This window comes from Cervus canadensis, chromosome 25, assembly GCF_019320065.1.
Source record: "Cervus canadensis isolate Bull #8, Minnesota chromosome 25, ASM1932006v1, whole genome shotgun sequence".
Taxonomy (NCBI): Eukaryota; Metazoa; Chordata; class Mammalia; order Artiodactyla; family Cervidae; genus Cervus; species Cervus canadensis.
In genome coordinates, this window is record NC_057410.1 from 26,901,624 (window position 1) to 27,045,802 (window position 144,179).

Here is a 144,179-nt window from a genome sequence, read left to right on the forward strand (position 1 = left end):
CCATCACAATGAGCAGCTCATGCACTGCAACAAAGAATAGTCCCCACTCGCTGCAACTAGAGAAAGCCCACACAAAGCAATGAAGACCTAGTGCAGCCATACACACACAAAAAAATCTAACAATATATAAAAAGTATAATACATCATTTGCAAGTAGTTCTATCAAAGGAAATGCAGTATTGATTTAATAGTAAAAATTAATCAACTTTGTGAATATATACCACTGTATTGTACACTGAATTTTATAGTACGTGAATTTCATCTCGATTTAAAAATCAATCATTACATTAACAGACTACAGGGGGAAATTACATGATCATCCTAATACATATGTGTGTATGTGTCACTCAGTCATATCCGACTCTGCGACCTCACAGACTGTAACCTACCAGGCTCCCCTGTCCATGGGATTTTTTCAGGCAAGAATATTGCAGTGGGTTGGACGCAGAAAAACTTTAGATAAAATTCAAACACCCATTCACTATACACACTCAGAAAAAAGAATAGAAGGAAAATTAGTATAATAAAAAACATCAATCAAGATTGCCAGGAGAAATATCAATAACCTTATATATGCAGATGACACCACCCTAATGGCAGAAAGCAAAGAGGAACTAAAGAGACTCTTGATGAAGGTGAAAGAGGAGAGTGAAAAAGTTAGCTTAAAACTCAATGTTCAAAAAACTAAGTTCATGGCATCTGGCCTCATCACTTCATGGCAAATAGATGGGGGGAAAAATGGAAACAGTGACAGACTTTATTTTCTTGGACTCCACAATTACTGAAGATGGTGACTGAAATTAAAAGACACTTGCTCCTTGGAAGAAAATCGATGACAAACCTAGACAGCATGTTAAAAAGCAGAGTCATCTCTTTGTCGCTGAATGTCCATCTAGTCAAAGCTATGGTTTTTCCAGTAATCATGTACAGGTGTAAGAACTGGACCATTAAGAAAGCTGAGTACTGAAGAACTGATGCTTTCGAACGGTGGTGCTGGAGAAGACTCTTGCAAGTCCCTTGGACTGCAAGGAGATCACACCAATCAATCCTAAAATAAATCAACCCTGAATATTCACTGGAAGGACTGATGCTGAAGCTGAAGCTCCAATACTTTGGCCACCTCATGCAAAGAGCCATTGGAAAAGACTTAGATGCTGGGAAAGATTGAGGGCAGGAGGAGAAGGAGGCAACAGAGGATGAAATGGTTGGATGGCATCACCAACTCAATGGACATGAGTCTGAGCAAATTCCAGGAGATGGTGAAGGACAGGGAAGCCTGGTGTGCTGCAGGCCGTGAGTTACAAGGAATCAGACATGACTGAGCAACTGAACAACAACAACAAAGGATATCAACAAATAATCCTGTTATCACAAGGCAAGGGTATCTGCTCTCACCACTTAAATTCAACAGTGAACTGGAGGTTCTAACTTCTGCATTAAGGCAAGAAATTAAATAAAAGGCCATAGTAAAACTGTCTTTATTAAAACAGCCAATATGATCATATGTATAGAAAACACTGAGGGATCTATTAAAAAAAACCTACTAGAGTTAATAAATGAATGTAGCAAAATCAAAAGATACAGGGTAAATAGAAAAAAAAACTATGTATTTTTATGTACTAACAATAAACTAGAAAAATACTTTTAAAATTCCACTTACTACTAATCTAAAGATATTAACTACTCAGGGATAAATTTCACAAAATACGTGCAAAATCTATGAACTTAAAGCTATAAAAGAAACCTGTAGAACCTGATGGGAGAAACTAAAGGCCTAAACTAATGGAAAGATATACCATGTTTATGGACTGAAATACTCAATGTTATTAAGATGTAAGTTCTCTCCATATTGATTTACAGATTCAGTGCAATCCCAAGTAAAATTCCAGTTGGTTTTTTGTAGAGATCAGCTCTTTCTAAAATTTACATTAAAATGCAATGCTTCTAGAATAATCAAGGCAATTTTGAAAAAGAAGAGTTGGAGGACTTAAATTATCTAATTTCAAGATTTGTTATAAGCTACCATCATCATCACCATGTGTACTGGCATATGTATGGACAATATAGATCAATAGAGCAGAATCCTAGAAATAGATTTACATATATACAACCAATTGACTTTCAACAGAGGTGCCAAGAAAATTCTATGAGGAAAATAAAGTCTTTTTGATAAACTGTGCTGGAATAACTAGTTACCTGTGGAAAAACTATCAACTTGCCCTTTTCTTTACCTCATATGCTATATAAAAAATAACTTGAATCATAGACCTAAACATAAAAGCTAAAAGTATAAAACATGTAGAAAGAAAATATAAAAGAAACTCTTTGCAACCATGGAGTAGGCAAGGATTACCTAGGCAATCAATCAACCATGAGCTACAAAATAAAACCATAGACTTCCCTGGTAGCTCAGCTGGTGAAGAATATGCCTACAATGCAGGAGACCCCGATTCGATTCCTGGGTGGGGAAAATCTGCTGGAGAAGGGATAGGCTACCCACTCCAGTATTCTTGGGCTTCCCTGGTGGCACATCTGGTAAAGAATCTGCTTGCAATGTGGGAGACGGGTTTGATCCCGGGCTTGGGGAAAGCCCCTGGAGAAGGGAACGGTTACCCAACTCCAGTATTCTGGCCTGGAGAATTCCATGGACTGTATGGTCCACGGCGGTCACAGAGTCAGACACGACTTAGCGACTTTCACTTTGACAAAGTAAAAAAAATAATAAATTGAAGTTACCAAAATAAAAGACACAGCTAAGAAAATGAAAAGGCATGGATCAGAAGCAAATATCTCACACATATTTGTGTTCTTTTTATATGCGTTCTTTATTATATTCTGTATATAAGTCCCCTGTTAGATGACAAAGAAACAGCAGCTGTTTTTGTGCAGCAAAAACTAGATTCAAAGAAGTTATGGCTAACAAGCTGATACCTCAAATCCTTTATATTCACATAGTTTTTTTTTTAATTTTATTGAAATATAGCTCATTTATAATGTTGTGCTAATTTCCGCTATACAGCAAGGTGATTTATTTGTCCATATATTCTTTTTCATATTCTTTTCCATTATGGTTTATCACAGGATAGTGAATATAGTTCCCTGTGCTATACAATAGAGCTTGTCGTTTATCCATCTTATATATAATAGTTTGCATCTACTAATCGCAAACTCCTAATCCTTCCCTTCCCTACCTCCCCTTGGCAACCAAAAGCCTGTTCTCTATGTCTGTGAGTTTATTTCTATTTCATAGATATGCTCATTTGTGTCACCCTTTAGATAAGCGATATCATATGATAACTTGTCTTTCTCTTTTTCAATTGAAGTATAGTTGATTTACAATATTAATTTTTGCTGTAAAGCAAAGTGATTCAACTGTACATATATAGACACATTCTGTTGTATATTCATTTCCATTATGATTTATCCCAAGACACTGAATATAGTTCCCTGTGCTATGCAGCAGTACTTTGTTGTTTATCCATCCTATATGTAATAGTCTTACAACCCCAAACTGCCAGTCCATCCTTCTCCCCCTGCCTTTGGCAACTGCAAGTCCGTTCTTTATGCCTGTGAATCTGTTTCTGTTTCACAGAAACATTTATATATTCATTTGTGCCATATTTTAGATTCCATATAAAAGTGATATCATATATTTGTCTTTCTCTTTCTGACTGACTTTTCATAGTATGATCATCTCTAGGTCCATCCATGTTGCTGCAAATGGCATTATTTCATCCTTTTCATGTCTGAGTAATATTCCACTGTATACATACCATTTAGCTTGTGTTCTGGCAAAACCGCAAAATTCCTTGGCTACCACAAGTCACATTAGTTGACTGTGAAATTTCTCAATCTTTTTTTTTTTTTAAATAGCAGTATATGGATCTTTAGTTGCAGCATACTAACTCTTAGTTGTGGCATGTGGGATCTAGTTTTCCGACCAGGATACGAACCTGGGCCCCCAGGATTGGGAGCAGGGAATCATAGATACTAGGCCACCAGGGAAGTCCCTCATCATCTGTTACTTTAAGACACACACTCCCATCAGAATGTCTACACTGAGAACCATCTGCACCTTCAGAGGGTTGGCAAGGTTAAGCCTTCTCAACTGCACAGCTGAACTTCTGCCAGGACTGAAACTGTGGAATCATTTGCCAGTGGGGAAAGGGAGAAGGGAAGGGAACTGTGGGGCAGGAAGTGGTAACCCTGACTCACCAACCTGCCTTCCACAACTACCACCAGATTCAAATCAATGGAGAAATGAAAAAGTAAAAGTAAATGATGTTGGGTCAACTAAGTAGCCAACTGAGAATAAAGATGGATCCATAAGGATCACAAAAGGATAACTTCCAAATTGCTGTCAAGGATTTAAATGTAAAAACAAAACCGGCACATTTTGTAGAAAAAGCCCTGAGGGAATTTCTACAGAACTTCAGAGTAGGGAAAGCCTTTCCAACTATGACATAAAACCCAGGAGCCATAAGAGAGACTGATTCATTCTACTACTGAGAGAGTCAATTCCTAGGCAGGTTGATAAAAAGTATGGGGGTCCCCAAGGAGAGAGGGGTCTGGGGTTCTCGAGGAGGAGGAAAGGACAAATGTTTTCCTCCACATTCCTTAGTCTTAGTCACATAAGATGTTTTTATCTTTAAGCCTCAAACTGATGATTACACAACAAACAACTCAGTTTAAACAACTCAGCTGTACTAAGGATTATATAACAACAATGTATCCTGCCTGAGGACAGTTTCTCCTTCCAGAAAACCTTCTGGCTAATCCTGTTATCTTAAAATGTAAGCTATGGGAGTGGGTCTAGTAAGATCTTTACAACCTCCAGACATTCTTTTTTTTTTTATTTTTTTTATTTTTTTTTCAGACATTCTTTTGATTCATTGTAATAACTAATTAAAAAGTGTGTAACTCCATTGCTAACACTAGCAAGGGGGCACTTCTTCTGCCCCCATATGATGTCTATGTCAGAAGCTTTCTCTCTTTTATACTTTAATAAAACTTGATTATACAAAAGCTCTGAGCAATCAAGCCTCATCTCTGACCCCAGATTGAATTCTTCTCCTCTGGAGGCCAAGAATCCCAGCGTCTTTCGTGGTTCAGCAACAACCTTTCACACTCTGTTTTATTCATTTCAATATGCCTTTCATTCCAACAATAGTAATAAATGAACTTCAAAGGCCAATATGTTATTTATATGCCAAATCCAGAGGTCAATTCTCAGTCTTCATTCTTTTCAATCTCACTGTAGTACACTGTAGTATGTGACAGTATTAATCATCACTATTTTCTTGAAACACAGTTTTGTTTTGTTTTTTTCCCCTGACTTTCAAGGCACCACACTCTGCTGGTTTTCCTACTATACTAGCTGCTCCTTCTCTGTCACATTCCCTGGATCTTCCTCTTTTCCTGCTCTTAAATATTGCAGTATTTCTGAATTTAATGCTCATCTCTATCTACCATTATCCCCATCTCATATAAAGGTTGATATGCTGATTACCTGAAAATTTGCACCTCTTGATAATCTCTCCTAAACTCCAGATTCATATAGCCAATTGCTTACTTGACATTTCCAGCTGTGTGCCCAATACATTTCTCAAAGTTAACATATCTAAACCTAATTTCTTGACTCTCGTCAGAAGCTGCTACTGTCCCTTGTCTCTATTCTCATAAGGCACCACCACTATCAGCTCTGGCCAAAAATTTTAGATTTTTTAAATTGAAGTACACTCGATGTACAGTATTACATAAGTTCATAAGTTACAGGTATATAGTATAGTGATTCAAACTTTTTTAAAAATTACACTCCATTTATGAGGGAGACCTGAGTTTGATCCCTGGGTTGGAAAGATCCCCTGGAGAAGAGAACGGCTACCCACTCTAGTATTCTGGCCTGGAGAAGTCCATGGACTCTAGAGTTCATGGGGTCGCAAAGAGATGGACACAACTGAGCAACTTTCACTTTCATGGTTATTATAAAACACTGCCTATATTTTCTGTACTGTACAATATATCCTCATAGCTTCTTTTTAATAGTTTGTACCTCCTAATCTTATACCCCTATCTTGCCCCTCCTTCCTTCCTTCTCCCCACTGGCAACCCTAGTTTGTTCTCTTTATCTGTGAGTCTGCTTCTTTTTCATTATAATCACTAAATGGTTTTATTTTTTAGACTTCAGATATGTGTATCATACAATATTTGTCCTTCTCTGACTTATTTCACTTAGCATAGGACCTTCCTAGTCCATTCACGTGATCTTGCCCAGTTGGTTTTTTGGCCTGAGGCATTCCAGACTGGCTCTGCAGGCTTGGTGGGTAGGGTCAGGTTTTGATGTTTAATAAGCTAGAGGGAGGTACCCTCCCACAGTGGTAGGAAAGCTCCCAAGAATAGCTGTCACCAGTGTTTACATCCCCAAGGTGAGCTGTAGCCACCACCATTCCCACCTCTCCAGCAGACTTTGCAAGAACAGCAGGTGGGTCTGGCTCGGGTTCCTATCAAACTACTGCCTTTTCCCATATTTGGGGGCTTTCCAGCTGGCTCTAGTGGTAAAGAATCCACCTAGCAATGCAGTTTAGACGTTAAGAGAAACGGGTTTGATTCCTGGGTAAGGAAGATCCTCTGGAGGAGGGCATGGCAACCCCCTCCAGTATTCCTGCCTGGAGAATCCCATGGACAGAGGAGCCTGTCAGGCCGCAGTCCATAGGGTCCCACAGAGTCAGACACGACTGAAGTGACTTAGCATGCACGCACGGTGCATTTGAGATTTTGAGTGTGCCCTTTAAGAGGAAGGTATCTATTTACCCCCTGTCCTTTTGGACACCCGAAATTAAGACCCACTGGTCTTCAAATCCAACTCTGAGGGCTACTCTTCCCTTGCAGGATCCCTGGGCTGGGGAGCCCAAAATGTGATTCAAAACTCTCACTCTTGAAGAACCCCTGCAATATAATTATTCTCCAGTTTGTGGATCTCCCACCTGGGGATACGAGGCTTGATTCAATATCATGAGTCTGCCTCTCCCAACGTCTTCTTGTGGTTCCTTATGTCTTCAATTGTAGATCTTTTCTGGCAGGTGCCAATCTTTTTCACTGATGGTGTTCTGAAGATAGTTGTGACTTTGGTGAGCTCATCAGAGAAGGTGAGGTCAGAGTTTTCCTATTCCATCATCTTGGCCAAACTCTAGAGTCATTTTTAACTCCTATCCTCCTCTCATATTCTACATCCAGTACTGGCAAATCCTGTTAAATACATGTTCCAAATGCAACCATTTAAGACTGCTCTACCACACCATTTAATCCAAGCCACTCGCAACTCTCTCTGAACTATAGTATAATAATAGTCCCCTAACTGGTCTCTGATTCCATTCTTGTCTCCTTCAGTCTATTCTCTACATTACCACAGTGATCCTTCTAATACATAAATCAGATCATATCTTGATCTGATCCTGCTTGATCAATCTTGATCCTGCTCTCAATCTTCCAATGATGTGCCATCACATTTAAAATAAAATCCAAGTCCATATTATGTGATAGCCCTTGGCTATCTATCACTGTGTCTTACTACTTTCACTCTGACTAACAGTGCTATGTGGTGTGGTGATGTAATGTGTGAGATATTGATAAGAGCTATGAAGAAAACTAAAGCAGAGTCAAGAGACAAAAAGCAATGAGGGTGCTATTTTATATAAGATATACCTTACACCTCTCTGAGGAGGTGACACTTGAGTAGAAACATGAAAGGATATAAGGGAATGAACGGTGCAAATATCTGCTATAACAAACTTGGTAGTTTAAAACAAATGTATTCTCTTACACTTCCATAGGTCAGAAGTCAGACACAGGTTTCCATCTTCTAACTCAGCAATCTTACATTTCTCTGACTCTGTCTATCTTTACATATTTCTTTATGACAGCAGCTCGAAAAGCTTCTCCTAGTTCATACAGGTTTCTCAAGACGCAGGTCAGGTGGTTTGGTATTCCCATCTCTTTCAGAATTTTCCAGTTTGTTGTGATCCACACAGTCAAAGGCTTTGGCATAGTCAATAAAGCAGAAGGAGATGTTTTTCTGGAACTCTCTTGCTTTTTTTGATGAGCCAACGGATGTTGGCAATTTGATCTCTGTTTCCTCTGCCTTTTCTAAAACCAGATTGAACATCTGGAAGTTCACGGTTCACGTATTGTTGAAGCCTGGCTTGGAGAATTTGGAGCATTACTTTACTAGCCCGTGAGATGAGTGCAATTGTGTGGTAGTTTGAATATTCTTTGGCATTGCCTTTCTTTGGGATTGGAATGAAAACTGACCTTTTCCAGTCCTGTGACCACTGCTGAGTTTTCCAAATTTGCTGGCATATTGAGTGCAGCACTTTCACAGCATCATCTTTCAGGATTTGAAATAGCTCAACTGGAATTCCATCACCTCCACTAGCTTTGTTCATAGGGATGCTTCCTAAGGCCCATCTGACTTGGCATTCCAGGATGTCTGGCTCTTGGTGAGTGATCACACCAACATGATTATCTGGGTCGTGGAGATCTTTTTTGTATAGTTCTTCTGTGTATTCTTGCCACTCTTCTTAATAGCTTCTGCTTCTGTTAGGCCATTTCTGTCCTTTATTGAGCCCATCTTTGCATGAAATGTTCCCTTGGTATCTCTAATTTTCTTGAAGAGATCTCTGGACTTTCCCATTCTATTGTTTTCCTCTGTTTCTTTGCACTGATCCCTGAGGAAGGCTTTCTTATCTCTCTTTGCTATTCTTTGGAACTCTGCATTCAAATGGGTATATCTTTCCTTTTCTCCTTTGTTTTTTGCTTCCCTTCTTTTCACAGCTATTTGTAAGGCCTCCTCAGACAGCCATTTTGCTTTTTTGCATTTCTTTTTCTTGGGGATGATCTTGCTCCCTGTCTCCTGTACAATGTCACAAACCTTCATCCATAGTTCATCAGGCACTCTGTCTATCAGATCTAATCCCTTAAATCTCAAAGTATATGCTATTAATCACATCTTTAAAGTCTGTTTTGCTGTGTGAGGTAACAAATCCATAGTTTCCATTATTAGAGCCTGGACATCTTTGGAAGCTATCATTTTACCTGCTATACCTGTCTTCTGCCCCAGAAACAGCATTTATTTTTAAGCTTATGCAAGTCTATTTTATATGTCTTAAACTATTTACAATTTTATTCTTGTAAAGGCTCATTTGTCTCAACAACAAAAACTATTCTTACATATTTTGTTTTTCTTATTATTGCTATAACTGTTTCCATTATCTTTTCTAACTGGTTTTCATATCCATCTACTTTGTTATGAATTTAACCTTAATTCAAGGAGTTCTTCGTTCTCCTGGGTTTTATGGTTCTAGAGTCATTGACAAAGATAATTTTGTCTAGTAGTTACACTGTACTTAGCCATATACACTTTATTTGGCCACAACTTCTAGAACCATAATTAAATATTAATGTTGACAGTGACAATTCTTGGATATATGCCTTGTAAGAGAAATTATTAAGTATGAACCTAGTATTCAGTGTAAGATATTTTTGTCAAATTACAGAAAAATCAGTTTTCAAAGGGAAATAATACTAGCTTTTCTGGCATCCTTTTACATAATTGTTCATTTGATCACAGTTTTCATAGTTCTTACTGGCTGAAGGTATTCATTTTTTTCAAAAGTAAAGTTATTAAAGCAGGGCTCCACTCAGCCCTACTGAATTTTGAATTTTTTCAAAAACTTTTACATGTTAAGTAAACACATACAGAAAAAAAATGCCTAAAGCATATGTACAGCTTAATGAATTTTGAGCATTATATTATATATATTATAAGGTGAATATGCATGTAACTAGTACTATCTAGGAATAGATCTCTCCCAGAACTCTAGAAGCCTTCTGAGTTACCCTTCTACATCAAAACAACTTCTTTTACCCTGACTAATGGTAGTTATTGCCTTGTTTTTCTTTATAATTTCATATTTTTCTAACATTATATTTACAACGTATGAATACTTAAACACTATCTTTTCATTTTTCCTGTTTTTGAACCTTATATGAATGAAATAATTAATTATGTACTCTTTAGTTTCTGGTTTTCTTCACTCAACATGGGAGGGAGGTTCAAAAGGGAGGGGATATATGTATACCTATGGCTGATTCATGTTGAGGTTTGACAGAAAACAAAATTCTGTAAAGCAATTATCCTTCAATTAAAAAAAAGAAAAAATATAACACTACTCACCTTTGTTATATGTTAGGAGTCAATGCATTACTCTGAAAATTGATAAAAATATAGGGGGGGGGAAATCAAGCATTTATCCTTCCTTTCCTGAACAAACTGTAGTTTTCAGACTAACTAAATTGTTGGTAAGGTAAGTTTTTATTTATATAAGTATTTGATTAATAAAGAGAATATTATTATTTGCTCTGTAATAAAATAATGGATCTAGACAATAATGACTGGTGACTAGTAAAACCACTGGGTGAAAAGTCAATAGAGAACTTTTTCATGGATAGATTAAGTTGACAATACCAGAACATACTGATCTCAGGATCAAGAAGAAAAATGACACAGCACCTAAATATATAAAGCAAATGTTAACATGCCTGAAGGGAGGAAACAGACACCACCACAATAATAGCAGGACACTTTAACATCCAACTTTCATCAATGGATAGATCATCCAGACAGAAAATCAATAAAAAACAAAACACATTGCAGAAATGTACTTAAGAAACATATACAGAAGATTCCATCCAGAAGCAACAAAATACCTATTCTTCTCAAAGGCACATAGAACATTCTCCATTAATGTCTCCAGGATACATTAAATGTTAGGCCACAAAACAAGTCTTAGTAAACTTAAGAAGATTGAAAGCATATCAAGTATCTTCTCTAGCCATGGTGGTATGAAACTAGACATTAATTTCAAGAAGACTGGAAAATTTGCAAATACATGGAGGTTAAAAAACATGCTATTGAACAATCAAAGAGTCAATGAAAAAATCAAAAGAGAAATTGAAAGATACCTTGAGACAAATGAAAGTGGAAATACAACATACTAAAACTTATAGGATGTAGCAAAAGCAATTCTAAGAGGCAAGTTTAAAATGATAGATGCCTGCCTCAAGAAACAAGAATAATTTCAAATAACTTAATTTTATACCTCAAGAAACAAAAAAAGAAGAAGAAAAAGAAGTACAAATAAAGATCAAAGTTAGCATAAGGAAGTGTTAGGGGAGTGTAATCTCCTTGGTTCTGTCTCTTCTCAACAACAATTTGAAGCGATGGACGTTAAAGCTCTCCGCGTGTCACAGCTCTCAAGACAGACCATGTTATAGCTCTCAGGTCTCGGACCAACCATGTTATAGCTCTATAGCTCTTAGACAGATCAGTGTTACAGCTCTGTGTTACAGCTCAGTTTTATTTAGAAAATAACAAGAAAATACATCCCCGAGGCATGAGGGCATGCTGACCCAAAGACGCGAAGAGAAGAGAGGGCCCCAGCCCTTTGGCTCCTCTTTTTATATGTTTTTTTCTTACCCCTTGGCCTGCCCTATGTAAATTGGGCTAGCCAAGAGTGCTGTTTATTCTACTGAGGTCCTAAGTCCAGTCCTTGGACCTTCCTTTGTTCTATTTTTGTGGGCTTTTCCCTTGTCTTTTAGCCACTGCCATTCTGGACTCCTGTTTCCTAGTCTAACTACCCAACAGAAGGTCTGTGTAAATAACAAAGATCAGAGTGGAAATAAATAAAACAGAGACTAAAAAGATAATAGAAAGATCAATGAAACTAAGTACTGGTTTTTTTTGTTTTTTTTTTTTAAAGATTTAATAAACAAAACTTTAGCTACACTAATTAAGAAAAAAGAGGACCCAAATAAACAAAATCAGAAATGCAAGAGAACACTTAACAATTGATACCACGGAAATACAAAGAACTGTAAGACATTACTTTGAGCCAACAAACTGGTTAATAACCTAGAAATGAATAAATTCCTAGAAACGTACCACCTACCAAGACTGAATCATGAAGAAATAGAAAATCTGAACAGATACTTTATGTTGTTCAGTCACTAAGTCATGTCTGATTCTTTGAGACCCCATGGCCTGCAGCATGTCAGGCTCCCCTGTCCTTTACTATAATGCTGTATAATGTATATAATGTTTTACTATAATACTATAATACAAGAGTTTGCTCAAATTCATGTCCATTGAGTCAGTGTTGCTATCTAACCTTCTCATCCTCTGCTGCGGCCTTCTCCTTTTGCCTTCAATCTTTGCCAGCAACAGGGTCTTTTTCAGTGAGTCAGTTCTTCACATCAGGTGGCCAAAGGATTGGAGCTTCAGCATGAATCCTTCCACTGAATACTCAGGGTTGATTTCTTAGAGGACTGACTAGTTTGATCCCATTGCAGTCCAAGGAAGTTTCAAGAGTCTTCTCCAGCTCCACAATTCATGAGCATCAATTCTTTGGTGCTCAGCCTACTTTATAGTCCAACTCTCGCATCCATAAATGACTACTGGAAAACCTCAGCTTTGACTAGATGGATGCTTGGTGACAAAAAGATGTCTCTGCTTTTTAATATGCTGTCTAGGTTTATCATAGTTTTTCTTTCAAGGAGCAAGCGTCTTTTAATTTCATGACTGCAGTCACCATCTGCAGTGATTTAGGGGCTCAAGAAAATAAAATCTGTTACTGCTTCTACTTTTCCCCCTTCTATTTGCAATGAGGTGATGGAACCAGAGGCCATGACCTTAGTTTTTTGAATGATGAGTTTTAAACCAGCTTTTTCACTCCCCTCTTTCACTTTCATCAAGAGGCTCTTTAGTTTCTCTTCACTTTCTGCCATTAGAGTGGTATAATTTGAATATCTGAGGTTATTGATATTTCTCCTGACAAACTTGATTCCAGTTTGTGATTCATCCAACCTGGCATTCTCAAGATGTACTCTGCATATAAGTTAAATAAGCAGGGTGACAATATACAGCCTTGGTGTATATTACTAGAAGGTTATGAGACAGATTACTAGTAAGGAGATTAAATCAGTAATCAAAAATTATACAACAAATAAAAGCACAGGACTAGAGGACTTCACTACTGAACTCTACCAAATATGTAAAGTATTAATACCAAGAATTCTCAAGCTTTTCCAAGAAATAGAGTAAGAAATGCTTCCAAACTCGTATCACAAGGACAGAATTATTCTGACACCAAAACCAGACGAGGACGCCACAAGGAAGAATTTCTGCACTTCTGAAAACACCATTAAAAAGACAAGCCACAGAGTAGGAAAACATCTGCAAATCACATATTTGGTACATGACATGTACATACATACAGACATGATTTGATACAAGAATCCTCAACACATAATAAGAAAATAATCCAATTTTAACAAGTTCAGGGGATTCCTTGGCAACCCAGTGGTCAGGATGAAACACTTCCACTGCAGGGGGTGTAGCCTCAAACCCCTAGCTGGGGAACTAAGATCCTACATTCCGTTCAGCATGGCCAAAAAAAACAATAATAAAAAATAAAATATTCAAAAAGATTTGAACAGACTCTCTGAACAAGATATATGGATGGCAAATAAGCCCATCAAAAGATGCTTGATGTCATGAATTATCTGGGAGATGCAAATTAAAGCTACAATGAGGGACCACTAGATACATTTCAGGGTGACTAAAATTAGAAGGACGACCACACCAAGTGTTGGTGAGGATGTAGAGCAACTAACTCTCTCATACACTGTTGGTGGTACAATCAGTTTGGAAAACAGTTTGGCATTCTTCTTTGTGAGGTAAACATATACCTACCATGTGACATTTACATTCTATTAAAGAAATTTATCCATGAGAAATGAAAGCATATGTCCATACAAAGGACTGTACACTAATGTTCACAGTAGCTTAACTTTTAAAAAAATATGTGTTTGACCATATTGAGTCTTAGTTGTGGCATGCAGGATCTTTGTTGTGTCATTTGGGATCTTTCGTTGAGGGGCATGGACTCTCTAATTGTGACTTGTGGGTTCCACAGCACTCAGGTTCAGTAGTTGTGGTGTGGGGGTGAGAGGGTAACAGGCAGGAAGGCTAGGGGTCTCCAAACGGAAGAAATAGGCTGCAAGTGTCAGACATTTTTTTGTCTCTCTCTTAAGCAGCAGGAGGAAACAAACTATAAGTGTTAGTGTTTTTATCCCCTTCTCTGGTGGTGGTGATGGTTTAGTCACTAAGTCGTGTCCAACTCTTGCAACCAGGACTGTAGCCTGCCAGGCTCCTCTGTCCACAGGATTCTCCAGGCAAGAATACTGGAGTGGGTTGCCATTTCCTTCTCCAGGGGATCTTCCCGACCCAGGAATCGAACTTGGGTCTCCTGCATTGCAGGCAGATGATTTACCAACTGCGCTATGAGGTAAGCCCTCCCCTTCTCTATATAAATTTAAAAAGAGGTTTCTTTTAAGATCTGTGTTGCCATGACGACACCTGATTCCACCTGAACTTAACTTTTCTCAAACCTTGAGCTAACCAATGCATTTTTCTTATGGAAATGTCTGTCTTAAGCTATGTTAATGAACTATGTATTTACCCTAGACTCTGTCTTCAAGTCAGTTCTGCCTAAGATTAAAAACAGACTTTGACAAACCAGTATGTTTTACTCACGCAAATGTTCTCTTAAGCGATGTTAATGAGACTGTATTTGCTTGGAAACCTGCCTTTCTTCAAAATTCACGTCTATCATTTTATGGCCTGGGACATCTCCCCTTGTGCCAATGTTATCTCAAAATGCAAGCTGTGGGTGAGGGGCCTGATACCAGTCTCTGAGTTTTGAGTCATTTCCTTTCTCTAATTAGCCGACTGCTAGTAGCTATATAACATCCAGCTAAAGACTAGCAGGGAGGCACTCTTTCTGCCTCCTTCTGATGTCTATGTCAGAAGTTTTCTCTATCTTTTCTATACTTTAATAAAACTTTATTACACAAAAGCTCTGAGCAATCAAGCCTTGTCACTGGCCCCAGACTGAATTCCTCTCTTCCAGAGGCCAAGAATCCCATCATCTTTCACACTCAGCAACAATCTTTCAGGGGCTTAGATGCGGCATGTGGGATCTTAGTTCCCCGACCAGGGATCAAACCTGAGTCCCCTGCATTGCAAGGGGTTCTTAACCTCTGGACCACTGGAGAAGTCCCCATAGTAGCTTCATTTGTAATAAGTTACTACTGTAATAAGCAACGGAAACTGTTAACAACTCAAATATCCATCAAAGTCAGGTGAGTAGATAAACAAACTGGTATAGATCCACACAATGGCATACTACTCAGTGGAAAATCAATGGATACATACAACAGCATAAATGACTCTTAATTATGCTGGATGAAAGCAACCAGACAAAGTAGATACTGTATGATCCCAATTAACATAAAATTATAGGATGTATGTGTATGTGCTTACTCGTTCAGTCATGTCCAACTCTTTGCGACCCCATGGACTGTAGCCTGCCAGGACCTCTGTCCATGGGGATTCTCCAGGCAAGAATACTGGAGTGGGCTGCCATCCTCCTCCAGGGGATCTTTCCAACCCAGGGATCAAACCCAGGTATCCCACATTGCAGGCAGATTCTTTACTGTCTGAGCCACTAGGAAAACCCAAGAATACTGGAGTGGATACTCTATCCTTTCTCCAGAGGATCATCCTGACCCAGGAATCAACCAGGAATTGAACTGGCGTTGTCACATGAGTGTATGCTCCTCGGTTCTTTGTCTCGTCACAACAAAAATTTGGAGTGACGGACATTGAAGCCCCCTCGGCGGGTCACAGCTCTTGGAGGACAGACTGTGTTATAGCTCTTAAATAAATCAGTGTTACAGCTCTATTTATTTAAATAATAGCAGGAAAATCCATCTTCGAGGTATGAGCGCACGTCGATCCAAAGACACGAAGAGAAGAGCGCCCCATCGCGCGGGAGAGCGAGCAAGTGAGAGAGAGAAGAGGGCTTTGGCTCCTCTTTTTATATGTTTTTTGTTCCCCCTGGGTCTGTCCTATGCAAATTAGGCTTAGGCAGGAGGGTTGTTTGTTTTACCTGAGATTCTCACTCCGGTCCTCTGACGTTCCTTTGTTCTATTTTCGCGGGCTTTTCCCTTCCAGGTCTTTTAGCCACCGCCATTTTGGACTTCTTTTCCCTATTCTAACTACCTAACATTGTCTTCTGCATTGCAGGAGGATTCTTGTAAGCCCAAACTATAGGAAAGGCGAACTAACCTCCAGAGAGAAAACAGATCAGTGGTGGCCTGGGAGTGGGGAGGGCAGAAAAGAGGGATCACAAAAGGGGCAAGAGGTATTTGGGAAGTGGGGAGTGTAACTGATATGCTCATTACCTTGACTGAAGCAATTATTTCATGTGTGGGTACATGTGCCAGAATTTAACCAAATGATACAGCTTAAATATGTGTAGTTTATTGTATGTTAATTCCACCTCAAGAAAGCTGTTAAGATGGAGCACATATTTATAAAACATGCATTGGGTGTAACATATAATGAAACAAAACACTCCCTGTGTCCATTACATGGTTTTAAAAAGTAAACATTACCATTATTTTTGGGCATTTCTATGTTTCCTGAACACCCTAAGGCCCAGGCTTTCTTGTTAAAAACAGATGGATGTCTGAAAATATTTTCTTAAAACTTTAGGTTCCCAAAAGTGAATATTCTGGGGACTATTTTTATGTAAGTTAATTCAGTAATGCAGTAACTTGGCACAGTTTGAAGGTGAAACTTGCCCTTTAAAAGATGGGCAGCCCAAAACAGTGATTTAAAAATAATCCCACTGTGCAGTTATCAACATCTTAGAACCTCTGCCGAGAATGCAAAAGGGAAAACTCTTGCTGTGACCAGACAGGCATGTGCTTTCACTTCTTTTTTTTTTTAAAAAATGAGGCAGAGGTGGGCAGGATGGAACAGAAGCAGGATGGGGCACAAAGTAATAAATGGGGTTTAGCAACAGCCTTCTGGTGTGTTTTAACCAGGCTCCACCCACAGCTTCTGTTTTCTTAGGAGAGACTGGAAAACGGACAAGCTGTGAGTACACTCTGCATTTAAAACTGCAGCAGTAGTCTCCAAGCAGGAATAGGGGGTTGTAATCAGCTTTCCTTCTAAGGGAAAGCTGGGAACCTTCTCATTTCACTTCATGAAAAATAAGTGATGAGGCAATTTCTGCCAAACATCTATTAATTGGATAAAACAGGTCTCTTGCCCGATATCTGACTTCAGCTGTGTATTTCCAGCACAGCCAGTTCTTCTTTCCTCTGCAGTTGATTGGCTCTGGAGTGTGGCCAGAAACCTACTTCCCGCAGTTAAAGGAGTCAGATCTCTAACTGTTGATCTGTTTTCTTCTCTTCTGAGTGATGGCGCTCACCATTTTAATCCTCCGGCTGGCCGTCTGCATCCTGGCATTTCCCATGTACCTGCTGGACTTTCTGGGCTTGTGGAACTGGATATGCAAACAGTGGTTCCCCTACTTCCTGGAGAGGTTCACTGTGATGTATAATGAACAGATGGCGAGCAAGAAGCGGGAGCTCTTCAGCAACCTGCGGGAGTTCACGGGCCCCTCTGGGAAGCTCTCCCTGCTGGAGCTGGGCTGTGGCACGGGGGCCAACTTCAAGTTCTACCCTTCTGGATGTCAGGTGACCTGTGTTGATCCCAACCCCAACTTTGAGAAGTTCTTGATCAAGAGTATTGCCCAGAACCCACACCTGCAGTTTGAGCGCTTCATAGTGGCTGCCGGGGAGAACATGCACCAGGTGGCCACAGGCTCCATGGATGTGGTGGTCTGCACCCTGGTGCTCTGCTCCGTGAAGAACCAGGAGCAGATCCTCCAGGAAGTGCGCCGAGTGCTGAGGCCGGTGAGTATGGGCTGAAAAGGGCTGCTTAGTAGCAACCACCATCACCAAGGGCAGTCCTCCCAGTTTCAGTAGATCGAACACGCTAATATAAAAGTAAAGCTACTAGAAAAAATACTGCTGAATTTTTTAAGAAAAAATGTTAGAGTGCAGAAGAAGCCATGAAGGAAGAGATTGATAATACATGAATAAAAAAAATTTTAGAACTCCTGCAGGGAAAAGGACTATAAACATATCTGAAGTACAAAAATATTTTGTAAAAAATATTTGCCAAGGATGATAATGAGTTAACTTCCTTCATAAAGGCATTACACATCAACAAGATCAACAGGATTCTTAAATAAATTATATTAAAAAGAGGGAAAAAAGCAAAGCACAGGAACAGAAATATAAATAAAAATAGCCAATATATGATTTAAATATCTAGTCTTGTAATTTAAGAACAAATTAAAGCATGGTATTTTATAGTGCAATCTTTAAAATAAAACAAATGAATATAATAAGACAGGAACAAATTCATAGATATACAGAACAAACTAATGGTTACCAGCTGGGAGAGGGAAAAAAGGAGGAGCAAGAGTGGTATGGGATTAACAGATACAAACTAGAATGTATAAAATAAATAAGCAACAAGGATATATTCTACAGCACAGGAAAATATAGTCATTATTTTATAATAACTTTAAATGGAGTATAAACTATAAAAATTTTGAATCACTTTGTTGTACACCTGAAACTAATATTATAATCAACCATGCTGCTGCTGCTAAGCTGCTTCAGTCGTGTCCGACTGTGTGTGACCCCTCAGACGGCAGCTCACCAGGCTCCTCCGTCCCTGGGATTCTCCAGGCAAGACTACTGGAGTGGGTTGCCATTTCCTTCTCCATAATCAATCATACTTCAATTAAAAATAAATTAAAGCAAGACCCTTTTTATCTACTATTCTCCAGAGACTTTTAAGTTCAATATGGTATTGGGGTGGGTCTGGGGGTCTGGACACCCAACTGGAGGAAGTGTCCTCTTCAGAGGGCAATTTAATAATATCAAATTTTCAAGTAATTTACATCTTCATCCAACAGGAATTTATCCCATAGCTATCCTGCAAAAATATGCAAAAACTCATTTAAAGATAATAATATTCATTACAATATTTTTAATATAATAAATTGGAAATAACATCCATCAATTGGAAGTTAAGTACATTGTCACATAGTATAAAACAAGAAATTTTTACCTATGTCAATGAAAAAAATCCTCAAAGAGATAGTGTTAATTTTAAAAGCAATGAAAACAAAATATTATGTAGAGTGCTAATCTATTTGTGTGTGGGGGGGAGAATATACTTATATAAGTATTTATTTTAATGGGAATTATAAACATGTAATTATTAACAGTGGTTACCTATTGGGAAGGGAATTGAATGAGGGGAAAGAATTTCTTTTCATTTTATACCTCTCTGTATAGTTTGAAATTTCTTATACCTGTATGTAATTTTCACATATTACCTTTATTGTTTACTTAAAAACTAGTTTTATATAGAAGCTTGGTGTACTGCAGTCCACGGGGTTGCAAAGTCGGACACAACTGAGAAACTGAACAACAATTCTAAACAAAGCTGAACATACATAAAATATGGATATTTTAACATTTGAATTTACTCTTCTAGGGCAAAAAGATGGTCTGTAATCCCCAGTTTTATTTTCTCCCATCCAAGTACTAACCAGGCCCAACCCTGCTTAGCTTCTGAGATCAGACGAGATGGCCATGTTTAGGGTAATACCGCCCTAGACCGCAGTTTTATTTTCTAACAGAGGAAGCTCCTCAGAAAGAAAGGGACTTGAAGATAGTGTTTAGAGGCAATAATATAGTTGTCCCTCAGAGTCACTCCCTGCCCCCACCACAGATACCAAAAGCTATACAAGCTCAAGTCCCTTACATAAAATGGTATCGAATCTGCATATGACCTATGCGTACCCTCCCACATACCTTAAATCATCTCTAGATTACTTTTAATACCTAATACAAGGTATATGCTATATAAATAGTTGCCAGCATGTGGGAAATTCAAGTTTGGCCTTTTTTTGAACTTTCTGGATTTTTTTCCCCAATATTTTTGATCTGTTGGTTGAATCCATGGATGCAGAACCTGTGGATACCAAGGGCCGATTGTAATTCTGTGTTTGGCTCAAGAATAGGCCGCCATCAAAACTGTAACAGAAAAAGGTCTGATTCTGACATTCAAATCCTGGGTTCTTCTGTCCCAAGGCGGGGCATTAACTGGGCACATTTAAGAGACATTTTGCTTATGTGTTACTAATCTCACAACGCCTCTCTCTGCAAAGCAAATAATGATCACCTCGGGTTTAAGCACTGAGAATGCTCTTAGGGGATCATAAGTCTTCCTTTGGCTCCTACAAAGCACCCACTCACTGCTGAATAGAACCAGAGGCTTTCCTGCATTCTCATTCACCCCATCACACAGTCCTTAACGCAGGGACTGTCTTCATGTGGGGTTGGGGAAACAGACCTAGAGAAGTTAAGAAACTTGCCCCACATTACACAGCCTGCTGCTGCTGCTGCTAAGTTGCTTCAGTTGTGTCCGACTCTGTGCGACCCCACAGACGGCAGCCCACCAGGCTCCCCTGTCCCTGGGCCTCTCCAGGCAAGAATACTGGAGTGAGTTGCCATTTCCCCCTCCAATGCATGAAAGTGAAAAGTGAAAGTGAAGCTGCTCAGTCGTGTGGGACTCTGTAGCGACCCCATGGACTGCAGCCTCCCAGGCTCCTCCGTCCATGGGATTTTCCAGGCAAGAATACTGGAGTGGGGTGCCATTGCCTTCTCTGACACAGCCAGCAGATCTGACTTTAATGCACATATTCTTATCACTGCACCACAGTGCTTATCACTGGGGCTTTGTATTGCTCCAACTTCAACATTTCTACCACTTTTGCTGGCTAGTCTTCCTCTGCCCATCCCTTAAACACTGGAGTTTCTATTTTGGCTCTAATTTTGCTTATATACACCCCCTGTGTAATCTCATGTACCGCCAAAGTTTTCAATTACCATGCACACAGATGGTTTCCAAATCTAAGTATCAACCTCAGATCTCTCTTCTAATCCCAAATTTTCATGCCCAGTTGGCTACACATGTCACCTGAAAGGGTAACAGGCTCTCTAGCCTAACCTGTGTAACCCAGAGGGCATCAGCAACCTCCTCAGACCTGGGTCTCCTCTTCTCTCCTGTCCTCTTCCATGGAAAAATTTTTTTCCATTAGGAAATTTCAAGTTTTCCACTTCTGAACACACGTCTCATACTTGCCCACAGAGGGGCAAGTAGAGGGAACTCCCTCTCTAATCTCTGCCTGGACAGCCAAGGCTAGGGAAGCTAGAAGAGGCGAAGGAGAATGGGACAGTCATCATGGGTTTTGGAGGTACTCATTGGTCCCTTTCCTCCTTCTCCCCCCAGAGGTAGGTTAAGTAGAAAACTTCTGAAGACTCGTTAATAATGTGTACCCTCTACTGTGTCCAGACTTGATCTATATTTACAGGACTGTCCTAGATGAAACCAGCAGTTACTGCTATTTGACAGTTATTTACATACAGTATCCACTGATTGAAAAAAAAAAATCAAATTACAAAATATTATCATGAATTCAGTAACACTTTTAGATGGCTCAATAGCTTTGTCCTTTTTAAAACAAATTATTTTTTAGATGAAAGATAACTGCTTTACAGAATTGTTTCCTGTCAAATCTCAACATGAATCAGCCATAGGTATACATATGTCCACTTTCTCTTGAACCTCCCTCCCATCTCCCTCCCCATCCCACCCCTCCACAATGATACAGAGCCCCTATTTTGAGTTTCCTGAGACATACAGCAAATTCCCATTGCTTATCTATTTTATATATGGTAATGTAAGTTTCCATATTACTCTCTCCATACATCTGACTCTCCTCCCCTCTCCTCAAGTCCATAAATTTGCTCTCTATGTTTCTCCATTGCTGCCCGGCAAATAAATTCTTCAGTACCATCTTTCTAGATTCTGTATATGTGTGTTAATATATGGTATGTCTCTTTCTGACTTACTTCACTCTGTATAATAAGCTGTAGGTTCATCCACCTCATTAGAACTCACTCAAATGTATTCCTTTTTATGGCTAAGTAATATTCCATTGTTTAGATGTACCACAAGTTCTTTATCCATTCATGTGTTGATGGACATCTAGGTTGCTTCCACATTCTAGCTATTGTAAATAGTGCTGCAATGAACAATGGGGTACATGTGTCTTTTTCAGTTTGGGTTTCCTCAAGGTATATGCCTAGGAGTGGGATTGCTGGGTCATATGGTGGTTTTATTCCTAGTTCTTTAAGGACTCTCCAAACTGTCCTCCATAGTGACTGTATCAACTTAAATTCCCACCAATAGTGCAAGAGATTCCCTTTTCTCCACACCCTCTCCAGCATTTATTGTTTGTAGACTTTTTGATGATGGCCATTCTGACTCATGTGAGGTGGTATCTCACTGTAGTTTTGATTTGCATTTTTCTAATGAGTGATGTTGAGCATCTTTTCACGTGTTTGTTAGCCATCTGAATGTCTTCTTTGCAGAACTGTCTGTTTAGGTCTTTTTGCCACTTTTTGATTGGGTTGTTTGTTTTTCTGGTACTGAGTTGTATGAGCTGCTTGTATATTTTGGAAATTAACCCTTGTTTCTTTTGCTATTATTTTCTCCAATTTTGAGAGCTGTCTGTTCACCTTGGTTATAGTTTCTTTGGTGTGCAAAAGTTTTTAAGTTTAACTAGGTCCCACTTGTTTACTTTTGTTTTTATTTCCATTACTCTAGGAGGTGGGTCATAGAGGATCTTGCTTTATGTCATCAAGTGTTCTGCCTATGTTTTCCTCTAAGTGTTTTACAGTTTCTGGTCTTACATTTAGGTCTTTAACCCATTTTGAGTTTATCTTTGTGTATGGTGTTAGGAAGTGTCCTAATTTCATTCTTTTACATGTAACTGTCCAGTTTTCCTAGCACCACTTACTGAAGAGGCTGTCTTTGCCCCATTGTGTATTCTTGCCTCTTTTGTCAAAAATAAGGTATCCACAGGTGCATGGGTTTATTTCTGGGTTTTCTATCTTGTTCCATTGGTCTGTATTTCTGTTTTTGTGCCAGTACCATACTGTCTTGATGACTGTAGATTTGTAGTATAATCTGAAATCAGGAAGGTTGATTCCTCCAGCTCCATTCTTCTTTCTCAAGACTGCTTTGGCTATTCGGGATCTTTCGTGTTTCCATATGAATTGTGAAATTTTTTGTTCTAGTTCTGTGAAAAATGCCATTGGTAATTTGATAGGGATCACATTGAATCTGTAGATTGCATTTGGTAGTACAGTCATTTTCACAATATGGATTCTTCCTACCCAGAAACATGGAATATCTCTCCATCTGTTTATGTTGTCTTTGATTTCTTTCATCAGTGTCTTATAATTTTCTGTATACAGTTACTTTGTCTCCTTAGGTAGGTTTATTCCTAGATATTTTATTCTTTTTGTTGCAATAGTGAATGGGACTGATTCCTTAATTTCTCTTTCTGATTTTTCATTGTTAGTATATAGGAATGCAAGTGATTTCTGTGTATTGATTTTGTGTCCTGCAACTTTGCTAAATTCACTGATTAGTTCTAGTAATTTTCTGATAATATCTTTAGGGTTTTCTATGTATAGTATTATGTCATCTGCAAACAGGGAGCACTCTACTTTTCTGATCTGGATTCCTTTTATTTCTTTTTCTTCTCTTATTACTGTAACTAGGACTTCCAAAACTATGTTGAATAATGGTGGTGAGAATGGATACCCTTGTCTTGTTTCTGATCTTTGGGGGAATGCTTTCAGTTTTTCACCATTGAGAATAATGTTTACTGTGGGCTTATCATATATGGCCTTTACCATGTTGAGGTATGTTCCTTCCACGCCCATTTTTTGAACAGTTTAAATCATAAATGGGTGCTGAATTTTGTCAAAGGCTTTTTCTGCTTCTATTGAGATTATCATATGGCTTTTATCTTTCAATTTGTTAATATGGTGTATCATATTGACATGCATATACTGAAGAATCCTTGCATCCCTGGAGTAAACCCAACTTGTTCATGGTGTCTGAGTTTTTTAATGTATTGGTGAATTTTAAATGTATTGGTGAACTGCTAAAATTTTGTTGAGGATTTTTGCATCTATCTTCATCAGTGATACTGGCCTGTAGTTTTTTTTGTGTTGTCTTTGTCTGGTTTTGGAATCACAGTGATGGTGGCCTCATAGAATGAGTTTGGAAGTGTTCCTTCCTCTGCAATTTTTTGAAAGAATTTTAGAAGGATGGGTATTAGCTCTTTTCTAAATGTTTGACAGAATTCACCTGTGAAGCCATCTGGTCCTGGGTTTGTTTTCTGGGAGATTTTTTATCACAGTTTCGATTTCAGTGCTTGTAATTGGGTTGTTCATAATTTCTATTTCTTCCTGGTTCAGTCTTGGAAGATTGAACTGTTCTAAGAATTTGTCCATTTCTTCCAGGTTATCCATTTTATTGCCATATAGTTGCTCAGAAGTCTCTTATAATCCTTTGTATTTCTGCATTGTCTATTGTAACCTCCCCTTTTTCATTTATTTTGTTGATTTGATTCTTCTCTCTTTTTTCCTTGATGAGTCTGGCGAAAGGTTTGTCAATTTTGTTTATCTTCTCAAAGAACCAGCTTTTATTTTTACTAATCTTTACTACTGTTTCTTTCATTTCTTTTTCATTTATTTCTACTCTGATCTTTATGACTTGTTTCCTTCTGCTAACTTTGGGGGTTTTTTGTTCTTCTTTTTCCAGTTGTTTTAGGTATAAAGTTAGGTTGTCTATTCAATGTTTTTGTTTCTTGAGGTAGGACTATATTGCTATAAACTCCCCTCTTAGAACTGCTTTTGCTACATCCCATAGGTTTTGAGTTGTGTTTTCATTGTCATTTGTTTCTAGGAAATTTTTAATTTCCCTTTTGATTTCTTCAGTAACCTGTTCATAATTTAGAAACATATTGTTTAATCTCACAGTGCAGCTTGTCACTTGTGTACATCTTGCAGGTGGGCTTTCCTCCACCTCACAGACAGGGTCTCCAAGATGATGAGGTGGAGAATCCTCCAGGTTCACAGGAAATTTCACTTTACTCGCTTCTCCTGCTCAACGATCTCTCTGGTCGAAAGGATGTTCTCCTGCGTCTCAGTCTTCTTCAGCTTGGCCTCATCGAAGCTGCTGATTTCCCCATGTTGGGCTTGTCTGCCATGTTCTTAAAACAATCTGAGAAGTTCCACTTCAAGTCTCCTGTCCCAGTGCTCCCACTCGTGTCACTGCCAAAAGAGACCTAGTGTGTTTTTTTTTTTAATTTCAACAAACCAAAAATTTGTGCTTTTATTTTTTCCCTATTTTTTAAAATTAATTTGTATTAAAGTATAGCTGTTTTACAATGGTGCATCAGTCTCTAACATGCAGCAAAGTGAATCCCTTCTGGACTTCCTTCCCATTCCGGTCACCACAGAGCATAAAGTAGAGTTCCCTGTGCCGTACAGTATGTTCTCATTTGTTAGAAGATTCATTTTTTAAAATTAATCCTATCACTTACATTCTGTGACAATGGTACAAAAGTAAAGGACATGGTTATTTAGCCTCAGACAGTGGTTGGCATGGATTCAGACTCCCACAGGCTTGCAAAGCAGAACCTAAGAACAATTTTCAGATGAATTTAAAGGTTTTTTTTTTTTTTTTAATAAAAAGAGAAGTTAAAAAAATTGTCATTAAAAGGCAAACAACAAATAGGGGAAACATTTGTACTGTATGTAGTTTAATTATACTAAAAGCCCTTACTAATCAGTAAGAAAAAACCAACAGCCTATTAGAAAACTGATAACAGATATTAACAGACAAATCAGAAAAATAGAAATTCAAACAGCCAGTATTAGTAGTCAAAGTGTTGGTCACTCAGTCGTGTCGAACTCCTTACGACCCCATGGACTGTATACCCCACCAGGCTCTTCTGTCCGTGGAATTCTCTAGGCAAGAATACTAGGATGGGTTGCCATTCCTTTCTACAGGGGATCTTTCCATCCTATGACGTTTAGTAAAAGATGCTATGATTTAAAATACTAAAGATATGCATGTTATAAAAAATACCACAGTACACATCAAATAGATTTTAAAAAATATAGATGAGCATTTATTGAAAATGGGCACTCACATCTATTGCTGGTATGAATACAAACTGCTGCAACTCTTTCAAAGGACAGTTTGACAACCAGGTTTCCGAGGTGGCTCAGTGGTAAAGAATCCACCTGCCAATGTAGGAGATGCAAGAGACATGGGTTCAGTCCCTGGGTTGGGAAGATCCCCTGGAGGAGGGCATGGCAACCCACTCCAGTATTCTTGTCTGAAGAATCCCATGGAGAGAGGAGCCTGGTAGGCTACAGTCCATGGGGTTGCAGAGTTGGAAGTGACTGAGCATGCAAGCACGCATGTGACAGGCATTAAGAATAGGCCCTTGAATGCTTTAAACTGCTTTAAATTTTAGCTATCATTATATATTACTTTTATGAACAGACAATATAGATTGGCAGCTCTGTATACAATCTGACAGAAGATGACACTATTAACCACAATGGTATCACAGTAAGTTTGGATTTCTCCATGTGTTCTCATGAAGTGGACCTCTGGGGCCACTGAACTCTGGCATCTAAACATCTTATCAAATTGTTTGTCCCAAACTAAAATTCTTAGTGTGGTTTTCTTTCCCCCTTTTCTTTATCAGGGAGGAGCTTTTTATTTCATGGAGCATGTAGCAGATAAGCCTTCAACCTGGAATTACTTCTGGCAACAGGTCCTGGATCCCGTCTGGTACCTTCTGTTTGATGGATGCAACCTGACCAGAGAGAGCTGGAAGGCCCTGGAGCAGGCCCGCTTCTCCAAGCTGAAGCTGCAGCACTTACAGGCCCCTCTGTCCTGGGAGCTCGTGCGCCCTCACATCTACGGATATGCTGTGAAATAGTGGAAGCAGGGAGATGAGACCCAAAAGGCTCAAATAATTTAAGGTTTTGGCTTCAGTAAGTCGAAGATGGGAACTCCCTTTTTTGGGTAAATTTGAATTTCATCCCTAAAAGTTTATGTTATAACCTAGTTAGCCATTTTCTATCATCTCCCAAGAATCAAAAACAAAACAACTTTGAACTCTCTCTTGAAAGAAACAGTGGGCTTCCATAATTAAATTCTACCATTATCCTCAGATCTTACTTTATTCCATAACTTCACAATTTTTCTTATTTAAATGATGACCCAACAGATTTTAATTTCACTCTTTCTATGAGAGGCTGATGCTAATAAGAATTAAATCACACAAAAGAAGATTTTGAAAAGGGAGATGGGAAAAGATCTTAATAATTCACAAACTGAATAAAGAAATACTAACTATTTGAAAAATCCAAACCTAAAAGCACAGTTGTTGTTGTTTTTTTTTTTTTAAAAGGAATCTGAATCTACTTGCTGTTCTTAATATTAGTGGGCTGACTTTCAAAATTAATGTACCAGGACGCCACACCTGGTTCTGCCCAGCTCTGTTACGTTTTTTATTCCAGTATTCCACCAGAATTCTCCTGCATTCCAGTCTTTAATTCTTACAAGAAATATTGTACTTTAGTACAATACACTTTAGTATATCCATAAAACTACATGAAGCAGAGTTCTTGGGTTCATTTTGCCTATTATCTAGCATGTACTTGGCTGAATGTTTTAAACTGCAAGCAAAGAAAAGGCCCACTGTAATGAGGGAAACACTGAATGCTTGGGTATACTTTGTAAGAGCCCCTCAAAATAGGCAACCTGTGAGTCTGTAAAGAGGTAGACAAATATTGTTTGGATTATTCTGATCAAATTTCTACTCTGGTCCCAAGATGATTTCTTTGTTCCTTGTAACCACAGAAACCTTGGAAAATAATCACAAGTGCATTGAAAACAAGTTGGTCAGTTAGAGGATTTAGAATTTTCAGCAATAGTTTGTATGCATTTTAATAAATTTAGTATGTTTTCTGAGATGATTTTGCAAAAGCACTATTTTAAATATCAAATCAATAAATTCACATATATTTGAGGAATGGAAATAAAATGAACGATTTATATCTTTGCTGACTTACTTTCATTTTTCTTAGCATCTATGGGAGGGCTTTCCTTCATGGTGGAAAATTAAGCTATTTGAATGTACAGATTTTTCCTTCTACAGCCAGATAACTAAATACAGCTAGCAGACTTCAGAAAAAGCAATTTTGGGGACTTTGCTGGTTGTCCAATGGTTAAGATTTGCATTTGAAATGACAGAGGATGCTGGTTCCGTCCCTGGTCAGGAAACTAAGATCACATGTGCCATGTAGCATGGCCAAAAAATAAAAATAAAAGGCAATTTTGGAAGGGTCTGAATGGGTTTTGAAAAGTTCAAGTCCAAAAACTCCATTTGTGAAATCCATAGAGCAGAAACAAAGGAAGTTTACTATTCTCTCTTGTGCATGAAAACAATTATGGTGAGGTTAGGACATGAGTCTACAGTCTCCTGAACTATGGAATGTGAATATCCTCCCTCCAGGGTCTCCCAAAAGTAGGGGCATCCTTATTTGCCCAGCTTACTACTGGTAAGGTCAGTCTAGGGACTGAGAAATCTGAAAAACCACAGGTTGATCTGGTGAAGTATTATTGGCATGCTGGAAGGTGTGTAATACCAAAGTACAAAGTACTAGGCACATTCTTCTCAACTCTGTTTTGTTTAAATGGTGTAGCAACCACATTAACAAATTTAAAGATAAAAACCATATGATTATCTCAATAGATGCAGAAAAAGCCTTTGACAAAATTCAACACTCATTTATGATTAAAACTCTTCAGAAAGCAGGAATAGAAGGAACATACCTCAACATAATAAAAGCTATATATGACAAACCCACAGCAAGCATTATCCTCAATGGTGAAAAATTGAAAGCATTTCCCCTAAAATCAGGAACAAGACAAGGGTGTCCACTCTCACCACTACTATTCAACATAGTGTTGGAAGTTTTGGCCACAGCAATCAGAGCAGAAAAAGAAGTAAAAGGAATCCAGATAGGAAAAGAAGAAGTGAAACTCTCACTGTTTGCAGATGACATGATCCTCTACATAGAAAACCCTAAAGACTCTACCAGAAAATTACTAGAGCTAATCAATGAATATAGTAAAGTTGCAGGATATAAAATTAACACACAGAAATCCCTTGCATTCCTATATACTAACAATGAGAAAACAGAAAGAGAAATTAAGGAAACAATACCATTCACCATTGCAACAAAAAGAATAAAATACTTAGGAGTATATCTACCTAAAGAGAACAGAAGACCTATACATAGAAACTATAAAACATGATGAGAAAAAAAAAGAAGACACAAATGATGGAGAAAATACCGGTTCATGGATGGAAGATCAAATTGTGAAAAAATGAGTATATTATCCAAAGCAATCTATAGATTCAATGCAATCCCTATCAAGCTACCAACGGTATTTTTCACAGAACTAGACCAAATAATTTCACAATTTGTATGGAAATACAAAAAACCTCGAATAGCCAAAGCAATCTTGAGAAAGAAGAATGGAACTGGAGGAATCAACCTGCCTGACTTCAGGCTCCACTACAAAGCCACAGTCATCAAGACAGTATGGTACTGGCACAAAGACAGAAATATAGATCAATGGAACAGAATAGAAAGCCCAGAGATAAATCCACATACCTATGGACACCTTATCTTTGACAAAGGAGGCAAGGATATACAATGGAAAAAGACAACCTCTTTAACAAGTGGTGCTGGGAAAACTGGTCAACCACTTGTAAAAGAATGAAACTAGAACACTTTCTAACACCATACACAAAAATAAACTCAAAATGGATTAAAGTTCTAAATGTAGACCAGAAACTATAAAACTCCTAGGAGGAATACATAGGCAAAACTCTCCACATAAATCACAGCAAGATCCTCTATGACCCACCTCCCAGAATATTGGAAATAAAAGCAAAAATAAACAAATGGGACCTAATGAAACTTAAAAGCTTTTGCACAACAAAGGAAACTATAAGCAAGGTGAAAAGACAGCCTCAGATGGGAGAAAATAATAGCAAATGAAGAAACAGACAAAGGATTAATCTCAAAAATATACAAGCAACTCCTGCAGCTCAATTCCAGAAAAATAAATGACCCAATCAAAAAATGGGCCAAAGATCTAAACAGACATTTCTCCAAAGAAGACATACAGATGGCTAACAAACACATGAAAAGATGCTCAACATCACTCATTATCAGAGAAATGCAAATCAAAACCTCAATGAGGTACCATTACACGCCAGTCAGAATGGCTGCTATCCAAAAGTCTACAAGCAATAAATGCTGGAGAGGGTGTGGAGAAAAGGGAACCCTCTTACACTGTTGGTGGGAATGCAAACTAGTACAGCCGCTATGGAGAACAGTGTGGAGATTCCTTAAAAAACTGGAAATAGAACTGCCATATGACCCAGCAATCCCACTTCTGGGCATACACACTGAGGAAACCAGATCTGAAAGAGACACGTGCACCCCAATGTTCATCGCAGCACTGTTTATAATAGCCAGGACATGGAAGCAACCTAGATGCCAATCAGCAGACAAATGGATAAGAAAGCTATGGTACATATACACTATGGAATATTACTCAGCCATTAAAAAGAATTCATTTGAATCAGTTCTAATGAGATGGATGAAACTGGAGCCCATTATACAGAGTGAAGTAAGCCAGAAAGATAAAGACCCATACAGTATACTAACGCATATATATGGAATTTAAAAAGATGGTAATGATAACCCTATATGCAAAACAGAAAAAGAGACACAGATGTACAGAACAGACTTTTAGACTCTGTGGGAGAAGGTGAGGGTGGGATGTTCTGAGAGAACAGCATTGAAACAAGTATACTATCAAGGGTGAAACAGATCACCAACCCAGGTTGGATGCACGAGACAAGTGCTCAGGGCTGGTGCACTGGGAAGACCCAGAGGGATGGGATGGAAAGGGAGGCAGGAGGGGGGATCGGGAAGGGGAACACATGTAAATCCATGGCTGATTCATGTCAACATATGGCAAAAACCACTATAATATTGTAAAGTAATTAGCCTCCAACTAATAAAAATAAATGGAAAAAAAATTAAAAAATAAATTTGGTGTAGCAAATATTATCCTTACTCTCTACAGGTGGGGAAAAATAAATAAGTGAAGTTTCTCACATTCCACGAGTTACTGAGCTAGTCTTAGAGCCCTGATTCCTAAAGCCACAACATCTGTTTTTACAAGCATCACTGCTACACTACCTTTGCAGGCCCAGAAAACACACATTTATGATCATTCCAAGAACCTAAGGACATGACTTAAGCCTATGCAAAATGGAAACAGAAAAGAGGCAAAAGATGTCCATGCTTTTTAGGTTCTGTGTTGGTTAGATTCCCTTGATTGCTGGTGACAGAACTCCCAATCCAAAAAGATTTAAGTAGAAAAAGAACTCTGACTCAAATTAGTGAAAGGTTTAGGAACAGAGAGCCTGAGGCACAGTTTGGGCAAGGCTCAGATAATGTAATCAGTGGTCAGACAGTGTCTAGGGTCACATCTGCCCTCCTCTCTCTTTCAGGTGGTAGTCTTTGGAAATAATGCTAGTCTTCATGCTTCCAAGATCCATGGCCAGTTGAAAAGATCAAGACAACTTTTTGGAAACACTCCAGAGTTCTACAGTTGAGTCTCAATTGATTCTTCAATTGACAATATTAGGTCAGAAGTCCATCCCTGAGTCATTCATCCTATTTCAATGGGATGAGTCATGTTGATGAGCACAGCACGTCATCCCAAGGGCTGAGGACACCCAAACCTTGGGGACTGAGACAAGGAGAGTTGTGTATCCTCCACATGAAAGCAGGGCCTGTGATTAGGGAAAGCAGGAATGGATGGTGGGAAGGCACACTACAAGTGTCCATTATAAGTACATCACTGCATTCTGATCTTGCTAAGCATAGTGCCATGTTCAGAACACTGGCTTTTCCATGGGATAATAGCACACAATAAGAGAAATAAAAGAAAAAAAGAACACTGGCTTGGCCATCAAAATCACATGAATCAAGTTCTGGCTGTGTCAGTCACTGACTATATAACCTGGGGCAAGTTACTTCTCCAGTGTCACTCTTGTCATGTATTAATAGGGATAATATCTACCTAAAGAGTTACTGTGAGGAGTTAATGAAGTGAGGTACTTAGTGCTTAATAAATGCTGAACTTCATTCAACATTTACTTCATGCTTACTGTGTACTCTGCTCTTGGTGCTTGGCTTAGAGCCCTGAATAAGCTAGAATTGTTCTCTGTTCTCTGGGAGAATATACAGTTGTGATCAGTGCTCTCTCTGAGGAAGAAGTTCAGGAGAATGGAATCTGACCCTCCCAGGGAGAGGATCAGAGGCTTCCTTGAGGAAGTGACATCTGAGCTGAATTTCAGAGGATGAATAGAGTATTTCAGCCTAATGGAACAGCTTGTGTCACAAACAAACAAACAAAAAAGAAAAACAATATCTTCAAGGAACTGAAAGACAGTAGGCAGGGTTGGGAACCTGAAGGGCAGATTTTGGGATGGTTACTATTTCCATCAGCTTGTTCCTAATTTTGTTAAGACCCTGGGTCCATGAACTCAACACTTACTTTAATGGCTAAAAACAACAAAAACTTACTAAATTTTATTATATTTATATGTTTATTATATCCTGTTCCTAACTGTTCCAATAATCCAGCAGCTTCCCCTGAATTCCTACATATTTCACACTTGAATAGAAAGTGAGGCAAACATTACATAACAGTTCCTTTTGTACTCTTGACCTTAATATAAGCCATTCTCTTTGGTATTGCTTTAGAAAACACAGAACTTAACATAATTGACATTCAGTTCTTATTTATCTGTTAAGGAGTTCACGGTGTAATGAATTGTAGCAGAAAATTCCTACATATTTCACACTTGAATAGAAAGTGAGGCAAATATTACATAATAGTCCCTTTTGTACTCTTGACCCTAATATAAGCCATTCTTTTTGGTATTGCTTTAGAAAACACAGAACTTAACATAATTGAAATTCAGTTCTTATTTATCCATTAAGGAGTTCACAGTGTAATGAATCATAGCAGACTAATGTCAACAAAAGCAAAAAATAAAGCAATTCAATAAGTGGCACTCTAAATACCTCAATATTTAAAACCAAAAGTATTCAGTTCAGTTCAGTCGCTCAGTAGTGTCCGACTCTTCACAACCCCATGAATCGCAGCACACCAGGCCTCCCTGTCCATCACCAACTCCCAAAGTTTACTCAAACTCATGTCCATCAAGTCGGTGATGCTATCCAGCCATCTCATCCTCTGTCGTCCCCTTCTCCACCTGCCCCCAATCCCTCCCAGGATCAGGGTCTTTTCCAATGAGTCAACTCTTTGCATGAGGTGGCCAAAGTATTGCAGTTTCAGCTTCAGCATCAGTCCTTCCAATGAACACCCAGGACTGATCTCCTTTAGGATGGACTGGTTGGATCTCCTTGCCGTCCATGGGACTCTCAAGAGCCTTCTCCAACACCACAGTTCAAAAGCATCAATTCTTCGGTGCTCAGCTTTCTTCACAGCCCAACTCTCACATCCATACATGACCACTGCATTCAGGCTACATAAAGAATAACCAGGATTCCCTGAACCATGGAATCACCACAGAACTGAGGCAAATGTCATATTAACTTGAAGGCCCAGGAAATGAACATAAAGTGGCCAATGTTCCCAATTTCTAGTTCAGTTTTTAAAATAATAATAATAATACACAGATGATGTATGACATTATTTTGTTTCTAAAGGAAACTATTTGGGAACCTACAGAGAATTACATAGGAACAAGGAAAATTACCATTCAGAATTTACCTTTTTTTTTTTTTTGGCCAAATGGCATATGGGATCTTAGCTCCTGGACCAGAGATCAAACTCACACCCCCCTGCATTGGAAGTATAGTCTTAACCACCAGACCACCAGGGACGTTCCCAGAATTCACCATTTTTAAAGATAAAAATCTCTCACATCCCATAGTGCAACCCAGACATCCTTCACAGTCTTTACAATGTATCTGAAACTGATATTAACCTTCTCCTTGGAATGATTCATTTATTCTATGACTCTAACAGCAAATAATAAAAAATTTCATTTATTACCCACCTTCTTTATACTAGGGAGTTTTACAGAATTCATATAGTACTCACAACTTTACCAGGCAGGTGTAATTTTCTGCATCTGACAAAGAAGAAAGCAGACCAATGGATGTTCTGTCACGTGCCCAGGGCCACAGAGTGAATGGTCATCCTGGTATTCCCGCACAGCTCAACTGACTCCAAAGCCCAGACTTCCCTACAATGCTGCCCTGCCTCTCCAGCTCTTCTGAATCCTAGTCTCTATAACCGTTTGCCCCTTCCTCCACCAATTCTCTTGAATCATCCCCTAAGACTCATTTGGTCTGTGTTCAGTCCCTTGAGAGTTCCTTATAAACTTAGGTTGTGAACCACCATCTATGTGAAGAAGATTCCTAAGCCTCACAGTTGCCATGACTTTGATATTTTGGATTTACCACATCAAAAAAGAATTCACTCTCTTCTTCCCTAAATAAGCAACATTTTCCAGCTTCCTCAATATCTGTAATAATTTCCTAAGGAACAGGTAAAGTGATGCCCTAGAAAGCATTTGCTGGCTGTTTCAAGAAGATAGTTCTTTGAGAAATCTCTTAGCACTTATTAATAACCACCAGTCTCTTCCTCCTTTCTTCTACATGCCCAATACAGCGTGTACTATATAGCAGGTGCTCACTGTGAAGCCAAAGGATTCATCATGAAGTCCTGCCTCTTCTACATATCTTTCAACTGGTCCGTCTACTGCACTTCCATAGCCACCACCTTAGCCTCAGAATTAATGCCTGGATGACCACATGTGTAGACTGAATGGGGATGGCTAGAGTGATAAACCATTTATGCTGGAACTTGCCAGGCATCACCTGCTTCAAGGGTATGACAGAGAAGTAGCTCTAAGGTAAGGAGGGGATAATACACCTCAATACAGTAGTAGAAAGACATTCCTTTTACAACTGATTTAACCTTCCTTTCCCTCTTTCACCCATTTCAACCCACAATAAAGCAGAAGTTCAGCAAACAACTTTCCTGGGGTACAAAGAAGGGGCTTCCTCACCCAAGTCCTGATCTCTCATACCAGAAAATGCTTCAAACAGGTCTTCATGCCTCCACTCCTTCATCATCCCTTTCTGAGAATGAGCTCATAATTTCCAGAACAATTTAATTTGACCATTCCCACAACTCAAAATTACAAAGATATCTATTCATCATTAAACTGAATTCAAGCTGCTCAACTCTGTATTTAAGGCCTCTGTCAACTGACACCTCAATGCTTTCCCCAGCATTGTGGTCCAGTGAAAAAAGCTTCCAAAATGTTTGTTAGTTTTTAAATATTTCTTTATTTTGGCTGTGCCAGGTGCAGGATCGTTAGTTGCAGTATGCGGGATCTAGTCACCTGCTGCTCGGCTTTGCCCAATCCTCTGTGGCCCCATGGACTCCTGCCAGACTCCTCTGTCCATGGGATTTCCCAAGCAAGAATACTGGGGCAAGTTGCCATTTCCTACTCCAGGGGATCTTCCCGACTCAGTGACCGAACCCACATCTCTTGTGTTTCCTGCATTGGCAGGCAGACTCTTTAACACTACTGCCACCAGGGAAGTGCCCTCGTCCCCTGACCAGGGATCAAACTCAGGTGCCCTGCTTTAGAAGTGCAGAGTCTTAGCCACTGGACCACCAAGGAAGTCCCTGAAGTCAGAATACTTGAACAAATCTCATCACCACATTTTACTAATATTTTACTCACTTAGCATAAGAGGGTAACAGTACCCACATCTCCTAGGATTTTTGTGGGGATGAAACAATATGTAAGATGGTTAGTAAGAGCACTGGAACTGCTCCACACGGCCCCTCACTGTGGTCAAGATCCTGCCACCCTAAGTATTTGTGAGAGGAATAAAGACTATTTTCCTATTAGAAAAGATCCTTCATTTCTATAAATGTCATTCTGGAACTTCAATTGACTTAATTATTACACACTAAAATGTTTTCTGAAGATTCCATATTTTAAAAATCTTTCATAAGAACTTGGCGAAGCTCTCATTTTTGTACCTGACAATAAAAAATTGGCACCTGCATGAAATGCATTTGCTTCAGCTGCTGAAAGTAACTTCTACAGGGAGTACTGTGGATACTTACAGGATTTTCTTAGTCCTTCCAATATTGGCTTCCATTTTACCTGTCAAGCTAAGCAGGCAGTATTAAGCTTATAAAAGAAACAGCACTCCTTTCAAATTCTATCTCACCTCTCAGGTTATGGGAACAGATTATTAACTCTGATCCCAGAGGAAGAGCTTTTTTTTTCCACTTTATTGTCCACCAAAGCTTAAGAACAAAGAAATCTAAAAACTTTTTTTCTAAAAAACCAAAGGCTTAAACAGTAAGATATACATTTATTTATAAACATAAATGATGCCATATACCAAGCTACATGCCAATACATACCCCTCATCTGCTCCAATATTAAAAGCAGGAGGAAACACTGGAGAGAGCGGACACTATTAATAAACTGCTAACCTGTCAGCTACCTTTTTGCTGTTGTGCTTTTATTTTCTTCCCTTCATATTCTGCAGGGCCCTTCTGAGTTAAATTTTATAAAGAAACATTTGCCTTCTGCTCATATAGCAACTGCATGACAGCCATGTCTGAAAATATGAGAAATAGGTTATGATGGGGCTAATACCAATTCTTAATTTTTATAGGGTCCTAAGAGATTTCCTTGAGAGTCTGATGAAAGATACAGATCCTCTCCTTGGGAAAAAAAGTGCTCCTACAAATAAACTTACCATTTCTAGAGGAAAATAGACATACTAAACATCTATCAAAGCATATCATCATCACCTCCAAAGTGCCACATATAAAATTTTAAACTCTAAAGTTTCATTCTGGAAACCCAGCCTTCCAGCCTTTTACCTCTCCCACCCATTTTTCAATTTAGAAATCTTGGATAAATCTAATCTGTCTTGCCCTACCAACCAAGATGGATTCCCTTCTCTAACCAGGCTGGACTGCAGTGTAAATCAATTCATCACCACTCTCCCATTCATGCCTTATTTTCCTATTGCTGTAAAATCTGCCAATATCTGACTATGGGTCTCCTTTACCTCTAACCTGCTTCTTATTCTGTATTTGTTTAATCTCAGCAAATAGCAAAATCACCATTTGTCACTGTCACTCAAGCTGGGAACCCAACACATCATCCTAGCTTTCTCTCTTTCTTCCTACAACCAGACACTGGCCCTTCCTTTCTTCTTCCATTGCTTCTGCACATATCACTCCTTACTTCAATTAAGTAAGCCCCACCACAGCCCCACCCCTCCCAAGCTGTTCTCTATGATGCTTCTAGAAGCTAAAGAAAAAACCACTTCCTGCCTGAAATCCTTTGGTGGCTTCTCATGGCTTTCAGATCAAAGTTCAAAATCCTTAGCTTAAAATGCAAGATCCTGTAGTATAGTCTGAAGTCAGGAAGCCTGATTCCCCCAGCTCTGTTTTTCTATTTAAAGACTGTTTGGCTATTCGGGGTCTTTTGTGTTTCCATACAAATTTAAAACATTTTTGTTCTATTTCTATGACAAATGGCATTGGTAATTTGAGAAGGATTGCACTGAATCTGTAGATTGCCTAGGATAGTATACTCATTTTTTAAAAATTTTAAATCAGCTTATTGATGTGTAATTTACATATAACAAAGTCAACCCATTTTAATTGTACAGGTTGATGAATTTTTGACAAACATGTATGATAGTATAGTCATTTTGATCTTGGAGAGGCAGCAATGAGTGGTGGTGTGAAGCAAGACCCTAATTCCCTGTCCAGGAAGTGAACCTGAGTAGCCTGGGCTTCCCTAGTTGCTCAGAGAGTAAAGATTTCTGCCTTCAAAGTGGGAGATCTGGGTTCAACCCCCAGGTTGGAAAGATCCCCTGGAGAAGGGAATGGCAACCTACTTCAGTATTCCTGCCTGGAGGATTCCAGAGACAAAGAAGCCTGGCAGGTTACAGTCCATAGGGTTGCAAAACCTCAGACATGACTGAGCGACTAACACTCTCACAGCCTGGATAAAAACCAGGAATCCTAGCCATCAGACCAACAAGTGCTAGAGGCTAGAAGCTATTTTTCCCTGGATCTTTGCCCCCAGGGAAAAATGCATTTCTCATGATGGCAAAAGCTGTAAATGCAGGTACAAAATTTACTATTAGAGACATAGCACAACAATAAATGGGAGAATACACAGAGACAGTTTGTTAAGATAGAAGCGAGGCAGAGATGCACACCCAGAGAGAAAGGGTGTGGGCATCCCCCCTAGGGAGGAGGAGCACAGTAAAGAGGGGGTTAAGTCATTTACATAGGACAGTTCTTCTGAGTCTTTGTTTACCTTTAGCCAATTATCTGGTTTCTCTTTCCATAAGACTCTCCCCAACACACATGTGTACAACTTTTTTTCCAAGAGGGATTCCATCCCAGAGGCTAATGAGATCACATATTAGCATCATATATCATGGGAGTAGGGTCCCCTCCTTTTTAAATCCTAAGGAGCCCTGCCCCAAGGATGGAAAATATACGACCTCCTGATCCTTTTACTCAAACAAGGGTTAGCCCCTCTCTGTTCCTGCCATGACTGTTATTTTAAGGTGTCCTCAGGAGACAAAGCCTGGCTATTTACCCTGTTTCAGTTGTTACTTCCCTGTGGAAGAGCAAACAGGAGGCTGGTTGTAAGTATGTAACCTACAGCTCACCTTTTTCTTGCCCCAAGAAATGTAAACAAGAGTATAGCTGAAATTGCCTAGCCTGGGTCCCAGCTACCTCCTGCCTCAATTTTGACAATACTGATTCTTCCAATCCAAGAACATGGTATTTCTTTCCAACTGTTTGTGTCATCTTTGATTTCTTTCATCAGCACCTTATAGTTTTCTGAGTACAGGTGTGGCACCAGCACAAAAGAAATACAGATCAAAGGAACCGAACTGAAAATCCAGCAATAAATCTACACACCTGTGGTCAATCAATCATTGACAAAAGAAGCAAGAATATAGGATGAGGAAAAGACAGTTTCCTCAATAAATGATGCCAGGAAAACTGGCAGCTACATGTAAAAGAATGACATTAGAACACTCTAGCATTAGAAACAAAAATAAAAATGGACTAAAGACCTAAAACTCTTCAAGGAAAACATAGGCAGCACTCTGACATAATTATAGCAATATCTTTTTTTGATCCACCTTCTAGAGTAATGAAAATAAAAACAAAAATAAACAAACAGGACCTAATTAAACTTAAAAGCTTTTGCACAGCAAAAGAAAACATAAACAAAACAAAAAGATGACCAACAGAATGGGAGAAAATATTTGCAAACAAAGCAACCAACAAAGTATTAATCACCAAAATATACAAACAGTTCATGCTGCTTGATACCAAAATAACAACCCACTCAAAAAAATGAGGAGAAGATCCAGAGACACTTCTCCAAAAAAGACAGATGGCCCAAAAGTACGTGTAAAGATGCTCAACATCACTAATCATTAGAAAAATGCAATGATGAATCACCTCACACCAGTCAAAATGGCCATCATCAAACAGTCTAAAAACAAAAATGCTGAAGAGGCTGTGGAGAAAGGAACCCTCCTACACGGCTGGTGGGAATTTAAAGTGGTACAACCATTATGGAGAACAATATTGAGGTTCCTTAAAAAACTAAATATCGAATTACCATATGATCCAGCAGTCTCAGTCCTTGGTATATGTTCACAAAAAACATAATTCAAAAAAATACATGCACGATAATGTTCATAGCAGCACAATTTACAATAGCCAAGACAAAGAAGCAACAAAAATGTCAATCAGCAGATGAACAGATAAAGAAAATATGGCACGTGTATACAATGGAATATTACTCAGCCATTAAAAAAAGAATGAAACAATGCCATTTGCAGCAACATGGATGGACCCAGAGATTATTATACTAATGAAGTGAGTCAGAGAAAAACATCACATGATATCACTTATATGTGGAATCTAATTTTAAAAATGACATGAGGAACTTATTTACAAATAGTAACAGACTCACAAATCTTGAAATCAAACTTGTAGTTACCAAAGGGAAAACATAGGAGTAAGTGATAAATTAGGAGATTAGGATTAACATATACACACTGCTATATATAAAATAGGTAACTAACAAAGACCTATACAGCACAGGGAACTCTACTCAATATTTTGTTAACAACTTATGTGGGAAAAGAACCTAAAAAAAGAACGGATATATATTTATGGAGAGAGAGAACTGATTCACTTTGCTATACACCTGAAACTAACACAATATTGTAAATCAACTATACTCCAATAAAAAAATTTTCATGAATAAAATGCAAGGGTCTCATGAACTGGCCCCACTGGTCATATAGCTCCATCCTCTATAAGCCACTCCCACCCAATTCTACACCTTGAACCGCTTTTGCTGTTTGCTTCTGGGCCTTTCCACAAGTTGTGCCCTCTGCCTGAAACATCCCTACCATCTCTTCACCTAAAATCTATAAGTTTTCTAAAAAAAATATCGGGATGGGGAATACATGTAACTCCATGGCTGATTCATGTCAATGTATGACAAAACCCACTTCAATACTGTAAAGTAATTAGCCTCCAACTAATAAAAATAAATGAAAAAAATAAAAAAATAAAAAATTTAAAAATTTTTTAAAATATCCCATAAGCCACTTTCTCTAAAAGAATTCTTTAACTCTCCAGTTTGAATTTTAAGATCCTTTAGCTCCTATAAGCCCATACCTCTTCCTCCCATCATCTCAACAGGTTCTCATGTGACACTGCTTTACTCATCCATCTCCCCAACTCATTCTAAGCTTCTTGAGGACAGGGCATTTGTCTTAAGACACCTTTCTGTCTGCAGCACTCAATTAACCTTTGTTAAGCAAACAATTGATTCCAGCCATTTTCTTCCTCTGCTGCTCTCAGGAGAAAGCACAAAATCTGAGTTAGACTTTCACTGCTGCTAAGAAATCTCATAATTTGCCCTCATTTGCCACAAAGGACAAACCTTCACCACACTCATTTCCACAATGTCCTCTCAGCAGACAGCTTCACTATTCATTTCACAGAAGGGAAAAATAAAGTCACTGGGTAGGATCAGAAATTTAAGAACCTGCAACTACTGAAGCCCACTGAGCTCTAGAGTTCACAAGACAAACTAGAGAGTCCATGGGTCACAATGAAGATCCCATGTGCCACAGCTAAGACCCAACACAGCCAAAGCAGCAAATAAATATTAAAAAAAAAAAAAACCTATCAGTTCTGTATCTCTGAAGTATCTTGAGTAATACATCAATCAACTAAGGAAACATTCCAGATTAAAGGAGTCTAAAAGACACTTGACAACCAAATGTAATATGTATTGGAGTGGACTGGATCCTTGACAAGAAAAAAAATTTTTTTTTTTTTGCTGTTAAGGATTATTGGGACCATTAGTGAAATATGAATAAAATCTTGAGATTATCGTATTATAGCACTGTTTATTTCCTGATTTTGCTCTTTGTATGATGGTTATGTAAGAAAATAGACCAAGTGCACACAAAGTATACAGGGGTACAGGCCTATCCATGTGCAAGTTTCTCTCAGGCGGCTCATTGGAAGGAAGAAACCATATCCAGAGGAAAATGATAAAGCAAATGCGACTAAATGTTAACAAAGAGGGATCTAAGGTATCATATACACAGTTTTTTGTACTATTCTGGGAACTTTTCTGTAAATCTAAAATAATTAAAAATTTCAAACTTCTAAGGTAAAAGCATGAACTCTACCTGGTCCTCTGTCCTCAGCCTGAGGCGTTCGTGGCTGCAGTCGGGAGACCTGAGTCAGAATTTCTCTGAGGCCTCAAGGTTGCACCCTCACAGAAGCAGCGAAAACAGGGTCCACCACCACCCGCAGGGAGACAGAGTAGTCTCGTGCCGCGCAGGCGCAGCTCCCTCACACCGTCTGTCTCCCGCCCCAGGGCCTTTGGATTGGCCGAGGGCGCAGTGATGTCACGTCCTTCCTGGCAGGGCGAGCATGCATCTCCCAGCTCCACGTGTAGCTCAGGTGCGAGGGCTTGGCGGTCAGATGAGCTGGGACAGGCTTGCGGCTCCTCAGCCTCAGATCTCGGCCACCGTGGGCGGCCATCTGGCAAGCGCACTGAAAGACAACAAGAGTCTTGGCCTCATAAGGCTAACCCCACTCCCACCTACAAACCCACTGTTGTAACCCTGCCCCCACTTTCCATTCAATTTCTGGAATAGGAGTTGGGTAATGGGGACTCAACCACAGAGGGAATTGGGAGCGCCCTTTTGAAGGCAGAAGGAAAGGCCTTTTCTTGAAAAGCTTAATGTTTCCTTGAATGCTATCTTCGAAAACCTAATGTTTGTGGTCCAGGTCCTGCTACTAGTAAGTTTCCAGCTGGGGCTTATGAAACCTTGGCCAATACCAGCCGGCCACTCCCCCTTACTGGGGCGAGGGCACTGGCTTTCCCATCATCAATTAGTTAGAAATTGCACCTAAACGTGTCCCGTCTTTGCAAAGCCTGTTCTGATCCACGGCTTCCTGCTAAGCGAACACCAGAAGACAGGCTGCAAGTGGTGGAGTACGCTAAAGGTATTGTGCTTCTGCCACTTACCAGATTACATTTTCTGATGAAAGCTGATTGATATCAAAGAATGAAGCCATCGTATTTCAGATTTGAGGGTTAAAAATAGAGGGTTGCACGGATAACAAACAGATACTTCCAGATCGTGTTGATTGTGATTACAGTTGCTTTTGCTAGCTTCCTCATTCATCCTGTGCAGACAAGGAAGATTATTTCCATTGACTAGGGTAGCACCTGGTACATGGTAGGAGCTTGGTAAAAATCTCAATGACTTTATAGTACCCTACACATTCTGCAGAACTGGAGTGGTCATTCTCCCAATAACTGTAAATTTGGAGTTATTTTTGCCTATGTTGGCTTTGCCATCATTCTTTAAAACTGTATTTTGTAAAAGAAACTCTGCTCTTACTCTCTGTGGAAGTTCTGAGATTCCCAATGATTACAAATGCTGAGCAGTGAAAGGGGACTGAATAACACTTATATGATCTATGTTTTTACTCTGTATTCATGGGATCTGATTATTATTTACCACTCTGTATATTTCTTTTTCCTCCACCCCTAAACAAAATGAAAGGATTCCACAATGCAGAGGGTGAAGGAAAGATAACTTTATTTCAGTTGAGCAGACAGTCATGTCAAACAAATGAAGAACACGTAATCAAGAGGATATTGGAAGAGGGAAACAGATTCTTTCTGAGCATTCATAGCAACCACATTTATCCCCTAGTTATTAGAGAGAAAAATGTCTTCAGATAACCAGTGGTCAGCAGATGAAGATGAAGGCCAGTTATCCCGACTGATCAGAAAATCTAGAGACTCCCCATTTGTCCCTGTAGGTAAGTACAAGCCTTGACTGGATACTGTAAAACTGTTTGTAATAACACAATAATACCTCAACCAGTATCTTTGAGTATTGAAATCTTTTATATAATTGAATACTTTCAGATAATTGAAGCTAACCCCTTCTATGCATGTATGAGTTAAACTTTCAGCACAGTTCCTAGTGTATGACAAATACTCAGTAAATGTTAGCTATTATTATTATGAAACATCAAATTTTTATTCTGTTTAATTCATTTTCATTCACAGTCTATTTAAAAGTACTTGTTGCCAAGTACTTCCCTTGTGGTCCAGTGGTTAAGATTCTGCATGTCCAGTGCAGGGGGCGTGGGTTCAATCCCTAGTTGGGGAACTAGGATCCTACATGCCTCTTGGCACAGCCAATAAATAAATATGAAAAGTAAAATTACAGTTTTATATTAAAAAAAAATTTTTTTAACTTCCCAACCAGTCTAAATAGAATTGATTGAATGGACTGTAACTTTTCTATAATGATTCAGAATCACTGGCAGCCAATTCAGTTTATTAGACTGAGTCTGTTAGGAACTATTGAGATATATACAGAGACTCTGTATACAGAGTTACAACTTTTTGACTTTGAGATGATGAGAAAGCAATCTGCGTTCAAGTAGAAATCATACTTTGAATGTTGTCTTTTCCTGGGCTAACGATATGTGATACAATACTCTTATGATGGTGCTGGACAGCAGCAGCTCCCAGTCAGCATCACCATCATGAAGGTAAACAACCAATACCCTTACAACCACTCTGTACCCAACATCCTGTTTTTCACTTTCAGTACAATATTCAATAAATTACATGAGATATTCAACACTGTATTATAAAATAGGCTTTGTATTCAATGACTTTGCCTAACTACAGGCTAACATAAGTACTCTGAGCACGTTTAAAGTCGGCTAGGCTGTTATGATGTTCAATAGGTGAGGTTGTATTAAATGGATTTTTGACTTACAGTATTTTCAACTTATGATGGGTTTATCAAGATGTAATCCAATCACAAGTTAAGGAAGATCTACATATCTCTTTAAGTTCTTGTGTCCAATGTTTATAAATCTTTCTCTTTCTTCCATTACTGTTGGGTACCATCAGAAACTTCTGCTTCTAATATTCTGTGTTGCCAGAAGCTAGAAACCCAAGCTCAAAAGAACTGTGAGTCAGTTCAGAGTTAAGAAGCTCTGAATGAAAGTCTGTTGTTGTTGAGGCTTGTTGTTGGCTTCCTGATGTGTTCCAGGTGCTAAGATTGATGGTTAAATAAACTCTTGATGCAAGAAGTATCAATATTATTATAATTGTATCTGGAGTCTTGGCCTCTTTATCCTTTCCCAACACATATTTAATGTGTTTACATTTTTATCAAATACTATATATATATATATATATGGAGTTTAAAAAAAAAATCTAAGCACCAGTATTTTGTTTCAAAAGCTAAGCTTTCTCTTCCTTCTCTTTTGGATACTTTAGCTGCCCTAAGCATTATTATTGTATACTTCAGCCATCCCTCTTTCCTTGTGTTTAGTCTGGAAACTATTTTTTAAAAAGTATTTAAATCATATATATACATAGGTAACTAGACTCAATATAGTGTGATTAACTATAAATGGAAAAGAATATGAATAAGAAAATATATATGTAAAACAGAATCACTTTGTTGTACAGCAGAAATTAATACAAGGTTGTAAATCAATTATACTCCAATAAAATTTAAATATATATATGTATTAATCAGACACACATAAGTTTGTGATTAATTCCACAAAAGCTTCTAAATAGGTATAAGTCATATGTTTCCATTAAATGTCACTACAAATCTAGCAACTTTATGTGTCATTATTCACGTATCAAAAAGAATCAAAATTTTACTTTAAAGTAGTATTCTGTGTTTAAAAGTTTCACTTAATTTGATTAAGGCTTGTACTAGCACAAGAAATGGAGGCAAATAATTTTATAGTGATTTATTCATCATCTTTAGCATTTTTAACTAGAAAAAAAAATTCAAGAACTCAGTGTCACTTGAACAGATCACTATAATGAACAGACTAATCACTGTGTCTGTTGTAAGTTAAATTGTTTTTCCAGAGACATTTAGGGTGATTAAAGTAGAAAGATAAAAGTGTTTCCAGCTAAACTCAATTATATACCAACTACAGAGATGCTGTATGGAAAACAGGAAAGGTTCTGACTTTAATTTCTGAAAGAAGCAAAACAAATTTCAGTAAGAACAGAGTCTTAATAAGGGAAGAGAGCCAAGTTCCTACTGGAAAGCTAAATGATAAAATTTGTATATATATTATTAGTTTGTTTTACTTGTTTTATTAAGACTATCTACTAAGTATTTTCTGCCACAGGATGGAGTATCCTCAGATAATTTATAGAACATTTTAATTTCTTATCTTGACTTCTGTCGTTATAAGTGATTTATATTGTTTAAAATCTTATGGTCACTGCTAAGGTCTAAATAATGACACTTTAAATACATTACATGTATTTAAACTCTGTGTCAATAGATTATTTGTTTTTCCTTCTTTTACTTCACATTTCATAGTAGTATATTATACTATAATATAATTATATTTACAAGTTTTTTACAGCTCTGATAGTTTTTCCTCTGTTTGGGCCATTTGGATTGTTTTGTTTTTCCTCATACATAGTGTAGCTGTAAACATCTTTGTGTCAGCTTCTTGACTTTTCTTTTGCTTACTTCCTTGGAGTATTTTCCCCAAAGCAGAATTTTCAGGGCATGAAGCATGTTCAGTTTTTTTAATTTTATTTTTAATTGGAGGGTAATTACTTTACAATATTGTGATGGTTTCTGTCATATATCAACATGAATCAGTCATAGGTATACATATGTCCTTTCCCTCTTAAACTTCTCACATGTTCAGTTTAATATCAATTATTGTATCTTTTCAGATTTCTTTCCAGAATGATTTGGCTAAATCTTTACAGAGCTTTCAGCATTGTACCTGTTTCTCAGTGTACCTGCCATCATTGTTTTACTATAATTTGTTTTTTGCGGCTTTTGTTTGTCATTTTTATTTCAATTTCATTTATTGCTGATTAGCATACAAAATATTCATATAAATGTGATTATTTACTCTGATCCTTATTTCCATTTATTAAGTGGATCTGAGAGAATTAATATATCCTCACCCACCCATAGAGACAAACACATGCCAACATAGTCAAAACTTGCTATTCTACTTTAGCATCAATTGCGTTTCCATATACTAACAACAAACACATGGAAGCCAAAATGAAAGACATGAGACCATTTACAGTCACCCTAAAGAAAATGAAATGATTAGGGTTTTCCTGGTGGCTCAGACAGTAAAGAATCTGCTGTAGTGCAGGAGACCTGGGTTCAATCCCTGAATCAGGAAGATTCCCTAGAGAAGGGAATAGCTACTCACTTCAGTACTCTTGCCTGGAGAATTCCATGAACAGGGGACAGGCAGGAGGCTACAATCCATGGTGTTGCAAAGAGTCAGACATGACTGAGCGACTAATACACTTTCAAGCTTCAGAAAACATGTAGAGAATCTGTATGGTGAAAAATACAAAATGCTAATGAAAGAAATCAAAGAAGACCTAAATGAATATAGAGACTGTTGTGTTCGTGGATTGTATGACTCAATAAAGATGTCAGTTTTCCCCAAACTCATCTATGGGTTTAGTGTAATTCCTATCAAAATACCAGCAATGAGGTTTTTTTTGTAGATATAAACAAGCTTATTCTAAAATTCATATAAAAGCAAAAGTTCTAGAATGGCTAAAACAACCTTTTTTAAAATTTTATTTATTTTTTATTGAAGGATAATTGCTTTGCTGTATGGCTCAGGAAATTCAAACAGGGGCTCTGTATTAACCTAGAGGGGTGGGATGGGGAGGGAGATGGGAGGGAGCTTCAAGAGGGGATACATGTATATCTGTGGCTGATTCATGTTGAGGTTTGACATAAAGAAACCTTTTTGGAGAAAAAGTACTAAGTGGGAGGAATCATCCTTACCTGATATTAAGGGTTACTATACAGATATAGCAGTCAAGACAATGTGGTATTGATGAAGGTAGATGCATAAATCAGTAGAAGACAGATCCCCCCCAAATAGAGCCACACTTTTACCATGCAGAAGTTTCCTTTATTCTGTCATCAAAATACAGTATTTTTGTCCTCACTTTAAGTCTACCTTATTCCTTTTTTAGATGTCATAAATATTCTGTTTTATTTTCTTCTATATTTTTTTGATAAATTTGCTTTGTTTTCATACTTAATTCTAACCCATCCAGAGTTTTTTGTAGGGTCTGGTGTGAGATGTAAATTCAAGCTAGTTCAGATAGTTATCCCCTTATTTGTTATATGGTTATTTTGATTTGTCATGGATTAACTTCTCACACTGTTTCAAATCACTTACTAGAATTTTCCCTATTCAGTTGATTCCTATTCAGTTTTCTGTTTTAGAGTCAACTGCATAGAATCTTGGTTGTCACAGCAGTATATTCAGTTCTTGACATATGTAAAAAAATATTTGTATGGCTTCTGGAATTTTTTAGAATCACAGTTCTTCCCAGAGTCACAGGCTTCTCATGCAAATATTCACACCTTTTTAACCTCTTACTAAAACTCAACATGTCATTTTCACTTAAGATATTAAAGTTTCTTTCACTTCACTAGATTTACTCCTTATTTAATATTAATAAAAACTAGAGAGGAATAAAGCCAAACACCCAAAAGCTATGAATGTTGAGATTTTGGTTGGTTCACTCACTGGTTAAACAGCTTGCCCCAAATAAAAGTCTTAACTGCCTACAAATTTGAAACCATGCCTCAGGAAAACTACTAGACAAGTTTCTATACTATACAATTCGATTTTTTCTGAAATAGTCAAAACTGCAAATACTGAATCCATTAATGAAGTATTTTTTGGTGTTTTGCCTGCTTATCTTCCACATACTGACCCCTTGGGCAGTCCTTTATTCAAATCTCTAAGTTCTTGGGAAATTTTAGCCTGCTATTTATATAATCTCTACTTTTTTAATTTACAGGGATAGCAGGCTTTGTGACTGTGGTGTCCTATGGTCTTTACAAGTTAAAATACAGAAGAGATCAGAAAATGTCCATTCATCTTATTCACATGAGAGTTGCTGCCCAAGGATTTGTTGTAGGAGCTGTGACTCTAGGTAACCTACTTAATTTGTATATGATTCAACCATCTTTGAGAGTATTTTTATTATTAATTCATTCAGATTAGAGCATATTTTTATTCATTCATTCATTCATATTCATTCATGAATATTGGATCAAGATGATTAATGGAGGAGGACTGGAAAGAAAGGCAGCAATCTTCACTTGGTTGAGGTTGCTGGCCAGTTATAGGCTTAATGTCTTGGTAGTTTAAGCACTGAAAAAAAAAAAAACTCAGTAGGCAAAGGTACAAAATTCCAGTTATAAAATACATAAGTCATGGGGATATAATGTATAGCATGGTGACTATAGTTAATAATGCGGTTGAGGTTGCTGGCCAGTTATAGGCTTAATGTCTTGGTAGTTTAAGCACTGAAAAAAAAACTCAGTAGGCAAAGGTACAAAATTCCAGTTATAAAATACATAAGTCATGGGGATATAATATATAGCATGGTGACTATAGTTAATAATGCTGTATTGCATATTTGAAGGTTGCTAAGAGAGTAGATCTTGAAAGTTCTCATCAAAAGAAAAAATTCTGTAACTATATCTGGTGATAGATGTTAACTTGGCTTATTGTGATGATCATTTCACAATACATACAAATACAGAATCATTATGTTGTACACCATAATGTTGTATGTGAAATATACTTCAATTTTAAAAAGGAAAAACCTAGTAGAGAACTAGGTTATAGTTTGTATTATCCTCTGTAGTAAAAGGAGCAGTGAATAGTTTATACCCTATGTAACTCAGCTATTCAGCTTGAGCGATAGGCAATTTTTTTTATTAGTCTGTAAATTAAGTGACATTTACACAGTCAAATCCAAAGAATGGTGTAAAATTATCTGGTTTATTCAGGTTATATCAACAGCTAAATCAGATAGTTCAGATAGAAAAGGAATCTACTTTGGGACCTAAATTATCTAAGGTTTTTTTGTCTATATTAATAAGAACAAGTCACAATGTTCTTAGCTCCCATTCATTCTGTGCAAAGTATATTCAGCCTGAGTAGGTCTAGGATTATGAGATGATGAGTGTGGGACTTGCACAGAGGGAGTTATATGGTAATTATTTTCTTACTATGAGCTGTGATATGTGATACTTGAACAAAATACAACAGGAAACATTACTACACAGTAATGTGTTCTCATTTTCATCATTCAGCAAACACTGCGCATGTGCTATGTGCAAGGCACTGTGCTGGTCTAGAGATATAAAAAGTAACTCCCTACCTCAAACAGTTTAGTCTCCTTAGGGAGAGAGACCAAGAGCAGGAGAAGACAATATAAAGTCAAATGTACTACAACAAAATAACAGGTTGCTCTGGAAGCGCAAGCATAAAGGAGGGGCATTTAGAGCTGAGAATTCAGGGGAGGCTTCTCTAAGAATGCAAACCATGTGATGAACCAAGAATGCAGAGGAAATAGCTAAGCAGAGAAGGAAGTCGGGACTCCAGGCAGAGGAAAAAGTCATAAAAGCATGGCATGTTAGTGGAATTCTACGTAGCAGTGTGGTAGGTGAGTCAATCTGTGATTGTTGAGACTGTAGAACTACTAGTAGTAGCATAAAGTAAGAGATTTGTTGTAGGTAATTGGATTTATGTAACTATAAGGCTCTTGCTTATGTATCAGGAACTGGGACCTGAAGTGGTCAGAGCAAGCAGTTATTAAGAAATGGTAGATGAAAAATGAGAAAAGCAAGGAAAATCTAGAACCTATAAGGATGACCTAGAAGACACAGGATATTCTGGAATCCTTGTGGATTTCTCACCGTTTCTAAGCCTTCAAAGTAGATGCTGGGAGTGACAGAAAAAGCTGATGCCCCTCATCCTGGAACTAAACACAGACCTGGCCAAGGAGTCAGAGAAAGTGAAAGAGGAAATTCAGCAGGAGCCATAGTAGCTACACTCCTGATTGCTGCCCCATGCCAACAAAGTGGCCCCGCAGATGGGAAAAACATGCTGCAGCAGTGCCTTGTCGGGTTAAAAGAACTTGGCTGCTGCTTTACTTCAGCCTTCTAGGTTCATGCTAAATGTCTCCTGTGCAGTTTTTCAGGGAATGAAAGTTTCGACTTAAAAAAATGCACAATGTGACAGTTGCAAATTGAGGTTTATTTGGGGCAAAATGAAGATTTCAGCCTGGGAGACAACACCTCAGATAACTCAGAAACTACTCCAAAGAGGCAGGGGTGGGGTGGAGTGGGGGTAACATCATTATGTATGTGATTTTGGTGAAGGGGGAATACATAGAGTCAAGCACATATTTTTCCAGAAGGTTTCTAGCTGGTCTTCTGCTAGTCTGCTAGTCTTTCTGGTAGTCACAAAGAATAGTCATCACCTGAAGGATTTTAGTGCTTTTCTAGATAGGAGATAAAAGAATTGGGCTCATAAAGTCAGCTCCTGAAAATATCTAACTATCTGAAGACCTGTCTTCCCAGTTTTCCCCTGAGCACAGAATGGCTCATATCTGCTTTCTACCCTAAACTCCTTTCAGGGGGTGTTGAAAATCAAGAGCTGCTGCAGCAGCACATGATTTAATACTTATCGAGGTAGATGGCAAGTGCCAATTTGTAGCTGACAAAAGGAAAGGAATTCTGGAAAACCTAGTTACATTTTAGCTAAGTTGACATAATACAAATCCATCACCTTCTACTCCTTGTCCACCTGGCATCTGTATATACATCTCTTAATACACTTACCTTCAAATAAAGACAAACGGCAAAATCAAACATGCCTTGTACAACCAAAAACATGCTAACTCTCTCCCCAGGAGGATACAAAGTCCCTTTGGGTGATGCTGATTCATTTTTGAGCTGAGTCATGTTCCCTTTTGATATCCTGTGACTTAAATACTGAGATATAAGGTTAACTACTATTAACATTTTTTATATTAGATGGTAGGTAAGTGAAAGTGGCAAACAGTAAAAAAAAAAACAAAAAACAAAAAACTGGTGAATATACACAAGTGTATTCATATAAAAATAAGGAAGAAATATTCATAACCATCACAGTCTTTGTTTCTGCTACTGGTCAGGTGAGCATGGCTCATATTATAACCATGTTTTTCCACTAGACATTTTATCCATCCTTTGCCTTCCAAAAGCACCTTGGCTATTCATAGTTATTTGACTGGGGTGTTAACCCAAACCTTCATTCTTAAATGATGTGGGTCATTAATCATCCTTCCTGTATTGGGTGTAATTTTCCACCTTCTTTAATCACAGGACATGGGAATACTAAGAAATGCCCCAGAAGGTATACATTCCAGACACCCTTCTCCCTAGCCTAACAATATAGTAGCAATTTCCCCTTGATAGATCCGATCAATGTAATGGACTGATGTGATATCCTGTGGAATAGAGATGATCAAGGTCCTACAGACTAGATTGTGGCATAGGGCTGGAAAGTTCACACAGTCCCGAGACTCAACACTGAAAGTATACCGCTGGCCCTGCCAGATGAAAGCAAACTGCTTCTGACGGTCTTTACCAAAAGGTATACAGAAAAAAGCAATCCATCAGATTAACAGCTGCAAATCAGACAGCAAAAATTAGGTTGATTTGCTATAGCACTGAAACCACACGTGTACGGTAGCTGCAATTAGACTGATCACCTGATTAAGTTTTTATAAATCCATTATCATTCTTTAAGATCTCTCTGCCTTCTGGCAAAAGAGGCAAAATGAATAGAGATGTGGTAGAAATCACCACCCTGGCATCTTTAAAGTCATTGCTGATGATACTAAGCTATACAGTCCCCCTGGGAATGCAGTATAACTTTGATAATAGATGCATATAGAATGGTTTACACTTAGCTTTCCCTACCATAAGAGCCCTTGCTCCATAGGTCAGAAGAATCACTGCTTTACCATGGAAGTATACTAAGGAAGTTCTGGTATTTCAGCTTCATTTAGTGGAGACTACGTTTTGGCCCAAGTTTCAATCTTTCTCAGACAGATATAGAGGACTGTTTCTCTATAGGAGTGTCAGTAAAATATTGGGGCTCAAGGACCCACTTTCACTGAAATCTGACCATATGTCCCCATTCCAATTTTCAGAGTCCCATTCCTTCCAAAGCAGTGCCCTAAACTTTAATATAAGAGGTGTTGTGAGGCTGGGAATTCATTTTGTGTTGTGATTAATCACTCACAAGATTAGACTCTGTGGATATTTTTCAAAAATAGCAATCTCATGGCCACAGGAATTGAGTTTCTTTTTGGAAAGTCTAAAGCTTTCAGTTCCCTCATGCAAACCTGAGCTAGGAATTAAAAGCTATAAGCTCAGGGACCTCCCTGGAGGTCCAGTGGCTAAGACTCCAAGCTCCCAATGCAGGGACTTGGGTTTGATCCCTGATCAGGGAACTGGATCCCACATGCTGTAACTGAGACCTTGTGTATCTAAATAAAAATAAATAAATTGCATCTTTTAAAAAAAAAAAAAAGTCATGAGCCCATTGTATAGTTTTCCCAAGTTTTCCAGTACACTTAGAAGTAACCAACTATATTATACTCCTTATTTCCACTAAATGGTCTATGGCAGTATATACTTGATCACCTAAAGCCTTGCTTTCTATAGGCACATGGTAGGGTATCTGCAAGGTGATAATTTTTTAATGTTTTGCTAATGTATGCCATGGACTGTCAGCATACTCTTAGCCACTGGAACGGGGGAGAAAGGCCATTAATACCTTTAAATCTAATCATATTAGAGAACCAACTCCAAATAACCCAGAACTAATTCACAGAACCAATCCTCTGGGTTATGTTATGTTATGTTAGGGTTATGCTCCTCTGGGAGCTTCTAATACCAAATTCTGTATCATTCTGTTCAATCAGATAAGCAAAACTACTAGTTGTTTAGTCACTCATGTCCAACTCTTTCATAACCTCATGGACTGTAGCCATGCTTCTCTCTCCATGGAATTTCCCAGGCAACAATACTGGAGTGGGTTGCCATTTCCTTCTAAAACTACTAGTAGTGATACCGAAAAAGGGATTTATTATAGAGATACGACCTTAAGCAATTTGGGTAGCTGGTTAAACAGTCCATGTCAGGCTGTTGGTTTTATTTCTAATCCTGGCACCTGAACAAGGCAGCAGTTGGGAAGGAAAAAGAAACTAGAATCTGCAAGGATGAACTGGAACCCACAAAGACAAGTGGAAACTTGAGTCAGAATCATGTCGACTCCGACCTAAATGGCATGAACTTTAAGAAAAGCTGGAACCCTCTATTAACCATGTCTGGCCCAGGAGCCAGAAAAGCTAATAGAGGAGATTCATAAGGAGCTGAAAGACCTGTGGGCCTGACTGCTGCCCAACAGTAGCAAAGAGAGCCAGCAGATAAACAACACACACACAAACTATAATAGCACCCGGTCCTCTGCACCAAGCCTGACAAGTGCAAAAAGTATTTGGAAAGGTATCCTTTCACTTTCAAATCTCAAGTAAAATGTCTCTCATGGCCAAGCTAACTCAGAACTATGCAGAGAAGGAGGCTTCCCTGGTAGTTCAGTTGGTAAAGAATCTGCCTGCAGTGCAGGAGACCCGGGTTCAATCCCTGGGTTGGGGAAGATCCCCTGGAGAAGGAAATGGCAAACCACTCAAATATTCTTGCCTAGAAAATCCCATGGACAGAGGATCCTGACGGGCTACAGTCCATGGGATTGCAAGAGTCGGACATGACTTAGCGACTAAACTACCACCACCACCATGCAGAGAAGGGAATCCTGGAAAACATAGTAACAGTTTAGCTAAATTGATATAAAACAGGTCCCCCTATAGATTTTCATGGTTGCTAGTTGAGGAGTAACAAGATGAAGTAAACCAGTGAAGGGTTTAAACAGGGGAGTAACATAGTCAGAATAACAGTTTAGAAAGATGCCTGCGGGGGGACTTCCCTCCACACTCCCAATTCAGGGGGCATGGATGGGTTCTATCCCTGGTGGAGAAATTAAAATCCTGCATGCCTTACTGGGCTTCCTGGGTGGTGCTAGTGGTAAAGAACCTGCCTGCCAATGTAGGAGATGTGGGTTCAATCCCTGATTCAGGAAGATCCCCTGGAGGAGGGCATGACCACCCACACCAGTATTCTTGCCTGGAGAATCCCATGGACAGAGGAGCTTAGTGCGCTACAGTCCATAAGGTCGTAAAGAGACACAGCCGAGATGATTTTGCACCCAAGCACACATGCCACACTGTGCAACCAAAGCCAAAAACAAAATGAAAAAGATTTATCAGTATATTGACTGGCTATAGTACATTTATTTTGTTTATAAATGCACCTACAGGGGCATGCTCAACTTAGTTGCTTGTATACAAGTTTTGGAGACCATCTACATATGGGACGTTGAAATGTCACATTTAATATAGTCTATATATAGGTCTCACTCTCAGAAGAGAGATCTACTTGCTTAGGAGTGAAACAATAGGTGTGAATGAGGTGAGAAAAGCATTGGGATCAGAACTCCAGGAAATACCTACATTGTGTCCTACTCTTTGTGACCCCATGGACTGTATAGCCCACCAGGCTTCTCTGTCCATGGGATTTTCCGGGCGAGAATACTGGGTTGGTTCAAGTGTGTTGCTATTTCCTACTCCAGGGATCTTCCCAACTCAGGGATCAAAGTTGAGTTTTGTTTTGTTTTTTCCCTAGAGCCACTTTTATGATCTAAACCAAAAATTAATAAGATAGAGGGTGTTTGTTTTTAATTGTAGGTTAGTTTTAGAAAAAATACAAGTGAAGAAATGCAGTGTTTGTTTCCCATGAATACTCTATTGACATACATATTTTGTTTCTAGGTGTTCTCTACTCTATGTACAAGGATTACATTAGACCTCGATTCTTCAATAGGTACAAAAAATGAAGTTACACACAAGAAAAATAAGAAGCCTTCTGAAAAGTACTTACGAAGAATGAATTTTCAATATATAGCAAATTATACTGCAGAAGTTTCAGCCAGAATTCTCATAGCCTTCAATTGTTTAAGATGTTGACTTCCAAATCAACAATCATAAATAGTCAACTCAAAAATGTATTTGTTGATGTCTTTTAGAACATTATTTCTTTTAGGACATGATTTTCTGACTTAAAATTTTTATTTTTTAGTTAGTGGCAGAAAATAATCTATATTATGCCAAATCAATCTGAAAATTAGGAGTTATATAATGGCTACAGAAAAATTTTCTCCATATTAAATGTGATGCTGTATTCATTGCTTAATTCTCTCCAGACAGGGCAAGGTAATTAAGGCTTTCATAAAGTCCTTTTTAGAATGGGCAAAAATTACATCAGAAGCAAATGAATGGACATGTTGTTATTTAAATTTGGTTCTGCCCTGAGGGCCCCAGTGGAGCTGCAAGGCTGTGCACTGCAAGGGGGGTACACAGTGAAATTTAAAAAAAAAAATTTTGGTTTACCACTCTACACCTCACTCTCATATAGAAACTTGACTTATTTACCACAAACATAAATGTCTAACATTAAATATTTGTGTATTCATCTTTATACTTCTTCAAAGTATTTCTAGGAATACAAAGGTAAATTGCTAAAATAATCCCTTTTCCCTTCAAATGGCAGTATTGTGGGAGTGGAAAGATTTAGTCCATTTGTGCTACTGCTAATCTGGCATGACGCTGCAGAAAACACAAGAAACAAAGAAGATAATAAATGTGAAGTATACCTGAGGCCTCAAGCTCCTCTATAAGCCCTAAGGTTCTAAAAACTAGTTCCATCTTGTTGAAGTCAACTGCTATGCCTCAGATTTATTCTGACTCCAGGCATGGGAAAGAAAACCAAAGGGGGGACAAAAAAAGTACCCACTGAGATAAAAACAAGAATACACGGTAAAAAAAAACAAAAAATACACTAAAATGCATATAATATGATCTGTGGTGATAATTTCCTCTTCCTTGATATTTTCTGTAGTAGAGAAATACTCTGACTGGAAGGTGAAGTCTAGCGTTTGGGGAAGGGAAAAATGCAGGAATGTTTGAAAGTCTATCTGCAGTCTAGACACTAACTCACTGTTCTGTGTATTATATACACTTTTCTCTACTGACTCAGGGTAATTATTTTTAAAGGTGCCATCTGTACCTACTATGAGGCTCTTCAAGTGCCACCAACAGGCATACATGTTTCAGTCAACACTTCAGAAAACGGGCAAGGAAAGAATCCAACTACTCTATTCCACTAGAACAAACATTCCAGCAGTTGGCTCTAATATGTTCCATGAAATCAGGAAAATTTAAGACCTCTGGCATAGAAATGTCATCCTTCATGTTGATTACACTATGAAAAGATACTTCTAATAAGGCTACCAGAAAGACCTCCCTCTCCCAAAACACACTCAGCATTAAAAACAGATGAAGTATTTACTCAGAAATGGGCTCTTCTAACAAACTGATTCATCTAGAATTGCTGTCACTGTATAAAGAAACCAAAACACTGGAACTCATTTTTTGAGTTTCTTTTTCAAGTAAAAGCTGATAAACGGTGTTAACTCAGTTTTACTTTTAAGATCAGAAGGTCTATAACCTGTTTGGCTAGGCTGTTCCTCTTATGAGAAGTTTCAAGGGCCACAAAGTAGAAATGAGGGCATTTTAAAGAATCATCTTGGTAAAAAAAATCCCTGCCACTTAGAGGATCAAATTATAAATGAACAAAGGCAATGTCTGGAAGGTGCTAAGTTTTAAAATAAGGCAGTAAGGTTTATGCTGAAGGAGGAAAATGATGCTCAAACATACAAAGGCTGCAGGGTTTGTAAACTCAATGCCTTTGGTGCTGAAAGGAAATGAGAAAAGGCATGGAGTGTATTCCATTAAAAATGGATAGTGCCTCCAGTGTAAGCCAACTACACTTCCATGAAGGGATGTGAGCCTGGTGTTGAAAATCTTCTGACTTTTCAATCAGATCAATATGCAGAAACTTTCAAGTATAAGTATTAAATGTTTTATTATACAAATTTTATGGAGGCTGCTATGGGTGCCCAGGTTCCTGCAGTGAGCCACTGTCAACCCACGCCACCACGGGAGAGTCTCCAACACTAGCAGACATGGGGTATTTTTTTTGGTGGGCTCTAGCATCCTCCTGTCAATGGTTGTTCAACAGCTAGTTGCGATTTTACAGGAGGAGATGGGTACGCACGTCCTTCTAATCTGCCATCTTGAACCTAGACTGACTTTTAAACCGCCAGCTATTTAATTGTGTTGTCAAGCAAACAGTTTCGACTCCCTTCAAAAAAAAAAAAAAAAAGTTATGAAATAAAAAAATCCTAGTTAGGAAGGAGCATCAAAAAAAAAGCTATAACCCACATGCAGGCAGGCAGTTTGTGACCTGTGGACTAATCTTCCAAGCCCCAGCCTAGTTCTAATATCATACCACTTGCTATAAATAACTTAAAATGTTTAACATTCCCTAGGAGAGTCAGCATTAGAAACATTAGCCACTACAGAAATAGACTTTGACCTAGAAATCATGTTTGGAGCATTAATGGGAAAAGGGGGAAGAAAAGACATGGTGGGACTATACATACATTAGGAAGAAAATTATCATTATCTTCTGTTGGGCCTTACAAAGTTCAATGTTAGAATTCTTTTTATACCTAAAATGCTAGAATGGGCTGAGTCACAATGCAGTATGGAAAACTGATCATTGGTTAAAGTATAATTTCTGGATCCTGTTCCTAGGTATTAAGCTCTTTGGAAAATACCATCATATCTCTGAAAAAAAATATTCAAGAAAAACAATAGAGAAAATAACAATCACAGAGCATGCTGACAACCAGGATGAAATATAACTGTCAAATAAAGAAAAGTCTTCTTTGGAAATGATGTACTAATACTAGTAGTTACCAAGGGCTATTTAATTAAATCCAAGTCAAGTTTAACCGGCCATAGTCAAGTATCACTTTAAAAATAAGTCAATTTGACCAGTTCATTCTGAAAAAGAACAGTGCTCTTTTTCCTTTGTCATTTGTGATTCAGACAAAATAAATATCTGATTTATCTGAGCAATATTTGTTTTAAAAAATACAACATATCTATCACTTTTATATAAAACTCTACCCAAACTGATATGTTCAGGTTTACATAAACATACACACATATATATTTTTTAAATTGCAGAAGTCCAGACACAAGCCCATAGGGGTGTGTGGCCATCATAGGCTAATCATTTAACTCTGGCAGTTGTAGGACTCTTGTGAGGTGGGTGGGTCTCTGACCTACACTTAACAGCTATCAGCCTTTCACACCCTTCCTATGAGGAAATCTTTCCCTTTTGTTCAAAAAGTTTGAACAAAACTCACCACTGAACAAACAGAGATATATTAACATAACACTTGGCACAAAGGACTAAGAGAAAGTAGGTCATATATAGTTTCCCGGGCTATCAGTTATCAGTCATCTAGACACAAGTGAGTCAGCATCCATGGTGTTCAGAAGGTAGAGTTCAGGTTGAACTGTCAATCCCAGATGGTACTGAGGACAAAAAGATGGAAAAGGGTTACACTGATTTGTTAGTATTTAAAATTGGAATTTAAGGACCTATGATCAGTATATAAAAGTAGCTCTTGTTTCAATTCTGCTATATTGATTTTCTTTCAGAAAATAAATGGCTTACAGACACATGAATGGTTTATTGTATATAAAATAATCTATATGAGCTAAAATCAAGATTGAGGTAATACCAAATGCAAAATTTTCACTTTAACTATTCTTATGACACTCTACCTCAGGATGGGTGTTTCTGATCAGGATCTTAAGAGCAAATGCACTGCAAGCTTTTATACCTTAATACCAGGTGTGTTAGAAATAAAATTTCAGGGAATTCTCTGGCAGTCCAGTGGTTAGGATTCCTAGCTTTCCCTGCTGAGGGTTAGCATTCAATCCCTGGTTAGGGAACTAAGATCCCATAAGCTGCACAGTGCAGCCAAAAAAGAGAAAAGAAATCAAATTTCAAATGATCTAAATCCTGAGCCCTATTATCTGGGCCTTAATATCCTTTGGTACCTGAGCAGAGAAAAGCCTTTCATTAAAAATAATAATAAAATGGCATGTGCTAAGAGAAAAGGAGATGACCAATGGTCCCAAATGTTTATCAGATTGAATAAGAATTACTTTAGCTGCTTTTAAAACACATTGCCAGGAACTTCCTTGTGGTCTAACGGTTAAAAATCCACCTTGTCAGGCAGGAGACATAGGTTTGAGCCCTGGGCTGGGAACTATGATTCCATATGCCTGAAGGCAACTAAGCAAGCTCTGGCTCTGGGGCCCACAAGCAGCAACTAGAGGGAAGTCTGCGCACAGCAATGAAAGATCCTGCAACACGCAGCCAAGACCCAGCGTGGACAAAAAATAAATATGAAAACAAAGCAAAAAAAATATATTGCCAGACTCACTCCTAGAGACCTAATCCCAGTGGTTTGTACTGGCATTTGTGAAGTTGTATCTTACTCTTTTTCTCTCCTCCGCATTCACCATGGGACAATCACTGAGTCTCTTTTAGCCCACTGGTATTACCTGGGGTTTGAGGAATGTTGTTGCCGCTAGGTACCAACAACCTCTTTTTGACCTTTCAGTTACTTCATCTGTATAGAGGCTAATTCTTTAGTTGTAAGAATTAAAATGAGATCATATGAGTGCTCAGGACACCAAATGCACACTGTAAAATCATAGAAAACATTTCTAGTATAGTATAGTGGAAAATGAGATATCAAGGTGGCAGAATAGAAGGATGTGTGCCCATAGTCTCTTGCAAGAACACCAAAAATGCAACTAGCCGCTGAGCAGCCTTCGACAGGAAGATGTTGGAACCCATGAAGAAAGATTCCCCATGTCTAAGGACCAAAGAGTAGCCACAGCGAGATGGTGGGAGGGTGTAATCATGTTTAAGTCAAATCCCATACTGTCCAGGTGGGCAACCCACAAACTGTAGAGCAGTAATACCAAAGAAGATCTCTCACTACTGTGAAGGTTCTAGGCCCCAGGTCAGACTTTCCAACCTGGGGGTCTAGCAAAGGAACTGGGAATCCCCAGGGAATCTGACTTTGAAGAGCAGTGGGATTTGATTACAGAACTTGCACAGGACTTGGGGAAGCAGAAACTCTTGGAAGGCACAAACAAAACCTTGTGTGGACCAGGACCCAGGGAAAGGAGCAGTGACCCCACAAGAGACTAAGCTAGACCTGCTTGTGACTGTTTGAGCGTCTCCTGTGAGGCTCTGACCTGCAGTAGCCTGCCACAGGGACAGGGGCACTAGCAGCAGCAGTCCTGGGAGGCACCTATTGACATAAGTCCTTTTAAAGTTCACCTTCAGCCCTACAACAGAGCCTGCAGACTCCAGGACTAGGCCTCCTCAGGCCAAACAACTAACAGGGAGGGAGCACAGGCCCACCCATCAGCAGAAAACTGGATTAAAGGTTTACTGAGCATGGCCCCGCCCACCAGAGCAATACCAAGTTTACCCCACAACCAGTCCCTCCCATCAAGAAGCTTGCACAAGCCTCTTATCCTCATCCATCAGAAGGCAGAAAGAAGAAGCAAGAACTACAATCCCACAGCCTCCAGGACAAAAATCACAATCACAAAGCTAACCAAAATGAACATATGGATCACAGCCTTGTGCAACTCAATGAAACTATGAGCCATGTCGTGCAGGGGCACCCAACACAGACGGGTCGTGGTGGAGAGTTCTGACAAAATGTGGTCCACTGGAAAAGGGAATGCAAACCACTTCAGTAAGAACACACTGGTCATAGGAAACACTCTCTTCCAACAACACAAAACTCTATGCATGAACATCACCAGATGGTCAATACTGAAATCAGATTGATTATATTCTTTGTAGCCAAAGATGGAGAAGCTCTATACAGTCACCAAAAACAAGACCGGGAGCTGACTGTGGCTCAGATCAGGAGCTCCTTATTACAAAATTCAGACTTAAATTGAAGATAGTAGGGGAAACCACTGGACCATTCAGGTATGACCTAAATCAAATCCCTTATAATTAGACAGTGGAGGTGATGAATAGATTCAAGGGACTAGACAGAGTGCTTAAAGAATTATAGACAGCGCTTTGTAACACTGTTCAGGAGGGGGTGACCAAAACCATCCCAAAGAAAAAGAAATGCAAGAAGGCAAAGTGGTTGTCTTAAGAGGCCTTACAAATAGCTGAGAAAAGAAGAAGTGAAAGACAAAGGAGAAAAGGAAAGATATCCCCAACTGAATGCAGAGTTCCAGAACAGCAAGGAGAGGTTAGAAAGCCTTCCTAAGTGATCAGTGCAAAGAAACAGAGGAAAACAATAGAATGGGAAAGACTGGAGATCTCTTCAAGAAAATTGAAGATATCAAGGGAACATTTCACACAAGGATGGGCACGATAAAGGACAGAAATGGTAAGGACCAAATAGAAGCAGAGGAGATTAAGAAGAGGTGGCAAGCATACAGAGAAGAACTATACAAAAGAGTTCTTAATGACCCAGATAACCACAATGGTGTGGTCACTCACCTATAGCCATATATCCTGGAGTGTGAAGTCAAACAGCTCAGCTGGAATTTTGCCACCTCCACTAGCTTTGTTGGTAGTGATGCTTCCTAAGGCCCACTTGACTTCACACTACAGGATGTCTAGCTGTAGGTGAGTGAGCACACCTTCATGTTTATCTGGATCATTTTTTTGTATAATTCTTCTGTGTATTCTTGCCACTTCTTAATATCTTCTGCTTCTATTAGATATTCACCATTTCTGTCCTTTACTGGGCCCATATTTGGATGAAATTCCTTTGATTTTCCAAAGAAATACCAGTAGATTGATATTTAAGTCAAATACCAATAATTGATAGATTCTTGAACAGATCTCTAGTCTTAACCCTTTCTGTGGTTTTCCTCTATTTCTTTGTATCGTTCACTGAAGAAAGTCTTCTTGTCTCTCCTTACTCATCTCTGGAACTCTGCATTTAGTTGGGTGTACCTTTCCTTTTCTCCCTTGCTTTCCAATCCTCTTCTTTCCTCAGCTATTTGTAAGGCCTCTTAAGACAACCACTTGGCCTTCTTGCATTTCTTTTTCTTTGGGATGGTTTTGGTCACCCCCTCCTGTACAATGTTACAAATCTCTGTCCATAGTTCTTCAGGCACTCTGTCTACCAGATCTAGTCCTGTGAATCTGTTTATCACCTCCACTGTCTAATCATAAGGGATTTGATTTAGGTCATACATGAATGGCCTAGTGTTTTTCTCTGAAAGTGAAAGTGTTAGTCGCTCAAACGTGTCTAATTCTTTGCATCCCCATGAACTGTAGCCTGCCAAGTTCCTCTGTCCATGGAATTCTCTAGGGAAGAATACTGGAGTCGGTAGCCATACCCTTCTCCAGGGGATCTTCCTGACCCAGAGATTGAAGCCAGGTCTCCTGCATTGCAGGCAATTCTTTACCATCTGAGTCACCAGGGAAGCCCCAGTGGTTTTCTCTACTTTCTTCATTTAAGCCTGAATTTTGCAATAAGGAGCTCATGATCTGAGCCACCGTCAGCTCCAGGTCTTGTTTTTGCTGACTATATAGAGCTTCTCCATCTGCAGCTGCAAAGAATATAATCAATCTGATTTCTGTGTTGACCATCTGATTTTAGTAACCAAGAGCAATTGTCATATACATTGACAATTCACTGTAGCCTTTTCTCAAGTGAGCTAAGGTGGTGGGGTGGGCGTGTAGTAAACAGGGGCTGCTTTTTTAGTCCCATGAGCTCCAGGTTGTTATCATTTGATGACTTAGTAGAGAGAACTCCATTGGAGAAGTTTGTTGCATTTCTCAGTGAGAAATGGGGCTAAATGGTAGAGGAATTGGCTAAAACTTTCAAGGGCAGTGCTGTGTTCTGCTTAGTCACTCAGTTGTGTCTGACTCTTTGCAACCCCGTGGACTGCAGCCCACCAGGCTCCTCTGTCCATGGGGATTCTCCAGGCAAGAATACTGCAGTGACCATGACCTCCACAGAGAATCTTCCCAACCTGGGGATCGAACCCAGGTGTCATGCATTGCAGGAGGATTCTTTACTGTCTGAGCCACCAGAAAATGAATAAGCTATCAGTTCTTACTTATTGCTAGGATAGGATCATACAGGACCCTGCCATTTTCCACATCTACCTGAAAAAGCATCCAGGTACTTTGGAAAATGTAGGACAGGCCAAACAAAATTAGCCTATCAATTGGCAGCTTTTGACCTAAAACATCTTCTAACCCTAATCAGAGTATTAAGCAAAGTATCTTCAATATGGTGCTGTTCTTGGTGCTGCTAAACACCAAAGTTTGGTGTCTTAAAGTACATACTATGAAGTATATACTATATATTGTATAGAATGATTGGTAATGGTCACATGGGCTCTGGAATTTAGCTAGTCAGATTCAAATGTCAACTACACAATTATTAGCAATGTGTTATTCTACTTTTGACTCTTCAGTTGCTTATTTTTGCCCTTTTGTCGTAAGAACTACAAGAGATCTTATGAGTGTTAAGGGCTTCCCCAGTGGTGCAGTGGTAAAGAATCCTCCTGCCAATGCAGGAGGCCCAAGGACACGGGTTTGATCTCTGGGTCAGGAAGATACCCTGGAGTAGGAAATGACAACACACTCCAGTATTCTTGCCTGGAATACTGCATGGACAGAGGAGCCTGGTGGGCTAGAGTCCATGGAGTCTCAAGGAGTCAGACATGACTGAGTGACTGAGCATACATGCACACACACGAGTGCTTAGACCCCAACGAGCATAGTAATGTGTTGGTCATTTTTAACATTCCAAAGCTAAGATGTCAAAAGAAGGCGACACATTTGGACTCACTGGTCCTGTCCAAGGAAGGGACGGAAAGCACTGCAGAGGGCAGAGCTAAAGCTAAACCAGGATCTTCAAATGGTTATGCATCCTATTTTACTTCTGAAATTAAACCCAAATAAGGAGTTCCCCATGGCTTAATGGTTACAATTTCAGACTGTCACTGCCATTAGTCTGGGTTCAATCCCTGGGCAGGGAGCTAAGATCACATAAACCCCATGGCACAGCCAAAAAAAAAAAAGATTAAAAGAAAAAAAGAGCTAAATGAGAAAGGAAAACATGGGGAACAAAATTCTCATAACTTCCATGGTGTTACTTACAGTATTCAGTTCCTGTTAAGACAGGGGGAGCTTGCAACACAGAAAGGGAAAAGGAAGTTCTAGTGACACCTCCGGAACAAATTAAGTGCTGACTTAGCTTTTCTTGCCCCGTGTTTGGTGACAATCCTAGTAGTTTACTGTTTCTGAGCTTTGTCCTTGTATTTATATCTGGTCTCCAAAAATGCTTTCATTTCTAAGCTACACAATTTTGGTTTCTCTTTTCAAATACACATACTTTTTATTGGCCGTATATACAGAATGTAAAAGCCTACATCAATGGTGAAATAAGACTATAGACAGAAAAATGTTGAGCTTAGAGTGGAGAAGGGCAGAATGACAATTATCTTTCAACTTTACATATGGTAATGATGTAATCTTTAGCAATGGCAAAACTAACTAAATTGGTGATAGAGATTAGTGCTTGGTGTCAACAATTCATCAAGTCTTCTGGGAACTAAACCTATGTTGAGCCTTGAACAACATGAATTTGAACCCCTCTAGTCTCCTCATATAGGGATTTTTTTCAATGGTAAATACATGAAATACATGATCCCAGACAGGGTGAATCTGAGAATGCGGAACCACAGATTTGGATGAACACTGGACATGGAAGGCTAAGTATAAACATGAAGAGCTGACTATAAATTACATGCAGATTTTTTATTCCATGGAAGGTTGGCACCCCAATCCCTGCATGTTCAGAGATCAACTGTATTCCTCTATACCTTCTAAAGAGAAAACCACTAACAGCATGAGTCTAATATATCAACCCAGGTGGTAATTGATGTTTCAGTATTTCAAAGTTGGTGTGTGTGTGCTCATTCAGTTGTGTCTGACTCTTTGTGACCCTTTGGATTGTAGCCCAGCAGGCTCCTCTGCCCATGGGATTTTCCCAGCAAGAATACTGAAGTAGGTTGCCTTGCCCTCCTCCAGGAGATCTTCTCGACCAGGGATTAAACCTGAGTCTTCTGCGTCTCCTGTGTTGCAGGAGGATTCTTTACCGCTGGGTCACCAGGTGAAAGTAGCTAAGTTGTGTCTGATTCTTTGTGACATCATGGCTGTAACCCACCAGGCTCCTCTGTTCATGGAATTCTCCAGGCAAGATTACTGGAGTGGGTTGCCATTTCCTTCTCCAGGGGATCTTCCTGACCCAGAGATTGAACCTGGGTCTGCCTCACTGCAGGCAGATTCTTTACCACCTGAGCCACAAGGGAATCCCCACAAACTGAGTTTACATATTGTTAAATGTCACTAAAAGTTCGTTGTAACCACTCCTAAAACCACCAGCAGGACCTCACAGGAACCAAAATACAGCTCTTCCCCATCCCTGTTAATTCCCAGTACACTGTAGCAGCACAGTTATTTCATGACATATTTATGGAGAACAAGGACCAACTTACATAAAGGACAATTGTATATTCTTAAACATTTCACACAAACAGAGTGTACATGCTGGCATGGAAGATGTCAGTTCTAAACATTGTTTACTGTAACCAAAGGAGTGGCTGAATAGAAGGAACACTTTCCATGTGAGAGCATCTGATGGACTATAGCATGGGAGTGTTGTTAATGCTGTAAAATACTACACACATAGTGATATAAACTGCCATTTAACTGGGAAATTTTCATCATTGCAAGCCACATATATAACTTCTAAAAGAAAACTAGCAGCTTTTACCTGGGCTTCTAAATATTTGTGAACCTGAGACTGACTGGACCCACTCAAACTCCCAGCAAAGGTAAATGTTAATGTACTGCCTTTACAAAGAATTTTGTCAACTTGGCCCTCAACCTACTGAGGCCAGACGAGAGCTTAAGAGGTCAGTCTCCGTTATCTCCAGAGTGCCCTTGTGACCAGTCTAGGGAACGATGGTAGGGGAGAGGGAGGGATGTGAGGAGGAATGGTTGGGGAATTTGTCTCTCATGATTTTATGCTATGTCACTGGAGAGGCTGAGGTAAAGGTATGGTCAGTAGAACACAGAAGTTTACCCTTAAAGCCATGTAAAAGACAGTCCATTCAGTCTGTGCTTTTGACTGTGTACAAAGATTTGGAAACAATGCCTTTAGGGGCTCAGGTGAACGGAGAACATCAGTCAACAGGCACTCCAGAAGGAAGACACCAAAAATGCAGTCCTTCAATTGCATTCCCATTACTGTTCTCTCCAAGTCAGTGGCTATAAAAGACCTGATTATTTATGTCCACCAGACAATATGATTTGGTCTGAGACAATCACATGGTGTCAGGCTCCACATGTCAAAATGTCAGAAGTGGCTGAAAAGCAGCAGCTCCATGCTGAAGAGACGCATTTCCTCTGACTCCAGAGCTCCACCATCTGGTCTCAAAGTTTTTCCCTCTGAGGGAATGACTGAAGAGAGGTAGCCCAGTGAAACCCTGCAGAGAAGACTTGGCAACCATAGTGACACCAAAGGACTCGCTGAGAGGGAGCGAGCTTTGCAACGCTCACATCCAGAGCTCCTGAGATTGCCTGGCAAGTTGTCTTGGGCATGCTTCAGAAAAACATGACGATTCTGGAAGACGTTGTTTTATATAAATTAAACAGATGGCTCCTCTTCTTTCAAGTTTTTTCTCCTCACCCCAAAGTCTCTTGAGAACATCAATTCATAAATGCTACCATCTTTTTCTATCACTACCCTCCTGGAGAAGGAAGGGGAAGGTTTCCCAACTCTAAGGGCTCAAGAAGAAATACCATCAGGAGAGCTCTGTACTAACATGAGAGTTATTAAAATCGGGACTCCCAAGAACATTTCAGTAAGCTCTCAATCTCTGAGGGAAATCATCAGAGTGATTTTCAGAAGAGATTAGTATTAGTCATCACGACCACAAATGAGTTTTACCATCTGTCCATTTATCATCTTAATGCTTTCTCACCCCTCTTAACTTCCACTTAGAAATTTAAAGTGAAAATAAGTTAAAAAAAATCTTGAACCTGATAGATGAAGATTATCTCATAATTAAATATAATATGAATCAAACTACTCTAGTTGAGATTTTATTTTTTATAATAAAAATAATTCAAAGGATATGTATAAGGAAAGTATTTCTCAGCCTTTTATTTTTTTGCTGTATACTTTTTATTTTTTTCAAACTTTAAACTTTTGTTTTGTATTGGGATATAGCTGATTAACAATGTTGTGGTGTTTCAGGTGAACAGTGAAGGGACGCAGCCATACATATACACGTGTCCATTCTCCCCCAAACCCCCCTCTCCTCCAGGCTGGCACATAACATTGAGTAGAATTCCATGTGCTGTACAATAGATCCTTGTTGGGTATCCATTTTGAATAGAGCAGTGTGTCCTAAGCAGGGACCGTCCTAAACTCCCTCATTATCCCTTCCCCCCAGCAACCACAAATTCGGTTTCTAACCTATGAGTCTCTTTCTGTTTTGTAAGCAATTCATTTGTATTATTTCTTTTTAGATTCCACATATAAGGGATGTCATACAATATTTCTCCTTCTCTGTCTGACTTACTTCACTCAGTACTACACTCTCCAGGTTGATCCATGTTGCTGCAGATGGCATTGTTTCATTCTTTTTAATGGCTTCTCAGCCTTTTAAATCCATTATCTTTAGATAAACAAAACTTGCATACCTATTTTGTAAACTGTATGATGAAAAATGTATTGTATTTTCCAAATGTTTTTTTTTTTAACATGTAGTCGGTCTTGTTAAGAATAAGGCATGAGGATTATCTCTACTAAAGATAAAACAAGTTGACCCTGGGACAGTGAAAGTGTTGAGCATCGTTTGAGAGCAGCAGATATCAAGTTGTCAGAGATACTACCTAATCCAATTCCCATGTTAGAAGCTTAGAAAGAAAAATAATGCTATCTTTCAAAAGACATACAAAACAAAGTCTTTCCCAACCAACAGCTGAGTCCTAAACGTAGCCTGTGCACCAGCACATACCTTTGGCTGTGTTCACACAGTAAACCACAGAAACACTGGCTCTGATGGCTACCTGTGAACAGCGTTTACTCAGTACAGCCACTGGTGGTTTCTTTGGTCAGCAGGACTTTAGAGACGCTTACCGTGTGCCCACAGTCCAGGAAGGACATGCCCAGTGCAATGAAACATTGCCAACCCTGGAAGAGAAAATACAGTTGGTCATCATTCACTGACCCCTCTGGAGAGCCCGCTTAGCCCCCTCACCGCCCACAATGCACTGCTCAGATGCAAAACTCTTTGTTGTACTAATTTTAATACTCAGCTCCTTCTGTTCCTACTGCTTTGCGTTTGTTTCTTTTATCTGACTGGGAGAGGTCCCTGAAGACCACTTTTTTTTTCAGTCCTATACCATTCCTCACAATATGGGTAATGACTGAACTGTGATAGTCTTCTGAACAAAAGAGTAGTATAGCAATTCATTCTAGAATCAGTCCTCAGGCTTAAAACTGGTCTTCAACAATTTCTATAGCCTCAGGCTGACTGAGAAGAACTGAGCACCTTCATAACCAGTTTGCGTACAAGAAGGATCCCCTTAACTTCTACAGAAACTTCTTTTTGGCCATGCTGCCTAGCTTGTAGGACAGGATCTCAGTTCCCTGACTAGGGACTGAACCTAGGACTTTGAAGCAAAAGTCCGAAATCCTAACCACTAAACCACCAGGAGATGTCCTAGAGCAAATTGTTAAAAAAATTTCTGTCAGGGCCATACTCAGTTATTTGGGTTTCATAGATTAAGGGCAGGAGGAGAAGGGGGTGATGGAGTATGAGATGATTGGATGGTATCAACTCAATGGACATGAGTTTGAGCAAACTCCAGGAGATAGCAAAGGACAGGGAAGGCTGGCATGCTGTAGTCCATGGGGTTCCAAAGAGTAGGACACAACTTAGCAACCGAACAATAACAACTGTCCCTATTTTATAGGGTCAGCTTAATCTAAGTGTACCCATGGTTTACCGGGCAAAAAAAAAGAGATATGTCTATCCAAGACATAATTTCTCAATATTCACTAAAACATTTTCCCAATCAAGACATTGTCTGTGGCAGACAATGACATGGGGACTAGGTAAGTGTTATAAAGATGAGCAGGGCATTTCCACCCTACTGCCTTGCCATTCTATGTAGTAGTCCCTAATCCTCAACCCTGTGTTTTTTTAGAGAAACCTGTGTAGAATAGGGAGGTGGATGTGTTGTTGCTATAGCTATTTTTCACTGATATAAATAATATTACAGAAGAATTGGAAAATAGAGAAAAGGGTATCTCCATAATCCCACCACTGAAGGCAACTACTATTACTATTTTTATATAATTTACTTTAGACTTTTGATAATTTTTTTATTATTTAGGTATACATAATTCTCCATTCTTTTTCTATGGAGCACTATGTTTTACAACCACCATTTTTAATAATTCAGTGAGAGATTATCACTATTTACTTGTGTCATCATTGGACAGCTATTAAGTAGTAGAGTTGGGCAGGGCTGTGAACCCACATGTGCTGCCCTCCAAAGACTTGAAATCACACAACACAGTTCCCTTCTCCAACCATATCTTGTACCACTCTCTACTTTTACATGGCTGATCTTCTTCGAGTTCTTCAAACATACTACACTCTCTGGTTAGGAATTATTAGAATGGAAATCAGACAGAGTGACAGAAAGAGAAAAATGACAGCTCTTAGGAACCAGGGAAAATTTATGGCTAAAAATATTCTTTAGTCACAGCTGATTTAACAATTTCATGTAAATTGTGTCAATAACCTGAAGATAGATTGGTAAGTGTTCTTTGGGATCCTTTTTCTTCTGAGTGTTAGCCCCACCTCAACCACCCCTGCCTCCTCCCAGCTGGACTTACCAAGTAAAACACAAAGCTCAGATAAACCACGCTGACCACTGCAGCCACCACGTACAATGCCACATGCCCTAGACCCTGGACATAAACCACGACAAAGTACATGTTGATGGAACAGACGACAAGGACCACAATAGCGCCTATGATCCTCCAGCCTCTGTCAAAAGAATCAGCACAATTATTGGTGGAATAGTCCAACCTATTCACAAACAGAAAAGGACACTGTGTCTTTTGAGGTCACGAGACAGGAGTAAGCGGCATTTCAAAATAAACTGGAAAGGGCTTCTTTTGTCCCAGGTTAGATTAAACGAGCAAAAATTACACAATGATACGGAGAAAGAGAAAAAAAAAAAAAACCACTATCAAATAATCCGTATCATATAAGTCCCAAAAAAATGCAACAAGCCCTACAACTGAAAAGGTCATGAGTCCCTAGAGATACCACAAGTCATTTCAAATACTCCATGTCCTTTAGACATGTATATAAAAGGTATTAGCTTATGCCTCTCTCAGCAAGATCATTTAACATGGATTTAAGATGCTTTAACCTTCAGTGGCTGAAGTTGAAGAGTTAAAGCACTAAAAGCTGAAAAACTTCCCCCAGAAATAAAAAATGTGCTTTCCCTTTTTTGTGACATTTACCATCTCTATTTTCTTTAATTTTTTAAAATTGAAGTACAGTTGATTTACAATGTTGTGTTCATTTATTTTTAATTTTTGGCCACACCCTGTGGCATTTAGGACCTTAGTTCCTTGACCTGGGATCAAGCCCTCACCCCCTGCATAGGAAGGCAGAGTCTCAACCACTGGACTATCAGGGAAGTCCCCAGTAGTCTCTCCTTTTTAAGTTAGAGATTGAGGGGGCAGCTCTAGCAGCCACCTCTTAAAGCACATAGTACCCTATGACTTATTTCCTAACTGGCCTGTTTGATGAAGATATCTGTCCCCCAACATCTTGGGGAACAAAAAGAAGTACACTCACAATCCATTGGCAAATTCACTCATCACAGGCTGCAAACTTGTAAATGTGAGGATGGGTATGAGAGCAAAGGGAAGCTGCAAAAGAAAAAAATTAGATCAGACGGGGCTACAGGGGGTCCTTGTAACACCCCAGAGAGCAGCACTGTTAGCAAAATGGAACCACAGACCCTGCCTCATCTATTCTGTGAGAAATTATTCCTGTCATCACAACATGCTGGAGGGTTATGTGGAAATCTGTAGCATGAACCCAGAATCAATTATGATCACAGTGTCTTTACAAAATTTGTATCTGCCTTGTCTTCTTAATCTCCATAAAGCCCAACAGTGTCCTATACTTTATTTAATGCTTGTTTGGATTAACAAACAATAATTGTATTCTATGTGTAATTACAGCTTATAATTCCCATTCAACAAGCTTAAAAATAAAGCCATTTCTAAAAGTCTTTTAGATGCCAGAGATTTCATATGCATTCACCATTGACCAAGACTATGCCTCTTTCTTCCTCTGAATTTTCCCCACAACCACACTAGGCTTGTTATCTAAAGGCAATACAGAATATAGGTACAGAATCCCTCCTGACTTAGTGGGATGTGAATTTCCCCAGCTCCCTCCTCACTTGTAAACTCTGAAGAACATTCAGGAAGTCATTCATCCCTGTTAGATGCTCCACATCTTGGAAGACGGCAATAAGTAGAGCGGGGATGATGGCAATAGAGCGGGTCAGACTCACTCGGGCAAAGCGTGACCATTTTAGGTTCAGGAATCCCTGGAAGAAAACACAGAAACAGGATGAATGTCTGGAAGGAAATAGAAAAAGGACTGGGTAGTTTGGGAAGACAATAGAGGCACGGGATTAAGAAAGAACAAAAGGGCAATGTCCTCTTCCCCTAGTCTATCCCAGTCACAGCAGCACATACCTCCATGACAAATTGGCCGGAATAGGTTCCTGTCATGGTGGAGCTCTGCCCCGCAGCCAGGATCCCCACCGCCCAGATGTAGAGAGCGGCAGGCCCGAAGTAACACCCCAGCACAACACCCTGGAGAGGCAAGGGAGAAAGATCACCTGAGACAACACCCCAAAGTACTCCTCTGTGTCACCTCTCTGTCTTCCTGGCCACACACCCACCTCTACCAAGCACTGTGCTGAGCACTGTCCCAGAAGCTAGACTTGGGTCCTGACCTCATTCAGAGGCTTTCAACCTAAATTCTGCTGGATGGGTCCCCATTTCTCCTTAGCCTAGTCCCTTCTCTTGTCTAGGTTCCTAAAGCTTTTATCCTTAACTTATACATTAACTATTAAAAAAAAGTCTACAACACATTTCCCAAATTATATTCTTTAACACAGTATTCTGGAAGATGATAACAGGAACAAAGAGAAAGCACAAATGAATTTTGGAGATGCTTATATTCTACTCTTGGAGGTTCATAATGTAACTAGCATAAGGGACAGAGAGGCCCCGATAAAGATGACTTTACGGGGACTTGCCTGGTGTTCCATTGGTTTAAGACCCTGTACTCCCAATGCAGGGGGTATGGGTTCGAATGCTGGTCAGAGAACTAGGTCCCACACGCCACACAGGACAGCCTACATAAATAAAGTGTCCCGTCACTGGGGCTAGGTGGGGAACAAGTATAAAAAATAAATCACTTTACTAAGAACACTTTCTCTAGTCACCCCGATTAATGCCTATAGCAGCACAGGTTTGGGAATTGCTGATTCAATTAATTCATCTTTTCAGCAGATCTCTATTGCCTTCTACATAATCCAAAAGTCTTATCTGGTATCTGGACCTCTGGAAAAAAAAACAACACTTCAGAGAAGGTATGCTGAGCTCTGAAGTGAACCCATGGCAAAGACCAGATATTATGCTGAGAATATTGATTCAGGAGCAAAGATCAGAAACCTGAACAGGTTTACCCCTTTGTAGATGTCCACAGTCAGTGTTGAGTTATCATCAGGGAAAAGGTGAGTATGGGCACTGCTGCTGTTTTTACAGACCGCAACCTGGAACCAAAGCAGTTTAGGAACAATTTTTAATTTTGAGTCCAGGACTCAGATAAGAAGACCTCTCCTATAGATCACACACAGGTCATCTAAGAGATGGATGCTGAAGGCGAGACACTGGACATGGATTGATGACAGCAGAGACTGGCAGCAATGGCCTTGAGGTCTTCCTTGATAATTTTTCTACACTCCCAGGTCATCAAAAACTTTTCCTGAGTTACAGTATGCATGGTAATACATGAATGTTAGGTCAATTTAAATGGTGACATGAAGTGAGGGCCCTTAGAAGGCTTCAAATATGAAGGGACACCCAGAATAGAGAGTCCTTAGTCAAAGCAGAGCCAGGAATCAGAGGTCCTATGAGAGTGAGAGGAAACAAAGGAGTGATCAAAACTAGGTTGGCAATCAGGAGTCAAGAGGACAGAGAACTCAGTGTGATAAAACAGTCTGTCTAGCCACAGATTCTATTTTCTGTGTGCTGACTCCTCCCAACCTGTCATCACCAAATGGCAGGACTGGAAAGCAGTCAGTAGTTGGAAGCAAAAGGGGATGAGAAAGAGCAAATAGACGTGAAGCCACTAACCACAGCATGAGGCAGTTTTTATCTGAGGACTGGTCCCTTCCCAGTCCAAAGCTGAGAATGATGGGTCTGGACTTGGCCACAGCCCTAGACTACAAACCCGACTAGCGCAGCGACTTAAGTCAGCACTGAGATCTATTTCGCCTGAGCTCTGAGTCACTGTCGTGCCTTCTGCCCCAGTCAGCCTCCTCCTTACCCTCACAGTCACTGCTACCCAGGTCCCTGGCTTACTTACCACCTGCTGGTTGGTTTTCTCAAAAAATGCTTCGGCAAACACGGAGATGACAAAGACATTGATGATAAGGGAAACAAAGAGAGCAATGCAGGAATCAATGAAGAAGTACTTATTCGCTTCTTGAACTTCCTGCTTATTGGCTCGGTCTACCTGTCTGGACTAGAGAGGTAATAGCAACAGTCATTTTTTGACTAGTTGGAACAAGTTTCCTTGTAATATTTCATGAGTTGGAGTCAGCTGAAAGTCCTAGAGGTCAAACAACTGACCACATGAAGTGTGACAGACCCCACATACATCCTGGTTCACTGAGTTTAATCACGACCCTTTGATGACATCACACATACCCAAACAGGGAAAAGTGACTGAGTGAGTGATGAGCCCTCAGTTACTGTGGCTTGAAGAACCACTGACCTACAAAAACAACCTGATTTTAGACATAAGGGGGAGTTACCCTTAATTACAAAGGTCTCTGAAACTTTCCAGCAAACAATTGTGTTGGACTGACTGGTAAAAGCTAGGTTGGGCTCCTTCCTCCTGACCTCCATGAGGCCATTGAGGTTTCTGAGATTTAAAGACAAGAGACACGGTGCCCCTTCAGATCTTTTAAGGACTTTCGTCCTTTCTCTATGGGGTCAGTCATCTCTGGTCACCTTGGTGATACAAGAGTGTGGTGTCCAACTGTGGAAAAACACCGTGCTCCTTCAGGGCTCCAATAATTGTAAACTAAATATGTATCCCTTGCAACAAAAGGAAAAGATGCCATGAACTACATAAGTCACTGAGATAAGATAGGTCTTGCTTACCTTGACTAAGGCAGAATGCAGGTATATGTTGTGTGGTGTGATAACAGCACCCATGATGGCCACAGCCTGAATGATCTGTGGGGTACGACAGCCTGAACAGGATGGTAGGAACATGCCTTGGAGGACCTGGGTCTGGCTAGGTTTCACTGTAACATACTACATACAAACAGAACAGCTATTAGCCTTTTCTGGAACTTGACACTAGGAGAATAATACGGTACTAGATAACATTGCATCCTTTACTCCTTAAACCCCTTCATCAACACTATTTAGGAAATGAGGAACATAGAACCACCCAAAAGAAACCAAGCACCACAAGGTTAGAGAATTTATGACTGGGGTATCCAGACATTTCACATTATTTTACATATACTAAATAGATGTGTAAAGAATATAATTAATATTCTAAAGAAATAACATGGTTGCTAAGGGCCTTATTGATATTAGTGTCACAATAACTCCTGTGAGACACACCTTAGAATACAGTGAATTCTTGATTACCCACACAAATCATGCTTCTGTGCTCAGTTCAGTTCAGTGGCTCAGTCATGTCTGACTCTTTGTGAACTCATGGACTGCAGCACACCAGGCTTCCCTGTCCATCACCAACTCCAGGAGCTTGCTCAAACTCATGTCCATTCAGTTGATGATACCATTCAACCATCTCATCCTCTGTTGTCCCCTTCTCTTCCTGCTGTCAATCTTTCCCAGCATCAGGGTCTTTTCCAATGAGTCAGTTCTTCGCACCAGGTAGCCAAAGTATTGGAGATTCAGCTTCAGCATCAGTCCTTCCAATGAATATTCAGGACTGATTTCCTTTAGGATTGACTGGTTGGATCTCCTTGCAGTCCAAGGGATTCTTAAGAGTCTTGTCCAACACCACAGTTCAAAAGCATCAATTTTTCAGAGTTCAACTCTCACATCCATACATGATTTCTGGGAAAACCATAGCTTTGACTAGATGGACCTTTGTCAGCAAAGTAATGTCTCTGCTTTTTAATGTGCTGTCTAGGTTGGTCATAGCTTTTCTTCCAAGGAGCAAGTGTCTTTTAATTTCATGGCTGCAGTCACCATCTGCAGTGATTTTGGAGCCCCTAAAAATAAAGTCAGCCACTGTTTCCACTGTTTCCCCATCTATTTGCCAAGAAGTGATGGGACCAGATGCCACGATCTTTGTTTTCTGAATGTTGAGTTTTAAGCCTACTTTTTCACTCTCCTCTTTCACTTTCATCAAGAAGCTCTTTAATTCCTCTTCGCTTTCTGCCATAAGGGTGGTGTCTTTGGCGTATCTGAGGTTATTGAAATTTCTCTCAGCAATCTTGATTCCAGCTTGAGCCTCATCCAGCCTGGCATTTCTCATGATGTACTCTGCATGTAAGTTAAATAAGTAGGGTGACAATATATAGCTTTGACGTATTCCTTTCCCAATTTGGAACCAGTCTGTTGTTCCATGTCCAGTTCTAACTGTTGCTTCTTGACCTGCATACAGATTTCTCAGGAGGCAGATAAGGTGGTCTGGTATGCCCATTTCTTTAAGAATTTTCCACAGTTTGTTGCAATCCAAAGTCAAAAGCTTTAGCGTAGTCAATAAAGCAGAAGTAGGTGTTTTTCTGGAACTCTCTTGTTTTTCAATGATCCAACATCTGGTGCTCACATATGTATATAAAAATTATTTATGCTTGCCACTAGCATCTGCTGAGACTCACTCAAAAACACTTCTCATACACTGTTTTTCCTGGTTCAGCATTTCTCTTGGAAGCCTTAGACCAAGCTGTATCATCTACTCATAGAGTAGACATACTTTTAAAAGCTTAGCTAGTCCAATAAACAGAAATCAGTTTATAATAATTGGACATAGAAAGGTGCTAGGTTTCACTTCACTGCATATAATGATAAGGTTAGGGATAACCCAACGCAGTGTTGGGGCTGGGGCACAAAACAGGAAACATGCACTGTATCCCCTATAGTTCATTAACTGTTACAATGCAGAGAAAGTCCAAGCTGGAATTACTGTCAACCAGGATGAGCAAAAACAGAACCCGTCAAGGTAACAACCAAGAATAACCCTGCAACTCCTCTCCTAATCCTTGCCAAGGCTGTTCTGTTGTTGAGATGGCCAATTTGGGACCAGGGAGTCTAGTCTGGAAAGTCCTAGAAATTCTAGTCATTTTTCACCTAGGAGCCCCTGCAGAACTTCCTGGACACTAGTCTTTCCTATATCCTTATTCCTTTAAAATTGTCCTAGTGCTGAATTTGGGTTTTGTTAACACACGCTGTCTTTTATAATAAAAGGACAAAAATTTTGTTTAAAAAGCTAATGAAAAAAAGACAAACAACAGCTAATGATCAGCCTGTAATACTTGCCTCATAACCAAATGTGAGGGCCATAATAGTGATGAGAAAACCAAAAAACGCTTCCAGCTTCCGCAAACCTGAAGAGGAAAATGTAGCAGTGAGTTCACAGAAGGCAGATTTCCCCGTAAGCCACATGATGGAAATTTCAGTGACCCCTCTGTTCCCACTGTCCTTACCATATTTGTCCAAAAAGAGAAATATAAGGGTATCTGCAATGGTGATGAGAACTCCACCCCATAGAGGAATCCTAGGTCAGATATTAAAATGGGAGATTAAAGAAAAGAAAAGAAAAGAAACAGTAAGAAAAAGACTCTCTTCCCAACAACTCTCTAGATATATGACCCTTGGAGGAGCAAGGACCTGGGGAAAAGGGAACAGTGGTAAGGAGGCCAGGCCTTGGGCGTTTTAGGATCACAGCACTAAGTAAAGTAATACATTCATTCAAACTTTATCTACTATTACAGACATTCAGGACGCAAAGCTGAAAAATATGGGTCTTATCTCTCAAGGAGTTCACTTGACAAGTGGGATAAGCTGACATACAAATTAATTATAATATACATTGCCACACACTGGATAACACAGATATGCATGACCAAACATGAGAACATGGGAGATAAAGAGCCTACATCTGCCAGAAGAGAAGAAGGTGGTTCCAGAGTGGTTAAATGGAAAAAATAATACTTGAGTTGAATTTTGAAAATTGAAAATGACTTGGGTTTTTGTTTTTATGTTGTTGTTGTTTCATTGCTAAGTCATGTCCAACTCTTTTGCAACCCCCATGGACTATAGCCCACCAGGCTCCTCTGTCCATAGGATTTCCCAGGCAAGAATACTGGGGTGGGTTGCCATTTCCTTCTCCAATGGATTGTCCTGACCCAGGGATCAAACGTGCATCACCTGCTTGACAGGCAGATTCTTTACCACTGAGCCAGCTGGGAAGGACTTTTGTTTTTATACTTGCTTTGAAATCCCACAAAACATTGATTACTTTCTAGAGAAAACCCCCTCACCTTCCTACAGACAGGAGATTGATGGCAATAGCTGAGCCAATAACTTCTTGCATATCTACACCAATGATAGCCAACTCCACCATCAGCCACAGAAGGATTCGTGGAACCTAAACATCAAACAGCAGAAAGATATGGTTCTAATTAATCATTTCTAAGAACTTCCCTATAGTTTGGAATTCACATTTTGGCACTGTGATAAGGACTTAATAACAGTCCTTTATTAAGCCTTAGGTCCAGAGATGAAGGACCAGAACTCAGCTTTGGCCCCCTGCTGGAGAGGGCCAGGGTGCTCTTTGTGGCAGAGCCTGTGAGTCAAGGTCAGGGCAGCAGCTGATGCCAATTTCTTCTCCTTCCGTTTCACTTGACAGAAGAATGGAATTTCCATTCATTATTTCCACTTAATTTTTCATCTAAAAACAATCCTGAAAGTTTTAGTGGAAAATGAGAATGCTAGGATGGTCAAAATATTGTTCAGGAGAGAATAAAAATACTGCAGAAGAAAATATCTATCCTGACCACAGCTGAAGAGACAAAACAAACGTGAAAATGTTGGAGTCATCCTTAGTGTAATAATACACAAGCAAGTAAAAAAAGACAGATATGCAAAGGGACTCGGGGCAAAGTGTTGGAATTGGGTGTCCTATAATAAAATCTGGGATCTAATCTGGTCAATAATTGAACAGAAAGAAATTTCTGTTAGCTCATTGAGGCCAGGAAAAAAAAAAAACAACCTCCAGGAATCTACTACCTAACAAATATGTCACAAAAAAAAAAAAAACCACTAAGATACATGAAGAAAGAGAAGATAAAACAAACTATGAATTCCCAAGTTTTTTTGTTTTTTTTTTTTTAAGAGGCATACAAGATAAAAAGCAGGTAAGGATACTCTCACAGCCAGGAAAGGAGATTGAACATTTAAGACAAACTGGAGGCAGATTAGTACTTATCCAAAGATCAAGTCAGTTTAAACCTGTCTTCCAGACACTGTTGTTGTTGTTCAGTCGCTCAGTGGTGTCCGACTCTTTGCGGCCCCATGGACTGCAGCACGCCAGGCTTCCCTGTCCTTCACCATTTCCCGGAGTTTGCTCAAACTCATGTCCATCGAGTCGGTGATGCCAGCCAACCATCTCATCCTCTGTGGTCCCTTCTCTTCCTGCCTTCAATCTTTCCCAGCATCAGGGAAACACGGTTTAGCAGCAAGAGGAGCTAGAGAATTTCCCTTGGGATTCCCAGCCCTCAGGGCCACGATCCCCACATCCTCCACTATTTTAGTATACTAGGGGCTAGCATAGGTTACCAGACACATAGTTACCTATGATGTGAGACGAACACTGCTTACCCTGGGATACTGGCGGTGACACACTTCAGCAAGATGCAGCCCAGTGACCACTCCCAGTCGGGCTGCAAGGCTCTGCAGCAGGAGTCCCATGATGGTGGAAAACAGAACAACCCAGAGCAACTAGAGAAGAACAAAATCCCGCCATTACACTCTCGAGATAACTGGAAGTTTTGGTTTGGTTGTTTGGCAATGGGAATGAGAAACAGCACACTCAGGGAAGAGCCCAGTTCAGGAATCCAATGACCTGAGTTCTGTATCACCTTCTGTATCACAGAACTTGCTAGGTCGCCTTGCACCTTTCCAAGTTCTAGTTCTGCTGTTTCACTTTTGTTCAAGGAAACTACCTGGGTAAATAAAACTAAAAACCAACTACGTGATAAAATAAAATTTAAAAACAGAAAAGTACTTTTCATCGAAGTGTTAGAGCCAATGAAGAGTCAGCATGTAGCCAACCAAGGTTCATATCCAACAGGCAGAGCAGAGGAAAAGGATGTGGTGTGCTCTGTGTGTTTAAAAAGGAAAGAAAAAGTTAAAGTGTTAGTCACTGAGTCGTGTCCGACTCTTTGTGACCCCATGGACTGTAGCCTGCCAGGCTCCTCTGTCCTGGAATTTCCTAGGCAAGGATAATGGAGTGGGTTACCATTCCTTTCTCCAGGGGATCTTCCTGACCCAGGGATCAAACCTGTGTCTCCCTCATTGCAGGCAGATTCTTTACTACCTGAGCCACCAGGTAAACCAAAAAAAATGGATGAGGGAGGACTCTATGTTCACCTTAAATCCAGCCAGTGCTCCAGACTGCAAATCACATTCAATGTTTCCTGGATCCACAATGCTCATAAGAAATCCTGGTCCCGTGAAAGCCCAGAGTTTGCGAAAGCTAAAACAAGAGGGCTGTACAAGAGAGGAAAACAGAGCAAAATGATTATCTCCTCCAGGGGGAGAATAGATACATGCCTATGTATGGCTGACTCCCTTTGCTGTCCACCTGAAACTAGCCAATATTGTTAATTGACTAGACTCCAATATAGAAGAAAAAGTTTTAAATAATAATAATAAAAGTGTCTCTTGGAGAAAAAAAAAAGGTTATCACCTCCAAACTGCTGATCTAATTTATCTATTATTTTATCACATAAAAAGCAGCAATATCAGTTTCATAAGAACAAAGGGTTCGAAAGTTGGACATGGGTGAGTCCAAGTTTCTCCTCCATCTTATCCATTCCTTATCAATAACCTGGTGAGCTCTCTGTCCAAATAAGAGCCCTTCTCTTACCTGCCCTTCCAACAGCCTTTCAGTCTAAAACCGCAGCAATAATAGCAGTACCTCTGTGCTCAAACACTACCCAAATGGGACAAAAGGCACCGGAAAAAAGGAAACATGAAATTTTCCCTTTCTGGGTCAAAAAATGCTCACTAGTACAACTTGGCAATGGTTTTTCAAGGGCCTTAGTTTCCTTAAAAGTTTCTGTTTACTCTGACTACAAAAATTCAGTCTTCAGAGATTGCTTGCCAGAACTGACTCTGAGGTTGCTGATCCTGAGTTATCCAGCAGACATTGTACATAGGTCTTCCCTAGATAATAATATTTTTCTCTAAGGACCTGTCACTAACCTTCTCCTCAGGAATGGCAATCTTCTCATCAAAGTAGGTGGTAAAGGGCTCCTCTGTGTGTGCCCCAGGGGACTGTGGAATTGAGGAGTTACTGCAGGCAGGGTTGATGGCACCAAGACTGACAGAGACTCCATGGTCTCCAGAAGCATTTTCTGAATTAACAGATTTGAAAAGAAATGAGTTAAAATTAACAAAATACACTAATATTAATAATCATCTTAGAAATACTGAAATTAAACCTTTTTAATACCTAAATGCACAAGATCAACCTGACTCTGTATCAATTTCTGGTTCAGTTCAGTTCAGTTCAGTTCTGTCGCTCAGTCATGTCAGGCTCTTTGCGACCCCATGAACCACAGCACGCCAGGCCTCCCTGTCCATCACCAACTCCCGGAGTCCACCCAAACCCATGCCCATTGAGTCAGTGATGCCATCCAACCATCTCATCCTCTGTTGTCCCCTTCTCCTCCTGCCCTCAATCTTTCCCAGCATCAGGGTCTTTTCAAATGAGTCAGCTCTCCGCATCAGGTGGCCAAAGTATTGGAGCTTTAGCTTCAACATCAGTCCCTAAAATGAACACCCAGGACTGATCTCCTTTAGGATGGACTGGTTGGATCTCCTTGCAGTCCAGGGGACTCTCAAGAGTCTTCTCCAACACCACAGTTCAGAAGTATCAATTCTTAGGCACTCAGCTTTCTTTATAGTCCAACTCTCACATCCATACATGACCACTGGAAAAACCATAGCCTTGACTAGATGGACCTTTGTTGGCAAAGTAATGTCTCTGGTACTTTATTTTTATTTATATTTCTAATAAATTAATTTTTGAATAGGCAACACATTCACATGGCTGAAAATTTGAGGAATACAAAATTGCTTATGGTGATAAAGCTCCCTCTCAACCCTCTTCCCCGGTCACTAAGCGCTACATCAGTTTTCAACACTAATCTCACAAATGGTCTCCCCCTACTTTCACGCTTCTATTGTACTGCACTGTGAAAGTCACTCAGTCGTGTCTGACTCTTTGCGATCCCATGGACTATAGAGTTCATGGAATTTTCCAGGCCAGAATACTGGAGTGGGTAGCCGTTCCCTTCTCCAGGGGCTCTTCCCAACCCAGGGATCAAACCCAGGTCTCTGCACTGCAGGCGGATTCTTTACCAGATGAGCCACTGGGGAAGCCCTCACGCTTCTACTGCCACTTGCCAATTTTTAGAATCATTTTCTTCTAAAATCACTGATGTCTAGCGCTTAATATATAACATCCCTAGACTAGCCGCACTGATAACCTAAAATCTTAACTTTTAGAAGGAAATTGTCAGGCTAATGGGACACTCCAGTCTCCACCCCCCACCCATTTTTTTAGTAGGATTTACTCAAAGGATCATCCTTGGACATGATATCTCCATCAGGCTGCCCCAAAAATGGGTAACTTGCAAAATACTGCCACATTTCAGGCTAAACTCTGAAGTTTCAGGGAAACCACCAAACAGGAACCTTTTGCCACCTGACTAAGACCGGCAGTGAAGAGCTTGGGGAAGGGGAGGTGTCACCCTCATGACAGGAGCACTCATCGATGACTAATCAGCAGTGTTTCCCTTGTCTGAATGGAGCAGGTCTCCATGATATTGATGGCTGGGGGACAGGAGATGGCGACAATTTTTGATGAAACAGAGGACAAGAAGGACAATATGGTAAATCTCTGTTACTGGCTTAAGCCTAAATCCAAACAAAAATGAGTCAATGACACAAAGCTGTAAATTACCATCTGGCATCTTCTGTTCAGGACCCAACACCGTAGTGGATACCTGAGTGCCTGAGTTCATAGAATAGGACTCTGGAAAGGAGAGAAGAGAAGGAGAGGAATTAGCAAGAACAAATTAAAACAAGTTTCACGAGCAGCATTCTGTGACTCTGTATGACTGAACCCTTACTATGTGAAAAGAATAATTGTTCTACTGAATTAGATAACCTTGGAAATAATCACAGTTCGCAGACTATGATTAGAGATGTTTAATAGAAAAAATATAAAAGTCTTAATCATATTTTTGCTGGCAACACTTCAAAACAAAATTGAAGTAAAGGGTATTCCAGGAAAGCGGGCAAGTAGTTTTTAATAAGTATCCACAGGAAATAGTGAGGGACAGGGACACCTGGGGTGCTGCAGTCCATGGGGTCACAAAGAGTCAGACATGGATTAGTGACTGAACAACACAACAAAAGCATCCACAGAATGGCTTTGAGGCAATCTCCCAGTCTCTGCCTTTGCCTCCAGATTAACCCAAATATTTAAGAGACTGACTTCCCACCATTTTGATGGGTTTCTAAGGACAGAGATCTATAACTCTCTTTGATCTAACTAACAATTTAAGCTCATATTTCAAGCTTCTGGGTCGGGGGGAAGCATCTCACGAGCACACTGGTAGAAGAGGGCCACTGTTTCGCAGCCTCACCTTTCCGTGAACAGAGACTTCAGCTGTAAGGTTTCAGGTCTCATTCCTCAGCACTTCAACAACTAAGAGAAAAATGAATGACCAGCTCCACCTCCCTGCCCCCCCAGAGGCACCAGGAGGACAAGGCATAGTCCACATTCCACCTGCACTTCTCTCCATCAGCAATAAGCAGCCTGGGAAGGGAGAGCATGAGGACTACTGGGTTAAGTTTAACTGGGGGTTAGAGGGGGTATATTAGTAAATCCATTGGGTCACAGATCTATGGCATATTCTCCAGTCAACTCCACCAATAAGGCTAATTTTAAAAAATTTTGATCTACTGATTAAGGAATCTATTTCTCAGTTAAGTTCAAACTTCGAAGGGGAAAGGTAAATAATATTAATTGTTAACCACCTCCCCTTGAACCCCAACAACTATCCTACTAAAAAACTAAGGAAGCCTCCCCTTCTCTTTCCTTTACTAGTCTTTTTCCACTCCTGTGTGAACAGTGCTCTACTTTCTTTTTTAGATATTCTGGTAACATATTCTGGGGTTTTCCTGGTGGCTTAGCCGAAAAGAATCCTTTTGCCAATGCAAGAGACTTGGGTTTGAGCCCTGGTTGGGAAGATCGCCTGGAGAGGGAAATGGCAACCCACTCCAGTATTCTTGACTGGGAAATGCCATGGACAGAGGAGCCTGGTGGGCTACAGTCCATAGGGTCTCAAAAGAGTCAGACATGACTTAATGACTAAAACAATAACAAATTGACATATTCTATACCTATTTTGCAGAATTAAGACCTGAAGGGGGTGTTAGATTTCATCTATATTCTGGAGTGTAAAACATACCACCTCTTGCTAAGTTAGGAAACATAACCTTTCATCTCTATAGTCACCAATATCAAGAACTTTGTATAATGAACAAAATCCATGTCCTTCCTATCAGAGTTTGAGCTACCAGATGGTTTCACCAGCAGATCTCAATACTGCTGACTAAACCCCACCCTTATCTCAGCCAGCACCTCACCTAAATGGGACATACACATCTGACCACTCAGTAGCAGTACCACTTGAATTCCAATCACAGCACAGCTCCTAGACCCCACTCAGAGCGTTTTTACTTTTATTTTACATTAATTCTAAGAAACCAAGATAACACACAATAAACTAGAAACCAAAAATCCGATCTGGGACTATGGCTCTTACACAGAAAATCGTGGGCTATTTATATGAGAAAACTTCTGTATGCTTCAATCCCTCAGAAACATTATTATGAAGATTACTGGGAATTCCCTGGTGGTTCAGAGGTTAGGACTCCATGCTTTCACTGCCAAGGGTGTGAATTTGATCACTGGTCAGGCAACTAGGATCCCACAAGTCACATAGCAAAGGCCCCCTCCAACCCACCTCCCAAAGAAGAATATTATTATGGGAGTTCCCTGGTGGCATAGTGGTTAGGATTCTAGCCTTTCACTGCTGTGGCCCAGGTTCAATCCCTGGCTGGGGAACTGAGATCTTGAAGCCACACAACATAGCCAAAAAATAAACTAATTAAATAAATAAAATAGAAAGAAGTGCCAAAATGTCGTGAATTATTTTTTTTAAGATTAGTATTATTAATATTATATTAGTAAGAATAACTCAAGTTTCAAATTGCTGCTCTACTCAGGAAGGACCAATTCAATGAGATTACTTTTGTCTTGATGATTGATATCTGGTTTCAGAAGGCACAGAAGTATTCAACACATTTGAGGAAGATTCCTATTCAAAACAGGCCTTTAAAGGTTATATTTAAAAAGCAAACAATTGAGACAGAAGTGTGTTTTTCCCCAAGTATCATGTGTGAAAGGGTGATAGTTAAATAATTTTAAAAAGAAATGTCTCACAAAAAAATCAAATTATTGTAATTAGTATTCTAAGTGATTATTCCCATAATTACTTACAGAACTTTTAAACACAAGAGTCTGATCTTCTTTCCAAAATCTCTCTCCAAGAAAGAAAATGCATTCTAGATTTCAACTTCTTGCTTTTTTTTTTTTTTTTTTTTGCTACGCTGTGCAGCTTTTAGGATCTTAGTTTCCAGAACAAGGATGGAACCTGGGCCTGGAAGATAAAACCCCCGAGTTCCAACCACTGGACCATCAGGGAATTCCCTAGATTCCAACTTTCTCATCAAAACATTGAGTGAACAACTCTAACTTTCATTGCTTGCAGTGTCTAGAGAACATAACGAGGGCAAGGAATGGAGAATCAATGCGCTCTGCATGCTGCCAGTGTTTAGGTCTTGACGAAAATTCAACACCCAGATAGAAGCAGTAATTTAATAATAAGAACACTTTGCTCTCTAGGACCATACCTCCAGGTCATTTTAGTCATTAAATTATGTTAAGAAAAGATCAAGTGGAGATACAAGTAATAAAAATCAACCCTCCAGTACTCGGACAATTATGATTAACAGTGTGCCTTGACATTCTAGCTCACCCCCAACCACTAAGTGTCACCTTCTCTTAAAGCCAGCAAGTTTCCTCCTATCAAACAGCCATCAACAGCAGGGGGGGAAAGGCACTCATGGGTCAATGCAATATAACAATTTTATCCCATTCCTCATTTAAAAAATTTTAAGTCTGTTTTACAAGATAAGAATGCTAATTACATTTTCTGTCTAAATGTCAAAAGTCTACATATCCTTTGACCCAGCAATTCCATTTCTAAAAATGCATACTAAAGAAACACTTGTACAGGAAGTATCAGTATGTGCAAGAATATTTCCCACAGCACTGTTTGTAGTTTCAAAAGACTAAAACAACCTAGGACATTCATAGAATGGAATACCATAAACAAGGCAAATCTAAACAGATTGACAGGAAACAATCTCCAAGATACACTGTGAAGTTAAAGATACTATAGAACAGTACGCTATCATTTATGTAGCAAAAGAGAGACACAGAATATACAATACACGTACAAACGAAATCCAAAGGACATACCAAACTGGTATTGCCATCTCCAAGAGGAAGGAGTGGAGGAGCACAAATGAAGTCAGGCAAAAGGACCTCTCATGAATATACACTGTATAAGGTTTTGCAATTTTAAAATATTTTGCCAAGTAAATGAATTGTTTATTTTTTAAAATCATAAAGCATGCAGATTTACTCAGTTTCCCAACAAACACCTCAGGAACCTTCCGTTTCTCAATGAACACTTCAGGGATATATCAGTTCTCTCTGATAAAGCTTCAGCAATGGATAACCAGAGATCTGAAGCTGTCTGGTGGGCAGGCATATGTGGCCTTAAGCTTAACTTACTACTACTTTGACTTAGTGTGCAAACAGCCATGCTCTGAAATTGTGATTTGGAAGTTTCTCCTGAATCCAAAGAAATAAAAAAGTCTTCCTCAACAAAGTGTTTCCTCACTCCTTAACCTGGGTTATATGGCCCTCTTTCATGTTCCCCCAAGGCACCTGCAGCTTACTATTATCAAACCATGTTACTCTGAAAGCATTCATTCCCTGATACTACTCTTGCAACTTTTCTGCAAGTTTTAAATTATATCAACATAAGAAGTTATATCCCCCAACACTTACTAGCTATCATAAATTCTGAATATTTAGTTGAAAATACTTCCAAGTGTTTTCTTAGCATTTACAAGAACTCTGAAGAACAATCTGGATAGCCCAAACCTGGTTTAAAAATTGACAACAAGAAAGTGTGAAATACTGAGTACTAAAGTATATAAAATTTCAACTATTCCCCCCATGGTTAAAAAAAAATTGAATTTAAACTAATATTTATCTTATTAAACTCTCTTACAAAGAGCAAAGTCACCCAAAACCATTTCATTGATTTTAGAGCTGTGTTCAATGTTGCAAAGGTCTCCCTAAAATTAATCTTAGTTTTGGAGAGGAATGTTTTTTGAACAGTCTTCTAATTCTTCTCCCCTTCTTTCACTCCTTTATATAGATAAAACCGGAGACAGCATTAAGTAGGAAAAGAAGTTTCATAGGGGCAACCAGAAAAGTGTGCATGGAATCAGCTGATTAGATAAATGTGAACAGGAATATTTAAAGCTGACTGGCAAAGCCACCTCTTTTCCCTCTTGATATTTCCTCAGCCAGTGTTCAGTGTTCAACATGCTGGTGACAAAATGGAAACTGCTGAAATAGGCCTTAAAAGTCATACCCAAGTTGTTTATTAGAGAATAAAAAGGAGTTGTGATTTAAAAAACAAAACAAAACACAGAATTCCATTTGTTTTGAAGAAAATGTAAAGATTTCCAGATCCTTCTAAAATTCCCTTTCCTCTAAAGGTCTACTTTAAGGCTAAAATACTTGATAATCCTACCAAACCAATATTTTTAGTATAGCTTTCATATTGTATAAGATGCTCTTCATGAAGGTGAGCTCCTGCCCCTGAATGATTAGGAGTCAACAAACTGAAATATTCTGTGTTTCAAACAGAGCTAACTGCTCTCTGAACTTATGGATTTTAATAAGGAATATTACTGGCCATTTTTTAGAATGAGAAATGATAGCTTCCTCTGTTTTTCCATTCCAGGTCAATAAAGAAGCATCAGTTTCTGAGTCTTTCCATCTAATTGATTCTGAAACTCAATCTGCCCCCACTAGGGGTGATAAGAGAGAAACCATGTGAATTTCTAAATTATAATTGAGGATGGGAAGTTTGGAATTATTTTTAAAATTTGAATACAAAATAATCCCATTTTTCTTTCATAAAAATGATGTTGATATAAAATGACATAATAAAAAAAAGACAGGTTGGAGACAGATTACATCTACTTCCTGACAAGCTTCCCTGGTGACTCAGATGATAGAGAATCTGTCTGCAATGCAGGAGACCTGGGTTTGATCCCTGGATCAGGAAGATCCCCTGGATAAGGGACTGGTTACTCACTCCAGTGTTCTTGCCTGGAGAATACAGGCAGAGGCGCCTGGTGGACTATAGTCCATGGGGTCTCAAAGAGTCAGAAATGACTGAGCAACTAACACTTTCAATGTTTTTCACCTGACAGAAGAACAAAGTGAAAAGCCCCTCTGGTGTTAGTTTAAGAAAAAAGCCTTGAAACTCTAACCCTCTCTACCCTGCTGCTAAGTCACTTCAGTCGTGTCCGACTCTGTGTGACCCCATAGACGGCAGCCCACCAGGCTCCCCCGTCCCTGGGATTCTCCAGGCAAGAACACTGGAGTGGGTTGCCATTTCCTTCTCCAGCTCATGAAAGTGAAAAGTGAAAGTGAAGTCACTCAGTTGTGTCCGACTCTTAGCGACCCCATGGACTGCAGCCTACCAGGCTCCTCTGTCCATGGGATTTTCCAGGCAAGAGTACTGGAGTGGGGTGCCATTGCCTTCTCTGCTCTCTACCCTAGTGGCTAATATTTCAGTAAGCTGAACGTCACACAAGCACGCCCAGTTCATAAAGTACAGTGCTGCTATTGTACAACATGCCTAACTTGCTTCAGAGACTCTCTCTCTCTCTCTCTCTCTCTCTCTCTCTGACACAATGGCCACTGAGGTGGACCATGTTACTGACTTTTTATGTCAAGGTAATAATCTCTAAATTGGAGACATCTCAATTAGTCAATCAGAGAACCACAATTTCAACTCAACACCAAGTTTGCTGTTTCCACTTGACTTAGACTTTTGAAAATCTGTTTGAAAGTTGAAAGGCAAATCTGACATGCAGAACATCTAATGATTAAGAAGAAAAATAAAGAGAAAATGTTAGGCAGCAAGATGAGGAGAGGGAGTAAGATACAAGGAGGAAGAGTACAGTTGAAAATAACATCAACTGCCTTGGTGTCAAAGGCGATAACTGGGGAGAGATGTGGCCAGGCTGTCGAGAAGTACTGAGTTTTTAGACAAAAATATCACTCATTAACCAGAGACTTGAGAACTAGAATGGCCCAATTAATACCCATTAAATAGGGCTCTTCACTTTCTCTGCTCAGCCCTCTGAGGCTTTGCCAGCTTCCAAACCTCCTTGCCTGCTCACATGTCAGGGCCACTAATATCTTCCTTTCAGACATTATAGCTTGGTCTTTGTCCCTCCCAGCTCTCACTGGAAGCCTCCCCTGATTTCCTCCCAACCGGAAGTTCACAGCAGTGTATTTCCCTTTGACAGCCCAACCTGGCCTCCTATCCTGACACAACTATCTCAGAACACAACTCCAAGCTCTGTAAAAATTTCAGAGACTTCTTTACCCTGAAATAAGAAGTCTATTAAACCAGTCTGTACCCACTTCTTATCTCAGAAAAAAATGTTTTGCCCTTATACTTAAGTAGCTTTTCTCTCGCAAATGTGAGGAATGATTACCATTAGGTTACATTCAACTTATTTATTCCAGTGACAGATACTGGCTGCCCCCAATGTAGACTGACCTTAACAATTTTTAGTAATATGTGCCTCAAAGTTTCTTTGCTTAAAGCAAAGAAAACTTGTCTGTAATGACAGACAATATATATATAAGATTCTCTAGTGTGCGAGCAAGAATGCTAAGTCACTTCAGTCGTGTCCAACTCTTTGCTACCCAATGGACTGTAGCCTGCCAGGCTCCTCTGTCCATGGAATTCTCCAGGCAAGAATACTGGAGGGGATTTCCATGCCCTTCTCTAGGAGACCCTCCTAACCCAGGGATCAAATCTGCATCTTCTGCATTTCATGCGGATTCTTTACCATCTGAGCCACCAGGAAATCAAGACTCATATATTCCTCCTTCTACCCTTTGGAACCTGCTGAAATTTCAATAGATAACCTTCAGCCTCCTTTCATTTCCTAGGAATTTTACAGACACTCTATTATTAGTGACAGATGGAACAAAAGAGAACAAAAATAACCCATACAAGATGACCTACTAGCAATAAGAACAAAGACAAGACTGAGAACCCTAATTTTCCAGTGTAAGTCTTTACTGGGAACTGATCCTTATTCTAAAAAAAGTATGTTACTCTGAACTTAAATTAAAAATGGAAGAGGAATTAGACAATAAATATATTTTTATCGTTGGTCAACTCTTTTATATTCCATTCTGATGGTATTACAGTTTATAATTCATATTTATTGTTTTACTATGTCCATGATATTCCCGATGATACCTGTAGGGCTCTTCCTGTGTCTCCAGGGGCCAATAAACATTAATTGTTCAATACATGCTTGTTAAATTATCAAAGACTAAATGGCATTGGATGGCTTAGACAGCAAGGGCCTAGTTCTTCTGACTCCTTATATTCTGCACATTCAAATGCTCTCTAACCAGAGAGACTCCCATGATAAAGAAGACAACAATAATAAGGCAAAAGGCTTCCTTTTCTGCCTCAAACGCTCCACTTTTTAAAGATGTTACTCCCTGTCTTCCTTATATAAACAGGATTCATAAAGACAATGTCCTCCACTCAAACCAAGCCAGTATCCAACTTTCAACACTATGCAAGTACTGAGTTGTCTTTATCCAAAGCTGAATAACTAAGCTTATACCATGTGTGTGTATACTCAAAGTCTCTCTGTCATGTCCAACTCTTTGCAACCCCACAGACTGTAGCCCACCAGGCTCCTCTGTCTATGGAATTTTTCAGGCAAGAATACTGGAGTGGGTTGCCATTTCCTCCTCCAGGGGATCTTCCAACCCAAAGATGGAATGTGAGTCTGCAGCATCTCCTACATTGGCAGGTAGGTTCTTTACTACAAATTAGTTCTGAGGATCTCTCTGCAATGCATATGGGGTGTTTCAGAAAAGCTTGATGAAGTCCCTCCAGACCAGAACCTTTCCTTTGGGAACTTCTACTGCAACTAGAAAATAAAATGACTGGACCTTCCTTTTCGCAATACAGGTCCGCTCTCTGGTGGGTAGATTCCCTGGGCTGTTATATACTTACTTGCTGGCTACTTACTTAGCTCACAGTGTGGGGCTGCCTCCTCCTTAAGCTGTTTCTTCATTGTGCAGGCTCTGTCTGACTTTTCCCAGTGCCGCTCCTGTCTCTTGCCTTTATATATAGAGACAAGTGCACCTCCCCTTGGTCAGACAAGGCCACTTACCCTGCTCTGGGCAACACATTGTTAAAGACACCACAGGGAGTTTCAAGAAGCAAACCACAACCTTCAAAGCATAATCAGATTTCATCTTTGACCTGTCGTGAAAAGGAAAGCATCATATATCTGCGGGAGCATCCAAGGAGGCTCATAGTAAAGAATCTGCTGATCAGTGCAGGAGACAGGAGCTTTGTTTCAGCCCCTGGGTTGGGAAGATCCCCTGGAGGAGGAAATGGCAAACCACTCCAGTATTCTTGCCTGGAGAATTCCACAGACAGTGGATCCTGCTGGGCTACTGTCCATATGGTCGCAAAGAGTTAGACATGACTGAGCAACTGAGCATGCATGTGTATATTTGCCACTCATGGATATTAGCAAACAGTTAATTACATTTAAAAACTTTGATTCTAAAATTTCATCTCTGTCTCATTTTGCAGGTGCTAGAGGCCCAGAATGGCCATAGCACCACAAGATGAAGAAGATCCCTTCCTTTCAGGACTAGAAGCCATCTCATTACAATCGACCTATCTCTGTCCTTGTTCTACAGCAGACAAGTTCCCTAAGGCAAAACTGCCTTAGATTGGGTTGGGCTCAATTTGCCCCCCTTCATGGGAAAATAAAAGAAGAAATATGAAATCACCTAAGAACTAACCTGTTGCAGGAAAAGTCCCTGTTGTGGTTTAGGACTCCCAAAATAGGAATTCATTTTACAAGGAGACTCTATCATAGTACTCCTGTGGCCGTTACTCAGGAACTGCCCCCAACTTACACGCTCCAGTCTTGCCTGCTAGGTCCCCAATGCACTTACAGTAACATTAATGGAATCCTTATTATGTATCAAATACCATATTTAGGACATTATAAACAAGAATTGCTCTTCACAATAAATTTGTGAGGAAGGACTATAATCTTTATTTTGCATGTTAGGAACCTGAGTTTGAGGGAGATTAAGTAATGACTTAAGGAGGTAAATTAATTAAAGCTAATTAATTTCACAGCATGTTAGTGGTAGAGTCAGGCTTTGAATAAAAATTTGTTAAATCTAAAAGCCAGCACCCCAACTACCATATCACAGTGCTTCATCTTACACACCTAAAACAGTTTCCTTTCATTCAAATCTCTAGCTCAGAAATAATTTCTCTTATAAAATCCTATTCATGTAAATTCACTGAACATTTCACATTATCATAAAGCCAACTGATTTCTTAATAGATGTTAATATGTATCTGTATCATGTGTGGTTTTATTTAAATAGGACACTTTTTCTTCCATGCTCACTTCCCTTCCACTCTCCCAGTATTCTTTTTCATGCTTTATTGTCCCCCTGAACAAGTGCATGAAGTTAACTCCTCCATGCATGCCTACTCAGAAGTTCAGTACTCTGTGACTCTTTGCAATCCCATGGACTATAGCAGGCCAGACTCCTCGGTCCATGGGATTTTCCAGGCAAGAATATTGGACTGGGTTGCCATTTCCTCCTCCAGAGGATCTTCAAGACCCAGAGATCAAACTCAAGATCCCAAGACCCCCAAGATCGAACAAGAACCACATCTCCTGTGTCTCCTGCATTGACAGGCAGATGCTTTACCACTGAGCCACCCAGGAAGCCCCCTCCTAAGTCTTCCCACCCCTCCCTTTTTGTTGGACAGAGGGAACAAAACATACCCATCAAACTGAGATGGCATCTTGAGAAAAGAAAGCAAGACAGGCAGTTCCATATAATCATGTTTCCGTTTATTATATGGTAACTTACTCACAGGGTGGGATTGGACGAACAATGATCCAGAAGACTTTGAAACTACATTCCACATCAGTGTCCATTAGGACAATTTTATTGTTAAACTAGGGTATGGGGGTAGGTGCTCAAAAGAGGACCTGTATTCCTAAGGCAAGACTTATGAATGAATAACTAGTCTCATGGGAACACCTAAGCAAAGGTTGTCATTGTTTGAGGATCAACAGAGCATAGGGGCTACATGATCCTAATGATTATTAAACTATACCTATTAACTACAAAACACTTGACAACAGAGAAGTGAGTAACAGAACAGTACAGTCCTGGGTTGGGTCAGGGTAAAGACAAAAGGAACTTGGGTGTGACAGCATCAGTTATGCTAATAGTTATACACATTTCTTACCTGGAAAAAAACCTCATTATTATTGTTGTTTTTATTGTTACTATCATCAGTTCCATTAAAACACCCTCTTCTATGGAAGCATTTGCTGACTCCCTCCTCCAGGCAGCATTAGCCCTATATCCTGTCTGCTACACAAGCACTTCTTACTCTAACACCAACTCATTCTGAATACATTTATTGAAAATCAATTACCTACCAGGCAGATGATGGGTGGAACAGACACAATACAAATAATATAAGCACAGCCCCTTAGTGGGTTAATGTTTTTATGCTTTCTTTTCCTACAAAAATATGAGCTTCTCAAAAGGGGAAATTATCTTTGTACACCTGGTGTTAACAAAGTCCAGATATATAAGAGGTGTTCCATAACTATGTATCATCCCATTGTTTTAATATGTTATGGCTCAAGAAATGAAGACTAATAATTAGGTTATATGTTTATATTTATGTATTTATTTCCAAAATTGAGTCTTTGTATGTGTGTTCAGTGGCTAAGTCATATCAGATTCTTTGCAACCCAATGGACTGTAGCCCACCAGACTCCTCTGTCCATGAATTTCCCAGGAAAGAATACTGGAGTAGGTTGCCATTTCCTCCTCTAGGGGATCTTCCCAACCCAGCTGAGTCTTGTGATATCTTTATCTATCCTAAAAGTATTCTTCCTTGTGATAATGCTGGAATGCACTAGAAGTATCCCCTGTGAGAATGAAGGACTTAATACCCCTGTTTCGAGTGGGAATGCTGTTGGCCTCAGGCATGACCTCTTATGCCTCTCTCAGGCAGCCCACATCAAATAACTGATATAGGCGGGAAGATGAAGATTCGCCCCTCTTTCCCCAACCAGGGACAGCTCTGATGGTCGGCTCAACCTGTATCCTACATCACAGCTCAACTCCTGTGCAGACTGCTTCCTTCCCTTCCTTTAGTGTCTATCTGAAGATCACCTCCAAAAAACTGACTGTCTCCATCTTGAAATTGGTTTCCCTTTTTACTACTTCTTGCACCCAGAAATTAATGTATCTGAAAAAGTGATCTGCACTCCTCTACTTCTTCAACACTCTTTTCCATCCTTTTGTGACCCTGCCTAGAAATTACGTTCTCATTAGCTAAATGAGATCATCGCCAAATAAAGTCAGAAAACCCACTAACTCTTTCAACTTTCTCCATCTTTGAAATGTGATACCATTCCTCTTACAACGCTTTCTTTGGCTTCCATCACGCTGTGCTGTTTGAGTCATTCTGTTTTAATTGTTCTTTCACTCCTACCTTCACTGGGACTTTCTTCTTCCTACTCCTCACATGAAGGCATTGCTTAGGTTCACTCCTTCGTCCTCTTCTCATTTTAAACAACCTGTCTGCAATTTCAGTGTAATGATACTGAGGACCCAATCAGCATTAGAGACATTCGTGGGACAGTGAGAGTAAAAACAGCCTCTTAATGGTAAAACAGACCTGGATTCCAGGTCAAGCCAACTGAGAGACTCTGGGTAAATTATCAAATCTTTGTTTCGTTTCTTTATCTGAACTGAGTATGATACCAGCCTCACAAGGATGCTCCCTACGTTTTTTGTCCCCCAAATGCACCGATGTTCTCTGTTACCTCCCTGTCTTTTCACATGTTGTGCTATGCTGCAGCATTCTGGCTCTGCCCATCCTCCATCTAGCTAATTCCTACTTACCATCGATGTCTCACTTTGCTGTTTTAAGAAATAATTTTATTTATTTATTTTAGACTGCGCTGGGTCTTCTTTGCTGCACAGGCTTTTCTCTAGTTGCAGAGTTCGGGGACTACTCTCCAGTTGCAGTGTGCAGGCTTCTCATTGTGGTGGCTTCTCTTGTTGCAGAGCACAGGCTCTAGTGCACACAGGCTTCAAGGGTTGCAGCACACGGGCTCTGTAGTTGCAGCTCCCCAGCTCTAGAGCACAGGCTCAGTAGTTGTGGCTCATGGGCTTAATTGCTCCATGGCATGTGGGATCTACCCAGATCAGGGGTCAAACCCGTGTCCCCTGCATTGGCAGGTGGATTCTTATCCACTGGACCACCATGTTAAGTCCCTGATGTCTCACTTTAGATGTTCCTTCCTCTAGGGAGGACACCCCTGGTGGTCCAGTGGTGAAAGTAAAGTCACCAGTGGCCCTGGTGGTGAAAGTAAAGTCCGATGCTAAAAAAAAAACAATATTGCATAGGAACCTGGAACGTTAGGTCCATGAATCCAGGTAAATTGGACATGATAAAGCAAGAGATGTTAAGAGGCTTCTCAGGAGGCACTAATGGTAAAGAACCTGCCAGCCAATGCAGGAGACGTAAGAGGCGCAGGTTCGTTCTCTGAGTTGGAAAGATCCCCTAACTAGGAAATGATCACACACTTCAGATCCAAGCAAGTATTCTTGATCCATTCAGTATTCTTGCTTAGAAAATCCCATGGACAGAGGAGCTTGGCAGGCTACAGTCGATAGGGTCCCAAAGTGTCAGACAAGACTAAAGCGACTTAGCAGGCATGCAAGCAGAAGACAATAGTGAACATCAACATTTTAGGATTCAGTGAACTAAAATGGACAGGAATGGGCAAATTTAGTTCAGATGACCATTATATCTATTATTGTGGACAAGAATCCCTTAGAATAAATGGAGTAACCCTCATAGTCAATAAGAGTCTGAAATGCAGTACTTGGGTGCAACCTCAAAAATGACAGAATGCTCTCGGTTCATTTCCAAGGCAAACCATTCAGTATCATAGTAATCTAAGTCTATGCTCCAACCACTAATTCTGAAGAAGCTGAAGGTGAAAGTTTTTATAACGACCTTCTAAAACTAACACAAAAAAAGATGTCCTAACCAAGGATCCCACCCAGGCCCGAGGGCCCTAGTAGTGATAGCACTGAGTGTTAACCACTGGACCATCAGGAAATTCCCTTGTTTTGGTTTTTTATTACCTGTGATAGAAACCCAATTCAGACTATGCTCAAAGGGAAGTAAATCACACATAACATAATGGTACAGTGGGTTTGGACAGAGCTTCATCTGGGAACTCAGATAATATCAACCAAGCCACTGTCCACTTATCTCTTTCTTTCTAACTCCCTCTCACTCTGGGCTCTACTTCAGTCCCAGTGTGGTTGATTCCTAGACAGGTTCTGCCTGCATGGTGGGAAGGCAGCCACCATCTGCTCTGGGCTGGTAGAATCCTCACCACTAGCAGATAGACTATCTTTTCCCTTATTGTTCCAGCAAAAATCTCAGGGAGGGCTCTGTCTGACACCTAGCTTGGATTATGCGTCAAGTCCCAAACCAAAAATAGTGGTCGGGGTGCCTAGGACACAAGCTGACCACTGGAGTTAGAGGGTGAGGCACCCGGAGTAAAATGAGGTTGGGGAGAAGTCTTCTCAAGAGGCAGGGCCAGAGGTTCAGAATGACCAAGTTTCCAAAGCTGAATAGGTTTAGTTTAGAAAGACATCACAGTCTCTTCTATTTAATGTCACCAAACAATGTTAGAATGAGGACACACAAACATGTATGTTGGTTCCGTTTCACTTTATTCATATAATACAGCATTGAGGATCTATTCTGTGCCAGATACTATTCTAGACACTGGAAAATTGCAGTGGTTAAGACATAGAGGGACTTCCCTGGCATTCCAGTCGTTAAGACTTTGTCTTCCAATGTAGGCTGTGTGGGTTCAATCCCTGGTCGAGGAGTTAAGATCCCACATGCCGTATGGCCAAAAAACCAAATCATAAAATAGAAGCAAAAGAAGAAAACTGAGAGCATGTCAAGTATCTTCTTCAGCCACAGTGGTATAAAACTAGATATTAACTTCAAGAAGACCAGAAAATTTACAGATATATGGAGGTTAAAAAAACATGCTGTTGAACAGTCAATTAAGAAATCAAAAGATAAATTGAAAGATACCTTGAGAAAAATAAAAATGGAAATATGACCAAAGCTAGTGGAGGTGATGGAATTCCAGTTGAGCTATTTCAAATCCTGAAAGATGATGCTGTGAAAGTGCTGCACTCAATATGTCAGCAAATTTGTAATACTCAGCAGTGGCCACAGGACTGGAAAAGGTCAGTTTTCATTCCAATTCCAAAGAAAGGCAATGCCAAATAATGTTCAAACTACCACACAACTGTACTCAATTCACATGCTAGTAAAGTAATGTTTAAAATTCTCCAAGCCAGGCTTCAGCACTACGTGAACTGTGAACTTCCATATGTTCAAGCTGGTTTTAGAAAAGGCAGACGGACCAGAGATCAAATTGCCAACATTTGCTGGATCATCAAAAAAGCAAGAGAGTTCCAGAAAAACATCTATTTCTGCTTTATTGACTAGGCCAAAGCCTTTGACTGTGTGGATCACAATAAACTGTGGAAAATTCTGAAAGAGATGGGAAACCAGACCACCTGACCTGCCTCTTGAGAAACCTGTATGCAGGTCAGGGAAGCAACAGTTAGAACTGGACATGGAAAAACAGGCTGGTTCCACATAGGAAAAGGAGTACGTCAAGGCTGTATATTGTCACCCTGCTTATTTAACTTATAATGCAGAGTACATCATGAGAAATGCTGGGCTGCATGCAGCACAAGCTGGAATCAAGATTTCTGGGAGAAATGCCAATAACCTCAGATATGCAGATGACACCACCCTTATGGCAGAAAGTGAAGAAGAACTAAAGAGCCTCTTGATTAAAGTGAAAGAGGAGAGTGAAAAAGTTGGCTTAAAGCTCAACCTTCAGAAAACTAAGATCACGGCATCTGGTCCCATCACTTCATGGCAAATACATGGGGAAACAGTGGAAACAGTGGCTGACTTTATTTTTTGGGCTCCAAAATCACTGCAGATGGTGATTGCAGCCATGAAATTAAAAGACACTTACTCCTTAGCAGGAAAGTTATGACCAACCCAGACAGCATATTAAAAAGCAGAGACATTACTTTGCCAACAAAGGTCCATCTAGTCAAGGCTATGGTTTTTCCAGTGGTCACGTATGGATGTGAGAGTTGGACTATAAAGAAAGCTGAGTGCAGAAGAATCGATGCTTTTGAACTGTGGTGTTGGAGAAGACTCTTGAGAGTCCCTTGGACTGCAAGGAGATCCACCCAGTCCATCCTAAAGGAGATCAGTCCTGGGTGTTCATTGGAAGGACTGATGTTGAAGCTGAAACTCCAGTACTTTGGCCACCTCATGCGAAGAGTTGACGCATTGGAAAAGAGCCTGATGCCGGGAGGGATTGGGGGCAGGAGGAGAAGGAGACGACAGAGGATGAGATGGTTGGATGGCATCACCGACTCAATGGAGATGAGTTTGGATAAACTCTGGGAGTTGGTGATGGACAGGGAGGCCTGGCGTGCTGCAGTCCATGAGGTCTCAAAGAGTCGGACACGACTGAGCGACTGAACTGAACTGAACATACCAAAACTTATGGGATGCGGCAAAGGCAATACCAAGAGACAAGTTCAAAACGATAGATGCTTGCCACAAGGAACGAGAAAAAATTCAAATATCCTAATTTTATACCTCAAGAAACTAAAAAAAAAAGAACAAATAAAGCACAAGATTAGTAGAAGGAAGGAAATAAGAAAGATCAGAGTGGCAATACATAAAACAGAGCCTAAAAAGACAATAGAAAAGATCAATGAAACTACATTTGGCTTTTTAAAAAAGATTTAATAGACAAATCTTAGCTAGGCTCTCAAGAAAAAAAAGAGATGACTCAAATAAATAAAATCAGAAATGGAGAGAAGAGACTTTACAGTTGATACCACAGAAATACAAAGAATCATAAGTGACTACTATGAGCTAACAAATTGGTTAACATAGAATAAATGAATAAATTCCTAGAAACATACCACCAACCAAAACTGAATCATGAATAGAAAATCTGAAGAGATAGATTACTAGTAAGGAGATTAAATCAGTAAGGAACAATCTCCCAACAAAGAAAAGTTGAGGACTAGAGGATTTCACTAGTGAATTCTATAAAATATGTAAAGTATTAGTACCAATCATTCTCAAACTCTTCCAAGAAACAGAGAGGAAGAAACACTTCCAAATCCATTTTACAAGGACAGCATTATTCTGATACCAAACAAAACAAAGATGCCACAAGAATTTCTGCATTTCTTAGCATACCATTAAAAAGACAAGCCATGGAATAGGAAAACATATTGCAAATCACATATTTAATCATGACTTGCAAAGAATTCTCAACACTCAATAAGAAAATCACCTAATTTAAAAATGTTCACAGAATGCCCTGGTGGTCCAGTGGTTAGGGTGCCACACTTCCACTCCAGGGGGCACAGGTTCAATCCTTGGTTGGAGAACTAAGACCCTACTTGCCACGCAGCATAGCCAAAAACAATAATAATAATAATAAATAAAACGTTCAAAAGATTGGGACAGATACTGCAGATAAGATACATAGATGGCAAATAAGCCCATTAAAAGATGCTTGATATCATTAATCATCTGGGAGATGCAGATTAAAACTACAATGAGGGACCACTAGACATTTTTTAGGATTGATAAGATTAAAAGGATGACCACACCAACTGTAGGTGAGGATGTGGAGCAACTCAATCCTTCATACACTGCTGGTGGTACAACCACTTTGGAAAACAGTTTGGCATTTTCTTTAAAAGATAATCATGTACTTACCATGTGACTTACACATTCTACTCATAGGAATTTATCCAGGAGAAACCATATGTACATATATAAGACTTGCACACTAATGTTCACAGTAGCTTAATTTTTTAAAAGTATATTTATTTATTTGACTGCATTGGGTCTTAATGCGGCACACGGGATCTTTGTTGTGTCATGCGGGATCTTTTGTTGCAAAACAGTGGATCTGTCCTTGAGGTTCATGGGCTCTTTAGTTTTGACTAGTGGGTTCCAGGCTCAGTAGTTGTGGCATGGGGGCTTAGTTGCTCCTCAGAAACTTAGTTCCCTGACCAAAGATCAAACCTGATTCCACTGCATTGCAAGGTAGATTCTTAACCACTGGACCACCAGGGAAGTCCCCATAGTAGCGTCATTTGCAACAGCCAAAAACTTAACAACCTAAATGTCCATCAGCAGGTGAGTGGATAAACCAATTGTAATAGATCCATACAAAAGCAGGAAAATCAATGGATCCATGCAACAATATGGATGACTCTCAATTATGCTAAATGAAAGAAGCCAGACCAAAAAAAGTAGATATTGTATGATTCTATTAACATTCAGTTCAGTTCAGTTGCTCAGTTGTGTCTGACTCTGCGACCCCATGAATCGCAGCACACCAGGCCTCCCTGTCCATCACCAACTCCCGGAGTTTACCCAAACTCATGTCCATCGAGTCAGTGATGCCCTCCAGCCATCTCTTCCTCTGTCATCCCCTTCTCCTCCTGCCGCCAATCCCTCCCAGCATCAGGGTCTTTTCCAACGCATCAACTCTTCGCATGAGGTGGCCAAAGTATTGGAGTCTCAGCTTCAGCATCAATCCTTCCAGTGAACATCCAGGACTGATCTCCTTTAGGATGGACTGGTTGGATCTCCCTGCAGTCCAAGGGACTCTCAAGAGTCTTCCCCAACACTACTCATAGGAATAGTAGTGTTAATAAGAAAAGCATCAATTCTTCGGTGCTCAGCTTTCTTCACAGTCCAACTCTCACATCCATACATGACCACTGGAAAAACTATTAACATTAAACTATAGGAAATGCAAACTAATCTCTAGCAACAGAAAACAGATCAGTGGTAGCCCAGGAGCAGGGAGGACAGGAAAGAAGGATCACAAAGTGGCAAGAGGTATTTGGGGGAGGTGATATGTATCTTCATTACTTTGACTGAAGCAATGATTTCATGGGTGTGTACATGCGTGAAAACTTAACCAAACTAGACAGTTTAAATGTGTGTAGTTTATAGTATGTAACATCTACCTCAAGAAAGCTGTTAAGATGGAATATATATTTATAAAATATGTGTAGGGTATAACAAATAATAATGGCTTACCTGGCGGCTCGGTCTGTGAAGAATCTCCCTGCAAAGCTGGAGACCCTGTTTCCATCCCAGGGTGGGGGAGATCCTCTGGGGAAGGAAATGGCAACCCACTGCAGTATTCTTGCTTGTTAAATCCCATGGACAGAGGAGCCTGGTGGGCTACAGTCCATGGGGTCACAAGAATCAGACACGAATTAGCAACTAAACTATGGTAACAAATAATAAAACAGCAGATCATTCTTTGTATCCATCACCTGGTTTAAAAAAGTAAATATTATTTTTTAAAATCGCTATGTTCCCCAACCACCCTAAAGCCCAGGCTTTCTTGTTTAAAACAGATGGATGTCTGGAAACATTTTTGATATAAATAAGCTCAGTAATGTAGTACATGCATGTATGTGTGCTAAGTTGCTTCAGTAGTGTTCTACTCTTTGTGATCCTATGGACTGTAGCCCACCAGGCTTCTCTGCCCATGTGATTCTCCAGCCAAGAATACTGGAATGGGATCTTTCTAACCCTGGGACAGAACCCGCATCTCTTAACCTCTATCATTGCACTGGCAGGCGGGTTCTTTACCCCTAGCGACCTGGGAAGCCCCAGTAATGAAGTGGTTTGGCACAGTCTGAAGGTGAAACTTGCCCTTTAAAAGATAGGCAGCCCAAAACGGTGACTTAAAAATAATCCCATTTTCGGATTATAATAATAATAATCTTGGCCAAGAGACTCTGCCGAGATGCAAAAGGGAAAAGTCTTGCTAACTGTGACCAGAGAGGCACGTGCTTTCACTTCTTTTTTAAAAAACCGATGCAGAGAGGGGGGGAGATGGAACGAAAGTAGGAAGGGGCATGTAGCAATAATTGGGCTTTGGCATTGGCTTGCTGGTGTGGGTTTTAGCCAGGCTCCACCCACAGATCATTTTCTTAGGAGAGGTCATCAGAAAACAGGCAAGCTGTGAGTACACTCTGCATTTAAAACTGCAGCAATAGTCTCCAAGCAGGAATAAGGGGTTGTAATCGGCTTTCCTTCTAAGGAAAAGCTGGGAACCTTCTCATTTCACTTCATGAAAAATAAGCCATGAGGCAACTTCTGCCAAACATCTATTAATTGGATGAAACAGGTCTCTTGCCCGATATCTGACTTCAGCTGTGTATTTCCAGCACAGCCAGTTCTTCTTTCCTCTGCAGCTGACTGGCTCTGGAGTGTGGCCAGAAACGTATTTCCCGCAATTAAAGGAGTCAGATCTCTAACTGTTGATCTGTTTTCTTCTCTTCTGAGTGATGGCGCCCACCATTTTAATCCTCTGGCTGGCCATCTGCATCCTGGTATTTCCCATGTACCTGCTGGACTTTCTGGGCTTGTGGAACTGGGTATGCAAACAGTGGTTCCCCTACTTCCTGGCGAGGTTCACTGTGATGTATAATGAACAGATGGCGAGCAAGAAGCGGGAGCTCTTCAGCAACCTGCGGGAGTTCATGGGCCCCTCTGGGAAGCTCTCGCTGCTGGAGCTGGGCTGTGGCACAGGGGCCAACTTCAAGTTCTACCCCTCTGGATGTCAGGTGACCTGTGTTGATCCCAACCCCCTTTGAGAAGTTCTTGATCAAGTGCATTGCCCAGGCCGACACCTGCAGTTTGAGCGCTTCATAGTGGCTGCCAGGGAGAACATGCACCAGGTGGCCACAGGCTCCATGGACGTGGTGGTCTGCACCCTGGTGCTCTGCTCCGTGAAGAACCAGGAGCAGATCCTCCAGGAAGTGCGCCGAGTGCTGAGGCTGGCGAGTATGGACTGAGAAGAGCTGCTTAGTAGCAACCACCATCACCAAGGGCAGTCCTCCAGTTTCAGTAGATCAAACACCTTAACATAAAAGTAAAGCTACTAGAAAAAATACTGTTGAATTTTTTAAGAAAAAATCTTAAAGTGTAGAAGAAGCTTTAAAGAAATAGACTGATAATACATAAATAAATAAAATATTAGAACTCCTGCAAGGAAAAGAAATGGACTATAAACAAACTTAAAGTACAAAAAAAATTATAAAAATATTTGCCAAGGATGATAGACAATGGGTTAACATCCTTCATATTAAAAGACATTGCAAATCAACAATAGGATTCTTCAATCAATTGTTTTTAAAAAGAGAAAAAGAAGCAAAAAAGAAGCAAATTACTGGAACAGAAATATAAAGAGAGCCAATATGTGATTTAAATGTTTAGTCTTGCAATTAAAGAACAAATTAAAGCAAGATATGTTATAATGGAATCTTAAAACTAACAAGTGAATCTAACAAAACAGAAACAAATTCACAGAGAGAACAAACTAGTGATCACCAGTTGGGAGAGGGTAGAGGGGAGGAACAGGACAAGGGTATGGGATTAAGAGATACAAGCTACTATGTATAAAATAAATAAGCAACAAGGATATATCCCACAGCACAGGTAAATATTGCCATTATTTTGTAATAACTTTAAATAGAGTATGTTGTCATTCAGTTGCTCAATAGGGCCCAAATCTTTGCAACCCCATAGGCTGCAACATGCCAGGCTTCCCTGTCCTTTACCATCTCCTAGAGCTTGTTCAAACTCATGTCCATTCAATCAGTGATGCCATCCAACCATCTCATCCTCTGTCATTCCCTTCTCCTTCAATCTGTCCCAGGATCAGGGTCTTTACTAATAAGTCAGCTCTTCACATCACTTGGGTAAAGTTTTGGAGTTTCAGCTTCAGCATCAATCCTTCCAATGTATATTCAGGGTTGATTTCCTTTAGGATTGACTGGTTTGATCACCTTGCAGTCCAAGGGACTCTCAAGAGTCTTCTCCAAGACTACATTTCAAAACCATCAATTCTTTGGCATTCGGCCTTCTTTATGGTCCAACTCTCACATCCATACATGACTACTAGAAAAACCATAGCTTTGACTAGACAGATCTTTGTTGGCAAAGTAATGTCTCTGCCTTTTAATATGCGGTCTAGGTTGGTCATAGCTTTTCTTCCAAGGAGCAATCATCTTTTAATTTTGTGTCTACAGTCACCATCTGCAGTGATTTTGGAGTCCAAGAGAATAAAGTCTGTCACTATTTTCATTGTTTCCCCATATATTTGCCATGAAGTGATGGGACCAGATACCATGATCTTAGTTTTCTGAAGGTTGAGCTTTAAGCCAACTTTTTCACTCTCCTCTTTTACCTTCATCAAGAGGCTTTTTAGTTCCTCTTCGCTTTCTGCCATAAGGGTGGTATCATCTGCATATCTGAGGTTATTGGTATTTCTCCTGGCAATCTTGATTCCAGCTTGTGCTTTATCCACCTGGTATTTCTCATGATGCAATCTGCATATAAGTTAAATAAGCAGGCTGACAATATACACCTTGACGTACACCTTTCCCAATTTCGAACCAGTCTGTTCTTCCATGTCCAGTTCTAACTGTTGCTTCTTGACCTGCATACAGGTTTCTCAAGAGGCAGGTAAGGTGGTTCTGGTACTCCCATCTCTTTAAGAATTTTCCACAATTTGTTGTGATCCACACAGTCAAAGGCTTTAGCTTTAGCATAGTCAATAAAGCAGAAATAGTTTTTCTGGAATTCACTTGCTTTTTCCACAGTGCAATAGATGTCGGCAATTTAATCTCTAGTTCCTCTGCCTTTTCTAAATCCAGCTTGAACATCTGGAAGTTCTTGGTTAATGTACTATTGAAGCCTTCCTTGGAGAATTTTCAGCATTACTTTGCTAGCATGTGAAATAAGTGCAACTGTTTGGTAGTTTGAATACTTTGTGGCCTTGCCCTTCTTTGGAATTGGAATGAAAACTGACCTTTTCCAGTCCCGTGGCCACTGCTGTGTTTTCCAAATTTGCTGTCATATTGAGTGCAGCACTTTCACAGCATCATCTTTTAGGATTTGAAATAGCTCAGCTGGAATTCCATCACCTCCACTAGCTTTGCAGTGAAGCTTCCTAAGGCCCACTTGACTTTGCACTCCAAGATGTCTGGCTCTAGGTGAGTGATCACACTATCGTGGTTATCTGGGTCATGAAGATCTTTTTTGTATAGTTCTTCTGTGTATTCTTACCACTTCTTCTTAATATCTTTTGCTTCTGTTAGGCCCATACCATTTCTGTCCTTTATTGTGCCCATCTTTGCATGAAATGTTCCCTTGGTATCTCTAATTTTCTTGAAGATGAGAGAGTTAATTCTTAGGTAAGTTGATGAGGAGTCCAGGGCCCTCAAGGAGGAGAAAGGGACAAAGATTTTTGTCTACATTCCTTCATCTTAGTCACATAAGACTTTTTTTTCTTTAAGCATACAGCTAATGATTACACAACAAAACAACTTATCTTGCTCAAGGACTTGTTTTTCCTTAAATTCTGTACTAATGATTACGGAACAACATTATATCTTGCTGGAAGACATATTTAAGAACCTTCTGATTAATCCTGTTATCTTAAAATGTTTGTTTGGGTCTGATAAGACCTTTCTCTTGTTAATAATCAATTGAAAAGTACATAAGGCCTTGGTAAGACTAGTGGGGCACTCTCTGCCCCCTTCTGATGTCTACGTCAGAAGCTTTCTCTACCCCCTTCTCACTGTAATAAAACTTTTGCCAGGAAGCTCTGAGTGACTAAAGCTGAGTCTCTGAATCTGAAGCAAAATTCTCTCCAATGGAGATCACGAACCCGACACCATTCACCATTCACCATAGGCTATCAAAGAGATCTCTAGTCTTTCCTATTCTATTATTTTCCTCTATTTCCTTGCATTGTTCACTTAAGAAGGCTTTCTTATCTCTCCTTGCTATTCTTTTAAACTCTGCATTCAAATGGGTATATCTTTCTCCTTTGCCTTCAGCTTCTCTTCTCAACTATTTACATGTCCTCTTCAGACAGCCATTTTTCCTTTTGCATTTCAAAAACCACTTTTTGTACAATGATCACCACTTCCTGTACAATGTCATGAACCTCTGTCCATAGCTCTTCACTCAGATCTAATTCCTTGAATCTATTTGTCACTTCCACTGTATAAGCATAAGGGATTTGATTTAGGTCATACCTGAATGGGCTAGTGATTTTCCCTATTTTCTTCAATGTAAGTCTGAATTTTGCAATAAGGAGTTCATGATCTGAGCCATAGTCAGCTCCCGGTCTTGTTTTTGCTGACTGTATAGAGCTTCTCCATCTTTGGCTGCAAAGAGTATAACCAATCTGATTTCTGTATGGATCATCTGATGATGTCCATATGTAGAGTCATCTTGTGTTGTCTGTCAGAAGAGTGTGTTTACTATGACCAGTGTGTTCTCTTGGCAAAACTCTGTTAGCCTTTGCCCTGCTTCATTTTGTCTTTCAAGGCCAAACTTGCCTGTTACTCCGTGTATCTCTTGACTTCCTACTTTTGCATTCCAGTCCCCTATTATGAAAAGGACATCTTTTTTTGGTGTTCGTTCTAGCTAGAAGGTCTTGCAGGTCTTCCTAGAACTGTTCAACTTCACCTTCTTTGGCCTTAGTGGCTAGGGCATAGACTTGGATTACTGTGATATTTAATGGCTTGCCTTGGAAACAGAGATCATTCTGTTGTTCTGAGATTGTACCCAAGTACTGCATTTTAGACTCTTTTGTTGACTATGAGGGCTACTCCTTTTCTTCTTAGGGATTCTTGCCCACAGTAGTAGATATAATGGTCATCTGAATTAAATTCGCCCATTCCTGTGCATTTTAGTTCACTGATTCCTAAAATGTCAATGTTCACTCTTGCCATCTCCTGTTTGAGCACTTCCAATACCTTGATTCATGGACCTAAGATTCCAGGTTCCTATGCAATATTGCTCTTTACAGCATCAGACTTTACTTTTACCACCAGACACATCCACAACTGGGCATCGTTTCCACTTTGGCTCAGCCTCTTCATTCCTTCTGGAGCTCTTTCTCCACTCTTCTCCAGTAGTATGTTGGGCGCCTACTGCCCTGGGGAGTTCATCTTTCAATGTCATATCTTTTTGACTTTTCATTCTGTTCATGGGGTTCTCAAGGCAAGAATACTGAAGTAGGTTTGCCATTCCACTGAAGAAGGGTAGAGGGGCAAGACAGGAGTGTGGGATGAAGAGATACAAACTACTATGTATAAAATAAATAAGCAATAAGGATATATTCTACAGCACAGGGAAATATAGCCATTATTTTGTAATAACTTTAAATGGAGTATAATCTATAAAAATTCTGAATCACTATGTTGTATACCTGAAACTAATATTATAAATCAACTATACTTTAACTAAAAAGAAAGTAAAGCAAGATGTTATTTTACTTACTATTCTGTCAGAGACTTTTAAGTTCAATACAGTGTTGGGGTTAGTTTGGAGGACTGGATACCCCAGTTGGAAGAAGTGTCCTCTTTGGAGGACAATTTAATAATATTAAAATTTCAAGTACACTTACTCCTTCATCCAACAGGAATTTATCCTATAGCTATACATATAAATGTGCAAAAACTCATTTATATGTGAAAATATTCATTACAGTATTTGCAACACCACAAATTGAAAACAACTTAAATATCCATCAGTCAGAGGCTGTTAAGTAAATTTTCACATAGTATAAAGAATTTCTGTGCTTCTGTTAAAAAGAACAATGAAGAGTTACCTATGTTGATATGAAAAAAATCCTCGAGTTAGTGTTAAAAGGCAATGAAAACAGAATATTATGTAGAGCACAAGTCCATTTGTGTGTATGGGGGAGAATATACCTGTACAAGTATTTATGTTAATGGGAATGATACACAAGAAACTATTAACTGTGAGTCAATCCAGAGTTAAAAAGCTCTGAATGAAAGCCTGGGCCTACCTATATATTTGAGAGTGTGAACTTTGTGATGTTCATGCCCTGTGGCTTGTTGCTGGCTTCCTGATGTGTTCCAGATGCTAACATTGATGGTTAAGTAAACTCTAGGTTCAAGAAGTATCAATATTATTATAATTGTATCTGGAGTCTTGCCTTCTATATCCTTTCCCAACATATATTTAATACATTCACACTTTTAGCAAATACTATATGTATGTGGGCTTAAAAACACAAACACACACACAAAATCTAAGCACCAGTAATTTGTTTTAAAAGCTAAGCTTTCTCTTCCTTCTCTTTTGGACACTTTAGCTGCCCTAAGCATTATGATTGTATACTTCAGCCATGCCTCTTTCTTTGAGTGTATTTTGTCTGGGAACTATTAAAATAACTTATTTACCCCTGGGAGGCCAATTCTTTCTTGCCAGAGAGGAAGGGGGCACAGCTGGGATGGGGAGGACCTGACCCTACTCCCCTGCCCCTGGATAATTTGTTATTATTATTTGGAGGTCTCTTTTATAAATTAAATATAAAACAACTGCTAAAAGATAAAATAAAAAATAATTAATTCAGATATATATACAGGGAACTATACTCAATATCATGTGATAAACCATAATGGAAAAGAATATGAAAAAGAAAATATATATGTATAACAGAGTCACTTTATTGTACAGGAGAAATTAACACAACATTGTAAATCCACTATAATTCAACAAATTTTGTGTATATATACACATACACATATATATCAGACATATGTAAGTTTGTGAGTAATTCCACAAAAACTTCTAAATAGGTATAAGTCATATGTTTCCAATAAATGGCACTACAAATCTAGCAACTTTATAGGTCTCATTATTCACATATCAAAAAAAATCAAAATTTTACTTTATGGTAATAGTCTGTGTTTAAATGTTCCACTTAATTTGATTAAGGCTTGTAAAAGCAAGAAACAGAGGCAAATAAGTTTACAATGATTTCTTCATCTTCTTTAGCATATTTAACTAGAAAAACAATTCAAGAGATCAGTATCACTTGAGCAGATCACTATAATGAACAGAGATTAATCACTGTGTCTGTTGTAAATTAAATGTTTTTCCAGAGACATTTAGTGATTAAAGTAGAAAGATAAAAATGTTTCCAACTAGACTCAATTATATACAACCTATAGACACTGTATGGAAAGCAGTAAAGGTTCTGACTTTAATCTCTAAAAGAAACAAAGCAAATTTCAGTAAGAACATAGTCTTGACTTGATAAGGAAAGAGAGCCAAGTTTTTGCTAGAAAAATAAATGATAAAGTTTGTATATATATATTATTGAATAGTTTCTTTTACTTGTTTTACTAAGAATATCCACTAAGTATTTTCTGCCACAGGATGGAGTTTCCTGTGCAGATAATTTACAGAATATTTTAATTTCTTACATTAACTTGTCATTATAATTGATTTATATTGTTTAAAATCTCATGATCCCTGCTGAGGTCTATGTATACATTCCATGTATTTAAACTCTGTCAATAGATTATTTGTTTTTGCTTCTTTCACTTAGCACTTTATTACGTCCTTCCTATACTTACAGTTTTTATATGGCTATGGTAGTTTTTCCTCTGTTTGGCCCATTTGGGTGGTTTTGTTTTCCCTCATATATTCTTGCTGTTCAGTTCCTCAGTCATGTTCGACTCTTTGAGACCCCATGGATTGCAGCATGCCAGGCTTCCCCGTCCTTCACAGTCTCCCAGGGTTTGCTCAAACTCATGTCCATCGAGTCAGTGATGGCATCTAACCCTCTCATTCTTTGTTGCCCGCTTCTCCTCATACATAGTATAGTCATAAACATCTTTGTATCAACTTCTTGACTTTTCCTTTACTTACTTCCTTGGAGTATGTTCCCCAAAGTAGAATTTCAAAGGCAGGAAATATATTCAGTTTAATACCACTTATACCTTTCCAGAGTTCTTTCCAGAAAGATTTGGCTGAACTTATAGAGCTTTCAGCATTGTACCTATTTATCAGTGTACCTGCCATCATCGTTTTACTGTTATTTGTTTTTTGCTGTTTTTGTTTGTCATTTTAACTTCAATTTCACTTATTGCTAATCAGCCTTCAAAATATACATATAAATGTGATTATTTATTCTGATTCTAATTTCCACTTATTAAATTGACTCTGAGAGAATAAATATATCCTCACTAACCAGAGATAAACACGTGCCAACACAGTCAAAACTTGCTATCCTTCATGAACATCAATTGCATTTCTGTATACTAACAACAAACATATGGAGACTGAATTTATTTATTTGTTTTTTTTTTTCATTTATTTTTATTAGTTGGAGGCTAATTACTCTGTACCCCCATGGACTGTAGCCCAGCAGGAATTTTTATTCCATGGAATTTTCCAGGCAAGAATATTGCGTTGGTTCAAGTAGGTTGCCATTTCCTACTCCAGGGAATCTTCCCAACTCAGGGGTTGAACCTGAGGTAGGCAAGGGATTAATCAGTTCAGTTCAGTCACTCAGTCGTGTCTGACTCTTTGCCACCCCATGGACTGCAGCATGCCAGACTTCCCTGTCCATCACCAACTCTTAGAGCTTACTCAAACTCATGTCCATAGAGTCGGTGATGCCATCCAACCACCTCATCCTCTGTTGCCCGCTTCTGCTCCTGCCTTCAATCTTTCCCAGCATCAGAGTCTTTTCCAGTGAGTCAGTTCTTCGCATCAGGTGGCCAAAGTATTGGAATTTCAGCTTCAGCATCAGTCCTTCCAATGAATATTCAGGACCGATTTCCTTTAGGATGGACTGGTTGGATCTCCCTACCGTCCAAGGGACTCTCAAGAGTCCCAACACCACAGTTCAAAAGCATCAGTTCTTCAACACTCAGCTTTCTTTATGGTTCAACTCTCACATCCATACATGACTACTGGGAAAACCATAGCCTTGACTAGAGGGACCTTTGTTGGCAAAGTAATGTCTCTGCTTTTTAATATGCTGTGAGCTTCCCTGGTGGCTCAGGTGGTAAAGCGTCTGCCTGCAATGCAGGAGACCTGGGTTCGATCCCTGGGTTGGGAAGATCTCCTGGAGAAGAAAATGGCAACCCACTCCAGTATTCTTGCCTGGAGAATCCCATGGATGGAGTTGCCTGGTAGGCTACAGTCCATGGGGTCGCAAAGAGTCCGACATGACTAAGCGATTTCATTTTCACTTTCTCGGTTTGTCATAGCTTTTCTTCCAAGAAGCAAGTGTCTTAATTTCATGGCTGCAGTCACCATCTGCAGTGTATTTGGAGCCCCTCAAAATAAAGTCTGTCACTATTTCCATTGTTTCCCCATGTATTTGTCATGAAGTGATGGGACCAGATGCCATGATCTTAGTTTTCTGAATGTTGAGTTTTAAGACAACTTTTTCACTCTCCTCTTCCACTTTCATCAAGAGGCTCTTCAGTTCTTCTTTGCTTTCTGCCATAAGGGTGGTGTCATCTGCATATCTGAGGTTATTGACATTTCCCCCAGAAATCTTGATTCCAGCTTGTGCTTCATGCAGCCCAGTGTTTCTCATGATGTACTCTGCATATAAGTTAAATAAGCAGGGTGACAATATACAGCCTTGACGCACTCCTTTTCCTGTTTGGAACCAGTCTGTTGTTCCATGTCCAGTTCTAACTGTTGTTTCTTGACCTGCATACAGGTTTCTCAGGAGGCAGGTCAGGTGGTCTGGTATTACCATCTCTTTAAGAATTTCCCAAAGTTTGTGGTGATCCACACAGTTAAAGACTTTGGCTCAGTCAATAAAGCAGAAGTAGGTATTTTTCTGGAATTCTCTTGCTTTTTCCATGATCAATGGATGTTGGCAATTTGATCTGTGGTTCCTTTGCCTTTTCTAAAACCAGCTTGAACATCTGGAAGTTCACGGTTAATGCATTGCTGAAGCCTGGCTTGGAGAATTTTGAGCATTACTTTGCTAGTGTGTGAGATGAGTGCAATTGTGAGGTAGTTTGAGCATTCTTTGGCATTGCCTTTCTTTGGGATTGGAATGAAAACTGACCTTTTCCAGTCCTGTGGCCACTGCTGAGTTTTCCAAATTTTCTGGCATATTGAGTGCAGCACTATCACAGCATCATCTTTTAGGATTTGAAATAGCTCAGCTGGAATTCCATCACCTCCACTAGATTTTTCATAGTGATTCCTAAGGCCCACTTGACTTCGCATTCCAGGATGTCTGGCTGTAGGTGAGTGATCACACCATCGTGGTTATCTGGGTCATGAAGATCTTTTTTGTATAGTTCTTTTGTGTACTCTTGCCATCTCTTCTTAATATCTTCTGCTTCTGTTAGGTCCATACCATTTCTGTCCTTTATTGTGCCCATCTTTGCATAAAATATTCCCTTGGTTTCTCAATAATTGTGCCTAATAAGCACAGAGAAATGAGTCCTATAGTACTCTCTGAAACAGAGAATGTTATTTCCATAGATACCACAGTGATTCAAGTTTAAACATTTTTTGGCTTGAATTTTATGCATCTTTGATAGTTACAGTACTATTTCATTAGAAAATTATGCAGACATCTGCCTCATTTTTCTATTTGACTGGGATCAGAAAATGAACTTACTGACCCTTTAGACTCCGTTCACTCAGTAGGTTTTAACAGAAAGTGTCAAAAATAAAGCAGAAGGAAAATGAAGTAAATGTTAAGTTTAGACAATCTACTAGATAGCTGACGCCTTGACAACTGTTATGGAATGTATTTTAAATCTGCCACTCCCTATCTTGCTTTGGGTATGAACATTTGCTGAGGTCCCTGGAATTCACAGAATCAGCTCTTCCTCAGGCTATCCTCCCAGGTCCTTCCCTCTTTCTGCAGGGTCCTAGGACCTCATCCTTGCGGAAGATGTACATCTGTCTCAGGTGCCTAAAGATAGCTAATTCATCCAGTCAACAGTAAATTCCTAGAAGCAGGGACTATGATCCATTCACCTTCCTTTTTGTCAAAATACTGAATACAATACTGAGTACAGTACTGAATGCAGAATACTGGGTACAATACTGAATGTATGTTTTCTAAGTGCCTATTTTTTAAATCTCAAGATCTAGCCAATCTTCCCACTTTCCCTTCTCACCACTATTTTAAAATTCAAACTTCACAGTGGCACAGTAACATCATAAATTCAGATTTATACTGATCCTAAAGGGCTCTTAGATTTTGGGGTTTTTTCCCTTTAGAATCACTTGTATGATCCAAGCCAAAAATTAATAAGATAAAGAGTGTTTGTTTTGATATACATCTTTTTGTTTCTAGGTGTTCTCTACTCTATAAGGATTACTCTGTAAGGATTACCAAAATATGAAGTTACACACAAGAAAAATAAGAAGTCTTCTGAAAAGTCCTTATGAAGAATGAATTTTCAATATGTAGCAAATTATACTGCAGAAGTTCCCATCAGAATTCTCATAGCCTTCAAATGTTTAAGACATTGATTTCCAAATCAATAATCATAGTCAACTCAAAAATACCTTTGTTGATGTCTTTTAGAACCTAGGACATGATGTTCTCACTTTTAAAATTTTTATTTTCTAGTTAGTGGCAGAAAACAATCTATATTATGCCAAATCGATCTGAAAATTAGGAGTTATATAATGGCTACAGAAAATTTTTCACTATCCATATTAAACATGGTGCTCTTTTCACTCATTTCTCTCCAAACAGGGCAAGGTAATTAAGGCTTTCATAAACTCCTTTTTAGAATGGGCAAAAATTACATTAGAGGGAATGAATGGCTATGTTTTTATTTAAATTTGGTTCAGCCCAGAGGCCCCCGGTGGGAGTGCACACGGCTAGCACAGGAGCTTGTGCTGGGTAGCATGCTGTCTGGGGCTTGGTGAAATTAAAAAAAAACTTGGTTCACCACTGTGCACCTCACTCTTATAAAGAAACCTGACTCATTTACCACAAACATAAATATCTAAGATTTAAATATTTGTGTATTCATCCTTATACTTCTTGAAAGTATTTTTGGCAGTACAAAGGAAAATTGCTAAAGAAAAAAATCCCTTTTCGCTCATATGGCAGTATTGTGGGAGATGTGGTATGACACTGCAAAAAACACAAGAAACAAAGAAGATAATAAATGTTAAGTATACCCGAGGCCTCAAGCTCCTCTGTAAGCCTTAGGGTTCTAAAAACTAGCTCCATTTTGCTAAAGTCATAACTGCTATGTCTAAGATTTCTTCCAACTCCAGGCCTGGGGAAGAAAACCAAAGGGGAAAAAAAAAGTACCCACTGAAATAAAAACAAGAATGCACTATTTTAAAAAAAGGCGGGGGGCACTATAACATGATCTGTGGTGCTGACTTCCTCTTCCTTGATGTTTTCTATACTGGCAAAATTATTCTGACCAGAAAGTGAAGTCTAGTGTTTGGGGAAGGGAAAGATGCAGGAATATTGGATACTATATCTACATTCTAGACAATAATAACTCACTGTTCTGTGTATTATTTACACTTTTCTCTAGGGCACAGGGTAATTATTTTTAAAGTTGCCATCCATACCCACCATGAAGCTCTTCAAGTACCACCAAAAGACATACATGTTTCAGTCAACACTGTCCTCTTTAGAAAACAGACAAGGAAAGAATCCAGCTACTCTATTTCCCTAGAGTAAACATTCCAGCAGTTGGCTCCAATGTGCTCCATGAAAGTCAGGAAAATTTAAGACCGAGGTCATAGGAATGTCATCCTTCATACTGATTACACAATGAAAAGATACTTCTAATCAGGCTACCATAAAGATCCCCCTCTTTCAAAATATGCTCAGCATTAAAAATGTTTAATCAGAAATGGGCTCTTCTCACAAAACCCAAAAGACTCCAGAATTGTGCAATAATCTTACTCTGAATATACTAAAGTAATGTAATTATTGCTTGAAAAAAGCAGTGAAAAATATTGAGTAGTTATACATAAGAGCTCACCAATTATGCTTGAATTAAAATGTAAAATCATTTATGGAGAAAAGCTAAGTATGCAGGATGCCCATTTACCCACATTAGCTTGGGCAAAGAGGGGAGGTCATTGAGGGAAGACCCTATAAACAGATATAAACCTGAATGTGCACAATACTTCTAGGGCAAAGTCTTGGTGCTTAATATCATAATGTTTAAAAAGTGAGAAGGCTATTTTCATTGGCTGCTGTAATCTCTGATGCCTCACTGACTAGTTAAACTATTGGGTATGCTCTGAATGCCTTTTTTATTAGGCCAGCACACAGTTATGTAGCAGCAGCTGCTCAGTAATGTAGTATGTAACAGCAGCTGTTCAGTTCAATACTGAGCAAGTGCTCAGTATTGAACTGCATTTTTCTGAAACTCTGGGTATACACTGTCAGAGCATCCTTTTACAAATTGACTCCACAGTGTTAAACCTTAGGAATTGAGTGAGTATATACATGTAGGTTAATCTTAAGACTGAATATATTGGGACTTCCCCTGTGGTTAAGACTCTCTACTTTCACTGGAGGTGGACATCAGTTTGATTCCAGGTGGGGAATCCCGCATGCCGCTCGGTAGGGTCAAAAGGGGGGAGATTGATTATATTATTGTCTGTATAAGTACATATCATAGAAATCCAGATTTGTAAATCATAATGATTAAATGCTCTTAACTTAGCAAAAACGTTTACCCAAGACTCACTCTTTAAACATCAGTCTCCTCCACTGGTTTTGGCATGATCTAGTTTTTGCTTTATATCAAGTTTTCTGATTACAGGAGTTGTATGACCTGAGGGGTATACTTAGAAATTTCCGCAAACTCTAGTCTATTCCTAGTAACATACAATTAAAGAATGGAGATAAGCTACAGAAACGCCCCCAAGAACTTAATCTCTATTTAACCAACCACCTTATCTTTTTCATGAGTTGTATAACAGGATTCTTATTCCTTTTTTCTTTCCCCAAACATTCTCTGGTAATGAAACTACTGATAAATGAACATCTGGACACTTGCCCGGGGAGGGAAGAAAAATCCAACAAATTGATTCGTCTAGAGTTGCTGTCTCTGTATAAAGAAACTAAAACACTGAAATTCAGTTTTTAAGTCTCTTTTTCAAATAAGAGCTGATAAATGATGTTAATTCAGTTTTACTTTTAAGATCACAAGCTCTAGCCAGAAAGATAAAGAACATTACAGCATACTAACACATATATATGGAATTTAGAAAGGTGATAACGATAACCCTATATGCAAAACAGAAAAAGAGACACAGAAATACAGAACAGACTTTTGAACTTTGTGGGAGAATGTGAGGGGTGGGATATTTCAAAAGAACAGCATGTATACTATCTATGGTGAAACAGATCACCAGCCCAGGTGGGATGCATGAGACAAGTGCTCCGGCCTGGTGCACTGGGAAGACCCAGAGGAATCGGGTGGAGAGGGAGGTGGGAGGGGGGATCGGGATTGGGAATATATGTAAATCCATGGCTGATTCATATCAATGTATGACAAAACCCACTGGAAAAAAAAAATAAAAATAAATAAAAATAAAAAACTAAAAAAAAAAAAAAAATCACAAGCTCTCTAACCTGGGATGCAAGGCTGTTGCTCTTATCAGAAATTTCAAAGGCCACAAAGTAGAAACGAGGGAATTTTAAACAATCATCTTGGAAAAAAAATCCCTGCCACTCAGAGATTCAAATCATTATAAATGAACAAAGGCAATGTCTGGATTTTTTTTTTTAAGTCTTACTGAAAGGTCCTGTTTTAAAATAAGGCAGCAAGGTTTAAGCTGAAAGAGGAAAATGATGCTCAAACATACAAAGGCTGCAGGGTTTGCAAACTCAGTGTCTTTGAGGCTAGAAGGAAAGGAGAGAAGGCACAGACTTCATTACATTAAAAATGGATAGCTGCCATTCAGTTCAGTTCAGTCCAGTTCAGTTCAGTCGCTCAGTCGTGTCCGACTCTAGCGACCCCATGAACCGCAGCACGCCAGGCCTCCCTGTCCATCACCAACTCCCAGAGTTTATCCAAACTCATCTCCATTGAGACGGTGATGCCATCCAACCATCTCATCCTCTGTCGTCCCCTTCTCCTCCTGCCCCCAATCCCTCCCAGCATCAGGGTCTTTTCCAATGAGTCAGCTCTTCGCATCAGGTGGCCAAAGTATTAGAGTTTCAGCTTCAGTATTAGTCCTTCCAACGACCATCCAAGACTGGTCTCCCTTAGGATGGACTGGTTGGATCTCCTTGCAGTCCAAGGGACTCTCAAGAGTCTTCTCCAACACCACAGTTCAAAGGCATCAATTCTTCGGCACTCAGCTTTCTTCACAGTCCAACTCTCACATCCATACATGACCACTGGAAAAACCATAGCCTTGGCTAGACGGACCTTTGTTGACAAAGTGATATCTCTGCTTTTTAATATGCTGTCTAGGTTGGTCATAACTTTCCTGCCAAGGAGTAAGCGTTTTTTAATTTCATGGCTGCAGTCACCATCTGCAGTGATTCTGGAGCCCAGAAAAATAAAGTCAGCCACTGTTTCCACTATTTCCCCATCTATCTGCCATGAAGTGAAGGGACTGGATGCCATGATCTTCGTTTTCTGAATGTTGAGCTTTAAGCCAACTTTTTCACTCTCCTCTTTTACTTTAATCAAGAGGCTCTTTAGTTCTTCACTTTCTGCCATAAGGGTGGTGTCATCTGCAGATAAGCCAACTGCACTTCCATGAAGGGGTACGAGCCTGGTGTTGAAAATCCTCTGACTTTTCGATCAGATCACTATGCAGAAACTTTCAAGTTTTAGGTATTAAATGATTTATTATAAAAATTTTATGGGAAAAAAAATCCTGGTTAGAAAGAGGAGTCAAAAAAAATCTATAATCCAATGTGGGCAGGCAGTGTGTGACATGCAGACTCATCTCCAAGTCCCAGTCTAGTTCCAGTCTCATACGGCATGGTGTAAATGACTTTAAATGCTTAGCATTCCCTAGGAGAGTCAGCATTAGAGATATTAGAAATATTTCCAAAGTCTATTAGGAAATAGACTTTGGCCTAGAAATGGTGTTTGAGTATTAATGGAAAAAGTGGGAAGGAAAGATGGGACTATACACACATTAGAAAGAAAACTAATATCTCCATTATCTTCTGCTGGGCTTTATAAAATTCAATGTTAGAATTCTTTTTATACCTAAAGTGCTAGAATGGGCTGAGTTATAATGCAGCATGGAAAACTGATCATTGGTTAAAGAATGACTTCTGGATATTGTTACTAGGTATTAAGCTCTTTGGAAAATGCCATCATATCTCTGAAGAAAAAAATTCAAGAAAAACAACAGGAAAGAAAATAATAATCACAGAGCATGCCAGCAACCAGAATGAAATACAACTGCCGAATAAAAGACATGTTTTCTTTGGAATTGATGTGCTAGTATCAGTAGTCACCAAGGATAGGTCGATTAAATCCAAGTCAAGTTTAACTGGCCACAGTCAAGTATCACTTTAAAAGTCAGTCAATTTGACCAGTTCATTCGGAAAAAGAACAGTGCTCTTACTCCTTTGTCACTTGTGATTCAGACAAAATATCTGGTTTATCTGAAACAACATTCTTTAAAAAAAAAAATACAAAATATCATTTTCATATATAACTCTACCCAAACGAGTATGTTCAGGTTTACATAAACATACACACATACATACTTTTAAAATTCCAGAAGTCCAGACACAAGCCCATAGGGGTGTGTGGCCATCATAGGCTAATCATTTAACTCTGGCAGTTGTAGGACTGTTGTGAGGTGGGTGGGTCTCTGACCTACACTTAACAGCTGTCAGCTTTAACACTGTGAGGAAATCTACCCTATGAGGAAATCTTTACCTTCAGTTCAAAACATCTGAACAAAACTCACGACTGAACAAACAGAGATATGTTAACAGGACACTCCACACAAAAGGACTAAGAGAAAGTGGGTCTCATCTAGTCCCTCAGGCTGTCAGTCATGTAGACACAAGTGAGTCAGCATCCATGGTGCTCAGAAGGTAAGAGCTCAGGCTGAACTGTCAATCCCAGATGGTACTGAGGACAAAAAGATGGAAAAGGGTTAGACTGATTTATAAGTATCTAAAATTGGCATCTAGGTACCTATAATCAGCATATAAGAGTAGCTCTTAAAAAAAAAAAGTAGCTCTTATTTCAGTTCTGCTATACTGATCTTCTTTCAGAAAATAAATGGCTTACAGATATATGAATGGTTTACTGTATATAAAATAATTGATAGGAACTGAAATTTGTTAAGGATTTGTTAATGCCAAATACAAAATTTGCACTTTAACTATTCTTGTGACATACTCTACCTCAGGATGGGTGTTTCTGATCAGGATATTAAGAGGAAATGTACTGTGAGCTTTTGTACCTTAATATCAAGTATGTTAGAAGTCAAATTTCAGGGAATTCCCTGGCAGCCCAGTGATTAGGACTCTGTGCTTTCCCTGCAGAGGGTTCAGGTTCAATCCCAGGTCAAGGAACGAAGATCCCACAAGCTGCACAGTGCAGCCAAAAGAGAGAAAAGAAATCAAATTTCAAATAGTCTAAATCCCTAGCTCTATTATCTGGGCTCTATTATCCTTTGGCACCTGAGCAGAGAAAAGTCTTCCATTTAAAAAAAGAAAGAAACATAACACGGCATGTGCTAAGAAAAGGAAACAATCTATGGGTCCCAAACATTTATCAGACCAAATAAGAATTACTTCAGCTGCTTTTACAACACATTGCCAGGGACTTCCCTGGTGGTCCAGGGGTTAAGAATTCGCCTTGCCAGGCAGAAGACGTAGTGTGATCCTTGGTCAGGGAACTGTGATCCCACATGCCTGGGAGCAACTAAGCAAGCTCTGGTTCTGGAGCCCACAGCAACTGGAGAGAAGCCTACACACGGCAACAACCAAGGTCTTGAGACGCAACCAAGACCCAGTGCAGATCAAAAATAAATATGAAAACAAAGCAAAAAAACACATTGCCAGACCCACTCCTGGAGACTTAATCCAGACGGCTTGTACTGGCATTTATGAAGATGTAGCTTACTCTTTTTTTCTTCTCTGCATTCACCATGGGACAATCACTGAGTCTCCTTTTAGCCCTACTGGTATTACCTGGGCTTTTAGGAATGTTGTCGGCCCTTGGTAACAGCCTCTTTTGGCCCTTTCAGTTACCTAATCTGTAATTTAGAGGCTGATTTTTTTGTTATAAGAATTAAATGAGACTATATGAATAGGCAGGATGCTGAATTCACACAATAGATTCACAGTATGCATGCGTGCTAAGTCACTTCAGTCGTGTCTGACTCTGTGACCCTATGGACTAATACAGTATAGTGGAAAAGACACTGGGGCTGGGATCAAGCTCCAACTCTGCCACCTCCTGTGATCTTGAGGAAGTCATGTATCCTTCTGCAGCCTTATCCTACTCATTTGTAAAACTAGAAAAAATAGTACATTTGAAAATGCCAAGGACATTAATAAGCTATCACATTTTGTGTGTGTGTATGTCTGTGCTCAGTCGTGTCTGCCTCTTTGTGACCCCATGGACTATAGCCCACCAGGCTCTTCTGACCATGAAATTTTTCCAGGCAAGAATTCGGGAAGGGTTTGCCATTTCCTACTGTAACGGATTTTCCCCAATCCAGGGATCGAACCTGCATCTCTTGTCTCTCCTGCACTGGCAGGCAGATTCTTTACCACTGTGCCACCTGGGAAGCCTAACTCCTTTAGGTCTTCGATATTTTTTCAGACGTTAAAAAAACCCATCAGAGGATTGTGATGAATGTGAGAAGATGAAACAAAATGGAGCCCATGATTAAAACTATTCTCAACTACCAGGCTAGGAATTACTGAAACACACTAGCCTCAGGGCAGAATAACAGCACTTCACCTTTCACACACATTTTAGGGTCTTATGACTTAAGGTTGTAATAACCAAGAGCAATTGTCAGATACCGGACAATTTACTACAGCCTATTCTCAAGTGAGCTAAGGTGGTGGGGTGGGCTTGTAGTAAGCAAGGGCTGCATTTTTAGTTCTATGACCTCCAGATTATATCACTTGATGACTTAGTAGAGAAAACTCCTTCATTGGAGAAGTTTGTGGTATTGCTCGGGGACACTGAGAAATGGGGCTAAATGGCAGAGAATTAGCTAAACTTTTCAAGGGCACAGGGGTACGGAAATGAATAAACTCTCAGTTCTTAGCTATTGCTGGCCCTGCCCATTTTCTACACCTACCAGAAAAAGCATTCAGGTGCTTTTGAAAATTTAGCACAGGCCAAACAAAATGAGCCTATCAATTGGCAACTTTTGACCTAAAATGTATTGTAGCACTCATCAGAGCATTAAGAAAAGTATCTTTGATATGGTGCTGTTCTGGGCTGCTAGACACCAAACCTTGGTGTCTTAAAGTGTATACTACAAAGTGTATACTATATATTGGATGATTGGTAATGATAACATGGGCTCTGGAATTAAGCTAGTCAGTTTCAAATGCCAACTGCCCACTTACTGGTGATAACGTTGTTTTAATTTTTGGTCCTTCAGATGCCTTATCTGTATCCTTTTGTTATAAGAATTACATGAGATCATGTGAGTGCTTGGGCCTCCGAGGTGGTACAGTGGTAAAGAATCCTCCTGCCGATGCAGGAGGTGCAAGAGACTCGAGTCTGATCCCTGGGTTCGAAAGATCCCTGGAGGGCATGGCAACCCGCTTCAGTATTCCTGCCTGGAAAATCTCATGGACAAAGGAGCCTGGCGGACTACAGTCCATGGAGTCACAAAGAGTCAGACACAACTGAGCCCCACCCCCCCCACACACACACACAAACGTGAGTGCTTAGACACCCAACGAGCATATGCCTTAGTCATTTTTAACATTCCAAAGCTAAGGTGTCAAAAGAAGGTGACACATCTGGACTCATTGGTCCTGTCCACGGAAAAAACAGAAAGCACTGCAGAGGGCAGAGCTAAAGGAAATGTCTCAAATCAGGACCTTCAAAGTGTTATGCATCTTATTTTAGTTCAGAAATTAAACCCAAATAAGGAGTTCCCTGGTGGCTTAGTGGGTAGGATTCCAGACTTTCACTGCCACAGGCCCAGGTGCAATCCCTGGTCAGAAAGCTAAGATTCTGTAAGCCACATGGCACAGTTTAAAAAAAAAAAAAACCAAAGAAAGAAGGAATAGCTAAATGAAGAAGGACACCATGTAGAACAAAATTCTGAGATAATTTCTATGGTGTAACTTACAGTATTCAGTTCCTGTAAGACAGACAGGGGAAGCTTGCAACAGAGAAAGGGAAAATGAAGTTCTAGTGACACTCCTGGGACAAATTAAGTGCTGACTTAGCTTTTCCTGCTGTGTGTTTGGTGACAAGCCTAGTAGTTTACTGTGTCTGAGCTTTGTCTTTGTATTTACATCTGGTCTGCCAAAATGCTTTCATATCTAAGCTAAATAATTTTCCTTTCTCTTTTCAAATACACATACTTTTTATTGGCAGCATATACAGAATATAAAAGCCTACCTCAATGGTGAAAGAAGACTACAGACAGAAAAACATTCAGCTTAGAGCAGAGAAAGGCAAAATGACCATTTTTTTCAACTTTAAATATGGAAATGATGTAATCTTCAGCAACAGCAAAACTAAATAGGTAGTAGAAACTAGTGTTTGGTGTCTACAATTCATCAAGTGTTCTCAGAACTAAATGTATGTTGAGGCCTGAACGATGTAAATTTGAGTGAGGGTCTATTCCCATGCAGATTTTTTTTCAATATTAAATGCCACAAAAATACATGATCCCAAGTCGGGTGAAATTTGAGAATGCGGAATCACAGATTCAGAGAACACTGGACATGAAGGGCCGAGTATAAACACGAAGAGCTGACTATAGATTACAGGCCAATTTTTTTCTTTATTCCACAGAGGGTCAGCATCCCTGGTTATCCAGGTGTAAACTGTATTTCTCTAACTCTTATAAAGAGAAAAATCACTAACAGTGTGGGTCTAATATGTTCTCCAGGTGGTAGTTGATATTTCAGTATTTCAAAGTTGTTGAGACCCATTAACAGAGTATTTTCAAGGTTAAAAAAATTACCAGGAAACCAAATTGAAAAAAGAAAAAAAAACCTTTTAAATTACAAACTAAGTGTACATATTGTTAAGTGTCACTAAAAGCTCGTTTTAACAACTCCTAAAACCACTAACAGGACCTCACAGGAGCCAAACTGCAGCTCTCCCCCATCCCTGTTAATTCCCAGTATGCTGTCGCAGCAGTTATTTTATTCCACACAGAGTGCATATGCTGGCGCTGGAAGATTTCAATTTTAAATGTTGTTTACTGTACCCGAAGCACTGGCTGAACAGAAAGTACACTTTACATGTTAGAGCATCTGATGGAATATAGCATGGGAGTGTTAACACTGTAAAACACTACACACACAGTGATATAAACTGCAGCTTAACTGGGAAGAAATTTGCCATCATTGCAAGTCAGGACCGTCAACGGCAGGACTGCAACAACTTTTAAAAGAAAACTAGCAGCTTTTACCTGGGTTTTTAAACATCTGTAAATCTGAGACTGACCGGACCTACCCAGACTCTGGGGAAAGGTAAATGACAGTGTACTGTCTTTACAAAGAACTTTGTCAACATGGCCCTCACCTACTGAGGCCAGACGAGAACTTAAGATGTCAATCCCCAGTTATTTTCAGAGTGCCCGTGTGACCAGTTTAGGGAATGATATTAGGGAGAGAAAGGGATGTGAGGAATGATGGCTAGGGAATTTTCCTCTCATGATTCTGCACTATGTCCCTGGAGGGGCTGAGGTAAGGTATGGTCAGTGGAACACATTAGTTTACCCTGAGTGAGTGAGTGAGTGTTAGTTACTCAGTCACATCCAACTCTTTCTGACCCCAAGGACTGTAGGCCGCCAGGCTCCTCTAACCATGGGATTCTCCAGGCAAGAATACTGGAGTAGGTGGCCATTCCTTTCTCCAGGAGATCTTCCCAACCCTGGGATCAAACCTGGGTCTCCTGCACTGCAGATGGATTTTTTACCATCTGAGCTACCAGAGAAGCCCCCAGTTTACCCTTAATGAGATATAAAACAGTCCATTCAGTCTGTGATTTTGACTGTGTACAAGGTATTGGAAACAATGCCTTTAGGGGCTCAGGTGAACAGAGAACATCAATCAACAGGCACTCCGGAAGGAAGACACCAGAAATGAAAAGTCCTTCAATTGCATTCCCATTACTGTTCTCACCAAGTCAGTGGCTTTAAAAGGCCTGATTATTTATCTCCACCAGACAATGTGATTTGGTTTGAAATAATCACACGGTGTCAGGCTCCACATGTCAAAATGTCAGAAGTGGCTGAAGAGCAGCAGCTCCATGCTGAAGGGACCCATTTTCTCTGACTCTAGAGCTCCACCATCTGGTCTCAAAGTTTTTCCCTCTGAGGGAGTGGCTGAAGAGAAGTAGCCCAGTGCAACCCTGCAGAGAAGACTTGGTAACCATAGTGACACCAAAGGACTCGCTGAGAGGGAGCGAGCTTTGCAACGCTCACATCCAGAGCTCCTGAGATTGCCTTGCAAGTCGTCTTGGGCATGCTTCTGGTATGCCGATTCTGGTAGAAGGTGTTTTTTAGGAATATAACAGATGGCTCTTTTTTTTTTTTTTTTTTCAGATGGCCCCTTTTCTTTCAAACTTTTTCTCCTCACCCCAAAGTCTCTTGAAAACACCAGTTCATAAATGCTACCATCTTTTTCTACCACAACCCTCCTAGAGGAGGAAGGGGAAGGTTTCCCAACTCTAGTGCTCAAGAAGAAATACCATCAGGAGAGCTCTGTACTAATACGAGAATTATTAAAATCAGGACTCCAAAGAAAAATTTGATAAACTCTTTAATCTCTGCAGAAAACTGTTGAAGTGATTTTCTAACAGATTAGTTACCACCACCTACAAGTGAGTTTTACCATCTGTCCATTTATCATCTATTTTAAGCTTTCTCATCCCTCTTAACTGCCACTGAGAAATTCAAAGTGAAAATAAATTAAAAGAATCCTGAACCTGATAGTGGTAGATTATCTCATTTATATTATCTCATTTATCTCATTTATATTATCTCATTTATATTAATATGGATCAAGCCACCCTAGTTGAGATTTAATCTTTTATAATTAAAAATGTATAATTTTATAATTAAAATAATCCAGAGAACTGCTGGTGTCAGTGCCCCAGTCCCTGCAGTGAGCCACTGCCGACCCACACCTCTCGAGGAGACCCTCCAACACCAGTAGATTTCAACACTAAACTTGCACAATGGCTTTGAAACCAAGAGTAGTGGATTTTAATGAATCCTGAAACAAACTCTTTACAACAATCAAAGTTGTGGTCACTTTGGAGTACGGCGAGAGAGCAACGTGGAACAATCGCTTCTCATATCCTTCAATGGCACTGACACCTCCGTCCATCCAAGAGATAGGTTCATAAGCTTGTTGGAAAATGAGAACAGGTTTAAGGTTTTCTAAGTAGACAAACATTCCAGTGTGACACTTTCCAAATATATTATTGTTCAAATTTCTAAGTTCATTGCCCATATGTAGCAGACAAAAATCTTTGCTAACCTTTTATGCAATAAACACTTTACTGAGCACTTAATATATCTCAGGCACTACTTAATTAAAATTAAATTGAAAATAAAATAAAATTTTATTATAATTTAAATAAAGTAAATTAAATTGAAAATAAAATTGAAATTAAAAGACACTTGCTCCTTGGAAGAAAAGCTATGACAAACCTAGACAGAAGATTAAAAAGCAGAGACATTACTTTGCCAACAAAGGTCCATATAGTCAAAGCTAGGGTTTTTCCAGTAGTTATTATGGATGTGAGAGTTGGACCATAAAGAGAACCAATCATTGAAGGATTGATGCTTTTGAACTGTGGTGTTGGAGAAAACTGTTGAGAGTCCCTTGGACTGCAAAGAAATCAAACCAGTCAATCCTAAAGGAAATCAACCCTGAATATTTATTGGAAGGACCCATGCTGAAGCTGAAACTCCAATACTTTGGCCACATGATGCGAACAGTTGACTCACTGGAAAAGACCTTGATGCTGGGAAAGACTGAAGGCAGGAGGGGAAGGGATGAGATGGTTGGATGGCATCACCGACTTGGTGGACGTGAGTTTGAGTAAGCTCCAGGAGTTGGTGATGGACAAGGAAACCTGCTGCAGTCCATGGGGTCACAAAGAGTTGGACATGACTGAGTGACTGAGCTGAACTGAACTACGACACTACTTTAGGTTTTGGGAGTATAGCTATGAACAACACAAACTGCTTTCCCTTGATTGTACTAAAGGAGATAAGACACTAAACAGATGTAAAGAAAAAACAATTATTCAAAGGGCATGCATAAGGAAATTTCTCAGCCTTTTAAATGCACTGTCATTTGATAAACTAAACTTGCACACATATTCTGTACTTTGTATTATAAAAAATTTATTGAATTATCTAAATAAGTTTTTTTAACATATAGTCAGTCTTTCTCAGAATCTTACAAAGAGGATTATGCCTCAAACAGATAAAAGAAGCTGGCCCTTGGGCAGCAAAAGAGTTCAGTGTTGTTTGAGAGAAGTAGATGTCAAGTTGTCAAGGATCCTACCTAATCCAGTTCCCAGGTTAGAGTTCAGAAAGAAAAATAATGCCATCTTTCAAACATGTGAAACAAAGTCTTTTCCAACTAACAGTTGAGTCCTAAATGCAGTCTGTACAACACACATGTCTGGCTATGTTCACACAGTAAACCATAGAAACACACTGGCTCTGATGGTACCTGCAGACAGTGTTTACTCAGTGTAGCCATGGATAGCATCTTCGGTCAGCAGGACTTCAGAGATGCTTACCGTGTGTGTCCAGAGTCCAGGAAGGACATGCCCAGTGCAATGAAACACTGCCAACCCTGAAAGAGGAAATACAGTCATCATTCACCAAACTCTGGAGAGCCCTTACCCCCTGCACCGCCCACACTGCACTGCTCAGACGCAAACCTCTTTGTTGTACTAATTTTGATACTCAGTTCCCTTTGTTCCTACTGCTCTGTGTTTGCTTCTTTTATCTGATTGGGAGAGTTCCGTCAAGACCACTTTTTTTCAGGCTTATCACATTCCGTACAATACGGGGAATGACTGACTAATAAAACCGAGATAGTCTCCTGACTAAACAGTAGTACCTCACTCCAGAATCAGTGCTCGGCCTTAAAAGTAGGTCTTCAACAATTTCTATAGCGTCAGGCTGACTGAGAACAATTCAGCACATTTGCATAAAGGAAAGATCCCCTTAACTTCTATAGCATTTTCTTTGGGCGGTGGTGTGTATATCTGTCTGTCTGTCTGGAACTTTGAAGTGAAAGCCCAAAATCCTAACGACTATACCACCAGGGAATGCCTTGCTGGGAATTTTTAAAACAATTTCTGTCAAGACTATACTCAGTTACTTGGGTTTCCTTGGAGTAAGTCCCTATATTATAGGCTCATCATAATCTTAGTGTGCCCATGGTTCACTGAGGAGGAAAAAAGAAGCGCTATACCTACTCAAGTAATAATTTTTCAATATTTACTAAAATGTTTTCCCAATCAAGTACCTACCCTGTGGCAGATACTGGCATGGGAACTAGGTCAGTGTTAGAAAGATGAGCAGAGGGTTTCTACCCTCCAGCCTTGCCATTCTCTGTAGCAGATACAGTATAAATTCTGCTGTCCCTAATCCTGAACCCTGTGCTTTTTAGAGAAACCTGTGTAGAACAGGGAGGTGGATGTGTTGTAGCTCTCACTGCTTTTCACTGATATATATCACATTATAGATCTGGAAAATAGAGAAAGAATATACCCATAATCCCACCATCCTAAGGCAACTCCTCTTACCATTCTTACATAATCTACTCTAGACTTTTGATAATTTTTTTATTATCTAGGTATACATAATTCTGCATTCCTTTTTTACAGAGCTATGTTTTATAACCATCATTTTTAATAACTCTAGAATAATTCAAAGACAGAATATCACTATTTACTAATTTCAACATTGGACAGCTATTAAGTAGTAGAGTTGGGTAGGGCTGTGAATCCACATGTGCTGCCCTCCAAAGATCTGAAATCACAGGACACAGCTCCCTTCTCCAACCCCATCTTTTACCACTCTCTACTTTCTACATAGCTCATCTTCTTTGAGTTTTTCAAACATACTACACTCTCTTGTCAGGAATTATTAGGAATGGAAATCAGCTGGAGTGACAGAAAAATGACAAAACTTAGGAACCAAGGGAAAATTTATGGCTAAAAATATTCTTTAGTCACGGCTGGTTTAACGATTTCATGTAAATTGTGTCAATAACCTGAAGATAGATAGCTATGTGCTCTTTTGGGTTCTTTCTCTTCTGAGTGTTAGCCCCCCTTGACCACCCTTACCCCTTCCAACTGGACTTACCAAGTAAAACACAAAGCTCAGATAAGCTACGCTGACCACTGCAGCCACCACATACAATACCATATGCCCTAGATCCTGGACATAAACCACGACAAAGTACATGTTGATGGAACAGATGATAAGGACCACGATACCGCCCACGATCCGCAAGCCTCTGTAAAAAGAATCAGCACAATTATTGGTGGAATAGTCCACCCTGTCCACAGATGGAAAAAGACACTATATCTCCTTAGGCAGGAGTAAGCAGCATTTCAAACTAAACTTAAAAGTAGATCTTATGTCCCAGATTAGGTTAAAAGGGTCAAAGTTATGCAATGTTAGGGAGAAAGAAAGGCTTCCCTGGTAGTTCAGACAGCTAAGACTCTGCCAGCAATGCAGGAGACCTGGGCTCAATCCCCGGGTCACGAAGATCCCATGGAGAAGGGAATGGCTACCCACTCCAGTATTCTTGCCTGAAGAAGACTCCATGGTCACAAATTACAATGGATCACAAAGAATCAGACACAGCTGAGTGGCTGACACACACAGAGAAAGAGGGAAAATAACACTATCAAATAATCCCTATTATTTAATTCCCTGAAAAATGAACAAGCCCTAAAACTGCAAAAAGTCATGAGTCCCTAGAGATGAAACAAGTCATTTCAAATGCCGCATGCCCTTTAAAGATGTATCGAAAAGGTATTAGAACAAAAAATGTGCTTTCCCTCCTTTGTTACATACACAATCTCTATCTTTTTTTTATTATTTGAAGCAGAGTTGATATACAATGTTGTGCTTATTTTTTTTTAACTTTTGGCCATTCTCTGTGGTATGTGAGACCTTAGTTTCAGGGAAGTCCCCAATAGTCTCTCTTTTCTAAGTCACAGATTGAAGGGGCAGCTCTAGCAATCACTTCTTAAAGCATATAGCTCCCCTATAACTGATTTTCTGACTGGCCTGTTTGATGAAGATACCCTTCCCCCCACATCTTTGGGAACTAAAAGAAACACACTCACAGTCCATTGGCAAATTCGCTCATGACTGGTCGCAAGCTCATATATGTTAGGATGGGTATAAGGGCAAAGGGAAGCTAGAAAAGAGAAAACGAAGATCAGACAAGGCTATGGAGGGTTCCTGTAACACCCCAGAGAGCGGCACTTTTAGCAAAACAGAACCACAGACCTTGCTTCACCTACTCTGTGAGAAATTATTCCTGTCATCACAACGTGCTGGAGGGTTGTGTGGAAATCTGTAGCATGAACCTAGCATCAGTGATGCTCATAGTGTCTTAACAAAATTTGTATCTGCCAAATTTTCTTAATCTCCATAAAACCAAGGAGTGTCTTACACATTATTTAGTGTTTGCTTGGATTAACAAACAATAACGCTGTGTTCTTTGTGTAATTACAGCTTATAATTTCCATTCAACAGGCTTAGAAAAAAAACCAAGTCATTTCTAAAAGCCTTTGAGATGCCAGAGATTTCATATGCATTCACTGTAGACCAAGAAGGTGTCTCTTTCTTCCTCTGAATTTTCCCCACACCCACACTAGGCTTGGTACCTAACGGCAATACAGAACGCCTCCTGACTCAATGGGATGTGAGACCCCAGTTCTCTCCTCACTAGTAAGCTCTGAAGAACATTCAAGATGTCATTCAGTCCTGTGAGATGCTCCACATCTTGGAAGACGGCCACAAGCAGAGTGGGGATGATGGCAATAGAGCGGGTCAGAATCACTCGGGCAAAGCGTGACCATTTTAGGTTCCGGAATCCCTGGAAGAAAACACAGGAGGATGAATGTCTGGAAGAGGAAACAGAAAAAGGTCTGGGGAGGTTCGGGAAGACATTAGAGGCACGGAATTAAGAAACGACAAAAACGCAATGTCCTCTAGTCTACCCAGTCACAACAGCACATACCTCCATGACAAACTGGCCGGAATAGGTCCCTGTCATGGTGGAGCTCTGCCCCGCAGCCAGGATCCCCACGGCCCAGATGTAGAGAGCGGCAGGCCCGAAGTAACACCCCAGCACAACACCCTGGAGAGGCAAGGGAGAGAGATCACCTGAGACAACACCTCGAACATACTCCTTTATGTCACTTCCTCTATTCCTGGCTATGCACCCACCTCTACCAAGCACTGTGCTGGCATTGTCCCAGAAGCAAGACTCGGGTCCTGACCTCATTCTAGAGGCTTTCAACCTAAATTATGCTGGATGGGCCCCCATTCCTCCTCAGCCTAGTTCCTTCTTTCCTCTAGGCTCCGAAAGCCTTTATCCTCAACTTATATGTTAACTATTAAAAAAAAAGTCTACAACACATTTCCCAAATTATATTCCTTAACACAGTATTCTGGAAGATGGTAATAGAAATGGAGACAAAGCACAAATGAATTCTGGAGATGCTACATACTATTTATTCTACTTTTGGAGGTTCACAATGTAACTGGCATAAAAGGGACAGAGAGGTCCCAACAAAGACCACTTTCCTGGGACTCTCCTGGTGGTCCAGTGGTTAAGACTTCATGCTTTCAATGCAGGGGGCATGGGATGATCCCTGGTCAGGGAACTAGAGCCCACATGCCACACAGTGTGCCCTAAATAAATAAAGTCTCCAACCACAAGGGTGAGGGATTGGGGAAGAGAACAAATATATAAAAAAAGACCACTTTACTAAGAACACTTTCTTTGACGCCGATTAACGCCTATTGCACAAAATGCTACCAACATAAGTTTAAGAATCACGGATACAATTCATCTTTTCAGCTGATCTTATATTTCCTTCCACATAATCCAAAAGGCTTGTCTGGCATGGGACCTCTGAATAACAATACTCAACAATCCAGAGAAGATATGCTGAGCTCTGAAGTGAACCCTAAGAAAAGACCAGATACTATGCTAAGAATCTTGATTCAGGGGCAAAGATCAGAAATCTGAACAGGTTTACCCCTTTGTAGATGTCCACAGCCAGTGTTGAGTTATCCTCTGGGAAAAGGTGAGTATGGGGACTGCTGCTGTTTTTACAGACCGCAACCTGGAACCAAAGCAGTTTAGGAACAGCTTTTAATTTTGAGTCCAGGACTCAAGAGAAGACCTCTCCTATAGATCATACACAGGTCATCTAAGAGACAGATGCTGAAGGCAAGAAACTGGACATGGATTCTGATGAGAGCAGAGACTGGCCACAAATATGAGAGGACACCCAGAATAGGGAGCCCTTAGTCAAAGCAGAGACAGGAGTCAGAAGTCCTATAATGGGTGCACCCCACTGTTCATCGCACCACTGTTTATGATAGCCAGGACATGGAAGCAACCTAGATCCCCATCAGCAGACGAATGGATAAGGAAGCTGTGGTACATATACACTATGGAATATTACTCAGCCATTAAAAAGAATTCATTCAATCAGTTCTAGTGAGATGGATGAAACTGGAGCCCATTATACAGAGTGAAGTAAGCCAGAAAGATAAAGACCAATACAGTATACTAACGCATATATATGGAATTTAAAAAGATGGTAATGATAACCCTATATGCAAAACAGAAAAAGAGACACAGATGTACAGAACAGACTTTTAGACTCTGTGGGAGAAGGCGAGGGTGGGATGTTCTGAGAGAATAGCATTGAAACAAGTATACTATCAAGGATGAAACAGATCACCAGTCCAGGTTGGATGCATGAGACGGGTGCTCGGGCCTGGTGCACTGGGAAGACCCAGAGAGATGGGATGGAGAGGGAGGTGGGAGGAGGGATCAGAAAGGGGAACACATGTAAATCCATGGCTGACTCATGTCAATGTATGGCAAAAACCACTACAATATTGTAAAGTAATTAGCCTCCAACTAATAAAAATAAATGGGGGAAAAAAAATAAGAGGACAGTTAAAGAAGGTAAGAAAAAAAAAAAAGAAGTCCTATAATGGGAAACAAAGGAGTCATCAAAACTAGACTGGGAATCAGGAGTCAAGAGGACAGAGAATTCAAAGTGACAAAACAGCCTGTCTAGCCACAGATCCTGTTTTCTGTGTGTTGATTCCTTGCAACCTGTCATCACCAAACGGCAGGACTGGCAAGCAGCTGGTAGTTGGTAAACAGGAAGGGGAAGGGGATGAGAAAGAGCAAACAGACGTGAAGCCACTAACAACAGCAAGAGGCAATCTTTGTCCAAGGAAAACTCCCTTCCCAGCCAAAAGCTGGGAAGGATGGGCTGAGTTTCACCACGGCCCCAGAGTGTAAGCCACGACTGGAGCGATGACTTAGGGGCAGCACTGAGATCTATTTCCCCTGAGCTCCAAGTCACTGTCACGTTTTCCTGCCCCAATCAGCCTCCTCCTTACCCTCACATTCAGTAGTACCCAGGTCCCCGGCTTACTTACCACCTGCTCGTTGGTTTTCTCAAAAAATGCTTCAGCAAACACTGAGATGACACAGGTGTTGATGATAAAGGAAACAAAGAGAGCAATGCAGCAGTCAATGAAGAAGTACTTATTGGCTTCTCGAACTTCCTGCCTTTTGGCTCGGTCTATATGTCTGGACTAGAGAGGTAACAGCAAAAGTCATTTTTTCAAAATTGTTAGAACAAGTTACTTGCAATATTTCATGAGTGTGGAGTCCACTGCAAGTCCTCGATGGCAAACAACTGATCACATGAAATGTGTGCGATTCCACTTACATCCTGGTTCACTGAGTAAGAAGTCATGACCCTACAATGATATCACACATCCCCAAATTGGAAAAAGTGACCAAGTGACTTCTGAGCCCTCAGTTACTATGGCTGGAAGAACCGCTGACCTACAAAAACAACCTGATTTCAGACCTAAGCCGGAGACAACCTTAATGACAAAAGTCTCTGATGATTGTGATGGATTGATTGACTTGGTAAAAGCCAGGTTGGGCTTATTTTCCCGAACCACTAGGAGTCCATTCAGGCTTCTGAGATTTAAAGATGAGAAACCTGGTACACCTTCAGTATTTTTAGGAGGGACTTTAGTATCTTCTCTATGGGGTCTGTTATCTCTGGTCACCTTTGCGATAAAAACAGAGTCCAACTGTGTGGAGTCCAACTGTGGAAAAACAACGTGCTCCTTCAGGGCTCTAACAATTGTAAACTAAGTGTCCCTCCCTTGCAATTAAAGGAAAAGGTCCCATGAACTACACAGGCCACTGAGGTAAGAAAGGTTTTGCTCACCTTGACTAAGGCAGAAGGCAGGTATATGTTGTGTGGCGTGATAATGGCGCCCACAATGGCCACAGCCTGCATGATCTGTGGGGTACGACAGTCTCAACAGGATGGCAGGAACATGCCTTTGAGGATTTGGGTCTGGCTGGGTTTCACTGAAACACACTACATACAAACAGAACAGCTATTAGCCTTTTCTGGAACATGAGACCAGGGAGTAACACAGTACTAGAGAAAGTGCATCCAGTACTCGTTAAGCCCCTTCATCAACAACTACACAGGACATGAGGACCCCAGAACCATCCAAAAAAACAAGCAACACAGTTCAGAGAATTTAGGACTGGAGCATCCAGACATTTCCTATTGTATTCTATATATACAAAATAGATGTGTAGAGAATGTAATTAATATTCTAAAGAAATATAAGGGCCTTATTGATAATAGTATCACAATAACTCCTGTCAGACACACCTCAGAATACAGCCAATTCTTGATTACCCACACTAACCATGCTTCTGTGCTCACAATGTATACACAAATCACTTATGCTTGCCACTAGCATCTGCTGAGACTCACTCAGAAACACTTCTCATACACACTTTTTTCCTGGTTCAGCATTTCCCTTGGAAGCCTTAGATCAAGGTGTATCATCTACTCAGAGAAGATGCATTTTTAAAAGCTTATTAGCTAGGGAAATTAACAGAAATCAATTTATAATAATTGGACATAGAAAGGTGCTGGGTTTCACTTCACTACATATAATGGTAGAGTTAGTTTTAACCCAATGGAGTGTTGGGACTGGGGCACAAACCAGGAAATATGCACTGTATCCCCTATAGTTCATTGCTACAATACAGAGACAGTCCAAGCTGCAATTACTGTCAACCAGGATAAGCAAAAACAGAATCCATTTAGGTAACAGCCAGAATAACCCTGCAACCGCTTTCCTAACCCTCTCCAAGGCTGCTCTGTTATTGGGATGGCCAACGTGGGACCTGGGAGATTAGTTTGGAAAGTTCCAGAATCTCTAATCAATTGAACTAAGAGTCCCTGCAGGCCTTCCTGGACACTAGTCTTTGCTACAATTCATTCCTTTAAAATTGGCATAAGGTTGAATTTGGCTTTTTGTTAAAACCTACTGTATCTTATAATGAAAGAACAAAAATCTTTGTTTTAAAAAGCTAATAAAAAAAATAAAGTTAATGAATAGCCTGTAATACTCACCTCATAGCCAAATGTGAGGGCCATAACAGTGATGATAAAACCAAAAAATGCTTCTAGCTTTCGCAAACCTGAAGGGGAAAATGTAGCAGTGAGTTCATAGAAGGCAGATTTCCCTGTAAATCACATGATGGAAAGCAGCTCCTCTGACTGACCCCTCCATTCCCATGCTCCTTACCATAGTTGTCCAAAAAGAGAAATGCAAATGTATCTGCAACGGTGATAAGAACTCCACCCCATAGTGGAATCCTAGGTCAGAGATGAAAGACAGAGATTTAAGGGAAGAAAAGAAACATTGAGAATGACCCTCTTCCCAACAGTTCTCCAGATATCTGACACTTGGAGGAGCAAGGACTTGGGTAAATGGACCCATGGTAAGTAGGCCAGGCCCTGGGTAGTTTAGGATCACAGCACTAAATGAAACCATTTGTTGTTGCTGTTCAGTCATCAAGTTGTGTTCAACTCTTTGAGATCCCATGGACTGCAGCATGCCAGGGTTCCCTGTGCCTCACCATCTCATCTCCCAGAGTTTGCCCAAGTTCACGCCTATTGAATCAGTGATGCCATCCAACCATCTCGTCCTCTGTTGCCCTCTTCTCTTTCTGCCATAAATCTTTCCCAGCATCAGGGTCTTTTACCAATGAGTCTAGCTATTTGCATCAGGTGGCCAAAGTATTAGAGCTCAGCCTCACCAATGAGTCTTCAGGGTTGATTTCCTTAAGATTGACTGGTTTGATCTCCTTGCTGTCTAAAGGGCTCAAGAGTCTTCTCCAGCACCTCAGTTCAAAAGCAGCAATTCTTCGGTGCTCAGCCTTCTTTTTGGTCCAGCTCTCACATCTGTACATGACTACTGGAAAGACCATAGCCTTGACTATAGGGACCCCTGTCACTAAAGTAATGTCTTTGTTTTTAACACACTGTCTAGGTTTGTCAAAGTGAAACAATACATTCATTCAAACTTTGTCTAGTATTTCAGACATTCAGGACACAAAACTGAAAAGCATCGGTCTTATCTCTCAACGACCTCACTTGGGATAAACTGACATACAAATTAATTATAATACACCCTGCCACATATTGCATAACACAGGTATGTATTACCCAACATGAGAACATGAAAGATACACAGCCTACATCTGCCAGGAGAAAGGAAGGGAGTTTCAGAAAGGTTCTACAGAAAAAATAATACTTGAGTAAATCTTGGAAATTGAAAATGACTTGTGTTTTTCTTTTTATGTTGTTGCTTAGTCTCTAAGTCGTGTGCAACTCTTTTTCGACCCCATGGATTATAGTCCGCCAGGCTCCTCTAGCCATAGGATATCCCAAGCAAGAATACTGGAGTGGGGTGCAATTTCATTCAGCAGGAAATCTTCCAGATCGAGGGATCAAACTTGTACCTACTGCTTCACAGGCAGATTCTTTACCACTAAGTCACCTGGGAAGGTGACTGGGAAGGACTTTTGTTTTTATACTTGCTTTGAAATCTCACAAAACATTGATTACTTTCTAGAAGAAAAACCTCTCACCTTCCTGCAGACAGGAGATAGATGGCAATAGCTGAGCCAATAACGTCTTGCATATCTATACCAATGATAGCTAACTCCACCATCAGCCACAGAAGGATTCGTGGAACCTAAACACCAAACAGCAGAAAGATATGGTTCTAATTAATCATTTCAAAGAACTTCCTCCATAGTTTAGAATTCACATTTTGGCAGTGATCCATAAACAGTCCTTTATTAAACTTTAGGTCTAGAGATGAAGGACCAGAACTCAGCTTTGGCCCCCTGCTGGAGAGGGCCAGGCTGCTCTTTGTGGCAGAGCCTGTGAGTCAAGGTCAGGGCAGCAGCTGATGTCAATTTCTTCTCCTTCCATTTCACTTGACAGAAAAATGGAAATTCCACTCATTATTTCCACTAATTTTTTTTGCCTAAAAACAATCCTAAAATTCTTAGGGGGAAATGAGGATGCTAAGATAGTCAAAATATTGTTCAGGAAAGAACAGAAATACTATAGAAAATATATCTATCCTGACCATAGCTGAAGAGACAAAACAAACATGAAAAGGTTGGAGTCATCCTTAATATAATGCACAAGCAAAAAATAAAAAATAATGCACAAGCAAGTTAAAAAAGACAGATATGCAAAAGGGACTCAGCGCAAAGTGTTGGAATTGGGTGTCCAATAACAAAATCTGGAAGATAATCTCACCAAATAATTAAACAGAAATTTAGTAGTGCCAGCTCACTGAGGGAGGGGGGTTGGGGGGGCCACTTCATCGTAGCTACCACTGAAGAAAAAGTCACAAAAAAACAAGAGCTGAGGTACATGAAGAAAGAGAAGCTAAACAAACTATAAATTACCAAGTTGTTTTTTTTTTTTTTGAGATGCATATAAAAACGAACAAAAAAAAAGGCAGGTAAAGATACTCTCTCACAGCCAGGAAAGGAGATTAAACTTTAAGAAAAAACTGGAGGTAGATACTTATCTAAAGATCAAGGCAGTTTAAAGCTATCTTCCAGACCCTGCGTCTATCCATTCCTAACTTAAGCAGGAACAAGAAAGACCTAAATATCCAGAAAGAAACTATGGAGGACAGTGTAAACTCCAGGGTCAAGGTAAAATGAAAAAGCATCATTAACAAATTCAAAGATCCTGCCAAACATGCCCTGGTAAAAGAAAAAAAACTCACTTCATATTGACAGCAAAGACAAACAAAAAGGAAAATATGAACAATGCAAAGTAATGGAGTAATATGGATGAATGGAAAAAAAGCTTTAGAGAACACCCCCACCCCTTTTCGAACTGGGCCCTGCTGGGTGCCAGAAGGCACAGTAAAAGGTAAGTGTTTATTCACATAGAATGTTTCTAAGGAAACTTTCTGGTAAATGTGAATCTCATGTTAGATTTTGAAGGAGTGCAGAAACATTGTTTCGCAGCAAGAGAAGCTACAGACTTTCCCTTGGGACTGCCAGTCCTCAGGGACACAGATCCCCTCTTCCTCCACTATTTCAGTATGGGGTCGGGGGGAGGGGGCAGGACAGCACAGGTTGCCAGACACACAGTTACCTATGAGTAACAGACAAACAATGCTTACCCTCGGATACTGACGGTAACACACGTCAGCAAGATGAAGTCCGGTGACCACTCCCAGCCTAGCTGCAAACGTTTGGAGCAGGACCCCGACGATGGTGGCCAACAGCAGAACCCACAGCAGCTAGAGAAGAACAAAATCCCACCATTACACTTGTGCGACAACTGGAAGTTTCGGCTTGGTTGTTTGGCAATAGGAATGGGAAACAGTACACTTAGGAAAGCGCCCCATTCAGGGATCAAATGACCTGAGTTCTGTATCACATTCTGCACAGAACTTGCTAGGTTACCTTGTACCTTTCTGAGTCTTAGTTTCTCCCATCTGCTGTTTCACTTTTGTTCAAGGAAACTACCTGGGTAGAATAAAATTAAAAACCAACTACATGACAAAATAAAATTTAAAAACAGATGGAAAAGTACTTTTCACCTAAGTGTCAGAGCCAATGAAGTATCAGCATGTAGCCACCAAGGCTGATATCCAGCAGGTAGAGCAGAGGAAAAGGCTGTGGTGTGCTGTGTGTGTTTAAAAAGGAGAGGGAGGATTCCATGCTCACCTTAAAACCAGCCAGTGCTCCAGACTGCAAATCACAGTCAATGTTTCCTGGATCCACAATGCTCATAAGAAGTCCTGGTCCTGTGAAGACCCAGAGTTTACGAAAGCTAAAACAAGAGTACTGAAGAGAGAGGAAAACAAAGCAAAATGATTATCACCTTCGGGTGAGAATGGATACACCTGCATATGTATGGTCCACCTGAAACTATTGCAACATTGTTAAATGACTATAGACCAATACAGAATAAAAAGTTAAAAAAATAATAATAATAAATAGCAACAATATCAGTTTCATAAACAAAGGATTTCAGAAGTTGGACATGGGTGTGTCCAAATTTAATCGCCATCTTATCCACTGCTTATCAATAAGCTGGTCAACTCTCTGTCCAAATAAGAGCCCAACCCTTCTCTTACTTGCCATTTCCAACAGCCTTTCATTCTAAAACCCCAGCGAGAATATCAGTACCATCCAAATGGGACGAAAGGCACCGTAAAAAAGGGAACATGAAATTCATGGTTTCTGGATCAAAAAATGCTCACTAGTACAACTTGGCAACTGTTTTTCAAGGACCTTAGTTTCCTTAACAATTTCTGTTTACTCTGACTGCAAAAATTCAGTCTTCAGAGACTGCCTGCCAGAACTGACTCTGAGGTTGTTGATTTTGAGTTGTCCGGCAGACTTTGAATTCATAGATTTTCCCTAAATAATAATGTTTTCCTCCAAGGACCTGTCACTAACCTCCTCAGGAACGGCATGATTCTCATTCAGGTAGGTGGTGAAGGGCTCCTCTGAGAGCCCCCTGGAGGACTGAGGAATTGAGGAGTTACTGCAGGCAGGGCTGATGGCACCAAGACTGGCAGAGTCCCCATGGTCTCCAAAAGCATCTTCTGAATTAACAGATTTGAGAAGAAGTGAGTTAAAATTAACAAAATACTCTAATATTAATAATCATCTTAGAAATACTGAAATTAAATCTTTTAATACCTAAACACATAAGACTGACCTGACTCGATCTCAATTTACTTTATTTTTATTCATATTGTTAATAAATTAAGTTTTGAATAGGCAATACATTCACATGGCTGAAAATTTGAGAAATACAAAAATGCTTATGGTGATAAAGCTTCCTCTCAGCCCTCTTTCCTGGTCACTCAGCTCTACATCAGTTTTCAACATTAATCTCACAAATGGTTTCCCCCTACTTTCACACTTCTATTGCCATTTGCCAATTTTTAGAATCATTTCATTTTCTTCTAAAATCACTGATGTCTAGGGCTCAATATATAACATCCCCAGACTAGCCTCACTGATAACCTAAAATCTTAACTTTTAGAAGGAAATAGTCAGGCTAATGGGACACTCCCCTCTCCACCCCGCATCGGTTATTCGGTAGGATTTACTCAAAGGATTATCCTTGGACGTTATATCTCCATCAGGCTTCCCCCCAAAATTGGTAACTTGCAAAATCCTGCCACATTTCAGGCTAAAATCTGAAGCAGCAGGGAAATCACCAAACAAGAACCCTTTGCCATCTGACTAAGACCTGCAGTGAAGAGCTTGGGGAGAGGGGAAGTATCACCCTCATGACAGGAGGGCTCATCACAGACTAATCATCAGAGTTTCCCTTCCTCCTGCATTCTGCTGCTAATTTTGAATGCAGGGTCTGGGAGAAAAGGGCTAACCAACAAGAAAGTTAGGAAACTCAGTGTGTGTAGCCATCAAATGGTTATTTTTAACCACAAAGCTCTAATCTCAGGGTTTCCAAGATACCTTTGCAGCTTTCTTTCTAAAGGGAACTGACCCACTTCACCTTAAGTGTTACTGAACTGAGGAGGAAATTTACTGAAAAGGAATGGAAATTCTAAAGGAGAAATTTAGAATCAGGAAGGATTAGTCAAAGCGCAGTCTCATTAAATACTCTATAAGGCGCTAGTTCAGTATTTTCCTGCTACATTCTCATCTGAAGCAGCCTAAGCACCCTAGAGGTTTTTATGCCAGGCTGCAAGTTAGACTGCCTTTACAAGTACTGAAAGTGTTAGTCGTTCAGTCGTGTCCGACTTTCCTTCTCCAGGGGATCTTCCCAACCCAGGGATTGAAGCCAGGTCTCCCATACTGCAGGCAGATTCTTTACCATCTGAGCCATCAGGGAAGCCCTAGCTAAGCACTACTGCTATAAGACACCAGACTTGAAGCTAATCTTAGCTCATCTCAGAACTGGAAATAAGTTATGAGGGAGGTCCCTGTGGTTATAAATCCATTTCATTTACAGCCTAAGTCACCAGGTGGTGAGCCCTGAATGGAGGAGGTCTCCATGATATTGTTGGGTGGGGGACAATGGTGCTTTACTGCGACTCTTGCAACCCCATGAACTGTAGCCTGCCAGGCTCCTCTGTGCATGGATTTCCCAGGCAAGGATACTAGAGTGGGTTGCCTTTTCCTTCTCCAGAGCATCTTCCCAAACGAGGAATCAAACCTGGGTTTCCTGTGTTGCAGGCAGACTCCTACACCGCAGGCGGATTCTTTACCAACTGAGCTATAGGGAAGTCCTGGAGGACAGGAAATGCAGACAATTTTTTATGGCACAGAGGACAAGAAGGACAATATGGTAAATTTGTTACTGGCTGAAGCCTAATTCCAAACAAAAATGAGTCAATAGCACAAAGCAATAAATTACCATCTGGAACAGCTATCTGAACAGAAGATGTAGGACCCCATACTATGGAGGATACCTGAGTGTCTGAGTTCATAGAATAGGACTCTGGAAAGAAGAGACAAGAGGGAGAGGAATTAACAAGAACAAATAAAAAAAAGTTCAAAACAAGCATTCTGTGACTCTGTATGACTGAACCCTTACTATATGAAATGAATAATTGTTCTACTGAATTAGATAACCTTGAAAATAATCGCAGTTTTCTGAATATGATTAAGAGATGTTTAATAGAAAAAACATAAAAGTCTTAATCATGCTTTTGGTGGCAAGAATTCAAAACCAAACTGAAGTAAAAAGTATTTCTGGGAAGTAGGCAAACAGGTTTTAGATCAGCCTCCACAGAGAGCCCTTCAGGCAATCACTCAGTCTCTGCCTTTGCCTCCAGATTAATCCAAATATTTAAAAGACTGACTTCCCCTCATTTTGATGGGTTTTTAAGGATAGAATCTATAACTCTTTTTGATCCAACAAACAACTCAAGTGAGCTCAAGTTTCAATTTTCTCAGAAGCCGGTGGTGGGGGCAGGGGTGTGGTGGGGTATCTTCTGAAGTGTAAAACATAGCCCCTCACGCTAATTTAGAAAACATAAGAACTCCCTTACCAAAAAATAAGTTAATTAAATAAAATAAAATAGAAGTGTCCAAAAGTATTAAGAGCAGTTATTTCTAAAAGAACATTATTATTAATATTGTTATTATTATTAAAAGTTTCTAATTTCTGACCTACTCATGAGGAACCAATTCAATTATTAACAGATTATTTTTGTTGTGATGACTGATATCCTGTTTCAGAAGGCACCGAAGCCTTCAATACAATTAAGGAAAATTCCTATTCACAACAGGCCTTTAAAGCTTATCTTTGAAAACTAAACAATTGAGATAGTAGTGTGCTTTTTCTCCAAGTATGAAGTGTGAAAAGGTGCTTGAAAAAGCTTGAAAAAAGATAATTTTAAACAAAATTATCTCAAGACAAAATTTTTAATAAATTAAAATTTAAATAAATTTTTACTATTAGTATTCTAAATGATTAGTCTCATAATTACTTACAGAGCTAATAAAAAACAATAAGTCTAATCTTTTCTGTGAAATCTCTGTCAAGAGAGAAAATGAATTCTAGATTTCAACTCCTTTTTTTTTTTGCTGCGCCATGCAGCTTGTAGGATCTTAGTTTCCAGAACAAGGATGGAACTCCAGTCTGACAGCGAAAGCACTGAATCTGAACCACTGGGGCAATAGGGAACTCCCTAGATTCCAACTTTTTCATCAGAACATTGAGTCAGGTTTCACAAAATTATATGCATATCCATTATCTGTTTTTATACCTTATTCAAGATTCCACACTGTATTTAACTGTCTTGAGCAGCTTCAGCTTCATGCAACAAATCTTGGCAAACAGTCTTTTCATTTTTATTTTATTACAAATATTTTCTAATTTTCCTTGTTAAGTCTTCTCAGATACACCCATCATTTAAAAGTGGACATTTAATTTCCACATGGAAATTTTGTTTAAACATGGGATTTTGTTTAAAGTATCTTTAATATTTTTTATTTTGATACTAATTTCTTATTTAAATGCTTTTTTCTCTGCAATCACCTCCTCTGTTTTTTTCAGTCTAACTTTATTGAGACTTTCAATGGCTAAGTCAAAGATCTCTCTTGGTAAATGTCACATTGCACTTGAAAATATGTGGGTTATTTGCAATTATCTTTCGATATTGATTTCTAACATGATTCCACAGTAATAACAGAACAGACTCTGTATGATTTTAATACCTTTAGATCATGAAATTTTTGCACATTGCTTTATGTTCCCAGATATGTTCCAGTGTCTCCTAGTTTATAG

General features: G+C 39.7%; 4 protein-coding genes, 1 non-coding gene and 1 pseudogene across 6 annotated transcripts in view; 4 read left to right on the forward strand and 2 right to left on the reverse strand.

Moving 5' to 3' along the window:
* Positions 1-15,944: 15,944 nt before the first annotated feature.
* METTL7A (methyltransferase like 7A) lies at positions 15,945-28,070 on the forward strand. 2 transcript variants are annotated; one of them, XM_043447189.1, is made up of 3 exons: positions 15,945-15,962; positions 17,387-17,886; positions 26,775-28,070. In XM_043447189.1, coding segments are annotated over exons 1-3 (669 nt in total). In that variant the 5' UTR covers positions 15,945-15,961; the 3' UTR covers positions 26,943-28,070. The 2 variants fall into 2 exon arrangements, with proteins under 2 accessions (XP_043303124.1, XP_043303123.1); XM_043447188.1 differs by lacking the exon at positions 15,945-15,962 and having other exon boundaries at positions 17,046-17,886; positions 26,706-28,070.
* A 15,440-nt stretch (positions 28,071-43,510) lies between these two features.
* HIGD1C (HIG1 hypoxia inducible domain family member 1C) lies at positions 43,511-55,769 on the forward strand. Its single transcript, XM_043446206.1, has 3 exons — positions 43,511-43,612; positions 48,678-48,812; positions 55,614-55,769. Exons 1-3 carry the CDS (start codon positions 43,519-43,521, stop codon positions 55,676-55,678), a joined length of 294 nt encoding a protein of 97 aa, XP_043302141.1. The 5' UTR covers positions 43,511-43,518; the 3' UTR covers positions 55,679-55,769.
* Positions 55,770-59,213: 3,444 nt separating this feature from the next.
* LOC122427169 (natural resistance-associated macrophage protein 2-like) lies at positions 59,214-92,065 on the reverse strand. Its single transcript, XM_043446469.1, has 17 exons — positions 92,020-92,065; positions 83,454-83,525; positions 81,689-81,840; positions 80,852-80,971; positions 80,081-80,200; positions 78,742-78,848; positions 77,905-77,975; positions 77,738-77,805; positions 75,374-75,529; positions 74,571-74,729; positions 73,669-73,755; positions 72,668-72,787; positions 72,367-72,516; positions 71,751-71,824; positions 70,772-70,925; positions 69,002-69,055; positions 59,214-59,291 (listed from the first exon to the last, which is right to left on the reverse strand). Exons 1-17 carry the CDS (start codon positions 92,063-92,065, stop codon positions 59,214-59,216), a joined length of 1,788 nt encoding a protein of 595 aa, XP_043302404.1.
* An 11,497-nt stretch (positions 92,066-103,562) lies between these two features.
* On the forward strand, positions 103,563-104,072 carry LOC122427170 (annotated as a pseudogene).
* Positions 104,073-112,108: 8,036 nt separating this feature from the next.
* TRNAC-GCA lies at positions 112,109-112,180 on the forward strand. Its single transcript has one exon. It is a non-coding gene; the product is annotated as a tRNA-Cys (tRNA).
* Positions 112,181-127,295: 15,115 nt separating this feature from the next.
* The window catches only part of LOC122427473 (natural resistance-associated macrophage protein 2-like), a 22,658-nt gene continuing 5,774 nt past the window's right edge, over positions 127,296-144,179 (reverse strand). The window contains 15 exon segments of the mRNA XM_043446986.1: positions 127,296-128,080; positions 129,604-129,757; positions 130,599-130,672; positions 131,207-131,356; positions 131,501-131,620; positions 132,528-132,614; positions 133,957-134,115; positions 134,769-134,924; positions 135,984-136,051; positions 136,159-136,229; positions 137,507-137,613; positions 139,078-139,197; positions 139,628-139,747; positions 140,366-140,514; positions 142,302-142,385. Coding sequence (XP_043302921.1) covers positions 128,021-128,080; positions 129,604-129,757; positions 130,599-130,672; positions 131,207-131,356; positions 131,501-131,620; positions 132,528-132,614; positions 133,957-134,115; positions 134,769-134,924; positions 135,984-136,051; positions 136,159-136,229; positions 137,507-137,613; positions 139,078-139,197; positions 139,628-139,747; positions 140,366-140,514; positions 142,302-142,374 — 1,668 coding nt within the window. The 5' untranslated portion in view covers positions 142,375-142,385 and the 3' untranslated portion in view covers positions 127,296-128,020.

What these genes read in the sequence shown, in the direction of transcription:
- METTL7A (XM_043447188.1), top strand. Translation starts at nt 17,389, where the DNA reads ATGGCGCTCACCATTTTAATCCTCCGGCTGGCCGTCTGCATCCTGGCA. An exon ending in TGCGCCGAGTGCTGAGGCCG is followed by an intron (nt 17,887 to 26,705) that starts GTGAGTATGGGC and finishes TTTCTTTATCAG; the next exon opens with GGAGGAGCTTTTTATTTCAT.
- LOC122427169 (XM_043446469.1), bottom strand. Translation starts at nt 92,065, where the DNA reads ATGAAGAAACAGCTTAAGGAGGAGGCAGCCCCACACTGTGAGCTAA. An exon ending in TGAACAGAAGATGCCAGATG is followed by an intron (nt 81,841 to 83,453) that starts GTAATTTACAGC and finishes CTGTTAATTCAG; the next exon opens with AAAATGCTTCTGGAGACCAT. An exon ending in TCCTGGACTGTGGGCACACG is followed by an intron (nt 59,292 to 69,001) that starts GTAAGCGTCTCT and finishes TTTTGTCCTCAG; the next exon opens with TACCATCTGGGATTGACAGT.
- HIGD1C (XM_043446206.1), top strand. Translation starts at nt 43,519, where the DNA reads ATGTCTTCAGATAACCAGTGGTCAGCAGATGAAGATGAAGGCCAGTTA. An exon ending in CTCCCCATTTGTCCCTGTAG is followed by an intron (nt 43,613 to 48,677) that starts GTAAGTACAAGC and finishes TTTAATTTACAG; the next exon opens with GGATAGCAGGCTTTGTGACT. An exon ending in TGTAGGAGCTGTGACTCTAG is followed by an intron (nt 48,813 to 55,613) that starts GTAACCTACTTA and finishes TTTTGTTTCTAG; the next exon opens with GTGTTCTCTACTCTATGTAC.